This window comes from Artibeus jamaicensis, unplaced genomic scaffold (genome assembly GCF_021234435.1).
Source record: "Artibeus jamaicensis isolate MK-2021 breed Jamaican fruit bat unplaced genomic scaffold, CSHL_Jam_final contig_2259, whole genome shotgun sequence".
NCBI classification, from domain to species: Eukaryota; Metazoa; Chordata; class Mammalia; order Chiroptera; family Phyllostomidae; genus Artibeus; species Artibeus jamaicensis.
In genome coordinates this window covers 8,873,386-8,997,422 of record NW_026521468.1, presented here as the reverse complement: position 1 = coordinate 8,997,422, position 124,037 = coordinate 8,873,386, and the positions used below count along the sequence as shown (strand labels likewise).

The following is a 124,037-nucleotide window of genomic DNA, read 5'->3' as shown; positions in this document are numbered from 1 at the left end:
GAAGCTCATGTGGCCCCCGGTGAAAATGTGTGGGACACCCCTGTCCTGGGGGTTTTGAACCAGTAATGGGGCACCACCCAGACACAGACCAGAGGCCAGTCAACTAGGACTACGTGAGTACGGGTCGGAAGCTTCAATGCAAAACACTTGTTTTATTTAAATAAAAACATACAAAGAAACAGGAGCTAAATGGCCAAAACGTGTAAAATACCAAACATCTGAAACCCAGTGCAGACCAGAGCCCCCCTCTGCCTGGCAAGTGTGCTCCTGGGAGTGTGTGCGACCCCCACAGGACACCTCTCACCGGGGCGAGTGCACAGCTTTCTGCCTCGCTCCCCACCCCACAGGCTCCACAAAAACACCCACGCCGCAGTCACACTGCCAACTCTGTGCCGATCCACAGTATGAAACCCTGTCCCTAGCTAAGGACATTTGTGCTGCTTCCTGCTGAGGGCCTGTTTCAGGACTGAAGCCACCCCCCACCGCAGGCCAGAGTCCCCATCCTCTGACAACAGCTCCCCTTGGCTGCAGGGAAGGGGCGTCCTGGGGCACTTGGACCCCAGTCCCTCACTTCCGGGTCTTAGGTGGAGGAGCTGGGAATAGGGCAGCTGCTCCAGGGCCGGGGCTCTCCCCAGTCCCAGTGATGCTGAGACCCTGTCCTTGGGCGGAGAACTCGGGCCCAGAGGCTGAGTCGCTCTCCTCTGCCTCCTCCTTGTTCCAGGGAGAGTAAGAGAGGATGCTGAACCCCCTCCTAAGCAGAGCTGTATCTGCAGGGACCAGCTCAGCACCGCATCCTGTCTCAGAGGTTTCCAGAATGCTCAGCTTCCACTGGTTCAGGTCCCACCCCTGGGGTGCGTCTTGCAGCCGCACTGCACACATGTCATCAGGCTCCAGCAGCACGTTCCAGCCCTGGCCTGGGGTCCTCAGGGCCCAGAGTGCTGTCATGTTCCGGAGGTAGGTGGTGTCAGAGTCATCCACCACGGACATGACCTGCATGCCCAGTAACCAGGCCTCAGCCTCCGCAGGGTCCACTGGGTGGGTGGTGCCCAGCTCCAACAGCATGGGCTCCCCGGGGGGTAGGACCTCTTTGAGAAACACCTGCCACAACAGATAAGGGCTCGGCCAGTGGCAGCAGGCCAGAATGCCTCCGAATCGCCAGGGGAGGCTCTGGGTCCAGTCGGCATCCTCAGGACCCAGGCCCAGGGGTGCTGCGTCCTGAGGGGTCAGCTCCGTGGGCACAAAGTACTGGTCCAGGCCCCCCTCTGCAGACCCATCAGGGGATGACGTGGGGCTGTCCGAGCTCCAGTCCGCAGAAGCCTCCAGTGCAGGCTGATCTAGGGCCTGCCCCCAGCCAGGCCCCCCTACGGGGTTCTCCAGGAACTCAGGGTCCCAGTCCTCATCGTCCCAGTCCTCCGACTCCAGCGACTCTTTAAAGCTCAGGAAGACGAACTTGAAGCACGTGAAGCAAATCCGTAGCTGGTCCCCGTGCTGGAGCTGATAGCGCCAGGACGCATACAGGTGGGACACGCCCTCCCTGCCGGGCCGCGCACTGACCGGCGGGCACATGGCCACGCCTTCGTCTCCCGTCCAGTGCACAGATGGATGGCGGGGGCGGGACTTGCCAAGGGCTTCCCGGGGATCTGACCTGCCTGTGCCCAAGCGCCAGGGCGACGCTCTAGGGCAAGAAGAAGGGCATGGGTCTCTTGTGGGGGCCTTGGCTGGGGACAAACAGGGTCCCAATCCAACAGGGAGGTGGAGAAGAGTGCACTTCTGGAAATTTCCTCAGCTATGCAATCGCTCTCTTCTCCGGGTAGCTGCAAAGAAAAAGCGTGTGAGGCCAGACAGGCCAGGCCTGGCAGGCAGGTGGGGAGAGGTCGGATGGCGAACGGGGGTGCAGAGGCGCGGGCTCCAGACCCCGGCCCTCTGAGGGCACCTCTGCTCCGGACAGCTGTGCCGCGCCTGGGAGCTACACGGCCCCTCCCCCACCCGCCGCCCCTTGTGCCCAGCCGGCCTCCCCTGGGGGACCCTGACGAAACCGGGTAAAACCTGCTGGACGGAACCCAGCAGAACCTTGACAGCACCTCGCAGACCCGGCCAACCCCCACCTGAACAGACCCCCAGGCCACATTGGACAGTTCAGCGGTTTAAACCTCACCTCCCGCGAGGCCAGGGACCCCCGGGCTCTCGCCGCAGCCAGCAGGGTTCTCACCGAGTCACCACCTCCCTCCAGCCAGCGTCCCAGGAAAGGAAGAGGAAGACCACCGGCCCGCGAATATAAAGGGCCATTTCCCAGGGTGCTTTGGGCTCATTTGCATATCTCCCATGAGCCTCTGCCCGCCAGGAAGTGAAACTGCTGTGTCATCCTCTTCCCGCCCAGAAGAGCCACGTGCCCACGGTGCCAGCCGTTGAGAATTACCTGTGCCCCTCACGCAACCCAGCTCGGATCCCGCTTCTTGTTAGTCCCTCCGAGGGCCGAGGAAACTGCTCGCAGCGTCCTTTCCACCAGCAGGTGCCGATGTCTGCCCGTGAGCAGCCGCCCCCTGGCCATTGCGGTTTGTGGGTCGCCTGGGCGACATGACCAGTCTCGGTCTTGTCTTTCTATGACGTAGATTCCTTTTTGTCTCAAGAAAAGGTTTTATGCATTTTGGAAACAGACCCATAGCCAATTATTTACACAGTATGCACGTTTTCCCTTTTTGTGGTTCACCTTTTCGCTTTAAAATACTCTCTAAAACAACACTCTTGAAAATAGACTTTACTTTTATTTTTCCTCTAGTTATTGATTTTTAAGGAGGGAGAGAGAGACGTTGATTTTTTTCTCATTGTTGCTTTCATTCGTTGCTTCCAGACCATCCTCCAACTGAGCCCCACCCCCCATGGCAAAACAAAAAAGGCTTAACTTTCAAAGCAGTTTTGGGTCCACAGCCAAATTGAGCAGACGGTACCAGAGGGTTCCCACAGACCCCTTGCTGCACAGACGCCCAGCTGCCCTCGCCATCTGCAGCAGAATGGCACGTTTGTAACAATCAGTGAGCACACACGGACACACTGTCCACTCTGATGTTTGTGGAGGGTGCTCTGCCAGCTTTTAGGTTTTTCTTCCGGTTGCTGCCTGTGCAGCTGTAGACTGGGGGTTTTCCTGGGGAGGTGAGTTCAGGCCCCCCCAGGAAGCTACCTTGAACGGAACTGCTTCCCCTCCCCTTCATGTAGACCCCTCCCCGAACTCATTTACTCTTAATCACCTTCTAAAATCCTATCCCTGATAAATCACATTGGGGATGGCGGCTTCAATATAGAAATTTTGGAGGTATGCAATTTGGTCCTTTGCATTTTTATGTGAAATGCAGTTTAAATGGATATTGTATGTATTAATGATCTATGAATGTGGAGAGATGGCTTTTGCAGCAATCTGCCAGATTAACCAGGTAATTCAATCTTTCTTTCCAACTTTAGACAGGTGAGCCTAACTGCCCAGCGACCTCCCCCCAGGTGTCTGACCAGCATCACAGGACAAACGGGTCTGCCTCTGGGCTCCTGGGCAGCCAGGCCCGCAGGAAGCAGATGCCAACCCACAGAGACAAATACCTGACAATGAAGGTCCTCAGGTGAGTGGTTCCCAAATTTTGCTGCACGTTACAGTTCCCGGGGGGCTTTGAAGACTCCCAATGCCCATGTTCTAGTACGTGGCAGGCGCACCTAAGGCAGCCTCCCCCAACCCCCCCCCGTCAGCCCACTTTTCTCATGACTGGAAGTGGAGCCTATGATTTGCTTCCAGCCAACGAAAGTGGTGAAGGTGATGGATGTCACAGTTTTGATGAGGTCACATCATATGCCAAAGGGCTGTCCCTTCAGCAATGACATCAACATACATTTCCCTAAGACACCTAGCTGGCTCTTGCTCTTTCCTGCTGGCCTTGAGGAGGGAAACGGCCACGCGGGGAATGGTGGCAGGGACTGTGGGTGACCTACAGGACCTGAACACGCATGCAGCTAACTGCCAGTCAAGCTGAGGCCAGCAGCCCCACGGCCACTAGAAAGCGAATTCTGCCAGCAGGAGCACAGCTGGCTGATACCTGGGTTGCAGCTGAGACCCTGTGTGGAGGGCCCAGCCACGGCGTGACCTAGCTCCTAACTGAAGGGAACTGAGACAATAAATTGTGTGTTGCTTTGAGCCACTGAGTTTGGTATTTTGTCACAGGCAGCAGAGGCCTGACGCCCACCCTGTGCCAGTGATGTTGGAATTCTCACAGGGGACCCAAGCATCCGTGTCTGTTTCTATCTCCCCTCTTCCAGGACCCCTGGCAGTTCGAGGACCGGTGTGCAGACCAGTGGTGAGGTTAGAAGTTTCCCTTCATCCCTCCTCCCTCCCCCGGTGACCCTGGTCTCAGGCTGATCGCCGCCTAAGCCAGTCTCCACAGGGACCCCTCGATAGCCATAATCCACCCAGCCAGCCACACAGCCCCGTGACTCAGCCATCCCACCGTGACGTGCCACAGACTGATCCTGCCTCATGCTCCTAACCCATTTGGCCCTCACCGAGCCAAAGTCATGCCCCGGAGGTCAGCAGGACCCAGAACCTGGCATCCAGACCTCCCTGGTCCCAAAGCTCCCACTGGCACAAGACACAAGAGCTGTCACAGTGGAGAATGGTTAGGCAGGAGCTGCAAAGGGTGCGCGGACAAGCAGGGGCAAGTCCGAGAGGTCGGAGAAGACCAGGACGACTGCCCTAGTCAGGTTTGCGGACCCTCGCGGGCCCAAAGCAGAGCATGAGCACCACCTACGATGACCGGAGAGAGGAAAGAGTCACAAGCGCTGTGCTGCGGCCTGGAGCTGGAAGCCATGGCTGTGCTGGTCCGACCCACGAGGCCTCGCATGCTCCCTCGGCTCAGAGCACATTCCAGACACGTCTGTGGGTCGGACACATTCCTGCCTCTCTGCCGGCTTGGTGACCTCGTCCTCGGGACCACGGCCAAGCATGGCTGACCCTCCGTGTTCCCGGGCACAGCCTCTGCACCCCCGGGATGGCGAGCCAGCTTGGTTCGTGTTTCCCGCAGGCGCGGCCGGAATGCGAGCGCGGTGAGGCCAGTCGTGCCCAGAGAAACCGCCCGACCCTGACGCCTTCAACCCACGTAGGTGGGCAGGTGACCCAGTTGGAACTTAGCCCTGAAAGAAAGAAATCTGTTTAGATAATCAAGTGACTCCTCAATAGAACCTTCTGGAAAACTGCTATGGCAGGACTAGGAAAGGAGCCCGGGGGGTTCTAACAAGGCCTGGCTGAGGGTGTTTTAACGGCCCATTGGCGCGGTGGGGCTTCACCGGAGTGCATTTCCTCCTGACAAGTCCCACTGGGGGATGGACGTGCCTGCTCGCACACAGGGTGGCACAGTGGAGCCACAGACCAGACGGTGGGGCCCGTCCCTTCACAGTCCAAGGTGCCGGGGCTGCAGAGCCAGCCCCGCCCCGCGGCCCCCCGTGTCTCCTGAGCCCCCCCCCCCCGGCATTTCCGAGCCAAGGCACTGTTTCCGTCCCACCCCGCAGGCCCCGTGGAAACAGCTTAGGCCTGTTTCTGGTCCCTGGTCCCTGGTGGTTGGAACCACGTCTCTCTCTGTAGCTGCCAGCTCAGCTCTGCTGGGGGCTGCCCTGCCCATCACCGGACCCTTTGTCCCTGAGGAGCCCAAGGCTGGAGCGTGTGCCTCCAGATGTCCCCAACAGGGTCTCCCCAGCCCCTCAGCTTTGTTTTGAGGCCCAAACACTGCTAGACCAGTAGCTCAGGACCCCCAGGGCAGGCCCAGGCCCGGGCTACTGCCTTCCACCCTTCTGGAGCTCAGCGCACTCCCAGGGGGTGACCTGTCGCTCTGAGGGTCACTGGGGTGGGAGGTCACTGAGAGGGGCTGCTCGGACAGCCACAGGCTGGGTGACCCACTACCGGCCCCGGCACCACACACTCACCCCACTTCAAGTGGCCTGCGCCCCTGCCACCTTCGCAGGAAGCGCCTGGTCATCCTCGAGGTCAGTCAGGTGAGGACTATTGTGGCAACACCTCGGCTGCGCTGTGAGTTGGACACAAGGTCACGGGGCAGTGATGGAGGCTATGGGACCAGCCCAGGGTGGTTGCAGTTTAGGGGCAGAGAGGTGCGACCAAGATGTCTCTATCTGGATTCTGGCATCCTCCAGGACCTCCCAGAGAGGCAGGACCACGGGAAGAGCTGGAAGAATGACCAAGAGGTGTCTGAGACCGAGGGCAGGCCTGTCCAGGCCTTCAGGAAGGTGCAGGGCAGCCGGGGCTTCGAGGGCCGGGGAGAGGGGCCCTCGGCCCAGCCTGCGCCTGCCAGGGCACACTGATCCCGCAGTGGCACGGACTCCTGCCCCGTCGGAGGACACACGGCGTGGGGTGTCCAGGGGCCACCTTTCCAGAGGTCGCAGCCCCATGGGAGGACCCCTGGTGGCAGAAGGGTGTCTGTGACTCTCTAGTGTAGCTGTCTTGTGGTCATTCTGCAGCGGACCAGGAAAACAGACAGATTTGGCTCCCGGTCAGAGCGTGTGCCTGGGTTGCCGACCAGGCCCCCAGTACAGGGTGCGTGGGAGGCAGCCACACACTGATGTTTCTGTCTCTCCCTTCCCCTCTCTCTAGAAATAAATAAATATTTAAAAAATAAAATAAAAGGGACACAAGCAAAAAGCACTTTAGAAACACACCCCTGAGCCCTCCAAGAACGGCAGACAGGACGACTCGGCACGTTCCAGAGACAATCGCGGGAGACAGAGCTGCTCTGTGTTTTGGGGGTGCACAGAGGCAGGAAAAGCCAAGGGGGTGCTGGGGAGGCAGCAGCCAGGCTGGAGGAGCTCCTGGTGGGCGCAGGTTCTCGAGTGCTGTTGGATTAGGCCGGAGGTACCTGTGTGCCGTGCTCACCTCTGACTGATGAAACCCCCCGGCACGTGGCTGTGGGCACAGGAATATGGGGCCTGGGCACTTCCTGCAGAGCCTGGTCACCACAGGCCCCAGCCAGGCTGGCGCGTACCATGTGGGGACCAGCACAGCAGAGGCCCAGGGCACCGTGCAGACCGTGTGAGAAGAGCTGTCCCCGTGTCTGTCTGCTCCCCCCGGTCTGTCCCTGGGGAGGGCGTCCTGGCTCCGGCCAGCCCTGGGCCATGGACACACACTGTACCAGGGTCCCCCCTCACCCTGCCTAGGAGCGTGACCCCCAACCCAGGGCCAAGCGTCCAAGTGGAGGACAGGACAGTGTGGGGTTTGCATTTTACGTTCTTGAAACTGTCCCAAAGTAGGAGTTTGTTTCAGAAGCCAGATACAGCCATTTTCTTTCCATGGTAAGGTTGTGTAGGGCAAGGTGGGCCTTCCTGTCCTATGGCCCTGAAGCCTGGCCTGTGGACCCTGCCAGGGCCGAACTGTGAGGGAAGGGTCCCCAGCACGGTGGCCTTCAATGAGGCCAAGGTCGGGGGTCTGTCGAGCCCCGGGTGGTGGGGTCAGGAAGGGAGGGTGGGGCAGTGGGCTGAGCAGGGCCACCCGCCCGGTCAGAACCCTGGGGGTTTGGAGCAGCAGCGCTTGTGTGTCCGGGGCGCCCACTGAGTCACCCCTGCTGGGGTCACTCACTGGCTCAGCCCAGAGCCCCCTGGGACCCAAACTGGTCACCCCGTTCAGAGTTGGCTTGGCCCCAGCCCTTCTGCCGAGTCAGCCCTGGCCGGGTGAGGGCAGCGTCCCGCTGTACCGAGGTTGCCTGCAGCCCCGGGCGGGGCATGTGTGCGGATGGACGGGTGAAAGCATGGACTCGTGGCACAGCCAGTCGACACTTCTCTTTCTCTCTCAAATCAGTAAATAAAAAGCATTGTTCTAAAGAGTCAGAAACACTCAATGAAAACCGAAGCGTCCTAACAATACAGCCTTCTGGGAAACGCAAAACTCCCGACTACGAGACCGGCGGTGGTTGCCAGGGTCTGGGGAAGGATGAGCCGACCAAACACAGAGGCCGTCCAGGCAGGAAAACGAATCCATGTGGTGGGCAGACGTCCTGTGCTTGCCCAGACCCACCGAGCGCACAAGCCAGGAGTGACCGGCAGTGCCCACGGCGGACGTGAGTCGATGGTGAGGGGCCGGTCTCGGCTCTGTGTGCGACGGGCAGCAAGCCCGAGAGCCCGAGGCGTTTGCGCAGGGACTCGTGGGGCGGGGCCCTCGTGAGTTTCCTGACAAGACAGAAAGTCTGTTTTTGAGTAGAAGGGTCGACACATTGGTGTGGCAAGCAGTTTTCTAGTATTTTTCCTTTCATTAATTAATTTTTATTGTATTTTTTATCACTATTACCCCCATAGTAGGTCTCTTCCACCACCTTAAGTAGTTTTAAAGTGCTCACGATGAGTTTGCCTTTAGCGGCCATGACGCCGTTTCTCAGGAACTGGAAGCCGAGGCCGCAGGTCACTCTCCTGAGCTCCTCAGGCAGCCGCTGGCTGCTGATACGGTCGGACCTGGCCAGTGGGCCAGACCCACTGCACCTGTCTGGTGCAGGTGCTGGAGCAGCGGCCACTTCGGTGCGCACTGGGGAAAGGTGCGGAGGGAGGAGGGTCCCTGGGGCATGGAGCAGCCATGTGGGAAGCAGGGGCACTGGCTTCCCTCCCCCGGGGGTCCCAGAGCCAGCGAGAAGGGCCACCTGACCTGGGCCCCTGCCCCTGTCCCATGGTGCTCAGGGCCCTCCGGCCATGGCCACCTCCCCGAGTGTGAGACAGGTGAGTCAGGGTGTGGCTCTCCTGGTGGAGGAGGGGGAGGGCAGGCTCAGGGTCCAGTGATTCCAGGGAGGCCTGTTGGTGGCCGTCCTGAGGCCCAGTCATGACCCAAGGTGTGAATGTCCCCTCCGTACGGACCGGACCTGCATGAGGGTGTCTGTGACCCGGGCTGAGCGGGACGTGAGGAGTGGCGACACCTCCAGCCCCTTCTGCAGTGTCAACGTCTCCCTGACGGGGCGGGCTGCGGGCCCCTCTCCACGGACGCAGACCTGGGACACTCTCCCCAGGGTGGGTGACAGTTCTGGGGTCAAGGACCCATGGCACAGCTGGTGACAGGAAGCCCGGGACTCCCAGGCTGGGCAGGGGAAGTGGACAATGTCGGGACTGGAAAACCATAGTGGAAGCACAGCCCTGAACCACTCAGGTGAGGGGCCAGGGCACCCTGACTCCCCCGGAAATGCCCGAGCCGGGGGTGGGGCCCCACCACAAGTCACAGCCCCTTCCGCCCTGACTGGTGTGGTGCAGTGGGTTCAACTCCCAGTCAGGGCACGAGCCTGGGTTGCAGGCCAGGTCCCCAGCAGGGGGCGCCCGAGAGGCAGCCACACATTGGCATTTCTCTCCCTCTCTCCCTCCCTTCCCTTTTCTCTGAAAATAAATGAATAAAATCTTCTTTAAAAAGCAAGCCATCAAATAAGCAGGGAAACACACATCTCGTAAATGGAACAATACACAAGAACCAAAAGAAGCTACTTCATGTCCGAAAGTGCTGAGCAGACCTATGGTGTTGGAGAGACGTGGGCCCCCAGACACCCCCTCGCCTCCGAGGGCTGCGGGCCCAGGCCCGTTCCAGGCGCCTTCAGAACTGCTGGGTGTTCAACTGCCCAGCGTTAGAATAGGCTGCCCAGCAGGGCCTGGTTCAAGTCTCCGCAGGACTGGTGTGTGTGTGTGTGTGGGGGTGCTGGTCTGCCACACACAGAGCAGGGCACCCTGGCCTCCCTGCTCTGGGGGCCCCGGAAAAACCTCTCTGCTTGCCTGAAACAGCTGAGAGTGCTGCTGCATTTCAGGTTAAGTCGAAGGTCATTTTAATACTGAGGTTACAGTGGGGGCGGGGCCCACTGAGTCCTCTGCCCCTGCGCACCCCAGGCAGAACCCTGGGAAGGGAGCCTGGGTCTGGGCCCATGCCTGACAGCCTCTCTCCTGTTGCCCACCCGTGTTTCCCAGGGCTTCTCTAGGGAGGGCAGCCCCGCGCTCTTCCACTGCAGGGCCCGCCCCACTCACCCCACCAGCCCCCCCCCGCCCCCCGCTGCCGCTGCCGGGCTAACCGACAGGGTAGCCCAGACCTCCAGGCATAAACCGTGTCCCAGTAGAAAGTGACCCATTTAACCAGGGCAGCAAGAGCCTGACCCCACCCCGCTCAGGGGACCCGTCTTCTGGCCCTGGTCCCCCACCTTCTCGTCTCCATCCCGCTGTTGTGCGCTGTGGAAACGCTGCAGGGGTAAGGGCTGACCCTGTGGCACTCAGCAGGACAGTGCAGGAGTGGGAGGGCCCCCTCCAGCTGGCACTGCGATACCTCTGCCCCACCATGGTGCCGCCTCCAGGAAGCCCTCCAGGAGGGCTCCCCCTCCTCCACTCCTCCTGCCCACCTGCCTCCTGCTCCCACCTGCCTCGACCACCTGGAAGTGACCTTCCACTGGGGCTTCAGGAGCAGCACCTCCGATGCTGCTGTAGACCGGGAGAGGCTCCGCTGGCCTGAGAGGGGCCCTGGCTCCCCCACCCCCGGGCTGTCTGTGGGCAGGATGGCAGTGAGCACGGCCCCTGAGCTGCCTCTGCTCTCCATGCCGCTGGCGCTCACCGAAGGCTGTGTCCCCCTGCGACCCCAGGCTCCGGAGGTTAGCCCTTCCCACCACCTCTGCCCACAGCCCCAGTGGGCTCAGCACCCCACCAGCAGCCTGGAGGGGGCTGGGGTGGAGCCTGACCCTCCTATGGCATCTGTTCATCCGTCTGTCCGTCCGTCAAGGAACAGCCCCAGCCGGACATCGCCAATGTCTGGGCGCTGAGTCACCACGGCCCTCCTCTCCCTTCTCCTGACTTCGGAGTCCAGGGATTCGCCACAGTTAGCAAGCTGGCCTTTGTCAGAGGCACTCGGTCATTAAGTTTGCTTTTTCAAACAAGAATGTGGCCCTGACCGGTATGGCTGAATGGGCTGGGCATTGTCCGGCAGAGCAGAAGGTTTCCGGTTCGACCCCCGGTCCAGGCAGTTTGGGCGGCAGCTTCCGTCCCCCAGATGGGATGCGTACGAGGGACAACCAATAGAAGTTTCTCTCTCACATCAGTGTTTCTCCCTCTCTTTCTCCCTTCCTTCCCCTCTCACTAAAAGCACATAAATAAATAAAATCTTTAAGAATAAAACAATATGAAACAGATACACGGGAAGTTCTGCAGCAGGATGGGGGGAGAAGCCCGGGGGGCCGGGCAGACATAGCCCTTGTGCCACAAAGAGAGGCTGTCGGACTCCCCTGGCTGAGGTTTGGGTGGTGTGCGTGCTCAGCGGGGAGGCCGGGCAGACGAGGGGCTGAAGCCGCCAGCTCTGGGAAGGGAGAGGAGGCAGGGCGGTGTCTCAGGCCAACTTGGGGACTGTCATTTAGGAGAGGGAGAGGGTGCAGGGCCAGGCAGAGGGCTGGCTACCCTAAAAGGAAGAGCAGCCCCAGATTCGATTTCCACGACCCTTGGGGGAGGCCGCAGACAGCCCTCCCCTCGGGGAACTCCAGGGCAGAGCTCCAGGGCAGCCCCGGGGTGCTGGCGCCAGGACAGACCTCACCTGTGGGGACATGTCCATGGGGGGGACCCCTCCTTCCTGCCACCCTCCCTAGTGGGAACCGCCGTGGGTCCTCGCTGCAGAGGTGCTGCACATTCACCTCACGGTGGGGCTCCACCCACATCTCCTGCTCCGTCGGTGGCCGGCTCCTGCCTGAGGTGGAGCCGTGGCAACGGCACTGGCTGGAGACCGCCCACGTGCCGCACTATGAACTCCGCAAGGACCCTCTGTGCACCCGCAGTTCAAGGGCCACATCCAGGTCTCTCCAACAGGGTCCCAGCACCTGGCCTCATGCAGTTCGGTGGCTGAGTGCCTGAGCTGGGTCCTGAACCGGGTCACTCAACCCCTTGTGGGCGCCCTGGGGCTCTTACCCATCCAGGTCTGCACGGCAGCTGCCTGGCCACGAGCCTTCCTTCCAGGTGGTGCTGCCCTCGGGCTCTCAGGAGGGCACTGCCCCCTGGTGGCAGCGCCAGGCAAGGGGAGCCCAGCCAGCGTTTCCTGTCTCCACACACCAGGCCTAGGAGTGCCAAGTCCATGAGGTCCAGCCCCTTGTTGACCGATGGGGAAACTGAGGCCCAGAGCAGGCAGGGGCTTTGACAAGAAATGGAGCCCCTTCCCAGCCTCAAGGTGACTTCCCTGTGGGCTAGACAAGGGTCATGGACCAATGACCGGAGAAATAAGCGTCCCCGCAATGTTCCAGGATGGTTCGAGGGGTCCAGGGGCTGGGATCAGCAGGGCACACACCGCTGAAGTAGGTGATGTGGGCTGCGGGAGGGGACAGAGGGCAAGGAACCAATTTTTTTAAAACAGAGAGAGAGATGCTGGAATCAATGAGAATGAGAGGCCTGAGCAGGCAGCTCTCAAACAGGGAAGAAACACAGGTACAGGCCCTGGAGGCGGTTCTCCATCTGCCCACTGTTCTCATCCAGGGGTGGACACTGCCCTGGACGAGGCCTTGGACAGTTGGGGGTCACACGGCAGAGTCGTCCGAAGGAGCCACCTTGTCTGGGCCCTGAAGGGACGGACTCCTGGGGACGCTGCTCTGGCTGGCACTCCTGTCCAGCCCCAGGGGTGGCCCTGCGTGGGGAGGCCTGGGGCCCAGTAGGGTGGCACCGTTCTCTAGGAGGGTGGCCAGCTGGCCTTTGCTGCACCTCTGGGTTATGGTAAAGAGTCCAGGTTTAGAGTCTAACATTATCTCTTCCATCGCTCAGCTCACCTTGCCTGAGCCGCGTCGCCACTCCCAGCCCACGACTTCCTGGTAGCTGCTGACCCAGGCTTACTAATGCAGGTGTCAGGGTGTTTAATGGGAACCTGCTTGTCAAATACCGGTGATGACTCAGCCCACAGTGGAAATACAGGAAAAGAAGCCCTCCTGGGGCAGGAGACCCACATTCCAGCACCGGAGGAGGTTCCTGGGAGGCCTCAGACCCAGCCAAGCCTGCCCCCTACCAGCACAGAAACACACACTGTGTGCTTCTCCCCCACATAAAGCTGGGCCGGGTACCTGCTCCCCTTCCCAGCCCTGCGGGATTTACCCCGCAACCTCACCCCTCCCAGCTGGCTCAGGCCCACTTTCACACTCTCCTATGCCCTTAACAGAGAAGGGACCTGGAGGGTCAGGCCTCCAGCACCCAGTACTGCACTGGGAAACTGAGGGCAGTCCTCACCCCTACATACCAGCAAACAAAATAGTCCCTTTTATTTTTTAGATTTTAATTCAGATTACCAATAAGTAAATATAAAAGGAAAATAAATCCATTAAAATTTTGATATGAAAACATACAAAGCCTCTTTGTATTTGTCTCCGATGCGTTTGAAGCACAGACATCCGAAGAAGTCAGAGAGCCGTCCTGGGTCTTCTCGGTCACAGACGGTCCCCAGGTTAGTCGCAAAGTGTGCGAGCAGATCAGTCGCGCTGAGGGACTAGCGGGTAGGGAATGTGCGGTTCGCTTCATAACGCTGGAGTCTGGGACCTGTGCCTGAGACCTGGCCGTGGGAGACAGCGTCCTCCCCGTCACAGCCCGGGCTGCGCTGTCCCTTCCTCGGATTTTCGGTCCTCTGTGGGTTTTCTCTGCGGGTCCCGAGGGCCGTGGCACTTCGGGCCCTTCCCTCCTTGCCCCACTACCCACCCCCACCCCCACCCCCACCCCGGGAACCGCAGCGCCAGCAACATCAGCGCTGCGTCACCTCTAGGGGGCGCCGTCGTCCTTCTGTTTCCCTATTGTTTGCGTCATTGTGGGCAAACTTGGGGATCTTCGATGAGTAATGGGGAGGTGATCCCTGGGATGATGAAGTAGAAAACATCTCGGGACAGAGGGAAATAGGACGCGCCGGTGGGACTCTGTGACCCCGAGCCGGGCCGCGTTTAGGCTGCTTTAAAAAGACAAGTAACTGCTCTCTGGCTTCGGATGACCCGAAGGACAGAAGGCATGAAATGCGATCCTTAAAGTTAGAACCGCCCACCGGGTGAACGCTAAGAAAGGCGTCCGAAACCCACCCGGCGCGGCATCCCGTAGCCGCTAAGGGGTCCCGACGACCCCCGAGAGTTGTCCGGTTGGGGCGGGACAGGGCAGTCAAGCACGGAGCCCGACTGCCACACGCCCACCTGTGTCACATGACCAGCCCTGAGCAATCACAGTACAGCAAGCCGCGGCCTCAAAGTCAAAGATGAGCATGTGATTCGAACTGGCCAATCAGAACGCAGAAATGTCTACTTAAGGCAGAACCGGACACAGGTTTCAGGAAATAAGGGTGAATAGGTGGTGAGCGGTTTGGTATTTTTTGGTCGGGCCCCTAGTTGGGACGTAGGGACACCGCACAGCGGAGACTTACAATCTCAGCACTCCCGGCATTCCGGGAGAGTTTGAGTGGTTTCCCGAACAGGCTCACGGTGGTCGGAGATTTTCCTGCTTCTCCGAGGATGCGTGGGAACTCGAACCCGAGGCCTGAGCCGGGTCCCTGCGCCCGGGGCAGCAGGGGCACGTATGAGTCTGGGCCTTCCTTTTCCCACAGGACCGCCGCACAGTCGCACAGTCGCTGGTCCGAGGCCCTTACGACGTGACAACAACGGCCTTTGGGAGGAGCGTGAGGATTGTGAGTTTGAACACAGGTGTTTGTTGAGGTGCAGTGCACTCAGCCCAAAATTCGTTTTCAGAAGGTGCGCGGAGCAATGGCTTCGTGTATTCAGAGTCGTGCAACTATGCCCACACTAAATTTACAACAGTTTTTTCCATCACCCGGGAAAGAAATCCTGTACTCATCAGCCATTCCTCCCCATCCCCTTCTGCCCAGCCCCGGCCAACCGGTAATCCACTTCTGGTCACTGTAGATTTGCCTGTGTATGCACATACCACAAGTCATTCCTCGTTCATTTGAAGTTCAAGTTTAATTGGGTGTTCTGTAGTTTTCTTTGGTAAGTTTGCCCCCACCCCCACCCCCAAGGCTGGATATCCAAGCACCCTCACCTGGGGAGGGAGACCCTGGCATTGACCAGAGCCCAGGATCCCCTGCATGTAGAACACACTCACCTGCCAACAGATTTCCAAGAAAATGGGACTTCAAAAACACCAGGAAGCCGGGGGAGCTGTCCCTCGGCACAGCCCTCTTGGGAAGGTGCAAGGGCTCGGAGTACAATGCCAGGACAAGGTCAGGAAATGAGGGGATTTTAGGCCTCTCAGTTCCCCAAAGACCTCATAGGAAATGTTTTTTCCACATTGTCCCTTTTTCCATGCTTTGTAGATCTCTATATTTAAAAACAGTTCTACAGGGTCTGGCAGATGTAACGCCTGCTAGAATGTGGTTGGTAGGATGATAATATGGATGTAATAATTCATAGTTTTAATTTGAACATTTCACCTGAATGTCATATGGTGAGCTTGAGTTTGATATTGTTATATTGCAGAGTTACATGCTTATGATTTTGTAAGAAGAGATTTTGTAATAAAAAAGGGGGCACTCTGGCAGGGGTGGATGGAGCTCTGGCCTGCAAACTGAAAGGTCACCAGTTTAATTCCCGGGGAGGCACATCCCTGGGTTGCAGGCCAGGTCCCCGGTTGGGGGGTGTGAGAGGCAGCTGCTTGGTGTATCTCTCACACATTGCTGTTTCTCTCCTCTTTCTTCCTCCCTTCCCCTCTCTCTAAAAGTGAATAAATAAAGTCTAAAAAGCTTTTTTTTTTAAAAAAAAAAACGGGGGTGTTATTTGTCCTGGAGCTTGTATTTGTGTTTCTTAAATCACTGCGTTTCCCAGCCGCCTCGCTCCCGTCTGGCCCAGGCAGTGCTCTGATGGGCACAGGGGCGCTGACAAGCAGCGGTGCCCCAAGTCTGTGCTTCTTGGCCGAGTCCAGGGAGGACTGGTGGTTGGCATCTCACAGCCAGTCTCTGAAGGGATGAGATAGTGGGAGGCTGCCATCTGGTTCTGATTTGACTTTCACCCTGAGACCTCTGCTTGGGGGGAAAAAATCACAGTGTTTCAGTTCGATGCTGGTGTTTCTGGGCAGTTCTGCTCCCCCTGTACCCATAGCTCTGGCCTTGCTTTGCCCTGGATGGAGGCCCTGCGGGGGTGTGGGGTGTGGGGAGGGGCTGTGGCTGGTGCCTCCCTTCCCTGCCCCCTTTAACAGAGGAGTAGACTGAGGCTCAGAGGCCTTGCCAGCTCACCAAAACCAGGGGAAGCTTGCGGACTAGCCTGCCCACTTTACAGTCGGCTTCCTTCTTTCTCTGAGAGTCAGGTCATGCCTCGGTCACGGACCCTGAGCATGATTCACAGGTGCCAGGCCCTCTCTGGTTTCATCTATTTATATAATATTTTGCTCATTCATTCCCTGCTCCTGTTCCTCTGACCCCACAGGCAACCCTTCAGATGGGTTTTGTGTGCTTGAATTCTTTCCATCTCAAGGGATGGCAGATTTAAATACTTAAGATTACTAACAAACAAGGAATGATGGGGAAGATCTTTAACTTGTGACCACAGTCAGGATCCTACAGCAAAATAAATAAGGAAATAAATGTTTAAAAAATTATTTTTCAAGTAAACCTATTTTAGAACAGTTTTACATGTTGGTAAAGTGTGAAGATAGTACACAGTCCCTACCAGTCCCCACCCCCGGCATCCAGGGTCTCCCGGACATCTCACACAGGGTGGGGCCCTTGTTACAATGCATGAGCCAGTCCTGATACATTTTTTTTAACCGATGTCCACACTTTACTTCTTCAGTTTTACAACCTATTGCTGCTCTTCTGGGCAGAACCTCCCCTGATGAGTGGGTGGCGGGACTCCGCGGGCTGCTGGGGGCGACGGCTGCCGCTCAGGCGGTGCTGAGCGCTGGGCGGGGCTTGTGCAGACTTCCCTGCGCTGAGACCTGAGTGCCGGTTGTCTCAGCATCGGTGTGGCCTCGTGGGCTGGGGCAGGGAGACCACGGAGGCAAGGCGCCCTTGTCAGTGGTCAGGTCAAGGTCCTGCTCTCAACACGAGTCACGGCGATGTGACCTTAGTCACCTGGCTGAGGCGGTTTCCAGGTGTTCCCGCTTGTCATTCCCTCCCTTATGTTTTCTCAGGGAGAAGGTTACTAAGCACGTTCACACCTTACAGAGCAGGGAGCGATGCCTTTGTGAAGAGCGGAGCAGGGCAGAGGAGGGCAGAGCAGCTCCGTAAATTACTTGACATTCTTCTGCATGGGACATTTGTCTCGTCTCCCCTTTCTCTACTTTTTCGATCATTTATAGGTTAGTATGAATGAATAGATACCCACCCTTATACTCTGGGTTTCAGCCCGACACTGTTATTTATGTATTTCGTTTAGACTATTCCAGCTTCAGCTCCAGGGAGCCCCTTCCCTGTGTGTGTCCCTTTAACGCAGCCGTCTTGTTGTGGGCCATTGTTGCTGTTTGATTTTGTTTTCAAGCACTTCTTTACCTTCTGGCTGTACTTGTGAGCTCAGGACCCCATAACAGGACCACAGGGCTCGGTCCAGGACAGGGGTGTCTCTGCCCGAGCCGCACTGACATTTGGGGCCCACTGTAGCAGCACCCCGACCTCCGCCCACAATGGCCAGCAACTCCCCTCCCTGTTGTGACCGGGTGGGGCGGGGGACACTGCCAAATGCCTCCCGCAGCTCCACCCCAGCTGAGACCCCTGGTTGCTACCGGCCTGAGCAAGCTTTCTGGGACAATGGAAACGCTCTGCTTGCCGTCTAACCCAGGCGGCCCGAACCCTCGGGACACGGCTAGTGATGCAAAGGAGCTGGGTTTTCACTCTCACTTGTTCAATTAAGCTAAACAGCCACGAGTGGCTAGCAGCCGCCTCTGGAGCAGGCGCCTGTCAGGGCTGGAGCCCAGCCTGAGCCTGGCCTGCCCCTGTCTGGCTGCTGGTGGGCTGTTGCTGACAGGCATGAACTCACATTTCCGTCTCCATCCTGGTGTGGGTGAGGGACGCCTGCCTCTGCCCCATTAGTCATGGGGTTGGCACAGGGCACCCAGAACCTGAAAGGCTGCTCTTCCCGACTCCCACCGATCCCTTCCTCCAGCCAGAGCGTAAGCCTGGGTGACTGGCATTTCCCGGATTTTCCTGGGCCAATAGTTGGGCGCTAGCTGTGGGAGACACACACACAGGCAAGCACCTATGCACACTGCCTTTCACCCTTGGGAGACCCTCCGGGTCCCACCAGGGGCCCTACATGCTAGCCCCCTCCTACAGGCCAAGGTCATTCCTCCTTCAGATCTCAAAGAAAGGTCACCTTCCTGTGGAAGCTGACAGAAGCCACGGACCACAGTCCAGTGCCCACATGGTCTGGAGTCTGACCACAGTCCTTGCCCATGGTTGGCCTGTCCGTCCTAAACCCCTGGACAGAGACTTGGCTGGTGAATTTTGTTAATTAAATGGGAATAATCATTACTGCTGGCCCCACCCCTCAGCACACAGACTCAGGTCCTAGGGCCAGGGGTGGCCTCAGGTCCCGACCCCAGCAGATCTGAGCAAGAGAGGACTGTCCAGCCTGGGCACCATCCGCTGCTCTGCTGGCAAACATTGCTGCTGCCAGCTGTGTGAGGACTGGGTGCTGAGCAAGCACACAGCAGCGATATGGTCGGTTAGCGTCTACATAGCACTAACTTGTTTCCAGGACGCTCTGTGGTGTGTGAGTGTGTGTGTGGTGACTTCCTAGCCTTCTGCGCAGCCCTCGGGGTCTCGTGCTCATCCCTGTTTCACAGATGAGAAAACAGAGGCACAGGGTGACCGAGTTACCTGCCCCAGGTGGCACAGCAGGCAGCAGAGCAAGGATGGAAACTTGGGGACCTGACCCCTGAGCCCCGCCCCCCAGCCACTGCCTTTAAAGGTGCCCCCCTCCACTCCTGTTCAGATGTGTCTGTTATTCCTGTGCATCATGGGCATCAGTTCAGTGTCCTTCACTGAGGATGGGGGGGGGCAGAGGGAGCTTAGCTGAGCAAAGGCGGGGCACACACCTTGCACGAGGACAGGGCAACATGCGCAGAGGCCCTGGGCAGAAAATGAATGCACTCGGGGAACTGCAGGCATTCCTGGCGTGGTGGGGACCCACTGAACCCCAGCATGGAATCTGGGTTCAGTCCCCGAGGTTGATCTGTGTTTTTTTTAACATACAGTTCAGTTGTTTTGTTTTTTTTTAAGATTGTATTTGTTTATGTTTAGAGAGAGGGAAAAAAAGGGAGAAAGAGAGGGAGAGAAACATGGATCTGTTGCCTCCCACACATCCCTACTGGAGACCTGGCCCTCAACCCAGGCATGTGCCCTGACTGGGAATCAAACCAGCAACCTTGGTGCCTCAGCATGATGCCCTAACCCAGTGAGTTACCAGGCCAGGGCCTGAGGTTTTCAAAAATGAATTAAAATTCCCATAACATAAAATTCACCATCTTAACCATTAAAAATTGTTTTGAATTCTCATCCAAGGACTTTTTTTTTTTTTCTTTTAGAGAGAGAGGAAGGGAGAAAGAAACACCCATGCCAGGGAGAAGCGTCGCTTGGTTGCCCAGACCAGGATCACACGCACTTGGGCCAGAACTGGGCATCAACCCACAACTGGGTATGTGCCCGAGCAGGGATGGGACCAACTGACCCACACCGGCCAGGACTGTTTTAAAGTGTGCAATTCGGTGGCTCTTGTGCATCCCTGAGGCTCTACAATCATCACCTCTGCCACGTTCTGGAAAGTGTTGGTCATCCCAGAAGAAGGGCCCAGGGCCCATCAGCTCCAGCCTCCTCCCCAGCTCCCAATCCGATTTCTGTTTCACACAGATTCTGTGCCTGTAAAGCGTGGACCTTTGTGTCTGGCTTCTGTAATGTTTTCGAGAGTCATTCACCTTGTAACTTTGGTGCTTCATTCCTTTCATGGCTGGGGAATAATGATCCCACTGTATGGACTGGCGGTACTTTGATTATCTATTCGCCCATTTGGGAGATTTGGGTTGTTTGTACTTTTGGCTGTCGTAATAGGATTACATATAGTAAATTATAAAACGCTGCTCTGAACACGTGGGTTCAGTCTCCAGACAGATGGGAGGCTGGCTGTCCTGGCCTCGTTCCTTGAAACCCCGGTGGCTTCCCCTTCACCCTTCAGGTCTGACACCAGACCGGAGGGAGTGTCCTTCCTTCGCCCCAGGTTCGAGTGTGCAGGACGTCGGGGTTCTTCAGCACCAGGCCAGGGTGCACACCTGTGTCCCAGCCTGTGTCACTCTCTCCAGGCGCTAGCCAGGTCGGAAAACCCGCTTCCTGCCGCGTACGAGGGCTGGGGTCCAGGGAGCCTGGAGGGGCAGGCTCGGCCCCCTTTTACCCTCTAGCAAAGCACGATGCCCGCAGGCCTGTCTCGGATCTTTTGTCAGGATCCGCTGGTTTCCCACAGGCCTGCGTGGGCAAACGTAGAGTCCGCACACGGAAAGGAGCCCGGCGGAGGCAAGAAGGAGAAGGGACGGGCCCGGGGGTCCGGGGGTCGCGCGAGGACACTTCTACGCGCTCGCCCCGCCCCGCGCCGCCCCTCCCCGCCCCGCCTTGCGGGCAGCGCGACCCCGCCCCTCAAGCAGCGTGGCCCCGCCCTTCTGGGTTGCTAGGGGAAGTGACGTCACAGCGCGATGGCGGCGGCTCCTTCAGGCAGCTGAAGGGGGATTTAGGCCCGGAAGATCCGAGTCCATCCGCGGCGGGGAGAGGGCGAGCGCGGCCTTCGGGGGCCGGAGCAGGGGCGGCGGCGCTCGGACTGTCCCATCCTCCCCGTATTGTGGCGCTGGGCGCGGCGGGGCGGCCGGAAAGCGATGGTGAAAGCAGGGCCGTGAGGGGGGCGGAGCCGGCAGCCGGACCCGCAGTAGCGGCAGGAGCGGCGCCGCCTCCCCGAGTTCAGACTCAGGAAGCGGCAGGGAGGGCAGGAGCGAGCCGGGCCCGCCGCCGCCATGGAGCTCAGAGTCGGGAACAGGTACCGGCTGGGCCGGAAGATCGGCAGCGGCTCTTTCGGAGACATCTATCTCGGTGAGGCGTCCGTCCCCCAGGCTTGGAGCCGTCCCCGACGGGCGATCGCTCGGCTCCGACGCGGGGAACCGGGCAGGCCCCCCCCCCGGGACACTCCGGTCCCCGCGGCCCCCGCTCCGGCCTCAGGGCCCCGCGGTTGCCAGACAGGAACTTGCGGTCCTTCTGGGTCGGCCCGCGCCGCCGCCCCGGGGACACCTGCCCAACGTGTGCCCCGGGCCGCCGGGGTCGTCCCGGGACCCCGCTACCCGCGCCGGCGCCCCGCAGACGGACAAAGGCGGCGGGCGGCGCGCGGCCCCGCGTCCTGCGCACGTGTGGTGGGCCGGGAACGCCCGAGCCGGACGGAGGCAACCGTGGCCCCCGCTGCCCTTGGCGACGCGGCCCGGGGCCGGTCCAGCGGGGGCCGAGGACGTGTTGCGCATCCAGGTTCCGCTCCGGGTTCCTGGACTCGGAGCGCCGTTGGCGCCCGCAGTCTGGCCCGGATCTCGGCCGCAGTGGACAGAGACGCTGGGCCGCGCTGCCCTCGCGAGCTTGTCCCTGTGGCTGCAGTGAGGCTGTCGGGCTGCCCTGTTTGCGGCGGGAATGTTCTGGGCTGTTTCCGATTCACGGGGGGCAGGCGCAGGTGTGACGCGAGGCCGGCTGGCACCTCCAGGCCGGGCGTTCAGGAAGGCTGCCTTTCTCGGGAATTGTGTGCGAGTTGCCCCGCCCCCCGCCCCCCCTCCAGGGTCCGTCCAGCTGGCCCGCAGGGCGGCTGCGGAGGGACTGCTGTTGCGCAAGTTAGGGGGTGAACTTATCCTGAGGTTGCGTTTCGTTGGCCGGTATACCTACCAGGAGGGGCAGGACCGGCCGGGTGCAGTCCGCCTGCCGCTGGGTGTGCCGTGCAGTCGGTGGGGCGTGTTCTCCGGCCCCCCTCCTGTCACCCGTGGAGCGCCGGCCTCGCCCGGGTGGGAGTTCACTGCTTTTGGTTCCTCCTTCCTGACCCTGCAGGGCAGCCCCATCCCAGGCGACAGTGTTGCCTTTGAACTGCTGGACTTCCGCCTGCCATCCTGCTCAGTAAAATACACTTTGGAATTGTTCGGATTTTACTGTTTAAATATTTATGTTCAACAGTCAGTGGCCGCATCCTTCAGCACCGTTTTGGGAGGCAGAGTGCTGCGTAAATGCGAGCTGTTTGCCTTACTTACAGAACAGTGGGTTTTTGGCAAAACTTTTAACGTGGGATCTGGGAGCTGGACTGAAAAGCTGTGAGCCACCCTTACGCAGACATCAAAAGTGGACAGTTGGAAGTGTATTGTGCTCTGGTCCGAGACTCTGCTGGGCAGCTCTTGGCTCCAGAAGCTGGGTGCAGATCGTTGAGCCACGAGCTCTTTGTCAGGAGTGGGACCCTGTTTGCTTGTCCTCCAGCCTGCCTTTGGGCCTGCACTCTTGCCCTGCACACAGCGCCACTTGGTAGAGACCAGGCAGCCAGGTGTTCGAGTGCCTAAGGCAGGTGGGTGGACCGTGGCTCTCCCACTGCCGTGGTAGCTCCTGCACGGGCCAACCGTTGGGACTGGGTAAGCAGGCTGGCCCTCTTGTACCACGCTGACTCAGCTCTGTGCTGGCTGGAGTGAGTTCTGGCTGCGAAGATGGGTCTGTGAGTGCTCCCTGCACACTGTAGTTCAGGGTCAAAGGTGAGGTCCAAAGGGCATGGGGCGGGCCGAGTCACATGTGCCATAGTTGTGGGGTTTTTTGCTGGTTTAGGCCACTGGTTGGGCTACTTAAGGGGTTGAGTCTTCACCTTGAAAATGGGCATGTCCTGTCATTCTCTGCCATCACTTTGCAGTTGGTCAGGGTGCTCTTGACTCTTCCAGGTAGGGCTACCATGTACCCCGGAGTGTGTGGTCTCAATCCTCAGTTTGCCTCTCCTAAGCGTCACAGGTCCCAAAGGCTCCTGGGAGGGCCCAGCCCTCAAGCCCTCGCACAGTGCTCACACAGCAGGAGGCCGCCGTCCCTGTCACCCCAGGCCCCCCTCAGCCCCGGCCCCCACATGCTTCAGTCCCTGGTGTGCCAGGGGCCACAGGACAGCCTCTCACTTTGCTGGCAGGGCACCTCCCACGTTGGCTAGTGTGGAGGAACAAGGGCAGGGCCAGTGTTCCCAGTGTGACCAGAGGACGGGGGTGTGGGGGGTGGGATGCTCGGGGTGGCGTTCGGACACCCAGGCTGTGTGACAGTGCCCTGGTCGGCACAGGTGCTGCTGGGAGTTCAGCCGTGTGGGGCACCCAGCCCCTCGGGGGCAGCATGATCCCCCTCCTCACGGAGCTCTGTCCTCCCTGCTGTCTGTGTGCTGGAACCGCACCCTGCGGCTCCGTCGGGTGAGCAGAGGACCTGGCAGCGTGCACAAAGACCTGGTTTGGGTGCCGCGTTTAGGGACCTCTTCAAACCTGATTCTCCTGCCCTGCCTCGCAGGTTTTGATGCTCCTGCGGAGCTCGTGGGAGGGGCTCCACGGCACTGGCCGCCCAGGCGGAGGGGAGGGCAGCCCCTTGCCCTCTGCAGCTCCGGTCATCTCCCGTGTTCTTGAGGGTGGGGCATGAGTGCTCCAGCAAGAAGTCAGGGCGCTGACTCCGCTGCCCTGCCAGCACTTCGCTGTGGGTGGCCTTTGCCCTGCTGTCCTGAGGCATCTCCCTGTTTCTTCACAGTGTCACTACTCAGTGACAAGTTACCTCCCTGTCCCGGACTGGGGTTGGTTAGGTTCACTGAATTTACTGTCCGCCTCGCCTACCCAACTCGAGGGGCCCAGTCCCGTCTCCCTAGAACCAGCACTGGCCCGTGTCTGAATGCAGGTGCCTGTCGTGTCCTGAGGGCAGGTTTGCTGCCCAGGAGCGGGGGTGCTCTGGGAGCCACAGCACCAGTGTGAACAGACCCGGTGAGGAGCCACTGATGGGCTGCTGGGCTTTGACTTGTTCTGAGTCTGGAGCCAGAGCTCAGTGCTACCTTCAGTTCATTTAGGGGCACTTCTGGGTGTGTGTGTGTGTGTGTGTGTGTGTAGCGTGAACTTTTATAAAAAAGCTATTCATTTTTAGATAGAGGGAAAAGGAAGGAAAGAGGGAGAGAAACATCAGTGTGTGGTTGCCTCTACTGGGTACCCGGCCTGCAACCCAGGCATGTGCCCTGACTGGGAATCAAACCCGGGACCCTTCGGTATCCAGGCCGACGGTCAGCCCACCTGCCACACCAGTCAGGGCCAGAAGTACTTCTAAAAGTTACCTGCCATGAAGCCCCAGGTTTTGTAATTCCCAGTGTGTCGCAGGCTGGCACTTCGAGTGAGATGAAGATGTTGGCGGCAGTGCCACGTGGTGGGAGCCCTGCTGTGCGGCCTCCTGCACTGGCAGCCGTTTGAGGACAAGCCTTGGAGCAGCAGCGCCCCTGAGCACGGCGTTGCCGGGGGTGTGGGAGGTGGGGCAGGGCTGCAGACGGGTGGCCCCGTTTCCGTGGCACGTGCACACCTGCGGTTCTACTGCTTGGTTCTTCTGCCCAGTGGACACATTTCTCTGTGTGTGTGGCAGAGAGCCCATGTGCAGCCCTTCTCCTCGAGTCGTTACATGGGGGCGACTGTCATGCCTGCCTTCGCAGGTGTGCCCGGGGGGGGGGACTGGCACCGCGCCTGGAGGAGGGAATTGTCGTGTGCTCTGAGCTGCCTGTGGCCTGTGTCCCGCACACTGTCACTGTGCAGGTTCACTGTTCTGTGCTGGCTTTGTCAGCCCCAGTGAGTGAAGCTAGCAGTGCTTTTGCCTTCTGGAAGGCGTGAGCCCAGAAGATAGCCAGCCTGTACAGGACCGTGCCTTCTGTTCGAGGAGGGCCTAGTCCCAGCCTGGGTGACACGGATGAGCACGTGGAGTGCTGACGTCACTGGTGAGATGAGTCATCCACTCTTGCAGGGCGGCGAGTTCAGGTCAGAGTTACAGGCCCTCACAGGGACTCTGAGTTCATTTTTCATTTGCGCAGTAAATTTTGTGGTGAAGTCACCTCTCGAAATTGGATAGCGCGTGCCAACTGCAGGCAGGCGTGTCTGTCTCTCAGAGCCCAAGAGTCTCGGCACGATGGGCAGCGGAGCCCTTGGGCCCCGAGGGCCTCTGGCGGTGGTCGGACACTGGGTGTCCCCACTGCACCCGGCACTGGGGACCAGTTTTGGAGTCAGGCCTGCTGCGAGTGACCGCATCCCATGTATTCATCCGAGCTGAGGAGAGGAGACTGTTCTCTCTGGGGTTCTGGGGCGTTCCCTGATGTCAGTGTCAGTGCTTGCTGCCTCGTGTGCCTTTCATCTGAGAGTTCCAGTGTGCTTTGTGACCACTACCCTGTGGGTCTCCACATTCCCTCCTGAAACTCACTGCCATCCTGCTGTCTAAACAGAGATGGCGAGGAACCGAATCGCCAAGGACCGGGGGACGGAAGTGTCCCGGTTCTGTCTGGGCTGCTGGAGCCAGTGGTCGCTGCTTCACAGCAGCCACACTGCTGGGGCAGTCACAGTGCTCGCACCTGGAGGGCTCCTGTGGGGAAGGCCAGCAGGGCCGGGGTCTGCGCCGTCATCACCTGCAGGCAGGTCCTGCCACTGCTGTGGGCCAGATGGGGACTCCTGAGTGCTTGTGTGGGGGGGTGGAGGGTGGTGGGGGTGTCAGGTTTGCAGGTCATTAAGGGGAGAAAACAGATAAAATACTTGTAGCCAAAAGCTTCTGATTTTACCTTTAAGCTCACAGGGTGATGATTGAGAGGTAGGTATTAGCAGACATATTATCAGTTTTAGTACAAAACTAACAAAATGTGTGACAGGTAGGGCTTTGAAAATGAGTTTACCCTCCTGGTTTAGTGTCACTAATAAATGCAAAGTGATGTCCTATTGCTGAGATCCTCCCCCTGCTCCGAAGCTGTGTCCCTTGGTCTGGCCTGCCCTGGGTTAGTGAGGAGTGTCGTGCCCTGGAGCTGAGCCTGCTTTGTTCAGGGTGGGCTGTGGCTGGGTCCCTAGATTGGGGAGTCTGAGGCTGTGTGGTGTTCGGTGAAGACCCAGTCTTTCCTGTAGAGAAAGGCGCATGCACACACAGTTCTGTCCTGGCAGTGTCAGGGAACACAGGTGATGTCGCAGGGACACACGGAGTCACCCTGGGGCTGACCGATGGGGTGCTAGGAAGGTTAGGAGTGGGAAATGTGGGAGGTTGCAAAGAGAACCCCTTGGCCTTCTCTGGGTCCCCTAGTGATGTGCACCCATTGGACACATGCAGAGGTGGGTGATGGACAGCAAATTAGACTTCCCCACATGTGTACATGTATGGAACTCCTCGCTGGGAAAGGGGGCAGAAGGAGGGTGACTTTCCATGGGGTCTGTGGACCACTGACACCATCTCATGGCAGGCGGAGCGTGACCATCCCCTGGTGCTGCTTGGAAGGTTGGGACCCAGCTTCTGTTCCTGGCATGTCGCGACTTTGGGTTAGGTGGGCACCAGGCAGTAATGCTGTGCTTTTCTTTCTTTGCAAGGTACGGACATTGTTGCAGGAGAAGAAGTTGCCATCAAGCTTGAATGTGTCAAAACCAAACACCCTCAGCTCCACATTGAGAGCAAAATCTACAAAATGATGCAGGGAGGAGGTATGTTCAAAAAAACAGCTGGGGTGGTTTGATGGGGGCATGCTTCCTGAACCAGAGTCTCAGGTTTGTTTTGGGGAAGGGAGGGAACGGCCTGCACCCTGGACCCACACGCCGGTGGTCCTGCAGAGGGACTTGCGCAGCAGAAAGATGCTGCCTTCTTCCCCTGCCTCACATGGCAGTGCCTGCCTTCAGGACCGGCGGGAGCTCTGGTGCCCCAGCATGCCCGGTCATGGGTGCCAGCTCAGAGCCCTGCTTTGCTTGCAGCTCGGGGGGCGGCAGTGCCTTCAGACTTGTCTTGAGTGCAACAACTGTGACCCCTTATGACTCAGCCACTGTCCCAGGTCTGTCCCTAAGTCTGCCTGATGTCCGAGGGCACCCATCCTGATCTCAGAGTCTAACTTGTAGAATTCGTTGGACTTTGAAATCATCTCACTAACAGAGCAGGGGGGCATGTTTTGGTGGGGGTCTCAGTTTTGGAGATGTTGCAGCGTGTAGAGGGCATGGCCAGAGCTCCAGGAGGGACCTGGACCCCGCCCCATGGGAAAGAGAGCTTCCTCCTGGAAGCCTGGGGGCGGGGCCCAGAGCTTCGGCTCCAGGCCCCTTCTCTCTGGGTTTGGTCTGCTGCTGGGAACCGGCGTCAGGAGACCACTGAGAGCAGCACAGCTGGTCCTGGGACCCTGCACAGGGATGTCTGTGCATCCTATCCTGTGTCTCATGGGACCATAAAAGCTCTTGTCCAGCTCTTGTCATCCAAGGGAAGGTTGGCAGAGGACCCAGCCAGGGTGCTTGCCTGCCAGTGGCCTCAGCAGAAGGCAGCTTCTCAGATGCACTTTGAAGGTGGTGACCAGTAGAACAAGGTGACTCAGGATGTGGTCTTCACGGTGGGCAGGAGCCTTAGACTGAGGGTGGAATCAAACCTCCCACTGAGAAGCCTTGTCTACTTTCAAGAAACAGCATCTCTCTGAGAACTCCCAGGCCAGGGCACCCCTGTCACTGGCTGTCGCTGGCTGTGGCGCCTTGTGGCAGCACCCTCCCCCGGGGTGGGAGGGTCAGGAGTGTCTACAGGTATGGCTGATGGTACTTCTCCTCTGAACCCTGCTGGGGGAGGTGCAGTGCCCCTCCTCCCGGGCCACCCCTCTGGGACCCTGCCGTCCCCACATGGATTGGGATGCACACTGGAGGGTGCTGTCCAGGTGTGAGGTATGCTCTAGAGAATGACTGTGCCCGGAAAAGCAGAGCACACCATTCTGGGAGCTTCTGTGAACTTGTCAACCGAGAGCAGGCTGGGCCTGGCAAAGCTGAAGGCGGAGTCCTCTTGGCAAGGAGAGAGGGTTCTGCAGTGGACCAGCCTTGTGCGAGGCGTTGCCTGTGGGGGCTGCAGGCTGCTTGTGTCACTGCTGGGGACAGCGAGTGCCCCACTGCTTCTCTGTCTCTGCGAGGTTGTGGTCCCCCTTGCAGCTTGTGAGTGCCGACAGCTACTGCTCAGGTGATGGTGGCATGGTACCTGGGTGGCCGGGGGACAGTCCCTATGATGTCCGTGGAGAGGGGTTGGGTGCACACATATCAGTGTCAGGGATTGCTAGAAGTGTGGGTTTTTTAAAGTTATTCATTGATTTTAGAGTGAGAAACATCGATTTGTTGTTCTGCGTACTGATGCATTGATTGGTTGATTCACGTGTGTGCCTTGAACCCACAACCTTGGTGTATCGGGATGACACTCCAGTCAACTGAGCCTCCTGTCCAGGGTGGTACGAGTCAGTTTTTAGGACAGATCTGGTCCAAAATAAAAAATTGGGAACAAGGACAAAAACAAGAAAAGGTGGCTTGGGACCCACATTGCAAGCCTGTGTTTTAAGTCCTTTGGCCACCTAGTGGTTGGTCACCAAAGCAGTGATGGGAAGGTCTAGGGCCCCTACAGGGAAGGGGGCACCAGTGGGGGTGCCAAGAACACACGTTGGGTCAGACACACGTTGCCCATTCCAGCATGCGAGTCCCAGTGTACAAACTCGAACCCTTCTCTCCGTAGCTCCCGCGATGCCCACAGCCATGTGGGTGCCACAGGGAGACCTCGCTTGTGCTCTCCTGGCACCAAAGTGGAGCAGCCCAGCCTTGTGAAAGGTTAAGGGTTTGGGTCCTTGTTTCGCACAGCCGCCCTGGCAGCTTGGGAAGGGTGCAGAGGTGTCCTTAAAGCGTGTTCTGGCCAACTCACGTTTCTACAGATGCTCACTTGAGCCCTGTTGTGCTGGGAGCTCCAGCCCTGCCCAGGCCGGTTGGGGAGCAGCGGGTCTATGCCTTGCTCCTCACCCCCACACCCTCACCTGCCCTCGTGTCCACGCGCATCCCACCTTCCTGGAGGAGGTCCAGTCCTGGTGCCCTGAAGGGGCGAGGCCAAGAAGCCAGCTCTGTTCTGCGGCAAACTGAGGTGGTTGGTGGGCTGTGCTGTCTGATAGGTAGTCTCCATGGTGACAAGATGACGTATCCCTGCTCTGCAGGCCCTAACAGCTGCCGACTCGGCCCTGACATTGCTCGTGGGCCTGAGAACAAGCAGCACAGCGACATTACACCCGAATATTTGTAGCAGGAAAACTGTTAAAATGCATGAGGTGCATCGTTCAAACACAGCCTGTGCCGTTGGCCTGGGAGCGTGGGACCAGGTAGCAGCTACCCTGGCGAGCAGCACTTGGGTGCCTTTTCCTAACTACACCCCAAAAGTAGGTTTGGAGGAGGCCAGGGTGGGAAACCCTGCCTCACCCAAGACCTTCGGCCCCCGAGTGCAGGGGCTGTGCTCAGGCAGTGAGCTGCTCCTGCTTCACCTTTTCCCTGGGCCGCTGGGAAGGTCCTTGTCATCCAGTCACGTTCTTTTTGTTGTAGTTCGATCACAGTTGTCTCCACCCTGCACACCCCCTGTTCCCACAGTCAGTCCCCAACCCATTGTCCATGCCCATGGGTCCTTTATACATGTCCCTTCACTGGACCCTTCCCCTTTCCTCTGTTGTCCCCCTCCCCCCTCCTGTTGGTGACTGTCAGTCTGCTCCTTGTTTCCATGCCTCTGGTTCTGTTTAGCTCGTTCATTTTGTTGATAAGGTTCCACTTGCAGGTGCAATCACATGGTACTCACCTTTCACCACCTGGCTCGTTTCTCAGTTCCCTCCACGCGGTTTCGAGGGGCAGGAGCGCTCTCTGCTGCGGTGTCCTGTCTCGTGGGTGCGGCGCGGTTTCTGACCTGCCTGTTGACCGAGGGGCACCGCAGCTGTTTCAAGCACTTGGCTGTTGGGAACTGTGCTGCTCTGAACGTGGGGTGCATAGGCTCTTTGGGGTTGGTGTTTCAGGGTCCTGGGGGTGTAATCCCTGCAGTGGGATCGCTGGGTCAGTGGCAGTCCCATTTCCAGCTTTTGAGGCAAGTCCACACTTTTTCCACAGTGGCTGCACCAGTCTGCATCCCCACCAGGGGTGCACTGGGGTCCCCTCTTCTCCACGTGCTCACCACCACTTCTGTTTGTGCTGTCGAACATTCTCACCGGTGTGAGGTGGCATCTAGTTGTGGTTTTAATTTGCATCTCTGTTGGCTAGTGATGCTGAGTGTGCTGTCATGTGTTTCTGGGACCTCTGTATGTCCTCCCTGGAGAAGTGTCTGTTCGGGTCCTTTGCACCTTTTTTTCATTGGATTGTTTTCCCGGTGTTGAGTCGTGTGAGGTCTTCATATGTTGTGGAGTTCAGACCCTGTCTGAGGTGTCATTGGCGGATGTCTTCCTCCACAGTAGGTTCCCTTTGTATTCCGCTGTCTTCTTTAACCATGTAGAGGCTTTTTTAATAAAAAGATTTCATTTATCTATTTTTAGAGAGAAGGGAAGGGAGAAGGAAAGGGAGAGAAACATCGATGTGTGGTTGCCTTTTGCATGTCCCCCACTGGCGACCTGGACTGCCACCCAGGCATGTGCCCTGGTTGGGTATCAAACCAGCAACCCTTTGGTTTGCAGGCTGGCGCTCAATCCACTGAGCCACAGCAGCCAGGGCAGCCGTGTAGAAGCTTTTTAATTCGGTGTATTCCAATTTGTCTGTTCTTCCCTTTATGTCCCGCGTCCTAGGAAATATCGATATCAGCAAAAATGTTGCTGTGTGGGATGTCTGAAATTTTACTGCTTGTGTTTTCCTCTAGGACTTCTGTAGTGTCATAGGTAACATATTTAAGTCTTTCATCTGTCTCGAGTTTGTTCTGATGTGTGGTGTAAGTTGGTAGTCGGGTTTCATTTTTTTGCATGTACCAGGACAGTTCTCCCAACGCCATTTATTAAAGTGGTTACTTTTACTCCATTTTATGCGCCTTCCCTTTTGTCAAATATTAATTGACCGTAGAGACTTGGGTTTACTTTTGGGCTCTCTATTCTGTTTCATTGATCTATGTGTCTGTGCTTATGCCAGTACCAGACTGTTTTGATTACAGTGGCCTTGTAGTATAGTTTTTATATCAGGTATTGTGATCTTTCCTACTCATATTCTTTAACAGGAAAACAATTTCTCTATCCAGGCCACTTTCAAAAACTGGAGCTTCTGGGAGGGGAGAGTCTGATACAGGTTTTGGGGGGGTTCCCCAAAGCCCTCAGGTTGCTTGCACAGAGTGTGGTTTGAGTGCCTCTGCCTCCCTTCCAGGAGGGAAGAGGGGGTGATGCTGTGGCTCCTGGCCCGACGGCAGTGTCCACCCTTCCTTGCTCCGTCCACACCCCTTGGAACCCCACTGTTGGGCAGCTTCATGGGACACGGCTGTGGCTCTCTCCCTCCCCAGAAGCGGGCTGGCATGGCTTTCCCTGTGAGCTGGACCACCTTGTGGCTGGTGCTCTGGAAGAAGGGGCCTGGCTCCCCCCATCTTCCTCCCCTTCAGTGCCTCATTGCCAGGACAGAGCAGCTACAGGGGCCAGTGGCTCAAGAAATCCTGGGCCCTTGGTAGACATACAGACTCTCAGCTCCAGTGCCTCAGCCTCTGTGTACACCCTCCTCCGGCTCAAAGAGTGCACTGGGGGTCGGGCATGGCTGTGACGCAGCAGGTGCAGCTAGGAAGCCAAACTCTGTGGGCCTGAGGACCCACTTACATGTGCCAGCCCCACGAGGCAGCAGTGGTTCCTAGTGCCTTGGCACAGCCACGTGCAAACTGCTAGGCAGATGCGGGCCCCACATTCCCCACGGAGCCCCAGGGCCCTGGTCGGGCAGCTGCTGTCCCCCAAGAACTCCAGAAACTGAAGTGTAATTCTTAAAAGTTTACAGTGGTCAGATACAAACCATAGGTGACTAGCAATAAATCAGGCCAGATAAGACCTGCACGCAGAAGGTTTGGGCTGGATTGGAGGGTGCTGAGACTCAGCGGTGGGGACGCTCTGTTCCTCGGTGGGAGATTTGGTGAGTCGTCCGTCCTTCGAAGCTCTTCAGTTCAGCAGGATCCTGGTCCAACCCGGCACCGCTTTTCTTCCAAATGACAAGCTGACTTGAGAACTCTGAGTAGCCCAGGGCCAAGGCTGACTAAAATACTCCTAAAGAAGTGGGGCATTTGCCCTGCAAATAACAAAACTGACCGCAGCTGTACGAGTGGCAGCCTGCCTCCAACCAAGTGGACGGTGGAGGTCAGTCCCCACAAGGGGCCCAGGCCAGGGCAGGGCAGGAGAGGCTGGAACGTGCGGTGGCGGGTGACGACGCGCTCAGAGGCCAGCAGGCAGTACAGGGGACACGGGGCAAGCTTGGGGGGCATCTGCTGGCCAGAGTTGGGGTGGGGAGCGTTTGTGAGTCCACCGTGCTGTGCATACTCACTGAGCTCCACGGGGGAAACGCAGAAGGAACCGTCACGTGGGAACGACCGCTCTAGTGATGGGTTCAGGTGGGAGTCATCGGTGCCTGCGAGCAACTTCCGTGGAACCAGGGTCTGGCGCCACCGGTGACTTAATACCAGGGAAGCACCTTTCAGTGAAGAACTCTAACAGGTAGCACCTGGCAGTGGGTCACAACTGGCAGATCCAAATGGAAGGCCGTTCGGCAGAGTTGCCTGAACTCACCAAACACGTGTGCGGTGAAAGAGGAGACGCTGTCCAGACTGAAGCGTGAGGACCACACACAGTGTGTGGCCCTAGCAGGGGCCCTGGGTGGTGTACTTGTGAGGGTGTCCTGGGACCAGCAGCTGAGCAGAAGTGCACGGGCCTGCACACACGTTGACCACGGCAGTGTCGGGCCTGGGACTGACCAGACAGCGTGGAGGTGGGCCCTGGTGGCTTCGGAGGCGAGGGCCTCGTGTGCACATGGTGCAGGTGGTGTTGGGTGTCCTGCCTCACCTTCCCCAGAAGTCCACTTCAGGGGTGTGACTGCCGCGTGGGGCGTGGAACTGTCACGTTTGTTTGTTTTGTCAAAGCAGCATTACTGAGGCGTAATAAACTGCATTTTTAAAAAGTGCAGTAAGTTTTGCCATATTAATACTCACTGGAAACTATTACCGTAATCAGCACAGTCATTGTACCCATCTCCCCCAGAGGGTTCTGCGTCCCCCTTGTGGTCCCTTCACTGCGGTGGCCTGCCGCTCCTTCCAGATGCTGCTCCTGTCACTGGGTCAGCTTGCACTGTCCTGCTGTGTGTCAGTGGTCAGTGCTTCGTGGCACAGGGGCACCCTGGGCGGGCGCGCTGGGTTCTCACTCCCTTTGCCTGTTCACAGAGGTGGGTGTTCGGGGGTCCAGCTTTCCAAACAGCTGCTGCGAACTTATGCAGGGACCCTGTGTGGACATTTACTTCCCTTTTCTTTGATCAGCCCCTGGGGGCAGGGCAGCCGGGAAATGCGGTGGGCGGGGCTCATCTCTGAGGAGCTGCCTGTCAGTGGGACTCAGGGCTCCAGTGGTCGTACCCTTCAGATCGGCCACGTCACCGGAAGTTACTGGCCTGACGTGGTTCATGATATTTCTTCTCAGTCTTTGTGTATTTGTAAGATCCTGTTATGTTACTTCATTCATGGTTTTGGTAGCTTGTGCCTTCTTTCTTTTTCCTGGGAAGTCTGGTCAGAGGTTTATCAAAAAACTGAAGAGAACCAGCTTTTGGTTTCAGTAGTTTCCTGTTACTTGTTCTCTATTTTAATGATTTCTGTGGTCTTTCATTTCTTCTGACTTTGGTTTTTAATTCCTTACTTTTTTAGATGGAAACAGATCATCGATCTCTTCCTAACACAGGTGTCTGGTTGCTGTAACCTCCCCCAAGTGCGCCTGGGGCAGCATCTCGGAAATGCTGGTGCGCTGGGGTTCATGCTCGCGCAGTGCTGGGTGCTTCCTGATCCCCCTTTTGATTTCCGCCATGATCCCATGGCTTATTTGTGTGTAAAATAGCCATTTATCGTGCTCACCAGACCCGTGGCACTTGGAAAGGACAGAGCTGGGCAGTCTTGTCTCTGCTCTGCGATGCGGTGGCCTTATCTGAAAGGCTCAAAGGTGGGGGCTGGACCCAGCCAAAGGCCGCCATCAGCTGTCACCACTGCCGCCCTGGCCGCCGGCGTGTCTAAAGGTTGGTGCCGGCCGTGAGCAAGGCCTGTGCAGCAGCTGAGGTGCTGCTCTACCTACCAGCACAGCAGGGAGCGAGGTGTGGAGTCACGGGTGTCCGTGGAAGACAAGCCTCCCTGAGCTGCGGCAAAGGGAGGGCAGCTCAGGAGACGTGGGGAGAGACCAAATGGTGTGGCTTCAGATGAGGGTCGCAGGGGAAGGTAGGCACCCAGGCTACTTTGAAGTGTGTTGTGTGGCTTCCAGATATTTCAGAAGCTTTCAGAGTCCTCCATTGTCTGTTTTCAGTCCAGTGACACAGGTGTCTGAGAACGGGCTTTGCGAGGCCTGTTCGCATCTCTCAATACACGCCCCGGGCGGAGGGCAGGAGCACGCTCTGCTGTGCAGAGCCGGGGGGCTGCAGCCAGACTGCAGCTGTGTCTCCGCCGTCTGGCTTCCTGCTGCGCTGCGGCCTGCCATTAGCCGCACAGACGCACCGGCTGTGTTCCCCGGGGTGAGGCGGCACCTTTACCGCGGTGAGGTGACTGGCAGTCTGTCCCGCTGTTGTCCTCCTCTGGCGCCGATTGAGTCCTCCTGTGCGTGAAGGTGCTCAGTGTGCACAGGGTGCATGGAAGGGGTGTGCTTTTTCCTCGACTCTGGCTGCTTGTGCCTCGCTTACTAGGGTGTCTGGGCTGCAGCAGGCTCCAGGACGCCTGCTTGGTTTTTGTTTTCTTTTGGGTTAATCACGTATTTTTATTTCAATGATTGTCCTGTGGTTGGCTCCTCAGGTGGCTTATTGACTGACTGTTCCTCTTGTGCTTGTGGCCGAGGTCGGTTTTCCACGGCCATCCATCTGTACCTGCTGTGGTCTCCTCAGCGGCGCTTTCTCCCAGCTCACCTGTGCTTTGTGCCGCTGTGTCCTTGTCACCTCTGAGCCGTCCGGTCTGGAAGGGACAGACGAGCAGAACTGATCTGGTGATGGATTCTGCAGCTCTGCACGTCGCAGACATCTCCGTTTTGTCTTTGCCGAGGGTGTTGTACAGCCTCTTCTCTTGGAGAGCGCCAGACTTTTCTGAGCTTGGAGCATGTTGCTCTGTGTGTTCTGACAGGAAGTCTTGTCACCCTGGTCCTCATTCCTCAGTACCTGCTGCGTCTTTTTCCTCTGTTGCTTTTGAGGTATTCTCTGTCACTGGTAACCGGTGACTTGGTCTTCGAGCACCAGTGAAATGTTCTTTGTGGTTCTTGTTCTTGGGGCTCATTGAGCTTTTGGGTTTCTGGGTTAAATGTTTTCATCCAGCTATTTCTTCTGGCGTGACGTCTGTCCTTCCTTCTCTCTCTTCTTCCGGGGGCTCCGGCTGCAGAAAGGCCTGAAGTTGTCCCACAGGGACCGCGCGGTGCCGTGGGCTATGCATTGGTTTCTGTGCGATACACGATGCCTTGGAGCTCCCAGTGTCAGGTCTGCTGTGAATCCCACCCCGTGTGAATCCCACCCCGTTCTTGTCTCGCACTCTGTGGTGCTCGTCACCGAAAGCCAGCTTTGAGTCTGGTGCGCATCCCACGCTGTTGGTCCGCGAACTGTACAGAGGGTGTCCGTCACAGGGGCCTCCCTTCCCTGCCCATCCGACCCTGGTCAGAGTCCCTGTGCAAGCCCAGGCTTGTCAGGGTCTTCTGACCCCATCCCTCTGAAACGCCACGTGTCTTGCAGTGGGCATCCCCACCATTCGGTGGTGCGGGGCGGAGGGGGACTACAACGTCATGGTGATGGAGCTGCTGGGGCCGAGCCTGGAGGACCTCTTCAACTTTTGCTCGAGGAAGTTCAGTCTCAAGACTGTCCTTCTGCTGGCCGACCAGATGGTAAGAGATTATCGTTCTGAGGGATCTGTCTGTCTTGTGGGTTTTTCTCCATCCACCGGTCACACACTGGGAGGGAGTGACATGGAGGGTTGGGTTTGGAGAGCCATGGGCTCGCAGGACAGCACATTCACATGTGCGACCAGTCTCCCGGGACAGTACTGCAGCGGGGCCTGCCACGGGCTGCTGCCCTTCCCCCTGGAGCGCCCGTGAGAGGGGAGAGCCCAGGATGGGGGTGCAGTGTCCCATCCAGTCAGTGAGCGGCTGCCCTGGCTGCTGGTGCGGGGCGCCGGCAGAAGCCTCCTCCAGGCTGGAGTCGGGCTGACCCCACTGTGCCACCCTGCTTGCAGATCAGTCGGATCGAATACATTCACTCAAAGAACTTCATCCACCGTGATGTGAAGCCAGATAACTTCCTCATGGGGCTGGGGAAGAAGGGCAACCTGGTCTACATCATAGATTTTGGCCTGGCCAAGAAGTACCGGGACGCCCGGACCCACCAGCACATACCCTACCGTGAGAACAAAAACCTCACCGGGACGGCGCGGTACGCCTCCATCAACACGCACCTCGGCATCGGTGAGCCCTGCCGCTGGCCTAGGCTGCCGGCATATCCGGCTCAGTGCAGGGGAGGGCTGGCCACTGGGGGCAGGGAGTGGTCGGCACTGGGAGTGCAAAGCGGAGGCTCTGGGTATGCTGGGCAGGTGAGCGGCGGCTTTCTGGCAGCTGTTCCACGGCTGCCTCAGGTCCCGGACAGCAGGCCTGGGCCGCTGCAGGTGGCATGAAAGAATCCAGGTGTTTCTCTGTGCTTCTTAGAGTTCATTTCCACAGTCAGCATGTGTTTGTTGCTGCTGGTGTGAGCTAACCTTGGTTCATTTCCCCTCTTTTTGCCAGAGCAATCTCGAAGGGACGACCTGGAGTCACTGGGCTACGTGCTCATGTACTTCAACCTGGGCTCCCTGCCCTGGCAGGGGCTGAAGGCTGCCACCAAGAGGCAGAAGTACGAGCGCATCAGCGAGAAAAAGATGTCCACACCCATCGAAGTGCTGTGCAAGGGCTACCCGTGTGAGTGCCTGGGGCCGGTGGGGGCGGGGGGCACGCGCCCAGGAGGGAAGCCAGGCTGCTCGGTGATGCGGCCTTTTCTGGGACTTCTCCCAAAGCTGTGGTGCCTTTCCATGTGGCCCCCAGGTGGTCGGGGGGGATGAGGTTGGGAAACCGTGATGTCACTTGCTGCCGTGTGCCTTCCAGTCAGGGCTGCTGCTGGTGAGTCCTGAGTGTCTCCTCGTTTTACAGCTGAGTTTGCCACGTACCTGAACTTCTGCCGATCCTTGCGTTTTGACGACAAGCCTGACTACTCGTATCTGAGGCAGCTCTTCAGGAACCTGTTCCATCGCCAGGGCTTTTCCTATGACTACGTGTTTGATTGGAACATGCTCAAGTTCGTAAGTGCCATCGCCAGCCCGCCGACCTCTCAGCACGGATGGGAAAGGGCCCATCAGCGTCAGGCCTCCGGTGGCCCATGGGCTCTAGTCCCGTGTGGGAGGCAAGTTGTCCAAGGTGCAGGGCCGGGAGCCCCGTCCACTGCACTGGGAGCCGGGCGTTCCTGCAGGGCTGGGCCTGTGGGCTTGGCCAAGGGCGAGCGGCTTCAAGAACGAGGGGCCTCGTGGAGGGGCAGCAGGGGTGGGCCAGACGTGGGGGTGCGCACAGGTGCACCACGGCCCCGAGCCAGCGCTCTCACCGGAGTGCTGAGTCTCCTTCCATTGGAAGGCCATGTCACTGTTGCCGCCGTCAGCTCTGAGGGCGGGGTGGTGCTGGTCCCCTGTGACGTCGGGTGTGGTGCCTGCTTGCTCCCGCTGCGGGGCATGGCTGAGACAGAGGCTCTGGCCACAGGAGTTGAGGGCCTGCTGGGCAAATTGTCCTCCATGTGGGCGGGCAGCCTGGGGAGGCCCTGTGTGCTGAGTCTGACCTTGGCCCCGTTACTCAGTTTGTTTATTAATTGCCCGTGAAAGTGCTGCCACGCCGCTAGTATTCTCTCGGGCTGCAGGGGACACCCAGGGCCTTGGGCCGTTCACCAAACCCCATTCGTTCTCCCCTACTTGCCTTCCCAGGGTGCCAGCCGGGCAGCGGACGACGCCGAGCGGGAGCGCCGGGACCGTGAGGACCGGCTGAGACACCCCCGAAACCCGGCCACCCGCGGGCTCCCTTCCACAGCCTCGGGCCGGCCGAGGGGGGCGCAAGAAGCGGCCGCTCCCACCCCACTCACCCCTACCTCACACACTGGTAAGCGGTCCTGGGGCCGCATCTCACGCCACGTGTCCCTTCCACCGCCCCAGTAGGCAGCGGGTTCTGTTTGCATGTGACCTCAGGGGCAGCCAGCTCTGAGCAGGGTCTGGGAGGCCTCTCTGTCGCCTTCTGGTCGTGCTCACTTCTGAGGGGTACAGACCAGGAAGCACATGGGGTGGTGCCTTAGGGAAGCCCATCTCACAGCCCCTCTTCTGACTCGAGTGCCCCTTCCAGCCCCTCAAAGCCCACCCCTTCCCCCACAGCATTGCAAGCAGAGCCCTGGGGAGCCCTCCCACGGGAACCCCCGGTGCACGCCTCCCCCTTGGTGGGCTCTGCCCGTGGGCGTGCACGAGCAGGGCAGTGTCCGCTGGGCGCAGGCTGCCCTGGGACACAGCGTGGGAGGCCTCACCCCCGTCCCTGTCTCCATCAGCTAACACCTCCCCGCGGCCCGTGTCCGGCGTGGAAAGAGAGCGGAAAGTGAGCATGCGGCTGCACCGTGGCGCCCCCGTCAACATCTCCTCGTCAGACCTCACGGGCCGGCAGGACACCTCCCGCATGTCCACCTCACAGGTGCGCGGGCCCAGCTCTCCTAGGGCGGGACACAGGCTGCAGGCTCTGTGTGTGGACGGGTCCTGTGGGCTCCAGGTGGAGTGGGGTGAGGGTTTCGAAGGGTTTGAACTGGTGAGGGACGCTGTCCGCTGGCCTTTGCCTGCCTGCTTCGTTGAGAGCCTTGGAGAGCAGCTGTGTGGGCACCAGCCTCATCCCCTGCCAGGCTGGGACAGGCTTCGAGGTCTTTTCTCTCCTGCTGCCCAGGCCCAAGTGGGCCTCCGAGGCTTAGTGTCTTCCCTACACACAACTCGCCACGCGGTGCCTGGTGGCTCCAGGTATCTGTTGTGGGCACCCCCAGCCGTAGACTCTTTTTCTCATCCTCTCTGCTGGGCAGAGCCTGGCCAGGGTAGGAGGGGGGTGCTGCTGGTGGTCAGTCATGTGGGGTGGGATGGACAGAGGCCTGTTGGGGCCCAGTGCCTGGTGGCATGCTGTGGGCGAGGGTTTCCATCTCGATGTCCCCGTGTATCCGTCCATCCGCCTGCAGAGGCCTGGCCCCCTGTCCACCCGCACGCCCTCCCCACCACCCACACGCCCTCCCCACCACCCGCACGCTCTCACCACCACCCACACGCTCTCCCCACCAGCTTCTGTTCTGTCCTGCCCTGCAGGCTCCTCTCCACGTGCAGCAGCTCTTTCTCAGGGGCTTCCAGGGCCCTTCCTGTGGCTGGCTGGTTATAGGTCAGGAACCTGCCCCCACGACTGTTCGGGGGGTTCCTAGGGAAATCCAGCCCTGGTTGGGGGTGCAGACCACCCCTCTATTTCCCCAGGATGCCGCCCTACAGCGGGCCTGTGGGTGTGACTTGCTGGCAAGGATGGTGGTAGGAGCACAGGGTCCCAGAGCTGCTGGGGACTGCCGGTCTGGCAGGGGCAGGCTGCGGATCCCCCCTCCCGATCACTCCAGTGACCAGTGACTCCACTGGACCCTCTCGGGTCCCGTGACATCCTTCTCCCTGAAGGTGCAGGAAGTTCGAATTGTGGGTCTCAAGGAGTCTGGCCAGGATAGTGAGGTTGGACCTCTCTAGAGCCCCCACTCCTCCCCAGCCCCACCACAGGACACAGCCGTGGGCTTCGGGGCCTCCTCCCACGGGTCCCAGAACCTGTGAGTCAGCAGCTGCCCACCCCCACCTGGGCGTGTGGTGCCTTTCTGGCCCCAGGACACTTTTGGGGGGACACTGGGGGCTTGTACTGGACTTGACATTTGGGTGTTGGGGGCCCAGCCAACAAAGATGAAGTAAGGGACAGCGTTAACTTTTTCTGAGGAAATAAAGCGTTGTGTGGGTTTGGGACCCTGCGGAAACAGAAAAGTGGGAGGCCTCCAGGCACCAGGCTCCGAGAGCTGTGGGTCCAGCCCTGCACCGAGGCCGGCTGCACCGGGGAAGTCTCGGTGAGCCGAGACGAGCTGGTAGCTCAGGGTCCTTAACATTCCTGTTCTCCCACTGCTCTCCTTCTGAAGAGAGAGAATGTGGGGGGAGAGGGAGCCAAGAGATTGGGTTTGAGGGTGTTTTCCCTCCAAAAGCAACCTCTCAGCTTTTTTCACTGGTCACCTTGAGGATTATCTCAGGGTCTTCCTTTTGTAGAGGACCTGGCTTCTGGGGGGGTGTCCCATTGCACCGTTACAGGCCTGGCAGGGACAACTGTGTCTCGGTTTTCCTGGCCTCCATGGGCGTGCTCCCTGGGGTGGCTCCAGAAGGCCTTGCCGTCCGAGGGCGTGATCGGTGCCCCGGGGTTTGGAAGTTAGGCTGTACGTGGAATCCTCCTGCTCTTGCAGTTCTGTAGCCTTTGTTCACACTCGCTCCCCAAAGGAAGCGGGTGAAGGCGCTGCAGCCTCGCGTGGGTCCCGCCTGCTCACCTGTGGCAGCATCTCCTGTGTGCCCTCAGGAGGGGTCAAGTCGGGTTCCGACGCTGCCGGCCAGGGAGGTGGTTCGGCCTTGGCAGAAAGCAGCTCAGACCCCGCCCGTCAGAGGACCTGCTGCCTGTGTCCTGCTAGGGGGTGTCCCTCTCGGGACCCCATGGCCATCGTGCGCTCGGCCACTGCAGGAGGGCGGCCACTCCTCCTCACTCCCACTCCCTTCACACGGGCAGCTGGTGTGGAACCAGTTCTGGGGGCCTCAGTCCCCACACGCCCAACCCTGGGATGCAGGTCTGGCCTGTGGTGGATGAGCTTGTGTTTGGTGGAGTCTCGGTGCGGTGGTGCTGGTCGAGTGATGAGACTGGTCCTCAGCTTACTTGCTCCTGTGTCAGTTTTAATCCGCCTTGTGTCGCCCAAATCAGGTCCCATCCTCTTCCTCGTGCCATGAGGAAACGTGGCCACCTGTGTGTCACAGAGAGGTGCCGTCCTTTCCAGTTGCCCAAGCACAGGCTGCTCTGAGCAGGGAGCAAGGCCTGAGGCAGCTGCTGGGCATCAGGCTCGCTTGCTGCGGGAGGGTCAGGGGTCTACCCTGGCCCCTTGTCAGCCTTGGAGGCAGGTCGTCCTAGAGGAGCAGCCACAGCTGCTCTTGCTTTGGGGCAACTCACAAAAGGTGAGGTTGAACTCCCGGGTGGTTCCCGGGGTCCCTTCTGTGGCACCCCGGCCAGTGAGGGTGGACCTGATGGAGGACGCACCTCTGGGAACAGGAGGCCTCGTGCCGGGCCCGCCGGCGGCCCCTGTACCGACAGCTGTCTTTCCCCACCTCAGAATAGCATCCCTTTCGAACACCACGGCAAGTAGCTGCGCGTCCCCGTCGGAAGGCGGCACTGGGTGAGTGTGCTCACAGCAGTCTCCAGACGGCAGGCACTGGGCGGGCGGGAGCTGACCCTTCGCCCCCGTGGGAGCTCACAGGTGGGCTTGGTCTTGCATGCCAGGTGCCGCAGGTAGAGCGAGGGCCCTCCGCCCAGTTCCTTCCCTCCTGCACTGTCCAGAGCACCTGCAGTCAGGTGCCCAGTCTGGGGGGCAGGCAGGCCGCAGGGAGTCCCCTGGTGGGGTGACTCCAGGACTGGCTGCTGTGCTGTGTCTGAGCCCTGCTGGGTAGCGGGGCCCCAGGGCTCCCCACTTGCTCCGGCTCCAGCAGCCCTGGGACACTCCAGCCGCTGGGTCTCGGCATTGGCTGTTGGGGTCGTGTGTCTGTCGCGCTCAGCTGAGTGGCCGCGATTGGTGGGGCCTCCTGCGTGCTCGCTGCGTGAGACCCCCTTGGTCTCTGTGGCCCTGGCTTTGCCGTCTCTCTTCCCTCCGCGTTTATCTGTCTTCCTCGCTTTGTTTTTCTTTCCAAACTTGGTCTCTGCCCAACACCTTGTCCCTGCTGTCATGTGTACCAACCTGTCGGCCCAGCCGCCTGCTCCCTGCCGATGACGTGCATGGCTGGGCACCCAGGGCACTTCTCTGGGCCAGGCTGGGCGGCTCCTTCCCTCCGCTGAGGGCTGCAGCTGGGGCTCGGGGCCACGTGGAGCCCGCTATGGCTCAGACACGGCGGTGCTCTGGGGACTGTTCAGGGGAACTGCTTGTCACCTCTCCCTCAAAGGGTGGGGATCCCAGTGTCTCGGGGGGCCTGGCCCCCAATTTCAGAATACGAGATTATTTGGGGGGGTGGGGAATGGCTGGGATCAAGTATCTCTTGCCGCTTGGACTCTGGTCCTGTCCTTCATGAGCCTCTCGGCTCCGCCTGCATGCATCTCCTCCTTCCCCGTCTGTCACTGTTCTGCTGAGCACCTGTCCTGGCCACAGAGGGCGCTCCTGGAGCAGCTGGGGACGCGGGCATCCAGAGTGGGGCTGGGTGACACCTGTCCCCTTCCTTCAGGGCACTCGTTGACCGACCTGGCCCCTGGCCGCACGCTGATCTTGTCCTGTGCTTTGGCTCCGACAGATTCCTGGTCGGGTGGCTTCCAGTGGTCTTCAGTCTGTCGTGCACCGATGAGAGCGCCCCTTGTGCTGTGAAGGGCAGACACTGAATGCATGGCTGATCCACTCTGTTACATGGCTTTACTAGTGACGCTCCCTGGGCTAGGACTCCGGGCCACCCACTCAGCAACGCCCGCGGGGACAAACTAAACTAACCGGACAGACTCCCAGCGCTGCCGCCGCCGCCGGGGCTTCACTGAGGCCCACGCGGACTCATGGTCCCGGGCCCGGGAAGAGACGTCGAGGGCGAGATGCTGGCAGGACCCAGACTCCCGTCCGAGCCGCCGGCCCTCCCTGCCGCGGCGGCACTCCACGCTCCCCGACGAGTCTGCTGTGACCACCACCTTCTACTTGGTTCTGACAGTTTTGTATCATTTTGCTAAAAATTATTGGCTTAAATCTGTGTAAAGAAATCTTTTTATTGTTTCTTCTTGTCTGTTTCTCCGGTCTTAAAAAAGGTGTTGACTTCAGAGAGTCCCGACTCAGACACCAGCGTGGAGTTTCTGTGTAGCCCGAGGTGGGCGCTGGGCACCTGTGCCACCAGCGATGTGCCTGCGTCTGTGTGGCGTGACCCACTGTGGAGAGGGGCATTCTCCAGAAATCATCACGTGTACACGTGTGTGCAGTGTGTGTCTGTGTGTGTTGTGTGCTGTGTCCTGTGACCTCACCTGGCTTTGGCCACCGCCCCTTACCCCCCCCCCGTAAACTGAGCCTCCAGGACTCCGACCGGTGGAGCCTTTAGAGAGTGTGGCCTCGGGCCAGGGCCTCGCGGTGCTCCCGGCGGGGAGGGGCCTGAGTGGCGGCAGAGGTGGGGGCGGCACTAGCACTTTGCTGATGGGGTTGCCGCAATGCCTTTGGACTGGGGGGCGTCTTCTGAACAGACTAACAGCGACGCAGAACGGCCCCTCGTGTGTGCTGACACCTGTGCGCTCAGGGCCGAGCCTGCGGCCGGCAGCCCTGGGTGTGGGTTGGCCCAGCAGGGGCCTGCGAAGGGAATCCCCCCCCGGAAGTGCCAGGAGGAGGGGACCCCACGACCTGTGGGTCCAGGAGGGTGTGTTGTGCTCTCACGAGCCTGGGAGCTGCCAGGTCCCATGTTCTCACCAGAAGGACCTGCAGAGCAGGGCCCCCGTGCTGTTCCCTGTCACGTTACTGTGTCAGACGCCCCAGGTGGTGGCAGCCGGGAGACAGGAGCCCTTCTCAGGAAAGGGGCGCACGTGTACACTCTTGGGTGCTCCCACCCTGCTGCAGTGTTTGGAGACCAGGGAGCTGGCTGGCAGTCCTGGGCCCGGAAAGCGTTGAGGGGGTGTCCCTCCTGCCCCGGAGCCCCACAGCACTGGAGAGCGGGTCCCAGGCACCAGGTGGCATTGTGGCAGCGCACAGGGTTTGATGGGGGCTGGAGGGTCAGGGCAGGTTGGGGCGCCCCCCGGAGGGGTGGCCACTGCGTGCAGCACCCTGCCCAAGTCCTCAGCATGTGGCTGTGGACAGTGTTGCGTCCCGTGACAGCCCCCAGGAGCTGTGGTGGCGTGTCTGTGCAGCTGTGTCGGTGACGTGTCTGACCTGTGCATTTGTGTGACCACTGTATTTGTGTACTTACTACACCGTGTAAATAATAAATATATGACGTCTACCTTTCCTCCCCGCTCCCAGCATGTGGTCGTTATTTCATCAGCTTGAGTCTTCAGTGGGTGGGGGACCCCATGAGAACCCTCTGGGCCTGGGAGGGTGGGGTGGGGCCTCTGGCCTGTGCCCTCCACCCTGGAACACACGGCCCCCGGCCCCCGGCCAAGCCTCCAAGGTGCGCTGACCATCTCAAGGTCTCCTAAGTGTTCCCGGAGTGTGACTTGGGGATTCACCAGTCCTCTCCCGGGGCCAGCAGGGGTGAGGCAGCTCAAGATGAGAGGGAGGGGAGATGTCTGGGGGGCTCCTGTCAGGAGCCAGAAAGGAGCGTGCAGAGCCCAGAGGGTGCCCTGTCCACCCTGCTTCTCCCCTTCCCCCCTCCAGTGCAGGCCGGTGGCTGCTAAGACCAGCATCCTCTGGGCTACCATTGAGGCTGACCCTTTGTGGCCTGGCAGAGGGGGGGTGGTGGCGAGGCTGATGTCTCAGCTTTGCCAGGAGCCCTACTGGCAGGCCTTATATAGGGTGAGGCATGAGGTGCAGGGCTGCACCTTTGCCTGTTACTGCCCACAGAGGGGCCAGAGACCAGGAAGGGTACCAGGCAGGGGCTAAGGGACTGGGCAGGTGTCTGGCTTCCCACACAGAGCCCTGGGGTGCTGTCTCCTGACCGAGCCCTGGACGTGAGCCCTCGCTTGCTTTTCGTTGCAGAGGAGCAGGGACGTGGCATCTCTCCGGCTGCACACAGCCCGCCAGGGCACCCAGTGCCGTCCCCAGCGCCCTCGACGCACCACCTACTGAGGCGGCCCCAGTGGTCTCTGATCGCTCCCCAGCCATGCAGGCGCCGCCGGCCACAAGGGCAGGTGGGTGTGAGGGGCCTGGGCGAGGCCAGCAGGGCTGGACGGGAAGTGCAGGGAGCTGATGTCCGCCCCGGGCGGTATCAGCGGCATAGGGTCCTGGCAGTGTCCACGGAGTGAATAAACAAGGCAGGAAACTTTGAACACACACCTTCTCGGGGATCCCGGCTGCCTGCTGGAAGGGCCTTCGCCCCCAGCACTCAGCCAGCATGCCGACAGGCCAGACGCACTTTGGTGTTTGCCCAGAAAGATTTGGGGTGAAGGGTAGACCACATCCCTCCCTTCCGCCAGACTCAGCTGCCCTGACACACAAGTTTATTCCAGACCCTCCAGAGGCAGAGGCGGGGAGCTATGCCCCCAGACACGGGACAGGCGGGCGGGGGGCCCCCCCGGGGGTGGTGAGTATGGGAGGCAGGCCCAGGGGGCAAGCCCGATGCAGGGCTGTGCTCGGCCCCACCCCCTGAAGAATGTCTCTGAAGCCGGGTTTCTAAGTCCTTGAGCCCAGCTGTGGGCACCTGGCAGCTCAGCAGGCTGGGTGTCTGGTGCAGACGGCCTGTAACCTCGAGCTTGACTTCACCACAGATCTGCTTTGGAATGACGCGGTTCCCATCCACCACCTCCCCCGAAAAACAGTGATGGGCGATGATCCACCGTGGGGAGCCGGGGGCCCGCCTGAGCCAGTCCTGTCTGTGAAATAAATACAAGCCCCGAGGCCTCGGCTCAGTGTCCCAGCATCCCGGCCGCACCAGTCAGACGCTCGTCTCCGGGGTGTGAGCCACCTCTCCCGCTTTCTCGGGCTCCGCCTTCAGGAACTGCTCCACCTCCCTCGAGTCCACACCGTCCCTGTCATCCACAGGGGGCTCGTGGCCCTTCTCCTCCTTGGCGGCCGCCCCTGGCCGCTTCCTAATGCAGATGTTGCCCAGTAGCAGCAGCAGGGAGGCGGCCAGCACCTCCGCCCCGGCCAGAAGGAACACGAACTGGTACACGTGCGTGGCGTCCAGGAGTCTGCCTGCAGGGGGCGGTGCGTCAGCTCAGCCCAGCTCCCGTGAGCTCCCCGCCTGTCCCACAGTGGACCGGGCAGGTCCTCCCTGGCACCTGCTAGCTGTGGGCCGGAGGACGTGGTGGCCCGGCTATGCCGGGCCGGGGTAAGGGTCCCTCCCACTAACAGCCACCCCACAGCGAATCCCCCTCCCTGGGATGGGCAGGTGCTGGGACTGGGCCCCTGCCTGCTGCAGCCTCACCTCCAGACGGGGGCCCGATGAGCACGGCGATGGCCTCCAGCAGCAGCACGAGGCCGATGGCACTGGAGAACTTGTGGGTGCCCACGATGGCCATGAGCACCTCGAACTGCAGGGCCCCCACCATGCCGTAGGAGATGCCGAAGAAGATGCAGAAGACCACCAGGCCGCTGTAGTTGCCGGCCGTGGAGCCCGTGAGGTCGGTGACGCCGTTGAAGAACATAGAGAAGCTGAAGAGGTAGACAGAGTAGGGCCGCACCCTGGGGAGCCCTGTGATGAATCCGGCAGCGGGCCGGGCGAAGATGTCGACAAAGCCCAGGACCGTCAGCAAGAAGGCGGCCCGAGCGTCTGGCACGCCCAGGTCCTTGGCGTAGCTCACTACGAACACGGGCGGCACAAAGAGCCCCAGCACCATGACGGAGGCAGCCACCGCGTAGACCACGAAGCCACGGTCCCTGAAGACGCTCAGGTCCAGCAGCCGCCGGGAGGGCCTCTGGGGCCCGGGCCCCACGCCAGCTGCCTCCAGGGGCCGCATGAGCGCGGCGCACACGCAGCAGTTGAGCAGCAGGCCACCCAGGATGAGGAAGCCGCCCCGCCAGCCATAGTGGTCCTGCAGCAGCTGGCCCAGTGGGGACAGCGCACACAGGAACACGGGGCTGCCCGCCGCCGCCAGCCCATTGGCCATGGGGCGCCGCTTGTTAAAGTACCGGTTGAGCATGATGAGCGATGGCTGGAAGTTGAGCGCCAAGCCCAAGCCTGGATGGGGGGACGGCAGGTGAGGTGCTGGCTCCACCCCCTTTGTCCCCAGCACATGCTCGGCAGAGGAGACCCAGTGTGCCCAGAGCCCTGTCCCCGATGGATGTGCCCGGAGGGGCGGCAGAAGAGGGAACACGGGCGCCCTGGGGTGTAGGTGACCAGGCTTCTCCATGGGCCTGAGCCATGGTCATCAGGCCACCAGGCACAGAGGGACCCCCAGCACCCCACCCTGCCCCGTGGCCAGCCCCACTCACCTGTAAGGACGCCAGTGGTGAAGTACAGCTGGATGACACTCTTGCAGAAGGATGCGGCCACCATGCCCAGGGACGCCAACAGACCACCCACCAGCATGACTGGCCGGCAGCCAAAGCGATTCACACACACGCTGCAGAGTGGGCCTGCGGGGGACAGCCACTGAGCGGCGGGTCCAGCCCTCCCCAGCGTCCCAGCTCGGCAGGCCCTCCGGGAGCTCCAGCCGCCCAGAGCCCAGTCGCAGCCGGACACTGTGCTGGTGTCTGCAGGCATGAGAACCAGCCTCCTGCCTGGTTCTCTGGGCCTCGCATCCGGGCAGGCACAGCTGCCAGGATGGGTCCCCGGCGGGGCTGGCCCTCACCTGTGCCGTATAGCATGGCGAGCAGGATGGACGAGATCCAGGCCGTGTCGCTGTAGCCAATGCCAAACTCACGCATGAGCTCTTTGAAGAAGACGCTGACCGCCTTGGGGAAGGCGTAGGAGAAGCCCGTGATGACGAAGCAGCCCGTGAGCACGGCCCAGCCCCAGCCCCCATCAGGGGCCGTGACACCGGTGGGGCCTTCGTCCACCACAGCCCCTCCCATGGCAGGAGGGCTGGTTCCTGGCTCCGGGTCCCTGAGAAAGGAAGCCAGGCTCACTGGGCTGTCAGGTGGTCATCCACCAGTGGCGTGGGGACAGACTCCTGCGAGGGCTGGCAGCCTGCCTCCTCACCTGCGATTGGCCCACCGCCCCCACCAGGCGGCTTCCGCACAGCCACTCCCAAGGGCAGCGGTTCTCCCGTGCTCAGCGGAGTCTCAGGCTTTACTTCTTGGAGGCAGACCTCAGGCCTCCTGCTCTGGGGTGATGCAGCAGGGCCCACAGGGTGGGCTGGCATCCCAGAGGGGAGGGACCTGGGGCCCCAACTGGGAAATCCTGCCACCTGGGGGTTGGGGCCAGACAGTAGTGCCATCGAGCAGGCAGGTGGGGACTGAGGGCAGGGGGACCCCACCCATGGCAACGCACAGGCCCCAGCTCCTCTGGGGAGAAGGGAGAGGCCAAGGGCTGGGCGGGTAGCAGGGGCCAAACCCAGATGCCTGTCTGCTGCTGGACTCGATGCTGTGGCAAGCTCAGGGCGCGCAGGGAGGGGCTCCCCACTGGCCTACAGGGGAGACCGGTCCAGCCACCAGGTGGCCTGTCTCGTGCCCCAAACCTTGCAGCAGTCCAGAGCCAGCGGCCCTCTTACTGCGCAGAGACTTGGCTCCTTTGGGACTTGGTAACTTGGAACCTGGGGCCAGACTTCCAGCTTGAGGCCCACCTCCCCCTTCGTCCCCTGTCCACCCCTCCAGCTGATCCTCGCACCAAAGATGTAGCCCCAGATCAGCCTGGTGGCTTGCCTCCTACCTTGCTGGACAGGAGCTGCTCCAAGGCGAGTCCGCTGCTGGCTGCAGGCGTGGGGAAGGAGGGCAGTCCCTGCAGCCGAGTCCTCCCCGCTGGCCAAACTCGGTGAACCAGCCCTCTGTGGGAACACCCGCTCCTGTGGCATAAATACTCCCACCTGCTCCGAGGCCCAAGCACCTCCTGACATTCCTTCCCATCAGCCCACTTCTGTCCTGGCTGCACTTCGGCACCTTTCCTCAGACCCCTCCTAGGCCTGCCACAGTCCCCTCCCCAGCGTCCTGGCCACACCACAGGTGCTGTGCCTTCCAGGGGGCTCTGACTTGGTGGGTGAGTGGGGAGACGCTTTTCAAGGGCCTCCCCATGTGATTCCAAGCAGTAGCGGCTATGTACGAGCACCAGCATTGGCGGTCTGGGCCAGTGCCAAGGGTGCCAGTTCTGGGAAACCTGAGAGAGGCTTGCTCCTCTCCGGCTGCCAGACCTCAGTGCCCTGGGCCTTGAGAGGCTCCCAGATGACAGGGAGCGAGATGGGGGCTGTTCCCGAGGCAGGGGCTGTGGCGGTGTCCGGGAACAGCACAGGGCCCTGCAAACTCGTCCACAGGTCTGTGGCCTGGCAGAGGTCCTGGGTGGCCCACGCACCTGCAGCACACGGGGAGCCTCAGTGCTTGGGCCCTACGAGCTCAGGGTCCGCGTGCGGGCCAGACACGCTGGTGGGCACCAAGTGGTGTGAGTCAGGAGGTCGCTGAGGGTCATTTTGAAGGAAACGTACTAGAAAATAGGTGTGTCTTAGGAACACGTTGTGATGGGGGGACGTTTAAGGCGGAAAGCAGGGGCACCCCAGACCCAGGGCTCGAGGTCAAGCGGTGCCAAGGAGGGGCATGTGTCCAAAACAGCCATCAGGAATGACAGCCCACCTCTGGGTGCCCAACATCACAAAGCAAGCCACGGCCTCCCTCCAAGCTCTGCCCGCCGCACCGGCCACCCTGCCGCTCTCTGGCCAGCCGTCAAGGGCGTGGGACTCCCTGGAGGCTCCCGGGGTCTGCAGGAAACAGGCTGGCTGCCTGTGGGATGCGGGGCATCCCCTGAACTAGCTGCTGGAAGTTGGAGGAGGCCCAGACACCAGGAGGGGACAGCATGTCCCAGGACCTGTGTGAGCCAAGTGGCTGCCATGCATGGCTCCTGCCACCAGGCTCTTCAGACTGCTTTACCCAGCTAACCGTCCCCCCAGCCTGCCCCGCCCGCGGTCAGCAATGGAATGGCCCTGCCCCATCCCCCACACCAGCTGCTCCTCAGTGAGGTTTCCCTGGGAGGTTGTGATTTGCAAGTGGGGGGGGTGGTGGGCAGAGGGAAAGGGGTGGGAGAGCAGGATGGGGGTGGTTCTGGTTTGGGGGCAAAGGGATTCTGTCCAGCAGGGCAGTGCCTATATGGGGTGGGGGTGGGGGGTGGAGGCAGGAGACGGCAGGAGTGAACCTGCTGGGTGAGGGACAGAGGGGCCTGCTGAGGCCCAGTCTAGACCAGGGATGGGAGGAGCGACCCCCTTCAGGGGCATTGGGGACCCTCACGTGGTGCTCAGAAAGGCAGTGGCAGTGCAGGATTGGGTGCATGGTGCTTGGCTGGCCTTTTGTGACATTTACCCTCCCAGGGAAGCACGCAAACCATGTCCCCAGCCCAGAAATAACCCTCCCTCTGAGCCTTAGAAAACCGATCCCCCAGGTCGGGGACAGGTGCCCTTCCTTGCCAGGTCCCACGATGGCACCACACCCTAGGCCGCTGGAAGCCCAGTGGGAAAGGCCAAGGGGCAGAGTCCCCGGGGTCCCTTGGAGGGACCTGAGCAGCAGTCACACATCTGAGGGTCCACTGTTCCTCCCAGGCCAGGCTTCTGCAAGCTGCTCCCTCGGGGTCCCAGCCCCTGAGCCAACCCCCAACTTGCCTGGCCTCCTCTGGCATCGCCCCTCCTCCCCACCCCCAGGCATCGCTCCCCTGCCTACATGCACCCAGGCTTTGAACTGCGCCTTGGTGTTGACAGTGCCCAGCCACACCCCTGCAGTCCTCACTGGCCCTGGCATCTGTACCGCAGTCCCCTCACCCTCTGTCTCGGGTCCTGTGTCTGGCCCATCAGCCCCCTGGAAAGGCCACGTCCCCTGGGTTTGGTGCGGCAGCTCCAGCCCTGGAGCCTGCAGCCTGTCCCAGTGCTCGCTAGGTGGCCTTCTGGGGCTGGCGGGCCATCCTCCTGCACTCCCAGCCCTGGGCGGGAAAGGGGCAAAGGCCTTCCTTCTGGACTCCTCCCTCAGCAGGAGGCCAGCAGCAGCTGAGCCCCGGGAAGCAGCCCCAAGTACCCCAGAGCCGGCAGGGGCGGCGGCAGACAAGAGGCCTCGCTGCTGCCCAGAGGAGGGAGAGCTTCCTTCCTTTCGAGCACATCTGGACCCTCGCCTGCCCGGGACTCGAAGACCCTGCCCTTCCTGGCTTGGGGCAGGATCCCTTGGGGCGGGAGGTGGGGGGTGTGCCTGCCGCTTCCCCTGGGGAGGGGGACACCGGGAACGCTCTGCGCTCCCAGCGTGCCTGGTGCCCCTGCAAGCTCTAGAGTGACTCCCATCTTCTGGCAAGGCCGGCGGGGGCGGGTGGAGGGAGGGAGGTGGCTGGGGAGCGGGAGCGGAGGGACCTCACACGCCCTCCACCCCCACCCCACCCCCCGCACCAGCGCTGGCGCAGACAGGCTGGACGCGCCTCGGGCTGCAGCTCAGGACTGGGCTTGGGGGTTCAGGCAGGGAGGATGCTCCGCCGGACCGCTGGCCGGCCGCGGGACGTGGGGGACGTGACCACGCGCCGAGGGAGGAGCCGCCGCCGTATTGCCTGGAGTAGGCGCCCCTTTGCCCGATGCCGTATTAGCCGGCGCGCACGAGGTGCGGGCTGTCGGGTCAGCGATCCCCGCAGCAGCATGGAATCCCGCGACTCCCTCAGGGCGGGCCGGCTTCCTCTTCCTCCGCTGGGGCGGCCCACACGCATATCTCCGGGACAGCGTCCCCTGACGGCCCATTTCACAGATGGGGACCGAGGCAACGCTTGAGGAGACCTAGACCCTGTCCATGCCGCTCCTCACCCCTAACCCCATACGGGTGTGCCCAGGCCTGACCTCGAGGCGCCTCGCGTGGGTCGACTGCTCTGTGTGGTGGCTTCTGCACTCACCACCTCCCAGAAGGGCAGCCCCAGCCCCCCCCCCTCACACTGCCTCAAAGCTGTCCTGGGGAATCCGAAGCCCCCAGCCTCACTGCCCCTCCAGCTAAGGTGTCCGGCTAGAGTCAGTGGAAGCCAGGTCGTGTCCTGGTGTCAGGCCCGAGGTCACGTGGGGTCGTTACAGAGCCTGCCTTGTGACCAGGCCCCCCAGGGCCCACCCCAGGCTCTGTCCACACCACAGACTGCCGGGCAGGAAGGCCCCACACCCACCTGGCCACGGCTGCGGGTGTCCTCATCGCCCCTGTGGGGCAGACCTCCCACTGAGGAGCAAGGCCTCGACCCCCTGCCTGAGCCCCAGGGCCCAGTCCGACCTGTCAGCACCCACAGCCCTCGGGCCTTGGCAGTGAGGCAGGGACACCCTGGAACCCAACTGCACAGCATCCACCCCTGCTCTGGGCTTTGGTTGAGCCCCACGCGCTTGGGTTGCATGGGGGAGCGCACAGCCACCATCCACTGACCCTCACTCAGACTGCCTGGCCACAGCCGTTCTTTCGGCCCAGGCGCCCCTGGGACAAAGGGCACTCTGGCCCTCCCTCCTGCCCTTTTGTCCCTCCCCTAGCCACCAGGCACCCCCAGTGGCCCAACTACTTCCTGTCCACTCACAAGCTTGCTGGTCACCGGCCTGGTCCACTGTCCAGGAAGATGCATTACCAACCCATTGTGCAGATAACCACACTGAGGGCCCCCCGCCCCAGCCCCTGGTCTGGGCCTGGGAGGGGGTGAGGGGAACCCAGGGGGCCCAGGCCAGTTCCTGGTGGGCGTGTAAGTTTAGGGTGAGGCCAGGAGAGAAAGGAGGTGAGGACGAGGGCTGCCCCCATGTTCCCCACTTTCTGGGGGGGGGGCACCAAATATAGCTGGAGGGCCTGGGCTGCTGCAGGCTGAGCTATTTATACCCAGGACCTGGCCACCGGGCGCAGCCACCTCCTGGCTGGAGCCCAGCCCCCGAGGGCTGCCCGACGGAGGGGTGGCTGCACCGGGCAAAGGCAGTTGACCAGGGGTGGCCTGGGTCCGAGGGCGCGGAGGGGACGCGGCCTGCTCTGGGGTGCTACCTTGAGCGGTGGGAGGCTTGTCCGAGCCTCCGCGCCTTGGACCGGCAGGGGCAGGGACAAGGGGGGCAAAAGCGCGGGCTCAGTGCCCGGGCAGATCGGAAGGTCCCGGAGCCTGACCCCCGGCCCGTGCGGAGCATCCAAGCCGAGCCTACCTGCAGCCACTCGCCAGTCCGCTTCTGCCCTCCTTCTTGGCTGCTGGGCTCGCAACAGGGGCGACTAGGTGCCCTGGTCGCTCGCGCTGCACGTCCCCCGTGCACGTCACGGCCGCTGGCACCGCCCCTGCCGCCCCGCCCGGACCCCGCGCGGCCGAGGGAGGGGCGCCCCCTGCTCCCAGACCAAGCGTCGCAGTGCTCCCACCGGGCCGGCGACCCAGGAGCGGGCCCAGCCGGTAGACGTGGCTCCTCGCCCGACCGGACTGGTCCCGCGCACTCCGAGCCCTCGGTCAGGCTGCCCGGCGCTCGGCCGCCTCCCGCCCCTCCGTCTACCGGCTTCGGTGCGCGCTGGCTTCCAACACTGGCCGTCCCGGGACCTCCCTCCCGGGCAGGGATCTCTCTCCCCCCAATCCCGGGGCCGCGGGCATCCACCAGCAGCTCTCGTCGAGGGTGTTTGCGGACCCCGTGGATTTCCCGTCTCCGGCCTCCCTCCCCAGCCCCGCCTGGGGTCTGCACCCCCATCCAAACCTGCGCTTCCTCCGGGGCCGGGATTGGGGCACGAAGGGCGGTCCCTGCGCTGCCTAAGTGATCTTGGGCGAGGCGGCACCCCCTCTGAGCTTCCGTTTCCCCGTGTGGCTCAGAGTTCTGCGAAGCGGATAAAGCCGCTTGCCTTCCCCTCACATACCCAGAACGTAGACGTGCGGCGAGTGGGAAACATCCGTCCTTCCGCAGACCGTCGCCCTTGGGGGAGGGGTGGTTCTGCCGGTAGGGGGCAAGGTACTCAAACCCCACTGGTCTCCTCTGCCACTGGAAAGAACTAAGGTTTGAGGAGGCGCCAGGCAGTGGGACTTTCGGACTTTCTGCCGGCGGGGGGGGGGGGGGGGGCACTGGAGCTGAGGCCACGGGAACACTTTCCACCTCACCAACCTGGACTGGCACAGAGGGTCCCGGGCTGCAGCAGGCAGGGCCGCTGCCCACTCTGGCCACTATCACAAAGACCCCAGCAGGTCCAGAGTGGGATGGGGGCTTCAGTGGAGGGTAACCTCTCCAGGGGCCTGGGGGGCCCAGACCCCACACGCAAAGAGGGGCAGAATTGGCCTCCTGCCCCCTGGTCCACCATGTGACCACCTCTTCTGAGGTGCCAAGTCCACTGAGGCCCCTGCTTTTTATTTTGGACTCTGAGACCCCCTCCCCCAAGCTCCTTTCCATGCCGTTGGTTCCAGGCGTGGGAAGTCACTGCTGCAGGCCCATGTGCTCCAGGGGCCCCCAGGGCTGTCCCCGACCTCCCTCCCAGGTCGGCTGAGGCTTGGGGTGTTCTCCACCTTCATCTGGAGTGTTCTACTTGTGCACGGGGACGGAGGAGTTCCGAAAATGACACTGGAAACCTGGAGAAGCTTCTGAGGGTCTTGGTGGCAGAACCCAGGGAGGTGAGGGGACAGGCCTCCTGTTCCTACCGGGCCAGGTCCCAGGCTCCAGGGGACCTCCCGGGGCTTGATGGAGCCACACAGAACCCAGTCTTCAAGCCCCCACTGGACGCCAGGCCTGTGGTTTGCCCAGCAGGCTGCCGCCACCCCATGGACAGGGTCGGGGCAGGCCCGGCAGAGTCAGGGAAGACAGCTGAGTCATGGGCCAGACACTCCTGCCCAGCCCCCACCCCTGCCCTGGGGCTCACAGGGGGTCCAGGCTCAGGAGAGTCCCTGCTGTGCTTAGGGACCTGGTGCACAGTTGTCAGAGCGGGTCTTTATGGTCCCCCCACCCCTGCGGCCACACTTGCCCTGACTCCGGGTTGGAGATGAGAGTCTGCCCAGCCTGTGAGCACAAACCTGACTCACCCGGGCTCTCGACCCAGGTGGCTGTTAGCCACGGCTGATAAGTGGGGCTGGGGGTCAGGGTGTCCTGCTCACTAATGAGTTACTCCCCCTGACCCCATCCTCTGCCTGTCCTCAGCGTGTCCCTGTGGCAGGAGCCACACGGCACATGGCCTTTTGTAACAGGCTGCTTTCACTCGGCAAGCGTTCCCACGGTTCATCCGTGTTGCAGCTTTTATCAGGTCCCTCCTGTTATGGCCAAATGATAGACAGTTGGCTGTGTAGATGCGCCCCACTCATCTGTCGGTGGGCACCGAGGTCCTTTCCACTGCTCAGCTGTCATGGGCAACGTGCTGCACACAAACGTCCCTGTGGAGCTTCCGTGGGGACCTGTCTTCGTCTGTCTTGGGGAATGAGCCAGGAGCGGCTGCAGCACGGGAACGGCCCGGCAGCGGCGGGGGGGACCCAGTCCCTCCACATCTGGACCATGCGGCTGCTCTCCCCTCTTCTTTTTTTTTTTTTTAAATATTTTATTTATTTATCTTATAGGGGAAGAGAAGGAGTGAGGAAGAGAAACATTAATGTATGGTTGCCTCTCATGCGTCCCTCGCTGGGAACTGGCCTGTAACCCAGGCATGTGCCCTGACTGGGAATCCAACCGTGATACTATGGTTCACAGGCCCGCGCTCAATCCACTGAGCTATGCCAGCCAGGGCCTCTCCCCTCTTCTTTTTTTTTTTTTTTTTTTTTTTGATTTCAGTTCAATGCATTAATATTTATTTGCAACCTGTCTTTTTTTTTTTTTTTTTTTTGTTTTTTGTTTTTTGTTTTTTTTTTTTTATTCATTTTTTTTCCCTCTTCCCCCCCCCCCCCCCCCGCCCGGTCTCCCCCCTCCCTCCCATTCCCCCCCCCCCAAGTCCTCATCTCTGTGTCATTCATACTTGTTCCTCAAAATCCCTCCCCCTTTTTCCCCTTAAGTTCCCTTCCCTCTCCCCTCTGGTCGCTGCCCACTTGTTCTCTATTTCCTCTCCCCTCTTCTTAAAGCCAGACTCGTGGCTTTGACTCCAGTTTCTTGAGGACTGATGACCTGGAGTGCCTTTTCGCGGGCTGCGGGCACTTGGCCTTTCCCCACTGGAGAAACGTCAGTTTGCGCCTTTTCGTTGAGTGTGATGAGGACGTGTTCTGGACCCTTCTCAGACGCGTGGTTTGCAGGTGTCTGCTCCCATCTCTCCCGTGAGCTTTGAGACGCAAAAGCTTTATCTTTGTTTCTTGGGTAGCTGTGTTTCTGCTCCCAGGTCTAGTGACCCAGTGTTGCGAAGACTTGCTGGTGTCTTCTCCTGAGAGTTTTGTAGTCTTAGCTCTTGTGTCCAGGTCGGCCCACTTGGAGGGGTTTCCGTACGTGGTGTGGGGGACGAGGGACTTCCTTCCGAATGTAGACATCCAGTCGTCCTAGCCCTGACAAGGGCACGTCCGTGTGGTCAGCCTGCTGCCATGTTGAAGCCACAGTGGGTGGCGCCAGGCAGGGGCCTCCTTGTGGGGCCGGAGGCTGCCCTGGGTCTCCCCACTCCCGGGGCAGCAAAGCCTCTGTGCCTTGCCACCCACGGCACTCGAGCCTCAAGCAGGAGGCCCTAGCGGTGGGCATGGAGCAGCTCTCCCCGGCACCGAGGGCAGGAGGTGCCTGGAGTCTCGGCTGCTCTGTGGGGCCGTTAGAGTCCCACCTCTGCCTGGGGCTGGGGGGCTGGACAGGAAATGGCCCTGCGCATTGGGGCTGCCCCCGTCCCCAGGCCCTTTGGGTCCAGCGCCCAGGGCACTTTTCCTCCTCGTTCCACTGCCCCATCCCATCCTGAGCTATGGGCGGGGTTGGGGGTCCTCAGGTCTCCCCCTGCCCAGCTAGGCCCTGGGAGCGGGGCTAGGACGCAGGGAAACATGAATCGGTGGAACCTGCACTCAGCGCTTCCCTCAGGCTGGATCCCCTCACCTCCCTGTTTGCTGCCTGGGCCCGAGCTGCCCTTCCAGCCTCTGTGCGAGGGTCCCACTGCCTGCTACTCCCTCCCCTCCTCCTGGAGGCCCCCAGCCCCGCTCTGCTGCTGCCCACAGGCCTGTCCCCGCCCTGTGTCCCACAGGCACAGGGAAGTGACACTCCATAGCTCGGGAGCAGCTGTCTACCTCATCTGTGGATGTCTGCCCCCGGGTCTGGGCTGAGTGAGGTGTCACTAAGAAGCTGTGAGGGGCCAGGCAAAGATGTAGGATGCTGTCTGTGAAAGGCTGGTGCCAGAAGCCCCACTGTGGTGTGGGGTGTGGCCCTCCCATGGCTGGGCCTGGTCCCCAGCACCCACAGTCTCTGGCGGTGGAGCCCGGGACAGAGCTGGTGGCTGCATCATCTCTGCTGGCAGTGGCCCACTCCTGTGGCCTGTCCAGGGTCTGAGGGCAGCCAAGTGGTACCTGCCGACCAGGTGAGGTTTGGCACCTGTCATAGGTTGGGGACAGCTGTGGAGGCTGGCTGAGCTCGACACCTCACACACAGACCCTCCTCAGTTAGGGGCCTAGCCCAGGGGCCGCCCAGTGAAAACACACTGCCCCACACTCCTGTCCAGGCCTCCAGCCCCAGCCCTCAAACGTAGTGGCCACTTCTTGGGCCTTGGACCTGCAGCCAGATGGTGCTCAACTTCTCCCTGTGGCCGTCTCTGGCCTCCAGGGTTCCCCTGCAGGTCCCAACGCTCCCCCCACCTCCCCTCACCCGCGCCCACCCACCTGGAGAGTGGGATCTGGAGCTGTAGCTCCCCACATGCCCCCCAATCTCAGTTCGAAGCATCCCAACCCCTGCCCCAAGCCAAGGCGGAGGATGGGCATCTCTTCCCCGGGCCAGGTGGAGGGTGGCAGCCAGGCTTTGTGGGGCAGTGGGAGTGGGCGTGGCTGTGGGCCAGGCTCTGCACATCTCCTCTAGCCCGTGCGGAGCCGGAGGCCTTGCACGGCCTTCCTGTGCCAACCGCAGCCCTTCCTCCCCATGACTCGGCACCCACTGCTCCCCGAGGGACCGCCCAGGGGCTCGGGGGGGAGGGCAGGACACCTCCTAGGGGCAGCTGACGGCTCTTGTCCATCCCTTGTCCTCACAGTGACTCCAGCTCAAGGGTAGGCTTTCGTGTGGGGCGTGTGAAACCAGGAGGTGTGCTGGGTTGCCCAGGGCCTCACAGGCTCTTGGCTTCCCTCTTGGTTTCCTCCTCATGCAGAGGTGGACATTGTGGTCCCTGGGGCCTGAGAGGTATGCTTCAAGCCCCACCAGGGCACCCCCAGGCCCAGAGTCACCTTCCACTCACTGGCTGTCTTCTACGCAGTGGGCAGGATGGCAAAGATGGACGCCAGCCCCCTTTAAAGACACCTGGGGGGGCGTCCACGTGGCCAGATGCTCGCCCGCTTGGTGCCCACTGTACAGACATCCCTCACTGGGCCCTGGGAAGACCCTCACACCTTCCACTTCCCACGCAGCCTGGCTTATTGATCTGCCTGATAGTTAATGCCTCCTGGCAGCTCCTGCTGCAGCTCCTGCTGCAGAAGCTGCCTCCGCTGCAGAGCCTGGAGAGAACAGCAGAGCCTTTCTTAGGGTTAACCGTATTGGGACGTTTGTCCAGCACTGGCACAACCAACTTAGGGACCAGCCCTGGGCAGCACCCATGCCCTGAGGGTAGAGAAAACGTTCGGACCGGAGGGGCTTCTGTGCCCATCTCTGCTTAGAGATCCACCTCCTGGGCGGGCCACCTCCACCAGTGCCACCTCCAGGCGGGTTGAGCACACATTTTGTCTTCACTTGGGGCAATTGTGTCCCCCTCAGCTCCAGAGGACGCTCACACTCCAGTGACCAGTGTCCCTACCCAGAAACTGCCTGCAAAGGTGCTTTTGTTTCTCTTTGTAACGTGTGGTCCAACACATGCACAAAAGCGCACCGGCTGTAAGCGCTCACGGGGGACGAAGTCTCACAAACCAAACCTTCCAACAGGGCCCAGACCCGGAGACCTGCGCGCCCGCGCCCTGTCACTACCGGAGGGACGCGCACCACCCCCTGCAGCCCCACCCGCCCAGATGCAGCCTCGCATCCTGCGCAGTGCCCCCGGGCCCCCTGCGGCCCCGGCCGCGGCTCAGGTTCACTCTCTGGGTTCAAGACGGGAGCGCTCCGGGAGCTCCGGTCCTGGAGACGCCTCAGGTCCTCCAGCCCACCCCCGACGGTCCGAGGCCCTCCTCACTCTGCTGGCCCGGCTCAGAGTCGGGTCGGCCGGGTGCCCCATATTCCCCCCGGCGCCCGCGCACCGGCCAGGGAGGGGCCGGGAGGGGCCGGGAGGGGCGGTAGGAACCTGGAGGCCGGCTCACGTTTCCCATCGGCGGAACCTGAGCGCTGCACCGCGCTCGCCCGGACGGTGGCGGACGGACTTGTGTCGCTATGGCAATGCGACAGGAGCTGGGGTTGCTCAGGGTCCCGAGCCCTGCGTGAGGCGAAGGCGCGGCGCAAGGCCTGGGGCGCGGCGCGGACGCGGGAGGGTCCTTCGCTCGCGGCCTCTCGTCGCTTTCCGGAAAAAGCTCTGAGAAACTCAAGACTTTGCAGGCCGCGGTGTGTGGACGCCCGGAGCCAGGCGGGCCGCCAGGATCCCCGCGCGGAGTCCCGCAGCCCCAGCAGACGCTCGCCGGCTCCAGATTTGTGCGGCTCAACACTCTGCTCCCTGCGGCGCCCATAGGTGAGGCTGCCAGAGAGGACAGGTTCTAACCCAGGCAGTCTGCTTCGGGACGGTGGTTGAGAAATTATTTGGGACTTATTTAAAAGTGTCAGAGGCAGTACAGGGATTTGCCCCGTTCCTTTTGCCGAGATCCCCCGACCACCTTCAGGAGCACAGTTGGTTTGGCAGGCTAACCAATTTTGCTACAGGGAACTCGGGAGCCCAAGGCTGTAGCCTGAGTCACGCATGAGGCCACCTAAGTCATAGCCTTGGGTGACAAATTGCATGTGAAAGGCTGTTGTTATGGGCCCTGGAGGCACCACCAAGAGATTCCAGGAGGTGACAAGCTAACCTTGTTTCCGCAGTGTAGGCAAGCCCTGGAGAGGCACCCAACCCCGTGTGTCCCAGGGAGGGACCGCCTCTGATGCAGATAAAGAACTAAGATCAGATACAGAAATACTAGGAAATTTGGCTCTGCTCAATCTTTCCCCCAAACCTCTTACCTACCCTTTTCTTCTCAAAAAAAGATTGACTTGAGATGGGAAGTTAAGAAAGGCTTTAGGCTCCGTATCCCACTGTCTTCTCAGATCGGCACCTGAATAAAGCAGCAGTAAAGGTTCGATCCTGGTCTCTACTGAGTGGCTCTGGTAGCGACGGCAGCACAGCCGCCTGTCCCGATTTCAAAACCAGGATCCCGAGGACAGGATTTGTTCACGTACTGCACGGGCGACTTTACCGCCCAGGGTGCAGCCCACGACCATCCTGCTTTCCTCTTCTTCTGTCCGGAACAATTCGCAGTCTGGCTTTGACTTTAGAGTCCGTTACTTTGTAGACTCCTCCTCAGTTTGGATTTATCTGACGGCTCCTCATGGTTAACAATGTCAAGTTACGCACTTTTGGTAAGAAAACCTGAACAGTGAAATTGTGTTCTTCTCCATGCATCTCAGCAGCAGGCAGATGATGTCACTTTGTCCCATTACTGACTGGTCACATGGCCTGCGTGGTGTCTCCCAGGGTCTCTGTCAGAGTTCGTCATATTTCCCTTTGTGAGTAGTAAGCACCTCGTGGGGAGAGGCCTGGAGACTGAGTCTCCTGTTTGTGGCCGTGCTGCTCGTCGCTGACCCCAGTGTCCAGTCCACGAACTAGTGTTTTCGGACGCAGACGTGTCATTCTTTCCAAATGGTGACGTTTCCCCGTTACTGTTATTCCTTCCACGTTCATTAGTAGGGTTGTAGAAAAGAGTCTTTCCATTTTCCTGTTTATTCTGTTAGTTGTGTTGTTATTGACAGTTTTTCCTTCATTCCATGGGTTATAATCCGTTACCACCATTTATGCTGTTGCTCTGCTGGTCCAGATTCAGGCGTTGGGCACCCCTTCGAGCTGGGTCCTGCGCCCTGTCCGCACATCCCGCTGTTCTGACCACTCCAGGCGCATCTTGTGCTTCTTGTGACCGAGCCTGGACTCAGTTGCTTCTCTCAGGAAAGAAGCTGCTGCTTCTGCTGTAGAAAGTGGTGCTTAGAAATCAAGGTCTGGCCCTGGCTGGTGTGGCTCAGTGGACTGAGCACCGGCCTGTGAACCAAAGGGTCGCCGGTTTGATTCCCAGTCAGGGCACCCGTTTGAGTCCCAGTCAGGGCACATACCTGGGTTGCTGGCCAGGTCCCCAGTAGGGGGTGCACAAGAGGCAACCACACACTGATGTTTCAACCCCTCTCTTTCTCCCTTCCTCTCTCTGTAAGTAAATAAGAACAATCTTTAAAACAGTAAAAGAAATCAAGCTCTGGCCACAGATGTGTCCTTGCGGCCAGAACATCACTGCTCATGGCTTTCCCCACAGGCAGAGCCAGGAAACATCTGCACACACGCGCACGCCCGTGTTGGCCTCCGCTCCTCTGTGCCTGGGCGTGCACTCAGGAGGGGGTCAGGCTGGTGCCTGCGGTTCCCGTCCCTCACCCTGGCCTCGCTCTGCACCCCTTCTCACTGGACCTGGCCCACTGCCCTCAGGTGATGGATGCATCTGCTCAGTCCTGGGCCATGGTGTAAAGTCTCTTCGCAATCACCACCCTGTATTTCTGTGAAAAGCAGACCTAGCTGGAGTCTGATGTTTGCACACAGTTGTTTTTGCTTTATCCTCAGAACGCACAGTCAGAACTCCACTGTCCGGCGGAGTTGGCTTCAGTGTGGTTATGTTGCGTGGACCAGGCCAGGGCGTTTGGTGCTCTTAGAGTCACTGGGGTGAGGTGTTGGTGTGGGGAACAGCCACATGCTTCTGACAGTCGGTGGGTCTGAGCGCGTAGCCGCCGGAACGTTCTCCTCTTGCATCTTATTTCTCGTCTGCTCATTCGTGTGGGGAGGGAGCTCGGCAGGTGTCAGTGGAAACAGAAAAGCCCTGCCTGCCCTCGCTGCGTGGCGCCCGTGACCCAGCCGGTGCCAGGGAAGGGACTGGCGTCCGTCTACTCTCCGCTCCTCCTTCTGGTTTGACAGGTGGCGGTGTGTGGGGTCTGGCCACCTGTGAAGGGCGGGGAGGAAGGCTTGGGGTCACAGGGCCTCCCTCAGTGGTGTGCTCCGAGTGCAGCTCAGGCTGCCTCTGCCGTGCAGCCGGGGGTGCTGGTGTGGCTTCCACCGCCAGCGAAGCCCCTGAGCTTCCCTCAGCCTCGAGGGAGTGTTTTGTGAATCAAGCTCAGAGCACGCATTCACACAGCAGCAGTGAGGCCACACTCCCTGCCACAGCAGGCATGGGGTCTGCTGCACCGGGTACGTGGGGGCGGATCCCAGTGGCCGAGGGGACGGCCAGGTGCATCCGGAGCCGGTGCTTCCGGGCAGCAGGTGCACAGGTGCCTGCTTCGGGGTCTGCCCAGCTGAGGTGTCTGGACCACTTGCTCAGAGGCGCCTCGTGTCTGACTTTAGGCCTTTGCTGGTGGTCCCTCTGTGTGCCTGGTGGGGTCTGTGCCTGCAGGCGCTGGGTCGAGGTGACGCGGGGCTCCCCAGATGTCCATGTGGACACAAGCGGCTCCAGGTTTTGGTCGGCCACACAGGGGTGTGACTGATGGCACTGTCATGTGTCTGGGTTGGGTGGCCTGCGGCGCCTCTCTGACTTTGATGTTCCCACCCACTCACTGTGTGACAACCACCCGTGGAGGCCAGAGCGCCACTTCCTTGTCCTACGCCTGGGCTGTCCCTGACCCTCGTGGCTGGCCTGGCCTGGCCCTGGTTTCCCAGAGAGCCTGTCATCAGCACAGGGCCCTGGCCTGACATGCGCTGCATGCATGTTACCTATAACCGGTGTCACGTGTGTACATTACTTCCTGTGTGTGTGGCGTCCCACCTTTGACAGACATGTCCCTTGTGCTGTGTGTCCCATGTATGTCACTCATGGTGTGTATGCCCCTCAGGACCCTCGAGGCCTGGGCCCTTGGGGAGCCCCTGGCACTGCAGCACTGGTGTGACCAGGCAGTGGGGAGCTGGCCCGGAGCCCCTGCTGCCTCCGGTGGTGACAGCAGCCAGTGTCAGCCAGGCTTCCCAGGGACCGTGTGTGTGGACAGTGAGAGTCCCTGACAGAGCCTTCCCCTCTCGCTGCAGCTGCTGCGATGCCGCCCCCTCCCTCGGAGCAGGCCCTGAGCAAGCTGCTGGCTCGCAAGGAGGAGGAGTGGAGGGCGCTGCAGGCCCAGCGCTCCCAGCTGCAGGAGGCGGCGCTGCAGGAGGTGCACGGCCGGCTGGAGGAGGCCCAGCGCAGGCTGCAGTGCCTGCAGGAGGACTTCCTCTACAACCTGCAGGTGCTAGAGGAGCGGGACCGCGAGCTGGAGCGCTATGATGCCGCCTTCGCCCAGGCCCGACGGCTGGAGGAGGCCCGGCAGGCCGAGGTGAGCGAGCTCAAGGTCGAGGCGGCCAGGCTGCGGCAGAGGCTGGCCAGGGAGGCCCAGCGGCTGGAGGACCTGCAGCAGCAGCAGCAGCGGAGGGAGCACGAGCACCGCCTGGAGCTACAGCGGGTCCACAGGTGGGAACACACCGCCCCTTCCCCATGCGCCCACCTACATCCCTGTCAGCGGGCACCTGGCTGTCCACTCGGACAGGCCCAGAGCCAGGCAGCAGGCCCGTGGACCAGGCAGCATGTCCACGCCCCACACGGCCTCCCTGGGATCCCGGGAAAGAGCTGTGGCCTCTGCCAAGGCCAGCTCACCCGGAGCCCGCTGGGTCTCGACCACCAACCCGCCATTGGCAGGGCCGCTGCAGAGGGCGCTGGTGCAGGCGCAGGGCCCGAGGCTGGTGTGGCCGCCCCGCCCCCCGCGGGCTGTGTGTCTCACTCCTCACACCTGCTGAGTGTCCAGAGTGTCCTCGAGGTGCGTTTCGTTACTCTGTCAAGTGTCTCCTCAGGTCCTTTGCCCACTTACTGTTGCCACATTTGGGGCATTTTTAGCCATTAGTTTCTTGGAATGCATTTCCGTCCCACCCTCTGTGCCCTTGGACCCGGGGACATGGACGCTGGCGCTTTTGTTTCCGTCCCGCGGGTCCCCTTGGTTCCGTTAGCCTGTGTTTTTCATCTGCCTGCCTCCGTTCTTTGGTCAGGTGGTGTCCGTTGTTCTGTCCGCAAGTCCTGGGTCTTTCGCCTGTCATCCCCGTTCTGCAGTCGAGACTGGGGTTCTTGCTCTTGTCAGCTCCCAGACGTCCGCCGGACCCTCTGCCGTGTCTCCTCTCCCTCTGCCGAGGGTCCCCTTTGTTCTGAACGGGTCCGGCGTTGCCGGCTGGGCTTGTCGACGGGGGGGCTTTTAGACTTGGTGGGGCAGTGCTGGCCTCTGTCCCCTCGGCGTCGGCATCTGCTGACCTCCCGTTTTATCTGAGAAGAGGTCTTCCCGGCCTCGCTGGGGGCTCTGTGACGAGGCTGTGCATGGCGACTCCGGGCAGCAGAGGCCACCTGTTGCGACTGACACCGAGTATAATGCACAGGCTGCAGCAACCCTGTGGAGAAGAAGGGGACTGACCACACGGCCACTCTCAGGGGGAGACCGCCGGGACCCTCGCCTGGACAGGCTTCTATTGTTTTTCTCGGGTCCTACATCAGAGGAAGCTTTATTATCTCACATAGAATATTATTGTCTACGTTTTAGGTACAATCGAGAAAATGAAAATAACATGCAGAGGTGAAAGGCGATGAGCTGATTAGCTCTGTCCTTGGGGAAAGTTCACACAGGCTTTGGAAATTACCCTGAAGATAGATGATACGTATTTGTTGTTTAAGACCAGGGTGAGGGAGTTTTAGCAAGAGGGAGCCATGACGGTCTGTGTGCATTTTCTAGGCCTGATTCCCCTGGGAAAAGTCGGTTTGAAGGTCTGGCTCCCGCCCACCACTTTGCTTCTGTAGGTTTTCGGTTCAGAGCTGAGTCCCATTTGCCAGACCAAAACAAACCGCTCCCCTACAGCTCTGCCCCCTTCCACGTGCTCTGTTGCAGGCAGTCACCTGTCTGGGTGTAGTGAGCAGGTGGGGGTGGGTGTGAGCGCAGCCCCCTGCTCCCACTGCAGCCACCTCTGCAGAGCAAAGCCCCGGCTCATGCCTCTAAAGCTCGCCCGGCAGCGGTGTCCTCCTGTGGACCGCTGCCCAGGTCTCGCCTCAGCGCAGTTGTCTCCACACAGTGACAAGAACGGAGAGGTCGACCAGCAGCGGGAACAGTACGAGAAGCTGAAGTGGGCGCTGGAGAGGAAGCTCGAGGAGCTCGACGGCCAGCTTGCCCTGCAGAGGCAGGTGGGACGTGTGGCGACGGGTCCCTGTGCAGGCCGCCCTGTCCTGAGTGCCCGAGGGGCACGGAGATGACCGTCACGGGCTGCCCAGGGTCCCCGGGGCCCAGGCTGGATGGAGGGCGGGCCCTCTGCGGGGAGCCTGCGGGGTCTCTCTCCGCAGTGGCTGCCCGGCGTGAGCTGGAAGGGGGCGCTGTCAGTGGCCGTGGAAGAGCGGGGTTCACTTTGGGAGCCTGTGTTCCCGTCAGAAGCAGAGGAAGTAACTGTAAGCCTAACTGTAGATTTGCCAGCAGACAGGCGACACCTCGCCCTGTCACCGAAACCTCTCCTCAGTTTCGGTGACTGTGCCTGACGTCCAGATGCCCCGGCCGTGCCTCGGCCCGTGTGCCGTGAGGCCTCCTTCCGGGCTGTGCCGGGCTGGGCCTGTGGCTGTGGCTGGTGTTTAAGGAGCCTCCTCCCCGAAGCCCCTCGTGACGCGGGAGCTTCCCTGCTCCCCACAAGGCAGGCGCAGGTGGGGCAGGGGCATGAGGTGGCCCGCCCGGTCCCCTCAGCAAGTGTCAGAGCTGCCACCTGAGTCCCAGACGTCCCCAGCACAGGAACTCTCACGCTGTCCCTCTGGGAGCCATGCTGAGCGAGCGCCCACGTGTTGGGCAGAGCCCTGTGGTCCTGCACGGGGTCAGCGCTCTCCGGAACGACAGGCCTGCCCTGCCAGCCCACTGGCCCTGGCACAGCGTCAGCCCGAGGCAGGGTGGCGTCGCAGAGGCATTTGTAGACTCGGCTGCCCCTTCACACGGCCACGCCCACCCACCAGGGCACGGGGGGCGCAGCAGCCCGCCCTTCCCTGCCGGTGCTCACAGCCCCTGCGGAGCCCTTCTTCGTCTGCCGTGGGCAGGTTTGACACCCGGGCCCAGCCTGCGTTCTTGGGCACAAAGTGGGGCTGGGCTGGGCGACAAGAAAAGACCGTCCTGACTTTTCTGACAGCGAGGAGGTTTCCTCACATGCGCCAGGTCACTTCCGAAGAGGGCGCTTCCGGGGCTCCAGGCAGGGGAGCGTTTGTCCGGGGGCTCAGTCCGAGGCACGCCTGTGCCGGGGTGGGGCCCATCTGGGGCCCCGCCCTGCTGGCCCCTGCGCTCCAGCTGTGGACTGGTCCCCGTCTCATGCCCATTATCGACTCGGAAGTGGAGTCAACTCCTTGCTGATGAACAGCACCTCTCTCTTTAGAAGGCTGTGTGAGGCGAGGGGTCCGCACGGCCCACCCACTGCAGGTCGTGCCGCTGGGGTGGCTTGGGGTCAGGGCCCCTGGGGCGATGGATGGAGGGGCATCACCTGCGGGACACGGTGGGCGGGGCTGACCTCTTACCTTGGACAGGGCGGTCAGAATGGTGTCCTGAAAATGGGACACACGAGCCTGTGTCTGCAGGTGAGGAGGGTCAGGGAGCTGCGGGCACCCGTTTGCCCAGGGAGTTTGGCGCCAGTGTTGGGGTGCGGGGCGCTCTGGGGGCGGGGCTCACGGGCTCTCGCCAGGAGGGGCTTTGCTCCAGGTGCAAGGGCACCAGCTCTGGCCTTGGCGCAGATGCCCGGTGAGCTCAGTCATGACTCTCCTGGGCTGGCCGAGACCGTCATTTGGTTGTCCTGTGCGATGGCTGTAGTGGTGCCTAGTTGTCTTTAGCTTCATTCGGAACAGTTTTGTTAGACTGTATTGTGACAGCTGTCACATCAGCGTGCGTTTAAAAAAGCATACCAAAATTGGTGAATTTTTGTGGCCATTTTAATATTGAAGATGGAAGAAAATGCACACGTTTTTGGCGTGTTTGCTTTATGATTTCAAGAAAGGTGAAAGTGGGAGTGAAACACGAAAGGAAGCTTTGTTCCGTGTGTGGAGAAGGTGCCGCCACTGACCGGCCCTGTCGGACGTGGTTTGTGGGGTTTCGCGCTGGACGATGCTGCACGGTGGGGGGGCCGGCTGAGACTGACAGTCGGAGATTTCCCTTGATCTAAGTGAGACGTTGATTTTGAACAGTCAATGTTCTACTACGTGAGAGATCTCCAACGTACTCAAAATATCCAAGTCAATCAAGTTATTGGAGAAAATGAAAAGTGTGCCTTTTAAGTTTACGAGAAAAAGCCAAATGGCCTTTGTGGCCCGACAAGAGCCTGTCTGCTGCTGGGCTGAGGACGGGCTGTGGGGCCGGAGAAGTGGGCGGGTTCTGGGGACACCTGGAATGAGGAGGTGGGAGAGACAGGTGCTGAGGACACGCTGACGTGCCATGCACTGAGCTGGGGTCGTGCGGGGAGGGTGTTTGCCTGGGCCACGTAGCAGGGGGCCTCTGAGATGGGGGTGGGGCCCCCCAGGGGTGAACAGAGACCACAAGCTGTCTGGTGGGGACCATCCTGCTTGAGCCATGACTGGGGAGACTGGGCAGCTGAGGGACTTCAGCTGCAGGGCGCCAGAGAGGGAGGACAGGGAGAGGACTCGCGGGGCAAGAGAAGAGGGTGACCAGGAGGCAGGCGTGTCTGCGGGTGGCCCAGCCCCTGGGCTAACAGGCCACTTATGGAAGGGGGACTCTGGACTGCCCTCCCAGTGGGCCCTCTGCGGGGCAGGAGGCTCTTCCCAGCAGGAGGGACGCCAGGTGGGGCCCCAGCACGGAGCAGAAAGTGTCGGCACTGGTTTGTGAGTGCTGGTCTCCGTGGGGTCCGGCCCCGTTCACCACAAGCCCTCCCTGCCCCAGGAGCTGCTGCTGGAGTTTGAATCTGAGACGAAGAGGCGGGAGCAGGCGTTCCGGCTGCATGTGGACAGCGTGAGCGGTGTGGTCTTGGCACATGAGCTCAAGGTAGTGGGCACGTCTGCAGGGCTGGGGCCTGAGCTGGGGGTTGGGTCCCCACAAGGCCCCTCCTTTGCAGGAGGGTGGCGCTGCCAGGGCCTGGGGGAGGGCACGCGTGCCCTGCCTTTGGCACCAAGATGGGGTCTGGTCTGCAGGGGTCGGGTCAGCAGGGTTGGTGGATGTTGGGGCAGCACCCACCCTGCCCAGCAGCCCTGCAGGGGCCCAGCCCCTCTCAGTCCCCTGGGCCTGCCCTTCTGAGCAAGTCCCTGGACCACTCCCCCCAGAGGAGTGCTGCCCAGACCTCGAGGCTGGGGCTCAAGACCCTCACCAGGGCGCCAGGGGAGAAGGATGCGTGGGGGCCACCCTGTGCCCCACGGTGTCGGGCGCTCGCTGAGGGGAGGGGCTGCAGGGTGGGAGGGCTGTGCAACCCCACTCCCCGGGGCAGCAACCATTACGTCCCCTGACCCTGCATGGAGGAAAGTGATGCCAGAGAGGTTGTTTAAAACTGGAGTGCGTGACCAGGGTTTGGGCCCCATTGTCTCAGCCCCCGCCTGCATGTGTGAGTCCAGATTTAAATACTACTCACAGCACGTGCCAGGCGATGAGGCAGGTCACGGGGCTGCTGGGGCCACGGGCTGGGTCTCGCAGGCCCCACTGGGGGTGCCCTGCTGCCAGCGGGGGGCGTGTGAGAACACTCTCTCCCATCCTGATACGGGGCTCCCGCAGCTCCAGTGCGGCTGCTGCAGCCTTGCTCTGAAGGCCCTTCCTGTCTTCCAGGTGAAGCTTCTGAATGAGGAGCTAGGGGCCCTGAGGAAGGCTGGTGCCCAGGCAGCCGAGTCTCTGCAGAGCGCCCAGGCTGCCAACTCGGAGCTGGAGGACAAGCTACAGCGGGCCGCCTGGGAGCTCAGGGACCTCGCCACCGTGAAGGACGCCCGGTGCGGGTCCCTCCTGCATCCTCTCTGGGGGAGGGGCTGCCCCGCTGCCCCCTGGGGACCCTGTCTGGACGGGGTGCCTGCCTGGGTCGCAGGCTGGCTTTCCTCCAGTACTTGCTTCTTTTCAGGATAAAGGAGTTGGAGGACAGACTTCAGTCTGCGCAGCTGACCTGGAAGAAAGAGGAGGAGACATTCAGGAGGAAGTGAGTATCTCTGGTGCCGATGGCACGAACAGGTCACACGGACACTTGGTCTCGATGGCCCGACTCCGCTGGCAGTGCCGGCGTGCAGTCCTGGCTTGTGGCCTTGGCCAGAGAGGCTGGAGAAGCACTGTCCCTCCCGGTCTGTTTTCAAGGCTACATCGAGAACCTTTTAAACTGGAAATTGAAATCGTTGACAATGAATATGATTTCCAGCGTACCACAAACACTAGCATCAAGAGCTACAACGGCTCAGTGACTCTGGTGTGTGCCGAAACGCCGTGGCAGCGCCACCCCCACTGCCTCCCCAAGGTCAGAGCGTGCAGGCCGCAGAGGGCTGCCCCCTCTCCCTGCGGGGCTCCTGTCACAGCTCCACCTGCCCTCAGCAGTGTCACCTGAGCAGAGGGCTGCTCCCCTGCAGACAGCAGTGCGAGCCCATACAGGAGGACGTGGGACTCGCTGGGGTCACGTTCCTACGCCGAGACGTTGCGACGATCATGAGCTCGGACTCGACCGAACAGCAGCAGAGCTGCAGAGCCAGTGCCGTTGTCGGAACTGTCATGGGTGCCCGGGAGTGAGCCGCTCTGCTGCCAGATGAGGGCGCCCTGTGGCCCCCACGCCCGGCCGGGACCTGCTGGGCTCCAGCAGCTCCACCCGAGCCGAGCGCCTCCCAGGTCACACGCCGAGAGCCGCCCCCCAGGAATGGCACTGGGCCGTCCGCCGGCCGTGCCTGCGGCCCTGGAGGCCAGAGGCCAGGCAGCACCCGCCGGCACGGGGTCTGCACCCCACGGGCAGTGTCGTCCACCCTGGCAGCTTCCCCCGTTCAGGGAAAAGGCCTTGCAAAGACGTGTTCCGTGACCGTTGCGTGTGTCTGCCTACTTATGAGGACCCGGGACCCCCGGTGTGTGGACACAGGGAGGTCCCTGGCCGCTGGGGCGTGTGCCCATGGGCTGGCACGGCGGCTGTGAAACTCCTCTCAGCTCCCAGTCCTCGGAACCTCCGACACGCACCTGGGCTTCAGCCAGGGCAGGGCTCACGCCCCCGGGCCACCTTCCTGCGCAGCCCAGATGCGCCTCCGCACATGGTGGGCGTGTGGTCGCCGGGCGCGCCTCGACTGCGGAGGAGGACTTCAGTGCGAAGGTGCCGACCACTGACTCCATGTACTGGAGCGTGGTCACCAGGCGCCTTGTCGGCTGAGCTGCCACTCAGGCGACACGCGTGTGCGTGTCATTGGCCTGAGACCTGGTGTTTTGCCTTTGAAGACAGAAAACCTCCACCGTTCCTCCCGCCCAGTGGGCGGGCCTTTCCCCCCACTTGGTGAGGGAGGAGGCAGACGCGGGCGAGCAAGGGGGCGGGTGCCTGGGCTCGAGGCGCGGCCTGGATGCTGGTCCTGGCACAACGCCAACGGGGCTGAGAGGAGTCACGGGAAGCGCAGTTTTCAGGGCTTTTTACTTCCGTGGGACAAAATAAAACAGGTCATGAACATCACCTGCCAGGCGTCAGCAGCACACACAGCAGCCTGGTATGTGCTCAGGATGGATGTCTCTCTTGGTGACCGTGTCCCTCAGTGCGTCCCTCCCTTGGCAGTGCAGGGTGGGCCTGCCCCCTGGAGCCCAAGCAGGGAAGGGGGCTCACAGTGAACCCACAGCACTTTGCTTTCAGGTGTCACAGGGATGCTGCTGGTGGCATCACAGGTGCCCTTGACTGAAGCACCTGCTTCTGGCTCTTTCTGCTGAGAGGCTGCCAGCTTTGGGGGGGCTGCGTCTGGTGCCCCCAGCCGCTCAGCCCCAGCTCCATGGGCGGTGACGGGCAAAGGAGTGGTCTTCCACCCCATGACGACGCCCGCAGAGCCCCCACCCCTCAGGGCTGGGGGGTGCCACGCCCAGGGCGCACAGCAGGCCCTACGTGAGCCCTGTGGGCCTCGTTGTCTTTCAGGCACGAGGAGCTGGACCGCACGGCCCGGGAAAGGGACACGGTGCTGGTGTCGGTGAAGGATGCCCACGCGGAGCAGCTGCGGGCGCTGGAGGCCCGGGTCCTGGAGCTGCAGGCCCAGTGCGAGGCCCTGGAGCTGCAGGCCCGCCGGGCCGAGTGGAGGCAGGCGGACGCGCTGAAGGAGAAGGACAGCGCCATCGCCCAGTGAGCAGGCCCAGGGAGTGTGCTGGCGAGCGCTTACAGGCCGTTAGACCCGCCGGGAGAGTCGCTGCTCATCTGCTCTGCCTTTCCCTCCGTGTGGCCGGGCCAGTGCTCAGGAGCCCGAAGCAGGCGCTTCGCCGGGTCCCTGTGGTCCCAGCATGAATGTTGCTGAAACTTCTGGGGGAAGAGTCTGTTTTCTGGTGATTTTACCAGGGAAGCGAAGGGCACTTCAGACCCTCATTTACTATTCAGTTTGAAAACACGCGAAAAATGTTTCCATGTCAAGGGACAGGGCCAGCCAAGGTGGCAGGCCCTGGAGAACCCGTGCACCTGGCAGGGCTGGGCTATTCCTGTGGCAGTGGCTTGGCCGGCCCCGGGCTGGTGGGAGGGACCGTCTGCTGCTCTAGGTGGGGAGGCCTCCCCCATGTGGACACAGGAAGGCGGAAGCGACACTGGCCTGCTGTGTCCGCCCCGGGGACACGCCGTGGGTGTGCGTCAGTCTGGGCATGTGTGCGAGGCCTTGCACAGGAGAAACAGCACACACTCACCGCTGCCTTCCCACCTAGACTCCGGGAAGAGGCGTCCACTCTGAGGTCCGGCTGGGATGACCAAGTCGCCCAGCTGTCCAAGGAGATGACCTCCAGAGACCTGCGGATCCAGTCACTACAGCAGGAGGAGGCAGAGCTCCAGGCGCAGCTGGCCCGGTGCCAGCAGGACGTCAGCAGGTGGCTGTCCCCCGGGCACTGGGCGCCATCCTGGGCCCCGAGCCCCTGGTCCGCATCCTACCTGGGGAGAGAGACAAGAGCAGACACAGGAACAGGGTTTTCCTCAGTTGACTTGCCGTGGTCAGTTCCACTGGTGTCTGTGCTTTTGGGTACTTTCTTTCTTCTGAGTTTAGCTTTAATTCCATGTTGTTTTCAGGATTTCTGAGGCAGGATCTTAGATGATTAACTTTGGACCATTCCCCTTTTCAAAGAAATACAAGTGTATATTTCCTAATTTCCTTGTGATCTTTTCTTTGGTCCATGGGTTACTGTGGACCAAAGAAATGTGTGGCTTACTTCCCCGTTGTTTTGACATTTCGGGTACCATTTTGTCACCGATCTCTTGCTCAGCGCTGGTATGTGCACGTTCGGCAGGGCGCACTGGCTTCAGGGCTTCAGGGCTTGTCCTCTCCCGGTGACTCATGGGGGCTGAAGGGCCGGGCCCTCTCTGGGGTCCAGGCAGCCCTCGAGGTTCTGCTGGTTGCCAGCACAGGGCTCGGAGTCTGCACCCTGCCCCGGGGTGGGCCGCCCTCCGCTCTGAGGGTGTGAGGGCAGGAGCCGGCCCGCAGGGCACTGGCTCCCGTGTTCTAACGGCCCCTCACCGCCCTCAGGAACTGCCCTCCTTCTGGGGAGGGCCTGCCCCTGCTCCGGGCCGATCGGTCCCTGGGTGGCCCCTCTGCCCCCGTTGCCTGTGCCGTTTTGTATTTAAGTGTGTTTCCTGCCTGTGTCCTTGGCTTAGTCCTGCCTTTTCTTCTACCTTGTGTGACAATCTTTGCTGCTCATTTGAGTGCTTAAATAATTTATTGCCATTATTGATATGTTTGGGTTTAAGTCTCCAGTTTGGTGCTTGTTTTCTATACCTTATGAGGTTTTTTTCCTGTCTTTAAAAAAATTGAGTATTTTTTAGGGTTTCATTTTCTTCCCACTGTTGTCTCAGTAAAACCTCTTTGTTCTGCCCTGGCCAGGTGGTCCACTGGGTTGGAGCATTGTCCCTACACCAGAAGGTTGCAGGTTTGACCCCTGGTTGGGGCAGGTATCAAGCCGATGGCTGTGCCTCTCCCCCACCCTCGTGCCTCTCTCTTCGACCAGCGAGTGTGTCCGAGGTGCAGACTGAGACGGCCCTTTGTTCTGCTGCTTCGGTGACTGTCCGAGAGCACAGTGCGCACAACGGGACCTCCTCACGACCTGCTGTTTCCTTCCCCCTTCTCACGCTGTCTCGTACACGTGGCTTTTTCACACTCAGTCACACACAGCGGTTTTTCGTTTGGTCGGAGAAGCGTCCTTCAGTTGAAAACTTAGAACTGACAGCAGAAGCTCTCTACTTTTTCCCACGTTTATTTCTGACGCTCTTGGTTTTCGCCAATCAGCGTCCACGTCTCCCTGCGTGTGGTTTTCTTCGCCCCCCCACCCCCGGCAGGCGCCGCACTGCGCCGTCTGGCGTGTCCGGGCTCCGTCTGTCTGAAGCCTTGTTCCCGCGGATGCAAGGTTCCAGGCGCGTCCTCCTGACCGACGGCTGGTCCACAGCGACTCGGTCGTCACGTGTGTGGGGGGCGGTGAGCGGGCGTGTGTCCTGGGCCCTCTGTGCGTGTGTCTGCGCGGGAAGTCCTGCTGCGTCTGACCTGCCGCTCCGGCCGCGAGTTCCCGCTTCACACCTTTCGCCATAGGTTCCTCCCCTCGCTGCGTGCACGGCCGCCTTCGGTCCCGAAGCGTGTTTTCGGCCGATTCCGTCATCACTGTCTCTGGTCGGTTCTGGGGGCTGAGAAGCCGGTTCCCGTGCGCCCTGCCTCTGCCCGTGCCGAGCTGCAAGCCTCCGCGGCTGTAGCTTTGCCTTCTCGAGGGGCCGCCGAGGCAGCTGGGTCAAGACCCCGCTTCCTCAGTGCCTCCCTCAGGGTTCTCACACCTGTCTGTGTGACCTCACTGCTGCTCTGTGACCAAGGCTGTGCACTGGGTGTCGTTCATTGGCACCCACTGGTTTCCTGGGCTCCAAGCTCCAGGCTCCAGGCTCCCGCCACGGCTTGGTGGGGTCCCTCCTCAGGGACCCAGGAGGCTGGCCCTGTGGTGTTGCTGGCCGCCCTCCACTCTGTGGCTCGGGCTCCCCTCCCGGCTCATTTAGGTGTCGTCGGCAGGGGCTGCTGTCAGTCCTTCCGGCCCTGTGGCCCTTACAGCCAGCGCCGACCTCTCGGCGGCCGATAGGCAGGCCGGAGGGCCACTCAGCACAGCGGACCCCTTGAGTGGCTCCTCCCTGTGCACAGCCCGGCCCTCACTGGGGAGGCTGCGCTGCCGCTCGAGGCCCAGCGTGTGGGGTGATCCCACCGGGTGCACGCTTTCTCCTCCGGCTCCTCGGTGGCTTCTTCCCTCCGCCCTGGTCTCTAGCCCTCCTGTTGGGTGGGTGTCTTCTGCACTCCAGAGGGCTCGCTCTTCCTGACCCTCCAGGTCACGGCTGTCCCCAGGCTGCATCCACAACGTTCCTCCCTCCGCATATTCCTCTCGGGTTTGCCTCCGAAGCTGAGGCCACCCCCCCACTGCCCCTGTCCCCTTCCTCCTGCACATTGACTTTTCTCTTGCTTGCGTTTGACCTTGACTGCGTCTTTCTCGGGCTGGTTCTCAGTGCTGGGGGCCCCTGGCTGTGTGGCCTGCTGCCTGAGGTGCGCGTCTCCTCCACATCCCAACACAAAGCCCTCGGCTGCCAGCCACGAGCAGGCTGGTGTGCGATGCGCAGGGACGGGCTGGCCCGGAACAGGCGGGAGGGTGTGGCCGCGGCCCGGGGCGCCCGTCTCCCCAGCTCTTCCCCCAGCAGGCCCCGAGGATGGGTGTCACCGGCGACTCTGGTGCCTGCAGGTACCAGCGGCAGCTGTCTCTGGCCACAGAGAGGGAGCAGAGCCTGGAGCGGGAGAAGGCCCAGCTGGGCCTGGACTGGCAGCGGCGCTGTGCCGGCCTGGAGAGGGACCACTACCGCCAGTCTGAGGAGCTGATCCAGGGGCTGAGCACGGCCAGAGAGCAGGTGCGTGCCCCAGGCCCTGCCCTGGGGCGCATGCTCCCTAGAGGCTGGATCTGGGCCAGTTACCCTTTGCTTTGGAAATGCCATTCTCAAGCACTTTGGCCTGTAACCACCCCAGCTGCCCTGACCCATGTGCCTTTGCCCTGCCACAGGCCTCTCATGGTGCTTCCCTAGCTGTGCGTCTGACTGGCCGGTCGGGACAGTGCCCAGGTCCCTTTGCAGCAGGTCCAGGCAGCCAGGGGTGGCAGGGACGAGATAGGGGGCCGAGCCGGGGGCCCCAGTATCTACCTGGAGTGGCGTGGGTATGGTCACTGTGCATCGCCAGACAGAGTCCCGCCCCCTGACCCTCCTGAGGTGAATGAGTCCCGCATTCCCCAGGTGGCTGCCAAGCTCCAGGAGGCAGAGCGGAAGCTGAGTGAGCAGGATGTGGTGCTGAAGGCTGTGACCCTCGAGAGAGACCAGGCTCTGCAGGCCCTGAGGACCCACGGGCTCCTCCCTGAGCAGGAGCTCCAGGTTAGCACCCCCAGCCTCCCCCACCCACATCTCTGCTGCCCCCCACCCCGCCCTGGGCTTGAGGGTGTGTGTTCGCTGCCTGTCTGTGTCCTCCGGCTTCTCCACAGCCAAGTGTGACCTGCTCCTCGACCCTGCCGTCTGGTCAGTTCCGTGTTTCAGATGATCTGGTTGTGTCTCCGCACAGGCCACACGGTCTCTTTTAAATGTCTCCCTTCTCTCCTCTCCCGCTCTCGTTCTTCCCTGAGCCCCTGAGCTTCTGTGCAGCGTGGACGCTGTGGCTTCCTGCCAGCCAGCCACTCCCACGGCAGCGCCCCTGCGCGCCCGCCCTCGAGTCCTTCCTCGGGCACTCCGTGCCTTGCGTTAGTTAGACTCCGCTTGTCCGAGTGTCCACGCCGGACGTCTGAGTGTTTCCACACGGTGGCCGTTACGGGTGCTGCCCGGCGGGCACGCGGGAGCCCGCCTCTGCACAGATTCCAGCGGCTCCCGTGGGTGCGGCCCTGGGAGCGGCGCCGCTCAGCCGCGGCGCGGTGGGCGTCGAGCGTCCGAGGGCCTGCCCGGCTTCTGCGGCGGCCGCCGGCGTCCGCTGTGCTGCTGCGTGCGGCTCCCTTTCTCCACAGAGGAGCCAGCACTCGCCCCGTCTGTGTCTTTATCACGGGCACCTGGCAGGTGACAAAGGGCTTTTCCGCTGGAAAGGAAGTGTCCCAAATTTCTCGATAAAAGTTACTTCTGAAAAACGGACTCACCTGGTGAAACCGAGAAGGAAGACGTGTTCCGTGCTTCTGTCCGTGCAAGCAGGGGCCGCTGCACGGTGTGGCTGCCAGACCAAGGGGGGCGCGGGGGGCAGGGCCGAGAGGGCCCCAGGCGCCTCCCCTCCTCTTCTCTTCTCTGGCAGGTGCTCCAGAGGCTCCAGGGAGAAGAAGCCAGTACAGGTTTCCTGTCCGGCGAGATCCGGCGGCTGCAGGAGCGGAACTCGAGCCTGCGAGACGCCGTGGCCCGCATGCGGACGGAGATGGAGGCTCTGAGCGAGCAGGTGCTGCCTCCCACCCCACGGGCCAGGGATGGAGACTCGGCCCAACCACCTCAGCCTGACGCACAGGCCACCACCCCTGGTGAGTGAGGGGCTAGAACGGTGCTCCACTGGGGCCTCCAGGTTTCTCAGGAGCTCAAGCTGAGCACCCTGGTCATCAACTGCATCCGAGTGGGACAGCACCTTCCCCCGGGGCTGGGGGCAGTTTCACACATGGGTAAAAAGTGGAAGGGAAGGTGAAGGGTGCCTGGTACACTTAAAAGCCAGAGTGAGACTCAGGCTGGGCTGGCCCACCGCTGGCAGACAGAGGCCTGTCCTGGGGAGGGTGCCTGCAGGGTGCAGCCGGTCCCCCAGCCACTGGGACAGAAGGGGTCCTGAGGCAGCTGTGGGTGGAGGGACCCCAGGCCGCTGAGGTGGCTGCTCTCAAGACTCCATGGCTGCATCTGTGACCAAAGCTGGCAGGGGTGCGGGAGGCGTGCATTCTTCTGAGGGGTGAGCCCCAGCTGAGCCCCTGCAAAGCCAGGCAAGCTGGCGCCCAGATGCTGCTCTGTGGTGGCCGGGGGCGGGGGGCATGGCCCATAGGCACCAGGACTCGGGGGGCAGAGGGGCAGTGAGGGGAGCAGGTCTGGCTGCTGGAGCCCTGCTGACGGCATGGGATGCGAACCTCCGTCCCTGCACGCACGTGCCCACCGGGCTGCGTGTTTTATTTGGCAGATTATGTTCTGGCCCTCGAAGCAGAAGTACAAAATCTCAAGGGCAAGTTTAAGATGCTGGAAGAACAGCTGGGAGATGTGCCAGAGCCCCCGAAGGCACCCTTGTCACAGAGCGAGGCCCCGCCCACTGTCCCTCCCGCAGCAGAAGGCACAGGTGAGCCTCCCGTCTGTGCTCCTCCGGCTCTGCCCCAGGAGCCTTTGTTCTAAACTGAAGTGTGAACACGGAGCTTGGGGCTCCCTTCCCAGCACCAGCGTCCCAATGCCCAGCCTGCTCACCTCCGTGCAGGGGGGCTCACGCAGCGCCTGCTTCGTCTGGCTCCTGGCCACCCTCACTGCGTGGTTGCGCTTCCTGTGCTCAGTGTCACTGCCAGGGGGCTGTGGGACGTGCTGCTTGTGGTTTGCTTTGGTTTCGCCCTGTTCCTCGAGAGGACCTCCCTGTGCTCGCTGGGGCCGGCAGGGTCTGCTCCGGCAGCTGGAACATAAGCAGCGGTCCTCCCTTCCCTGGGGCCTTTGTAAGTGGAAGGTCTCACTTTCGGGACAGACTTATTGATCGCCTATTGGCCGGTCCAGCCTCATGGGGCCGTCCTGGTTGTCTCCTTTTTCGTTGTTCTGACTCCGTTTCCAGCGAGAAGCCTGGCTCCCGGCGTCCACGGTCCACTCGCGTCTCCGTCACGCTGCCTGGACATGAGGCTCCTCCTTGGCTGTTTTGGGCTCTGACTGCCAGGCCCGGCTTCCTGCCGCACACACGGACACCCCTCACCCTGCTGGGTGTTGGCGCATGCAGACGGCTGCAGCCCCTCGTCTCAAACCACAGAAGTTCTTCCTTCCCCAGGGCTGCTGCCTTGTCTTTCTTCCCGGGTTTTGTTTTTTGGTCAGACTAAGGAAGTCTTTTTTTTATCATAGTTTTGCCCGTTTCTGCCCAGTGTGTTCTGGTGCTTGGTTGGTAGCTACACGGGTCTGGAGCTGCTCTGGTGCCTCACCCCCCCCCCCCCCGTGCGCCTCCCGTCCTTGGTGCTGAGGGCCATGGCAGTGGCCTCGCCCCTGAGTGCTCGCCTGGCAGCGGCCAGGCCGCCTGCTGCTGGTCCGTGTCTGCCTGTCGACCTTTGCGATCGACCCCGCTGTCAGCTCCGAGGGGCTTCCTGCAGGCAGCACATAGCTTTTACGTGGATTCCGCTCTCGTTTCAGTGGGCGCATCTGTGTTGCCTGAGGCCATCCCCAGCTGTGGGGTGGGGTGGGGGGCGTGCTGAGCAGAGCCGGCCCCCAAGCCCCTGCCGTGCAGACGCGGCCGGTTCCCACGTGGGCTCCTCTAGGCTCCACCCCGACACTGGGCCACAGGCCTTTCGGGGGAGCCCCTGGGGGTGTCGGCCTCGGAGTCACACGTTTGTCCTGTGTCCTCACCTCGCACGTTAGCTTTGCTCCCGCGTCCCGTCTGCTCTGCCAGGGGTGCTCTCTTTCGTTTCCTAAACGCGTGTCTGCACCCGGAGTGTCCAGCTTCTCTTGTGAAACAAGCTTCTGGGTGTGGACCTGCTTCTGGAGTTCTGTCCCCAGTGTCTTCACGACAGTCAGCCGAGGACGATTCCCAACGTCCCCTGTGCTTCCTCAGGCCCCGTGGCTGTTTGATGTCTTTCTGAACACCACTCAGATGAGGAGGGGGGCGGGGGGTCTTCCTGCAGGGAGCCCTGCTTCCTCGGCCTGAGGGCGAGACTGCACTGAACATGCTCAGTCCTCCTGGGGCCCTCCCTGCCTGCGCTCACATCAAGGGGCCGTGGGTGACAGGGGCGTCCTTGGTGGAGGCGGAGGCAGAGAAGCACATGCCTGCTCTGGACGACACAGGGCCCCACAGTGTGGGGATCGGGCCTGATGGGCCTCTCTTCCCACAGAGGACACTGCACCCCGTGACAGCGTTTCTGTGGGGCTGGCACTCAGGGGGCTGGGAGACAGAACGCGTCTGCTGAACCTCCTGGTGGCCCGGCTCCGGCAGAAGGTACGGTCACTCAGCAGGCTAGAGGGTCTCTAACTACGGAGCGGTCTGGGAAGGGCCGCTGCTGGGACCTCCTTCATGCTGCGTGGCATCTCTGCGCCCGCTTCCCGGCAGGGAGATGGTAACTGTGGCCCCATGGACAGACGGAAGGGCCCTCTAGCCCGTGCCAGTCACAGCAGGGAGGTGCACCCCGTGGGGCCTCACGGCTGCTGTGCTTTCCAGGCACCGTTCCACGGTGACCGACACACGACCATGACCGCCCGGGGACGGACGGAAATCACAGGTGGTTCGATCTTCAAGGAAAGTGACCGCCTCCACCTCAAAGTGCTTTTTGTTTATTTTTTATCTATTTGTTTTTTGAAGATTTTATTTATTTTTAGAGAGGGGGGAAGGGAGGGAGAAAGTGGGGGAGAGAAACATCAATGTGCAGTTGCCTCTTACTTGCCTCCTACTAGGGACCTGGCCCACCGCCCAGGCCTGTGCCCTGACTGGGAATCGAACCTCCGACCCTTTGGTTTGCAGGCCTGTGCTCAGTCCACCGAGCTACATCAGCCAGGGCACGTGTTTATTTTTTAATTAACAGTGTCTACCAAACAATCACCTTTAGTGTGTGTGTAACACAACTATGAGGACTCAGTGTCCATCAGGACTTTACTTCAGGGTCCCTATACTTGGTCCTGCTGAGCATGTGGCAGGGAGGGAGTCGAGGGTCTTTCTAGGTGCCCACCCTTGTCCCTCCAAACATCAGGAGGACAGCAGACATCGGGCAAAGGCAGGGAGGCTGCCCGGGCTCCACACAGCCGTCTGCTGTCCCCAGCCTTCCGCCCACCTCTGTCCACGCCTGCTCCCAGCCCCCGGCCCCCTTTTCAGAGCCGAGCCTTCCCGCCCGATGCCCTCCCTGGGGCCTGTGTTCCCGAGACTGTTTCCCTCGGGCCAGGCTCAGGTGCTGGGCTTCAGGCCCCACTCCGCCCAGATACCTCCCAGCAGGCATAGCCTCTCCCCCAGGCGCTCCCTGGCCCCGTGCGGACAGGTGGGACAGGTCCCCGAGACCAGGCCAGGTGGGCTGGAGGGCAGCCGCCCAGGTCTCAGGGAGGAGCACCTTAAACAGATGAGAGGAGATCCTGAGGGCCGTGTGTCCCATCGGATTTTCCTGAACCTTCCGCCACCCACCTCTGCTGCTGTTCCCCAGCCCCATCCATGGTGGTGGCCTTCTCCTTCCTCACGGTGCCTCTGACGGGCCCCCAGGTACCGCAGGAGCCTCTGGCGGTGGACGCCGTCGTCCAGTGCGCGCTGCCCCACGAGGTGGACCAGGTGCACCTGGAGGTGCTGGAGCTGCAGAGGCAGGTGGCTGAGCTGGAGAAGCACCTGGGGACAGCGAGACAGGGAGGCGGGGAGCCTCCGAGCAGGCGGCAGCTGCGCGGGCCCCATCGCACGGCCCCAGGGAGACAGGTGGGTGCCCTGTGCTGGCCTTGGATCCTCCCGGCTGCTGGCTGTCCTGGGTCTTGCTACAGAGGGCGCCCTGGAGGCTGCCCACCTCCCTCCCTGCCACCTGTCTAGCTTGCTCTCCCTCTCTGTGCACATGCTGCTGGGGGGCCAGGGCCAGCCTCACTCCTCTGGGTCTTCACGACCTACCCTCGGGTCAGAAGCCAGGCACAGGGAACCTGTGCCTGTGCCCAGGGCTGGCCTCTGTCCTCCGAGCAGGAGTTCCGAGGCCCTGCAAAGCCTTGAGGCCATGTGCTGACTTGGGGTTCCCTTCAAGAGGATCCTGTAGTTCCCATAAGCTTCTCAGCGTCTGAGACAGGGCCACTTGTGCAGGGGGCGGGGCTCCCACCCTGGGCCTGGCCGGGCCCCGCCCTGCTGCCCGTCCACTCCAGCCCATGGGTTCCAGCTGCAGAGCCTGCTGCCCCCCAGTGGTCCAGCCAGGCCAGGCCACCTTTCCTCTTACTGAAAGCACCTTTTGATGTGCCTCCTGAGACCTCTGTCAGTTCCCATGGTGGCCTCTGGTGACCTGCTCATTAGGGAAGTGCATTAGGGACTGTGAAATGATATCTGGCAGGTGCTGGAAGTTCTCCAGTAGGCATAGGAGCCGAGGACAACACAGCCACCTACCTTCACGCAGCCCCAGTGGCTCTCATCCCAGGGCCAGGTTTTGAGAGTGGGACTGAGGGACAGGTGCCAAGACTGCCAGTGCCAAGAGGGTTGGGCGGGGGGAAGATCTCTTGTCTGGTGCGTTGCCTGCTCAGGGGACCCCAGGACTGGAGTGGGGGGGGCAGTGGGGGGGGTGCGATGCTGGCCTCTGTGCAGTCAGGACAAGTGTGTCCCGGCCCCCCAGGGCGAGCCCTGGCCCAGCAGGTGCTCTGTCCACAGCTGCCCATGTCCACTGCGTGTCCCTGGCACTACTAGGCGCTCAGTGCCAGGGGGAGCCCTTGAGCCCCCGGTCGCATGCCCACCTCACTTGTCTGGAGTGAAGGGAAAGGAGTCATGCTGGAGAGCAGGGCTAGACTCGAGCGGGTGCCCCACAGCCGGTGGGGACAAGCCCCAGGCCCTAGTTCTGCACGCGGTGGTCGGAGTCTCGTGCTGCCCTAAGTCTGAGCCCCCTGTGACCTTGGGGAAGGCTGTTCTGGGTGAGAAGGCCCAAGCGCAGGAGACCCGGGGGCCAGTCCCCTCCCCCACTCCCCTGAGCAGGCCGTCCAGGCTGCCGTGTGTCTGTGGCTGGGGCACCGGGAGGGAGGACAGGGCTCCAGGAGCTGTGCCACGCGTGTCCAGACGGGGCTCTCAGTCTCCCGCTCTCTCGGGAGGAGCCAGGGAGAGTGTCGGGTTCCAGCATGGGGACGTGCAGGGGACGGGAGTGGGGGAATGATGGCCCGACTCACCTGCTGACCAACAGAGCGTCCTGCCCTCACCCTCTGCCCACCTGCTGGTCGCTCAAGTCTTCCTTCCTGCAAGCAACAGCACTGGCAGTGTCCACTGGGGGGCAGTGTCTGCTGTCCATCCCCTGCTGGCTCTTTGGGAAGCTGGGGACCTGCTCAGGGGTTTGACACACAGCGTGACCGGCCGAGAGCTGCCAGCCCAGCGCTGTGCCCTCTGCACCCCCTCGTCTGAGCTGGTGTCCTCGCTGGCCCAGGCCCCGATCTCCCTGGGGCTGCCACGTGCTGCCCCACAGCGTGAAAACCATCGAGATGCCTCAGCAGGCCACGCTCTCCTTGCTTCCCCGGCATTTTCCTTCCTTCCCACAAGGCAGGTCTGGCCCTGAGCCAGCGAGTGAGTGGGGCAGCAGTGTGGGCCCGAGCGCTTGTGAGTGGCTCCTGAATGTGTCTGCTCATTGTTAGCATTGCACCGTCACTAGGGAGACACGTCAGAGCCACCAGGCACAGTAATCTCCCCAGGAGCCCAGCTCCCCTCACTGTGTGGCCACAGAGACCAGACCCTGGTGTTCAGACCGGAGGCCTGGCAGCGTTGCTGCCTTTCTCGTACCCGGGGGACATCGGGGGTGTCTCCTCTTAAACCCCTAAGGACCCTGAGATTGCGAAGCCTGTTTTCTTTCCTCACTTGAAGAAACACAGAGTCGGACAGTGTGTTCCTGGGCAGGACTGGGCCTTGGGCATGGACTCTGGCCAAGTTCTCACCTCTGGACTGGCCGCCCTGGCCGAAGTGCTTGGAAGGCCATGACCAATGCACATGCACAGGCGGTTCGGTCAGCGTCGGGGGCACGTGGGGCCCCTCGCACCAGCCTGCTCTGGGCTCTGGCCTTCAGGCCTGCCCTGACCTCTCTGTCAGCCCGGGGCCCGGGGACGCAGGCGACCCAGCCCTGGCCACCTCTGGGCCACTCAGGCCTGTGGCACCTGCCAGCACCAGGGCATTGGCTGTGGCACCGGGGCCACCTGAAGAGGGGCGCTGTGAGGGCGGATGTCTGCCAGGCCCTCAGAGGGGAGAGGGGTCAGGACAGGGCGTGCTGGCCTGCTCCAGGGACACAGAGCAGGTTCCTTGTGCCTGCGCCAGGCCATGTGGCCCAGACGGGCACACTGGAGCTTTTCTCAGGTGCCGGCAGCTAAGTAGGCCACCTGTTTCCCTCAGGGCCTGGGGCCGCTCTGACCCCTCCTGGGCCTCTGCCCAACACAGAGGCAGGTCCCTCTTCCTTTCCCTTGTTCTCCAGGGCCTCCCACGGGATCACGTGTCCCTGGAGGAGCCATGGGGTGTCCAGGTCAGGATGACAGATGTTAGTGGGGTCGGGACTGGAGGGGCTCAGACCCCAAGTGTTGTCCCCAATGCTCCCACCATGCCCTCTGCTTTCCCTGCCCCTTTGTCAGGGTGGTGGAGAACCTGGGCTCGCCCACCATGCCAGAGGGGAGTCAGAGGCCAGGTGGACAAAGTGCCCGAGCCGTGGGGCGAGGAGCCTGGGAGGGGCCCAGGAGCACGGCTGAAGGCAGAGTGCAGGTTGTGAGGGAGACTGGGGAGAGGGGGTGGGGCCCGCAGCCCCCCGGGTCTCTCCCAGCTTCTGCCAGGCTACGGCCACCCAGAGGGTCCTGTCCCAGGCCCAGCCCTCATGGGTCCGGGGGTTGCTGGGGGAGGCCAGGTGTGGGTGTTGGCTGACTCCTCACTGTCCTCACTGAGAAGGCACTCGGTGGGGGAGGACAGGGACCCAGGGTCAGGGCTGGGGGGATTGGGTGCAGAGGGACCCGGCGCCCCACCTGGGACAGGCGCACCTGCAGGTGCTATCGCCGGGGGCTAGTCTGGGACACCAGCACCCCCTCCCCTCCTCCGCCCCTGGGGGCCTGTCTTACACCCCTGTGGGTTTCCTTCACAGGTCCCGGCAGCTGGGGGACCCTTGGGGACCGGGGACACTGGAGCACCGCCCCCACAGGCCCCCTCGGTGCAGCAGCTCCAGCGGAAACTGAAGGAGGCGGCCCGGACGGCCCTCCGCCTGCAGCTGGAGAAGGAGCAGCTGCTGGAGCTGGGCAACCGGCTCCGCGCCCAGCTGGGCCGGCCCGCAGGTGAGCCCGAGGTCCTGGGGGCGCCGGGTCAGGTAGGAGAACATGAATGGCCCCCACGTGGGCGGACATGGGTCCAGAGACGAGGGACTTTGTGAGTCCACTCACTGGCCACCATCGTGAGAAACGCTGCTGGTCTGTGATGCTGGCCACAGGGTCCAGGCTGGCACGGCCTCCGTACCAGAGGTGCCAGGGCAGGCAGGGCCTGTGCTGTGGTCTCGCAGGCCTGTCTCCATGGGTGCTGCTTCCAAAGAAAGGCTGCAGCAGTCTCTCATCACTCTGCTGTCGAGACTTTATGTTTGTTTGTTTGTAGAGAGAAGGGAAGGGAGGGAGAAAGAGGGAGAGAAACATCAGTGTGTGGCGGCCATCTCGTGTGTCCCCCGACCAGGGACCCGGCCTGCAACCCAGTCATGTGCCTCGACTGCGAATTGAACCTGTGACCTTTCACTTCTCCAGACACGGTTCAACACTGGCCCCCACTGGCCAGGGCGCTCTCTTAAAAAAGACCGCGTGGCCCTGGCTGGGTGGTTCGTTTGGTTGGAGCGCCCTCTCCCAGACAGGAAGGTCATGGGGCTGCAGGAAGGCAGCCCATCGATGTGATGGAAAAATGTCCTGGTGCAGATGAGCACAAGTAGAGGATGCGCGCAGGACCGGCCCCGCTGCCGTGCGGGCACTAGTGGCGCCGCCCCAGCCTCACGCCCACTCCTGCGCAGGCGCAGTCTGGTCCAGGACTCCGCCCCCCGGCCCTGCTTCTCCTGGGCACCGACCCAGGTCCCCGCATCTCGGGTGGCTTCTTCCTATCCATCGTTTTCGAGTTCCTGAGGACCCCAGTGTGCAGGGCCTTGTCGATAAGACTCTGAAGCCGTCCCCTCGCTCCTGCCCATGGCCCGAACGCCAGCCACTCAGGGTCCTTCTCAAGGCAGAGCACCCGGCAACCGCGGTGCGGGTCGGGGAAGCGGCTCCCCTGGCAGCCCCCGTGACCGCAGGCTCGGAAAACCGTCCCAGCAAAACAGGACCCAGTTCCAGACCCGGTGACAGTTTCCACAGTGCAGTTGACAGGCAGTTTGTGTATTTCTGTGATGCAGCCCATCAAGGTGACAGCCGGACTCGTGACGGGGAACCCGTGCCAGGACACGGCGGGTTTCTCGGAACTCCACGCACTCTCTGGGCACTGGGCGTGCACACTCAGGAGGAAGCCTGGCGCTGCTTCCCGTCTGTGGACGCCCCCCCTGCCCTTCAACACTCGGCGAGCCCAACGGCACCCCTTCCTTCCGTGAAGAGAGGAGACGGTTCCAAAATGTTCTAGAGTTTTCTGGGAACCGTCAGGGCTCCTTCAAGTTAAAAAACTACAGTGTTTGATATTTGGGAAGCTCGTAGAAACGCTTGGTCAGACAGGCCGAGGTGTCGCTGTGAGTCAGGACGTCCCAGCCGCCGGCTAAGGCAGGGGGCAGAGCCCCCCGAGACTCAGGAGGCGGGGGAGCAGTCAGGTCTACGCCCCGTCCTGCACAGAGCAGCGTTTTGGTAGGACACACGATCTCGCTTTCCGAGTAGATCACTTAAAAAGTAGAGTGATGTTCACTATCTATCATCCAAAGCAAACCAGAAGTTCAAGGAAACTGTCTTTTTAACAGAAAGAGAAAGCCAGTGTTAATTTTAAACCAGTGAACTTTTGGTATTCAAATTCTATTTAAAATAACTGTATTTTAATCTTAGCTTGACCATGCATAAAATCTCTTTCCAAAGATTTCTTTTTCACAGACTTCCTGTGCATTTCTTTTTCACATTCACATTCTGTTCTCTCCTCCTCACATGGGGCTTCAGGGCAAATTTCTTTCCCCTCACAAAGGCGTTTTCATACCTCAGACCTTGCTCACTGAAACACACTCTGCCTTCCTAGCAGGAAGGAAGATGTTTCCCTTATTACTTCTGTAGCTTCGATCACACATGTTACTTAGAACATTTAACCCTTAAAGATCTTAATGCCCAGTGCGCACTCGGAAGCAGGTGGCTTCGACCTGTCCCCACGGTCCTGCTGCACGAACCAGCAGGCGCACAGGTGCCTTCTGACCTCCAGAAATGTGCTTCTTCGTGAAAACCAAAACCTAACAGAGCTCCACCCACCGGCCGGAACGCCTCCCGTCCGTCCGTCCAGTGCTGAGTGTGCTGCTCGCTCCCCTGGTCGGGAAGCGACAGAGACTGGCAGTGAGTGCCCGCCGTGCGCTTTCGCCCGAAGCGAGGCCCTCGGGGTGCGTGTTACCCAAGAGACTCTGGGCACCGCTTCAGCAAACACAGGCCGTTGCGAAAGGGCCCTCCACTCATCTCTAGTCCATCGCTTCAGTTTGTTTGCTTTTCATAATCGCCCTGGGGTGACTCATGGGGACTTTACCTCAGTGGTCCTCAACCTATTTGGCCCCGAGAGTCGGTTTCACAGAAGAGGGTTTTTCCACGGGCCAGGCGGGGGTGGGGACAGGAGGGAAGCTCAGGCAGTAGAGCCAGCTTGTCTGCCGCTCACCTGCTTCCCCGAGGCCCCGTTCCTGGAACAGGCCACTGACCGGTCGTGTGTGGCCTGGGGGATGGGACCCTGCCTGATGAGATATTAGACAAAGTCAGCTATTACCCCAGGTTGTATTTCTCCTTTTTCAGGAAACACTTTATTTATTTATTTATTTATTTATTTATTTATTTATTTATTTATTTATTTTAGAGAGAGGGGAAGGGAGGGAGAAAGACAGGGAGAGAAATGAAACATCAGTGTGTGGTTGCCTCTCATGGGCCCCCTACTGGGGACCTGGCTGCAACCCAGGCATGTGCCCTGACCGGGAATCAAACTCACAACCCTTTGGTTTGCAGGCCGGTGCTCAATCCACTGAACCACACCAGCCAGGGCTATATTTCTTAAAATTAAAAAAAAAAAAAAGATTTTATTTATTTAATTTTAGGGAGAAGGGACAGGAGGGAGAAAGGGAGAGAAACATTAATCAGCTGCCTCTTGCGTGCGCTCTGACTGGGAATCAAACTGGTGACCTTTCGGTCTGTGGGGCGACACCCAACCCTTTGAGCCACCCAGGCCAGGGCCGGGTCGTCTCTCTTGAGGACACATTTCGTAACAGTGATAACATGAAGTTGCTTGGTTAACGACTGAGGCAGTGCCCCCGCTCGCCCTCCCCAGCTCTTGGACTGTGGCCGGAGGAGGAGCCACAGGGTCATCTGGAAGGGCAGTCCCCTCCATCAGCCTGCAAATGAGGAGCAAGGCCCCCAGTTTTGTCTGACTGGAGTGTTAGGCCCCCAAAGGACGGTTCCCAAGCCAGGCTCACAAAACGAACTCATGATTTCTAGGTTGGGACTTCTCTAAAAAAAAAAACAAAAAACCACTTTTTCAGTTTAGGTGGTTTTCCCACTTGAAGGATTTATGTCAATAGTGACTCAAACCAAGAAGCCTTTTGTGGCTTCACCGTGGACACGAACATCCCAAAGAAAGTGGTGCCCGCAGTGTCCACAGCCTCCGAGAGTGGGAGGTGCCTGCAGCCACGAGTCCAGCGACCCACAGCCCCGCAGGCTCCCCTGGACTGGGGTCGGGGGGTCCCTTGTGCCGCTCCCCTGAGAGCAGAGGCGCTCCCAGCCCAGGTCTGCTCAGCTGGCCACCAGGTGCCCCCGGGGAGCTCACCCTCCAGATGGTGGGGACCAGAAGAGCTGTTCCCCCGGTCACAAAGGCCTGCTCTCAGGACCGCGTGACCACAGAGACAGAGCAGCGGCGTCCCCATCTCCAGGAACGGAGGCGATCGGTGGGGATGGGGACGGGGACAGGAGTGCCGTCACTGACCTAGACACAGAGGGAGAAGACGACTTTGGCACTTTTTCTCCCCCTGGGTCCCGGAGCCCCAGGTCCGCGAGGCCAGGGGGCAGAGGCTGCCGGTCCCAGAGGCCACGCCCTCCTGGGAAGCGCCCACCATTTGAGGTTATTCCGGCTGGAGCAGTAATTAAATTGACTCAAGACAGATCAAAGGGAGAAAAAGATAATTTAATTTGTACATGAGGAGGCCTCGCAGAAATGAGACCTAAAGACATGACCGAAGCAGATGGCTTTTCCACTTTTTGAGAGCCCCTGAACTCATGGGGCTCTGACGAGACAAACCCGGCCTACCTCTGTGATAAGGAGGCAGTTCCTGCCTCCGGGGACACGGGGGGGGGGGGTCTCAAGTGTGCGAAGGGGCCCTGTGGGAAGCAGCCTCGTAAACCCCTGGCCGGACAGGTCCAGGGGAGTCAGCCCAGGCTTGCGTCTTCTTCCTGGAGAGGCCGGCCTTCGGCCTCTGCCCGCCCTGCCCACCGTCCCTGTGCGTCCAGGGAGCTGCTCAGGGGCGAGCACATTCCTGTGGCCTTCCTCACATGCCCCCTTGACCGCGGTGCGGACAGGCCTTCTCGCCAGCTGTGGGAGCCCGCTGCTGTCAGCGCGGCTCAGATAAGTGCAGACACGCTCCCCCACGGGTGTGGGCACTTCTCACGGCAGGAGCACGTGTCCGGCTGGTGCGCCCCTGGCCAGGGCCGCCCTCCCGCCGCTGAGGCACTGCAGGCATTAGATGCCCACCTCCTGAGGCTCCTGCCCCCAGGCCCCAGGTCCCCTGCCTGTCTGTGGGCCCCGGGCCCCAGCGACCAGCCCGACCAGCCCGCAGCCCGCTCTGGAGGTGGGGAGACTGCAGCTGGTGCTCTCTGGTCCTGGCGCCTGTGTTAGTGGTGGGTTTTCTTTGCATTTCTTCTATGACAAGTTGTCTGTGCCGGCCCCCCCCCCTCCGGCCGTCGTGACCGCCTGCACTCTGGTGAGAAAGCCCGTTCTCTCCGTCCAGCCTGCGGAGCGCTCCCCTAGGCGACACGGAGCGGCCCAGGCTGCTGTCCCCCGGGCGCCGCCCCTCCTTCCTCTGGGCCCTTCCACAGGCCATCAGGTGGGATCGGCGGGACTGCCTCCCACAGCACAGCTTGTCTTTGCAGCGGGAAACACCCCCGAAGTGTGACGAAAAGAGAAACAGCGATCAGCCGCCTTCCGTACACACCCCGACCTGGGGCTGAATCGCAGCCCAGACTGGGAATCAGCCACTGACCTTTCTGTCCCTAGCACAGTGCCCAGCCCACGGAGCCACACCAGGTGGGACCAGAGATGACAGATTGTAGGGCTGCCGGCCAGGGCGGAGGCGTAGGTAGATACATTGTGCCTCTTCGCACACCTGAGAGAAGGACAACAACAGATTTAAAAACAGGAAAACTGCCCTGGCTGGTGTGGCTCAGTGGACTGAGCACCGGCCTGTGAACCAAAGGGTCACTAGTTCAATTCCCAGTCAGGGCACGTGCTTGGGTTGCAGGCCAGGTCCCCAGTAGGGGGCGCATGAGAGGCACCCACAGGCTGTTTCTCTCCCTCTCTTTTTCCCTCTTTTCCCCCGCTCTCTCTGAAATAAGTAAAATCTTTTAAAAAGTAAAAAGCAGGCAGGAAGAGACGTTGTTCTAGGAACAAGGGTGGGTGGGCTGTGTCCTTCCCGGGCCGTGGGGTCCTGGGCAGTGGGGGCCGTCTGCGTGCACTTCCCGAACGCGTGATGGCGGGCCCTGGGGGCCCTGCGAGTCCCGTGTCCCGCGGGGGGTGCTCCTGTCCAACAGCAAAGTGGGGCAGCTCCTCGTGCTGGCCCACGTCCCCTGTGTCTGCCCGCCCCCGGCCGGGACGGGCTGAGGGCCAGCCTGGCCTGCGGACTGCTCCTCGGCCTCCGGCCTGGACGTGCCACCGGAGCAACGCTCGGCCGGCACACGAGTGTGTTTGAACCAGCAAGGGACACACCGAAGAGGGAGTGTGTGGCCCCTCGTGTTCCCGGCAGAGACAGCACGGTCGGGCGGGCCGCGGGGCAGGAGGGAGCGCCCCACGGTGGTCAGCAGAGCCGGGTGCTGCCCCGGAGCCGCCGGCCCTCCACCCTGCGCCCTCCGTTCTGCAGGGAGGCGGCCAGTTGAGGTCCACAGACGGGTGCGAGGGCTTTGGGCGAGACCCTTCTGTCGTGAGTTCTGTGTCTGCAGTCTCAGGGACAACCCACTGGGACCGAGCATCTTGTCACTGTTTAACAGCGTTAAAAACAGAAAATGTGCAGCCAAAGGCAGGTCCCACGCACCCTGCGCTGTTTCCAGGCGGGCTTCTCTGCTCCCCAAACCCCGGGCCGCCCCCAACGCTACCACAGTTCCAAGCACCAGGCAAGGCCAGGCAAAGCAGACCCCGGGTTGGCCTGTCCTCGCCTGTCTGCCTCTGGGTGGGGCCTCTCGGGACAGCTGGAGGGCTCCTGTGCCCGCCGCACCCTCCAGCTCAGGTCCCGGTCTTCGGGTCCGCATCCCAGATGGGCAGAGGGCACCTGTGGGCCACAGACCGGGGTCCCTCGGAGGAGGAGAGCTGCCTGCGAGCGTGACCCTTGCTTCTCGCTTCCCTCTGCTGCTTTAGGGAGGGTGCGCTTTCAGGCTGGTTTGTGAACGTGCTCCTCCGCCACGGCAGTGAGCCTGGCAAGGGCCTGTGTGTCCGTGGGCACTGCCGGGCTGTGCCCACGCGCCCCGTCCTCTTCCAACCCTGCTGTCTGACAAGGTCCGGGCACGGAGGATTCGAGTTCAAGGAATTCGTCTCCCCGGAGGAGAATGTGGCATCCCAAATGGGTTAACAATTATCACTTTTATTTTAATTATTTTACTCTTGCTACTGAATATAGACGTTGAGCTGTACTTACTCATTCCTGTGAAAATCACCAAAGAGGAGGGAACAGTTTAGGGGAAAACATAGTATCCCCCACGGAACTGCCTGAAAGGAAGAAAAATCTCCACAGACTCCCCTCTCCCTTGTACAGGGGAGTACGACAGCCAGGGTGATATAGTTGTTAACCATAAGGGAAAACATGTCAAGTTGTATAAATTACCCTGGTCTGAGCAACTTAAGGCGATCAGGACCGCCATAGTGTACCAGAAATAAGAAAAACAAGTTACATGTTTGTTTGGGTGATCAAAAGGTGGTGGAATTGTTAGACATTTATATTTCAGGTTGATTGATTCGCACAATTCCAATGAAGTTGTACAAAATAATTTCTTGACCAGAGAACAAAGTTCCCTCTAATGAAATAGTCCCTAAATGTTTAGAAGTTGTTGAAGTAACAGCCCCTCCTTTACCTTGAATAAGAATATGTGTCAATTGGACAGGCAAAGAAACTTAAAAAGGGCTGGTTAACTATTACAAACTAAACACATAGAAACAGTTACTAGAGAGTCAGTTTATAGCACACAGAGAAACATTTTAGACAGAAAAGGCTAGATAGCTAAGACATCACAAAGGCCTTATAATAAATCTCCTATTACCTCTACTCAATCTAGCGTAATCTCTTGCCCCGTGACAAATTCTGAGAAACTTTAATAAACATTAAGACATTTAAATTCTGTACATAAAGCTACTTCTAATTGTCTGATTTATGGCTCTTCTGGTCAAAACAATCTTTGTTTATTATAACTGAATCTATGGGAACTTTCGTATTTTTCCTGGTTACCTTTGTATTGATTTTTTCTACTTAACTGATCATGCTATACACCTGCAAATGTCAATCACTACCTAAAATGAACATATAAAAACCTGCTTGTACTTGCAATAAACGGAACAGAGCTTCACTGTCCGTCGAGGCGTAATGTCGTCTGTTACGCAGAGCTGCCGCCTCACCCACCTTCGGGACCCCTGGACCCTGCCGAGGCTGGACCCTGGCAGGCGCGTGCCCTCGCCTGCACCTTGGGAGCACAGGGACTTGAAGAGGGACACCTGTGACACCTGTCTGTCTTCAGGAGGGAAGAAGTGCAGAAGTGCTGTGCGCACAGAGCCAACCCTTTCCCTCACCTTGTCTCCAGGGAAACCGCGCCACCCCCGCCCGAGTCCGGACGCCCAGAACCCTGGGGGGAGGCCCGCCCAGGCGCCCTCGGAGCGGGGCCCACCCCTGAGCCAGCTGCAGCCCCTCGTCACAAGTCAGGTAACCGTCACCTCAGAAATGCATTTTCAGTACCCGTGACTAATTTGTTTTCTTTATTTAAAAGATTTTATTTATTTATTTTTAGAGAGAGGGGAAGGGAGGGAAGGAGAGGGAGAGAAACATCAATGTGTGGTTGCCTGTTGCGCTCCCCCTACTGGGGACCTGGCTCAAAACCCAGGCATGTGCCCTGCCTGGGAATCGAACCAGCGACATTTCAGTTAGCAGGCCGGTGCTCAGTCCACTGAGCCACACCAGCCAAGGCCTAATTTCTTAAGTGTTAAGTTTCCGCTACAGAAACGGCAATTTATAACACACACGATCTTAAAAGCCTCCTATTTTCAGTGCGGAAATGTATTTACTGGTCACATTGCCTTCCGCTTCCTGCTGTTTTTAAAATCCCAGATCATGTCGCACGTGTGTTCTAGAGCTGCACCCATCTGGGTGTGATTGTCTTATCTCTACCAATATGAACGGGTGTAAAAGGGCATCTTTTAAAAATTTCTTTGTCTTTAGTGGTATTAAACTTTTTTTTTTAAATAATTTTATTTATTTACCTTTAGAGGGGAGGGGAAGGAGAGAGGGAGAGAAATATCAATGTATGGTTGCTTCTGGTGCACCCCTTGCTGGGAACTGGCCCCTGCTGGGAACTGGCCTGCAACCCACGAATGTGCCCTGACTGGGAATCGAACCGCGATCATCTGGTTCGCAGGCCTGCACTCAATCCACTGAGCTACACCAGCCAGGGCTAAACTTTTTAAAAAATATATTTTATTGATTATGCCATTACAGTTGTTCTATTTCCCCCCTTCATTCCCCTCCACTCTCTCCCACCATTCCCCCCTTTAGTTTATGACCATGTGTCTCGAGTTCTTTAGATTCTACATTTCCCTTACTCTTCTTGCCCTCCCCCTATCTATTTTCTACCTACCGCCTACGCTACTTATTCTCTGTACCTTCTCCCCCTTCTCCTCCTCCCACTCCCCTGTTGCTAACCCTCCACATGATCTCCATTTCTATGGTCCCGCTCCTGATTTAGCTGTCCTCTTAGTTTGCTTTTGTTTTAGGTGTGGTTGTTAGTAACTGTGAGTTTGCTGTCCTTTCACTGTTCATCTTTTTTATTTTCTTTTTCTTGTATAAGACCCTTTAACATTTCATATAATAAGGGCTTGGTGATGATGAACTCCTTGAATTTGATCTTATCTGAGAAGCACTTTATCTGCCCTTCCATTCTAAATGAAAACTTTGCTGGATAGAGCAATCTTGGATGTAGGTCTTTGGATTTCATGACTTTTGGAATACTTCTTTCCAGCCCCTTATTGCCTGTAAGGTCTCTTTTGAGAAATCCGCTGACAGTCTGATGGGAACTCCTTTGTAGGTGACTGTCCCCTTAGCTCTTGCTGCTTCTAGAATTCTCTCCTTCATTGTAATCTTGGCTAATATAATTATGATGTGCCTTGGTGTGTTCCTTCTTGGGTCCAACTTCTTTGGGACTCTCTGAGCTTCCTGGATTTCCTGGAAGTCTATTTCCTTTGCCAGATTGGGGAAATTCTCCTTTACTATTTGTTCAAATAAGTTTTCCACTTGTGGTTGTTCCTCTTCCCCTTCTGGTACGCCTATAATTCGGATGTTGGGACGTTTAAAGATGTCCTGGAGGTTCCTAAGCCTCTCCTCATTTTTTTGAATTCTTGTTTCTTCATCCTTTTCTGTTTGGTCATTTTTTTCCTCTTTCTGGTCCACTCCTTTGATTCGAGTCCCAGTTTCCTTTCCATTACTATTGGTTTCCTGTGTATTTCCATTCATTTCAATTAGTTTAGTCTTCATATGTTCCTGTAATTTGTGACTAAAATCAACCAGTTCTGGGAGCATCCTGATCACCAGGGTTTTGAACTGTGCATCTGAAAGTTTGGCTATTTCTTCATCACTTAGATTTATCGGCTCTGGTGCTCTGAGTTGTTCTTGAGCCATGTTTTGATCTGTTCGTGCCTGTTAAGTATGAGGGGAGGAGCCTTAGTTGTCCACCAGGGTGGGCCACCCAGGTTGATGGTTTGTGACGCTGTAGGTGGGGGCGGGGTCAGAGAGGGACAATGGTGGTCCCCTCTGCCGCTTCCCACCACTGGGGCTTGCATGGTCTGTCTCACCGCTCGCTCCTTCACCGGTTTATCTGCGCGTGAATGTGTGACCGTGGTCAGCCCTCAGTGGGTCCACCCGCTTCTCCGCACCTGGGATCTGCCCACGGCTGCCTGCGTGCCTGGGTCGTGCACCCAGGTTGGTCCAGTGGATCTTTCCTGCCCGACCCCGCTCTGCTGCTGGCTCTGCCCCTCTTACCGGTTTTGCTGAAGGGTTCATTGTTGTCAGACTTCCATACAGTTCAGTTTTCTGTGGTTTGGCTGCATTTTTGTTGCTAAAACTTTGTTGCTTTTAAACTTGGTTGCATGAGAAGGCACAGTACTTCCACCTATGCCTCCATCTTGGCGGAAGTCCTAGTGATACTAAACTTTTTAATCTGTTCTTTGGTATTTGTTTTTCCTTTTGTGGCTTATTTATATACGTGCTTTGGAAATTTTACTACAAGTGTGTTTCTACTTGTTAGTTTGTAAGAGCTCTTAATATATTAAGGACATTGCCACTTTTCTGTTACACATCTTTCTCAAACTTGTCATTTGCTTTTTAAATTTTCAAGTTCTCAGTCCACAGATAACTTTTTAAAAGCCCTAACGAGCTCTGTCAGGCACTCTGACGGTTGGTGATCTGCTCTGAGTCTGGGTGGACGGTTGTCCACACCCCCAGCTGCGTGTCTCCCTCACTGTCACTGATTCTGGGTCTGCGTGTGTGTCTTGTGCTGAAGATCCGCCCTCTTGCTTGCGTTTGTTTTTTCACTGTTTAAATTTTTCAGTAGTCCTAACCTGGCATGAAGTTAGGAGACTAGCACAGCCCCCTGGGTGTGGCCCAGTGGGGTGGGGTCATCCTGCAGAGCGAAAGGTCTCCCCTTCGACCCCCAGCCAGGCACACACTTGGTCCCGGTCGGGTACGTGCGAGGCGACCAGCCGGTGCTTCTCTCACATCAACGTTTCTCCCTCCCTCCTCTCTTTCCGAAAACAAATAAAATGTTTAAGACGGTGGTAGCACACACACCTGTTACCTAGACTCCCCGGTGCTAACTTCCTACTACACTTCCTCTGTTGCCTTCTCTCCCCTGGGGCTTCCTCCTGTGTCAGAGGTGGCAGACAGACAGACAGACAGAAGCTTACCCCCAGGCCGGTGAGCGCCAGCCCTGGGCATGGAGCTGCTGCGTGTCTGAGGGCGGGGGCACGGCACCCACACCGTCCCCGGGAGTTGCCGCCGTCGGGACACATGCACCCCGTTGACGTGGCCCCGGACTGGGTGCTCCGTGCTCGATTCTGCCGTCACCTCTTTTAACCCATCCTCAGCCTCACAGCTGGTCCAGGGTGCGCGCGTGCGTGCCTGCGTGCAAGTGCACACGTGTGAACATGTGTGTCAGTGTGAGTGCATGTGTGCACACGTGTGAGTGCACATGCATGTGTCTCCCTCGACCCAGAGCAGGCCCTGCCCCGCCGCCTGCCCGTGCACGGGAGGCTGGGAGAGCTCAGCTGCTGCGCCGCCTGCCAGGCGGTGCTGCTGCGCGGCCGGGTCCTGCGGGCGGCTGCCCTCCGTGTGGCGGGAGGCCTCTGCCCTGCTCCGGCACGGAGCCGGGCTCGGCGCCAGCCTTTCTCTCTCGGACGTCCTGCAGGCGTCGGTACGTGGTCATCTCTCCAGCTTGCTCAGTGTGAATCAAAACCAGAGAGAGCCAGGCGGCTGGCAGTTGGCTCTGCCACGAGTTCCACGTCCGCGCTCAGGGAGCGCAGGCCGGCAGGGCTGGGCAGCCACATGCTTGGTGGGGGGCGGGGGGCGGGGTGCAGGTGTGGGCGCCCCGGGAGCAGCCGGAGTGGGGCTCCCTTTGTCCTGGCTGGTGGGCACCAGCCTGCCCCTCCCTTTGGGCTTGTGTCCCAGCAGAGTAGGTCCCTGGTACCAGCGACCTTGGAGTGCCCCTCCCAGCCTGGAAGGGAGGCTCAGTAACAGGAGCCGTCGATGACCCACAAACGCTGACCTCCCTTTGCGGGTGTTCCTGTGGCAGGACTCGAAGAGCACCAACGAGGGGCGTCCAGGAGAGACCCCGCCCCACGCAGCACCCGCGCTCGGCAGAAGTGATGCTCCCGGTGGCACTGCGGCAGGCACAGTGGGGCCGGCGCAGGTACGCAGGCCCCAGAGCACTGGGTGTGTGTGTGGTGTCGCGGACACAGCACTGGGTGTCGCAGGAGAGGGCTGTGGCCTCGAGTGGCGGTCGTCTTGGTGGCTGGATGCTGCGTGAGGGTGGTGGCAGGTTGCAGAGAGCCAGGGCAGGGTCCGGTCTGAGCGCTGGGGCAGGGCCGAACACCGGGGCCCTGCCTGGCTTGTTCTGGCAGCCGCAGACCAGGGCCTCGGACACAGTTTGTCACTACAGACCACAGCCCCGTCCTGACGCTTTTGCTCGGCCGCCCCCCATGCTCAGAGGGACCTGGCGGCCAGAGCGTGGGCTGCCTCCCCAGGTCTCTGTCCTGGTCCCTGAGGTCCCACTGTCTTGTTACCTTCCCAAAGGGGGACAGGAGCCCTGTTGTCCCCTCTGGGTTGAAGAGAGGGTGGCTTTTAAGGATAATTCTGTCTTTCCTAACTTTTACAGAAGCAACACAGAATCTTCACAGCGACTGGCAAGTCAGCTCGTCAGAAGGAGAACCGGTCCCCAGAGCTGTGGCAGGCACACGGGCTCCCCCAGGGTGGCAGCCACCACCCCCAGAGGTCCTCGTCCCTTGCCAGCAGCTCCCTGCAGGACACCTGGAAGTTACTGGACCTGGGATCCAGCCCTTCCGGCCTCGCCTCCCAGGACGACTCCACTCCAGCAGGTGAGATCGTGCGTTCTGGGCGCTGCCGTGGGGCTGTGGACCGTGGGCGGCGGTGAGCATGGTGGTGGTCCCACCCAGGCTAACGGGGGACCAGGGCTCCCCCCGTGCGTCTCGAGTATTTGAGCTGCGTGGGTTGGGAAGAGCTCTGGGTAAGACGCAGGCTGGTCCGCACCGACGGCACCACGTGGCATGGGGGTGCCTCCGGGAGCAGAGGCGAAAATGGTCACGGGGCAGTTCAGCAGCTTCCGGCCTCAGTGTGTGACCACACGGCGGCTTTCTCAGCTCGGCCTTTCGCAGACTCTTTGGTTTTGAGGTGGGGCCCGAGCGGCCCCTCTCCCATGTGCACCTTCGCCACCTGACCGGGCTGCTGTCCTCACTCAGGACAAGGCCCCACGTACTCCCTGGGGCCCACGGTCCCATTGGCCCTGCCGCGCGCCCTGGGCCTGGGCCTCAGGTTGGCACAGCCCCCTCTTCGATCCCCCGCTGTCCGAGGGTGTGAAGCCCACGCCCTGCCTGTTTTTGCAGCCACTGAGGCTGCTGTTTCCGGCTGCAGTGGTCCCACCTCCCTTCCCGCGCCTGCAGCCCCTCCTGCTGCCCCTGCTGCGCAGCGGACCCCTGTGCCATGGGGTCTCCCACCCGCTGGCTCCTGCCACCCCAGCCCCAGCCCCCATAGGTCTCCGTGTCTCATCTGTCTTCACTCGATTGTCTGCTGGGACAGTGTGGGCGGGGCCAGCACCATCCCTGACCCTCGACCCCTTGCCTGCAGGGCAGGCTCCCAGTGCTTGGGGCGGGGCAGGTGTGCAGGGAGGGGGCTGGAAGGGGCAGTAGGGCCCGGATTCTCAGACGAAGTGGGAGGTTAGGGAAGGCGCCAGGCACTTCAGAAAGGGCGGGGTCTGGGAAGGCAGACTGGCCCCGGGAATCAGTGTTGAGTCTGTAGTCACCTGGGCCCCCCAGACTGTGGTGCCCAGTCGGTGGGATTTGTCTCGACATGTGGACAGAGCTTCTCTTGAAGCTAAAAAAGTGGGCTTTTAAGTTGACGAGCAATAAAATGCAGGCAGGAGGTGAGAGCAAAACCCAGCCCTGGAAGAGGGCATCGTGCAGACAGGGACACAGGCCTGGGTGGGCCGGTTCGGTCCCAGCCGGGGCGCAAACGAGAGGCAGCCGGTCAGTGTTTCCCTCCCTTTCTCCCTCCTTTGCCCTCTCTCTAAAAATAAATAAATAAAATCTCTTTTAAAAAATCCTTGGGTAAGGATTTTTAAAAAATCACAGATATCTAAGGTAATTCTTTTTTTGACCTCCAGAGTAATGGAACTGGAAAGACTTTCTTTCTCTTTTACCCTAAGTACAGAAGAACACTCTTAAGCAACAAACGAGGGCAGCGCCACACGAGGCCCTCTGCGCCCTGGGAAGCGGCCAGCTGCGGGGAGCCTCGCCAGGGGCCGGGAGGGCAGGCGCTCGGCCTTCTGGGAGTGCAGTGAGTCGGTGTCAGCCCTCGGGTCACGGGCTGCTGGCGGCCACTGGGGCAAAGGGAGCCCAGCCTCCTCCTCTCCGGCTGGGGGAGGCTTTGAGGTGAAGAGTGAGCCGGCCTGCCGCGTCCCTCCCTTCCCAGCGGCTCCATCCCTGCCCCGGCCCCGGCCACGCCTGCCCCGCCCCTGTTGGAGGGCGTCCGCCGTCGCTCCCCCTCCCGCTCTGTGCTCCCTGAGCCCTCTCCTGGCCCCCCAGCCTTCTCTTTCCTCACCAGTCTGATAAGTGAAAGGCGGGATCCCCTTACTGGTTTGATTTTCCATTTTACTTATTTTATTTTTTGTCGACACTTTTTAATTCCTTTTTCATTGGTTCTGTTGGGGAGACGCTGGTGGACAGGTCACGCAGCTTCCGGGGGCACAGTCCTCTGACGGGCCACCCGGGTGCTGTGCTGGGGGCCCGCCGCCCCGCGCTTCAGCGGTTCATCCAGGAGGGCACCGAGTGCCCTTCAGGTTCTGGGCCCTTTTCAGAGGCGACCAGGAAGGCCAGGGACACAGGCAGTGTGTGTTCCCTGTGAGTTAGGACGCAGCAAGGTAGACGAGTCTCGAGGGGGACAGCCACCCAGGCCCTGGGGACGGGCCGGTGGGGCAGGGCACTGGCCACCCACTCTTACAAAGAAGGAGCTTTTGAAGGGGGCGGCGTGGGGGAGAGGCAGTGCCGGCTGGGCCGGGCGTCTCTAGCGCCAGGCGTTGCTCCTTGTGCCACATGTGTGCAGGGGACCGGCTCCCTGTGGTGACAAGTGCCCCCCAATGCCACCAGCTGAGTGAGGAGGCCGGACGCACAGAGCCAGGCATCCGCAGTCACAGGCAGACGCAGCGGGAAGCTCGGAGGAGTGTCACCACCAGGCCGCTGCTCGGCAGAGGGACCGCTGCCCTGACTGCGGTCTCACCCCTGAGCCACCGCCCCCACGACCACGAGGAACAGAAGGGGCCACCAGCACTGCGAAGGCACAGTTAGCGTGTTGGGTTTTCTCTTCAAGTTTTTGTCTTTCGGCAGATTACAGTAGTTTCTCCTGACGCTGGGATGGCTGGTCCTTTAGAAAGGGCGTACAGCTGGTGCTTGCGGGAACCGAAAGAGGGGCTCCCTGCCGACCAGGACACGGCCCGGCCCTGGGACGTGGCCAGGGGAGTTCGGCCATGTTCACAAGGCTGACGCCCACTTCAGCCTCACGGCCTGCAGAGGGGCAAGAAGGTGGGACCTGGGTCCTGGAGGGGAGCCAGGCAGCGGACGGCAGCATTCAGAGAGTTCCTACGGCCAGATTCAAGTATTTTTTTAAAAATGTGTACATAATGAGAACTTCAAATACAAGAAACAAACAAACAAAACCTCCTGCAGTGAGAAGCCCGGATGAAGAAGGCCCTGCCCGTGGGGTGAGGCGACCACGCAGCCCTGGTGTGGGAGGCAGAGCGGGGAAGCTGGAGACAGAACGACACCCCTAGGGGACCAGGTCGCATCTGTCCGTTCAGCAGGACAGGAGAAGAGCCCTGCCTGGTGGGGTTCGGTGGACTGAGCGCGGGCCTGCGAACGGAAGGGTCCCCGGTTCGATTCTCAGTCAGGGCACGTGCCTGGGTTGTGGTCCCGGTCCCTGGCGGGGGTGTGTGGGAGAGGTGGCCGCACATTAGTGTTTCCCTCCCTCCATCCCTCCCTTTCTAAAAATACTTCAAACCTTTAGGATAGAAAGGAGGAGAAGGAGGGGATAGAAAAGTATCTGAAGAAATCATGGCCCATTTTTTTCTAAATTTGATGAAAACTCAATTCAGAGTTTCAGGAAGTTTACCCCACTGGCAGGATAAACACATGCGTGCCTCCCAGGGGACCTCGTGGTCAAATTTCTGAACATCAGTGAAAAAGGTAAAACCTTCAAAGCAGCCGAAGAAAAGAGACACATCAGGCAGTGGGCCAGGTGGGTGAGAACCAAGGCCGGCCTGGCGACGGGGCGGGTCCCCGGCGACGAGCTGAGAGCTGTCAAGCACGACCCAACACGCAGCATAGACACTCTTCAAAGATGAAGGCAAAATAAAACTCTCGTCGACGGAGCTGCTAGACCTCGTCGCCGGCAGACATGGGAAAGGGTGTTCTTTGGCTGATGGAAAACGACTCGGGGAGGGGGTGCCGTGCCGGCAGACGGGTAGGACACACGCACATTTCTCTCTGAAAGATAACGGACCGTTCAGTTGTTCTGGTTCGGTCCTCACCCGAGGCCGTTTTTCTCATCGCTGTTTTAGAGAGAGAGGAAGGGAAAGAAACAGCAACAAGAGAGAGGAGTATCCGCTGGCCGCCTCCTGTCCACGCCCCCCTGACCAGGGATGACACGTGTCCGGACTGGGGATCAGCCCCGCGACCTTTTGGTTACGGGACCACACTCCAGCCCACCGTGCCCCCGGCCGGCCAGGCCGCGGGCCGTCCACAGCACGGGCATGGGCAGCCCGAAGAAGCGGTGTTTTGAAGTAGGAGGCGAGGACAAGGGCATGAGGAGAGTCGTCAGAGCCCGGCCTCGTGGGTCACGTCACACGCAGCCGTCTGAGGGTCTCATTCAAAAGCTGGTTTGGAGCCAGCTGGGGGTCCCTCGCCCGCAGGGCCCCCCAGGGGTGTGACCGTGCAGCAGCTTGTCTCTGCCTTCAGACCTCGGGGAGTCCGGGACGAGGATATCACTCGGCACTTGGGTGCTGGGTGGGTCTGGAGAGACGGGTGCCACCGGGTGGGGCCGCTGGGGCCCTGGCCACACTTCTGTGCAAAAGGAGAGCCTTGCCTCACCAGCAGCTGTCCTCTGGCCAAGGGGGGCAGAGAGCAGCCTGTGGCCGTGTGGTCTGCTGGGGCCCCAGGCCGAGCTGTGAGGACCCCGAGGGGCTGGGGGTACCTGGGGCCGGAACTGGCCAGGCTGACCCTGTGGTGCAGCCCCCACAGGCACCTTTTGAAAATGTACCTTTTGTGAATTTTATCTCCTTTATCCAGGTTTGAGACTTGGATCTCTGAACCCATAATCATAAAGGGGCTCGAGGTGGGAGGACCTGGGGTGTTGAGGGGCACGGGGGGCTCCTTTGGGAGCAGGAAGTCTCCGTAGCAGCGAGGGCCATCAGCACAGGCTGTGGCTCCGAAGAAGGGAGGACAGGCAGGCTGAGGACTCCTCCTCCTGAGTCCCACCCCAGCCCCAGGCGCAGCTCTGGGAAGCCAGGACGGGCACAGGCTCGGTGTCCACAGCCTCCCAACAGCCCTCCAGAGCTCACCCAGGCTGGACAAGGATGGGGCTGGAGGAGGGCTCCAGGCCAGCACGGAGCTGGGACCAGTGCTGTCCCTTAGAGGACACTGGCCACCTCCACTCCACGTGTGTCCACAGGGTTCGTCCAAGTTCCAGGTGTAAGCCCATGTGCTAGGCGCTGTCAGCCCAGGGAGCTGCCCCTGGGAGGAGCCAGCAGCCTCAGTCCCACTCGGGGCTCAGGGATGGGGCCTCAGTGTCTTGGGATCAGTAGCAAACCTGTGAGGAAGCAGGAGCACGACCTGTGCCCACAGTCTCCCAGGGCCAGCCCAGAGCCAGGCCCGGAGGAGAAGCCTGGGCCGGGCTCACGGAACAGGTCGGGTGAGAAAGAGAAGGCAGAGCCAGCCACTGGACGGAGCGGGGGCACAGGTCTGGCTACTCGGGTCAGACAGCGGTCCCGGGGGTGCCGGGGCCAGCACCCTGTCCTTGGGCTCAGAGTGTCCCCTGCCCCCAGCCAGCCAGTGTCTCAGGGAGCTCAACTGGGCGCAGGTCAGTGCCCAGTGGCAGCTGTGCAGAGTGAGCATCACCCAGGCATCTCTGCCCCCCCCCGCTGGCCCCCACGAGGGAGAGTGAACCCTGGGCTCACATCTCACAGTTGCTTCTTAGTAACAACATCCTTACTGTACAAAAACACATTCCTAGTTCTAAAAGCATGAAAAAACAGGGACCTCAAAGGATAAAGTTCGGGGCTGCTGGGCAGTTGGAAGTGCCCAGGGAACATGACTGGCAGGCCAGGGGTGGGTGGCAGTCGGGGCAGCACCACAGTCCAGTGTGAACCTCAGTGCCCCCGGGGACCCATCATGAAAGGGTCGTGTCTGGGGATGGGCTGCTCAGGGCGCAGTGCAAGGCAGGCCCAGGCCCACAAAACCAGGCCCAAAAGGTGGGTCCTCGGTGCCTGCCCTGAGCAGTCACTGCAGGAGGGCCCCTGGCCTGCATGGGCTCCTGTGGAGAGGACCGGGGTGCGGTGTGGCAGGTCCCTGCTCCCGCTGCCCACGGCCTCCAGCCCTGTCAGGTGACACGCCCTCCTCTGGTTTCTCTTCACCTGGCAGAGTTCATAGCACCTGCAGCAGCCAACAGCCCAGCACACGCCAACGGGAGCCCCGTGGAGACACGGGCAGCCTTCGCCATCAAGGGGGTGAAGATGGAAGCCCAAGCCAAGGCCAAGCCCGCCAGGCCCCCCAGGGCTCATTCTGCCAACCCTAAACGCTGCCAGCAGGCCCCCAAGATCCGGAACTACAATTTCAAGGACTGACTTCAACCCTTCCCTCCTGTCTTTCCACAGCAGGGGTGTGTGCGTGTGTGCACAGGCAGGGGGTGCTGTGAGCCGCAGCACAGGGTCCCCAGCACTGGTGATGCACCTCGCAGACCGAGTGCAGATCCCATTAAAGCTGTGCCTCCCCGTCCCGCTCACGAGGGAGTTGTTTACCTGGCCTACTTGGGAAGCGGCATCAGGGCCTCCCCAGCGGCTGCGTCACCACCCACAGCTGCCTGGCAGAAAGCAGAGTCAGATGCCCACCCGCAGCAAAAGTGCCCCCCAGAGAGCCCTGTGCAGGCGGCGGGGGGGGGGGGGGGTCCACAGTGAAAGCGGTGGAGCTGGGTGACCCCATGTGTCCAGACGGGGCCCTTGCTGTGTCCTGCATGTTTGGGGTGGATGTGGCCCCAGACCCAGCACCTGCAAGAGAGAGAAACACAGAAATTAATGCCTCCCCTTCTGAGCATTACAAGGCCACATCCAACTCCCCTACCAGGAAACCATGTCCCGAGAATCATGACCACCAGTCCTGACACTTGGGACTCTGTGCTGAGTCAGCAGCCAGCCACAGGTGCCTGTCCTGGGGGCAGCAGGTGGGAAGGCAGCCCTGGGCTGCTCGGCCCTCTTCTCCATCGCTTGCACCTTGTTGGCGCGGCCAGAGGCCTTCTACCTCCTGCCTGCAGCACTGCCGAGGCACAGGAGCACCACATCCCCACCCCAGGTTGGGGGTGGCTGTGCCTTAAGGCAGTCTGAGGCTTCCCAGTGGGTGTGGCCAGCTCCCACAGAGGGCTGCGGGGGGCGGGGGGGGATTGTGCCTCCAGCAGGGTGGCACCCCACCTCCCTGCTGTATGGCCAGAGCACATCAGGTGGTCCTTGTGGCTGCAGTGTCCTGACCCTGCCTAGCTCACAGGTGCGGGGACACACGGCAGCACCGAAGCAGGGCCCAGGATCACAGAACCCAGGACTCAGTGGCTCCTACCTCACCCTGTGCATCAAATTGCTTTACTCAGCTCCCTGTGAACACAAGTGGGCATGGGCACCCTCCCCCAAAAGCTAGCAGTTCTGCCCGGGGGCGGGGGGGGGGCGTCTCAGCAGGGCTCAGTGCTCTGCTGTTTCCACTTTTGCCTTTTCTAGTGAGGTGTCGCCATGTGACTTCCTTTAGCTGAGAAAGTGAATAGAGAGATGCCAGGTCACTTTCTCTAGAAGCACCCTCAGAGCCCCCGAGCAAGCCACTGCTGGCTCTGGGTGCCAGGTATCATGAGAAAGAAAACCCCACGGAGAGGCTGTTCAGAACAGCAATTCGGCTGTCGGACCTCGGAGCCCTCTGACCCTTTTTCTTTTTCTGCCCTTCTCTCCATTGCGCGGGAGTCGAAGTCCCCCAGAGAGCAGCGGGGCCGGAGCTGAATGCAGGTCGGTAACTGAGCAGGATTACAAGGGAAAGCGCGCCAGAAAGCCGAGGCACAGGGCCGAGCCTCCGCCGGTGCGCCTGCGCGCGCGTGGGTGTGCGTGGCCATGTGCGCGCGCGAGGGCCTCTGCCCAGGAAGGCTCCTTTGTTCGAACCACACCAAGTGGTGCTGGTGAAGAGCCCGGTCGCCAGATGGCCGCGCCCCCTCCCCAAGGCCTGCTCCAGGGAGCCGGCAGTGCGCCCGCTCGGCTACTGCCGGGCCTCCGAGGGGTCCCCGGTTTCTCGCGCCGGCACCGCCACGTGGGACAGCAGGGCAAGAAGGACCAGGTCCGTGCTGCGCTGACCGGCAGTAACCCCTCCGGGGGCTCTGGCCGGGTCAACGACCGCGCTAGTCCGCGGCGTCCCGCGCAGTAGGAGACCCGCCCATCACCCTATCGCCTAGCAACGCCCACTCGCGCACCGCCCTTTAAGCCCGCGAGCACGCCCCCGGCCACCGATTGGGCGCGGCTGCCGAGCGAGCCACGCCCCACTCCGCTCTGCGCGGCTGGGACGCGAGCTCGTGCGTTCGTTTTCAGAGTCTGCCTGGCTCCCAGTGTGGCCCCAGGGTGACCCCCCTAGTGGCCCAAACACATCCCATTCGGTTTCACCCCTGTGCCACGCACACGTGGTACCCTTGGCCCTGGGGGTGGGGGCGGCCCGGGAAGGCATTGGACGGGGGCACGCCACGTGCCCTCCAAACGGGGAACGGAAGTACGGGCCCACCATCTCAGCGCCCCCCCCCGAGCGCGCCCCCGCGAAGGGTCCTGGCGCGCGCCGGCGGCGCGCCGCATCACCCCACTGGCGGCGGCGCGCCGGGTCCCGGGGCGCAGCCCCGACGCTCATTGGCCTGGGAGGCGCAGCCAAGCTGTCAGCCCATGTGGCGTGTCCGCTCGGGGACGGCCGCAGTTAAATAGAGTCGGCGCCGGCCTAGAGGGAGCCAGAGAGACGGCAGCGGTCCGGCTTCCCCTCCTCCGCGGTGCTCCATCCTCGCTCTCCGCCGCCCGTCCGCACTGCCGCCCGCGCCCAGATCAGGTACCAGCGGAGGGCCGGGTTGCGGCCCTGGCCGGACCGGGCCGGGTTCGGGGCCGGGACGGCGCGGCCGGGCTCCGGGGTGGACCCCAGCCCGCATTCTCCCGCCTCAGAAAGCGCACCTTCCGCCCGTGGTGAGGGGTCGCTCCAAGAGGCCCCCGGGTCTCGCGGTCCGAGCCCCGGTCTGTTGGGCGAGCCACCGCGGACCTTCCGGGGCCGGCGGTGAAGGGCCTGCGCGCCGCGCCCCAGGCCCGGTGGGACAGGTGGGCGATGGCGAGGGGCGGACGCCGGGGAGGGCCGCGAACAGCCATTTTGGTCTCGAGGTGGGCCGAGGACCGGTAGAATCCCCCGCCGTCCAGTGCGCGCCCGGCCTCAGCGCCCACAAAAGTCTCCATGCGGGCTGGGCCGCTGGGTCCCTCCATCCGTAGCACCTTCCGCGCCCCGACAGCTGGGAAGCCGAGGCTCAGTCCAACCCAGGGGCGTCTTTTCAGCCAACTGGAGGGCCGGGAAGAAGGGAGGGAGATGGCCGGGAGGCCCCAGAGCCGGGTACGGACAGGTTTTCCCACCACGTGTGCGCAGCCCCGAGCCCCCAAAGTTCTGGGGGATGAGCAGCTTCTGCTGGGTGCGGTGGCGGCGGGGCGGGGCGCGCTGCGGGGGTCTCCACCCCCACCTCCTCCGCCGCTGGACTCCTGGTGAATAGTAAGTAGGGGAGAACAGAGCCGGCGCTTTCTGGAGGAAGCAGCCGCCTGGGAGCTGGTGCCCTGGGCGGGTAAAGGACTCTTTCTTTATTCAGCGCTGGGGGAGGAGGCTCCCTCCCTACCGGGACAGCGGGGTGCTGGGCCACCCAAGGAAGTCACTGCTGTCCTCCACCCACCCACCCTTGCTCAGAGAGACCTGGGAGTGTCGGTGGTTGGCCGGGCCACGGGTCGTTAGCATCGAGAGGCCCTGGGGCCTTGGTGGAAGTTGCTAGACCAACCGTAGCTCTGCCCCCGACCGACCCTCAGGGGCTACGCGGACACTACAAGCTCAGGGTGGCCGGGTGCTTCTTCTAGATGTGCCTTGGGAACCTGGGTCTAGGTGGTCAGGTCGGCTACGAGGAGCTAAGCTAGGGGCATCCTGCAGCTTTACCTGCACAGGTACACAGCCTGGGCAACACTGCTAGCACCTGAGCAGGAGAGGCTCTCCAGGTTGGCCCATCGTGGCACCTAGGCCACCTTTCCCCCAGAGCCCTGCCAGGCCTCCAAACCTGTTCTGCCCTGGCTGCCCCTGGTCCTCGGTTCCCCCCGAGTCCTGGAAGCTCCAAGCTGTTCTTGTGGGCCAAATGCATGGAGGGAGGGCTGAGTGCAGGACTGCTCCGTGCGGGCTGGTGTCCTCCCTGCCCTACATTTTCCTCCATTGGACTTTGGCGCCTCTTCTCCTTCCCCCACTTGAGCCCTGGGCCTGTGCTGAGCTGGCTGGGTGGCCTCCTGTGGGAGGTCGCTGGGGCCCTGGCTGCCACGGGTGGGTGCAGGCAGTAGCCTGTGGTGGGGTCACCCCAGGCCAGGGCCTCAGCTGTGATAGGCCAGTGCCGAGCCACCGCGGGAGGTAAGGGCCTGATGGATCAGATTTTGCCATCCCCCAACCCCCTGCACACGTAACCGGGGTGTCCGTGTGGGCGTCCGCCCCTTGGTCTGGGACTTTCTGAGCTGCCACTCTCAGACCTGTGGGTGGGCCACGTGGAGGGGTGGGTGGTGCAGGCCGAGCTGAGCCATGTCTGGGCCCTGCAGGGAGCAGCATGGAGGAGGTGGTGATCGCCGGCATGTCCGGGAAGCTTCCCGAGTCGGACAACTTGGAGGAGTTCTGGGCGAACCTCATTGGCGGTGTGGACATGGTGACAGAGGACGACCGGCGATGGAAGGCCGGTGAGTGGGTGGCCGGCGCTGCTCTCCTTGCCGTCTGCGGCTGCCTGGCTCCTCTTGGGGCTGGGGCAGCAGTGGGGTCCGGGCTCCAGCCACTGGAGGCTGCGGGTCAGCCTGGTGTGCGGCCTTGCCTGTTTCTGCCCTGGGTTAGGTGACCTGCTGGGGTCTGGAGCTGGGGCAGGGCAGGGCAAGGCCAAGTGGGTCAGCGCCCCTGCCCGCCCACCACCCTGTCCCTGCAGAGCCTTGGGCCACCGCCGGCCCACGTGTCCGAGGTTAGATAACACGCTCGGCTCTGGGGAAGCTGGTTTGACTCCCTTGTGCCTGCAGGCCCTTCCGCAGAGCCGTCCTACCTGATCTGCGGGGTGTGAGTCAGTGCCTCGGAGCCCGGCCCCGAGGAGGAGGCCAGGCGGGGGGTCTGCGGCCTGGGCAGTGGGGCTCCTGCCCGCCTGTCTGGGGCGCATACCCACAACTCCCTGCCTGTCCCCTGGGCCTGTGACAGCCTCCCCCTGCCTGTATCCACAGGACTGTATGGCCTGCCCCGGCGGGCTGGCAAGCTGAAGGACCTGTCCAAGTTTGACGCCACCTTCTTCGGGGTCCACGCCAAGCAGGCACACACCATGGACCCCCAACTGCGCCTGTTGCTGGAGGCGGCCTACGAGGCCATTGTGGACGGAGGTGGGTCACTGGGGGGCCTGTGGCCAGTCCGGGGTCACTGCAGGACAACAGTGCTCTTGGTTTATTTTTCTGCTTCTAAAACCAACACGTGTTCAGAGCTGACCGAGCACATCTGGCCAGAGCCTGCAGCTCCGCAGGCTCAGGCTCTCCGCAGGTCGGGTTTCACAACTGCCCCTCGGGGTTCCGGGTGTGGCCTTGCGTCCCAGTTTCTTCATCCCTGTCCAAAGGCTGATCTTAGGCCGAGCAGGAGACAGGGTTCTGTCCCCAGGACTTCTGCCCTCCCCTGGGTTGTGTCTGACCCAGAGGCTGCCGTCTCTCGCCCTGGGGTGCAGACCTATTGCTGCTGTGCCCCCACGCACCTATGAGAAGGGGTGGGAGGCCGGCCCCTCCCGATTTTGGTCAGCAGATGCCAGCCACCCCTGGGGTCGTCACTGAGCAGGACAGATGGGAGACACACACCGCTCTGCGTGGTGGGAGGGCAGACAGACCCCCCACTGGCCTCCCTGGGGGGGGGGGGGAGGCCTGCCCACTGCCGGCCCCACCCAGAGGCCTTGAGAGCCTCTCCCCTGGGGCTGTCCCTCCCTCCTGCAGGATTCCGGACACTCGGCCTTTGTCTTCCTTTGTCCCCTTATCTTGCCTGTCTCAGGGCAGGCCACGCTCGGGCCTGGGTGCTCATTGGCCCTGGGGCTCACCAGACCCTGCCTGAGACCTCGGGGCCAGGGGAGTAGCCTGGGGACAATGACGCCCTCTGTCTCCACCTCTGGCGTTCCCGACTGCCACCTGACCCGGAGCCCTGAGCTTCACCTGGCGCCACCCCACCCGGGCCCCAGGGTTTTTCTGTTTCCTGTGACCTGGTCCCCGGGCCTGGGCACCTCTGGTCAGGCCGAGCCGGAGGACCTTCCCTCTCAAGCCAGGGAGCCGGGGGGAGGCTCACTCCGCAGGGCTGGGTGGGCGGGGAGCAAGGTCCAGTCCCTCAGCCTGACCGCCGCCCCCTGCAGGCATCAACCCAGCCTCACTGCGAGGGACGCACACGGGTGTCTGGGTGGGCGTGAGCGGCTCCGAGGCCGCTGAGGCTCTGAGCCGCGACCCCGAGACGCTCCTGGGCTACAGCATGGTGGGCTGCCAGCGGGCCATGATGGCCAACCGCCTCTCCTTCTTCTTTGACTTAAAAGGTGAGTGCCCTCGGCGGGGCGCAGACCCGAGGGCAGCGAGCCCCTTCCAGCCTCGGCCGCCCCTCACCCAGGCGGGCTGGTGGGGCCTCGAGGGGCTGACGTCCGCACCGTGCCCTTGGCTGCAGGTCCCAGCATGACCCTGGACACGGCCTGCTCCTCCAGCCTGCAGGCCTTGCACAGTGCCTGGCAGGCCATCCGTAGCGGGGAGTGCCCCATGGCCTTGGTGGGCGGCATCAACCTCCTGCTCAAGCCCAACACCTCCGTGCAGTTCATGAAGCTGGGCATGCTGAGCCCCGAGGGCTCCTGCAAGTCCTTCGACGAGACCGGTGAGGCCCAGGGCAGCGCCTGCCCCCCACCCCGCCCCGACCCCCCAGGCAGACGCCTTGCCCTGAGCCAGCCTCGCCTCCAGGGAACGGGTACTGTCGATCGGAGGCCGTGGTGGCCGTGCTGCTGACCAAGAAGTCCCTGGCCCGGAGGGTGTACGCCACCATCCTGTCCTCCGGCACCAACACAGACGGTGCCAAGGAACAAGGTGGGAGCTGCTGCGGCGGCGGCGGGGGCGGGGGCTGTGGGCAGCTTGGTGCTGAGGCCTGGCCCTTCCTGCAGGCGTGACCTTCCCCTCCGGAGAGGCCCAGGAGCAGCTGATTCGCTCTGTGTTCCTGCAGGCCGGCTTGGCCCCCGAGTCTCTCGAGTACATTGAAGCCCACGGGACGGGCACCAAGGTGAGGCTTTGTTCGCACCCCGCCACTGGGCCACCCGGCTGCCCCGCCAACCTTTCCCGCGTCCTCCACAGGTGGGTGACCCCCAGGAGCTGAACAGCATCGTCCGAGCCCTGTGCGCCAGCCGCCAGGACCCTCTGCTGATCGGGTCTACCAAGTCAAACATGGGGCACCCGGAGCCTGCCTCGGGGCTGGCAGGACTGATCAAGGTGGGTGGGGAGCCCGCCCCTGAGGCCCCAGTGGCTGTGAGCGTGAGGCCAGTTCCTGCCCTGGTTCACCGTGGGGCCGGCATTCTGCATGGCACCTCCCAACAGGGCTGCAGGCAGGGGAGACGGCTAGAGTGGCTGCGGGGGAGGCCGGGCAGCGGTCACCCCCAGGACCCTGCCACTGTTGCACAGGTTTCTAGGCGTGGAGGCTGCAGGTAGCTTCCTGTGTGCAGCTCTCGCAACGGGGCCCGGTGGGTCTGGTCTAGGGAGGCGACGGGCCGAAGGGGAGGGGCGGGGGCTCCCAGGTGGCCTGGGGCTGTGGTGGGGGAGCTGCAGGGGCGCCGTGCAGGGCGGCGGCAGGGCCCCAGGCGTGGCCTCAGGTCTTCACCCTCACACCCTGCCCTCAGGTGCTGCTGTCCGTGGAGCGAGGGCTCTGGGCCCCCAACCTGCACTTCCACACCCCGAACCCCGAGATCCCCGGGCTGCGGGATGGGCGGCTACAGGTGGTAGAACGGCCGCTGCCTGTGCGAGGGGGCGACGTGGCCATCAACTCCTTTGGCTTCGGCGGCTCCAATGTGCACATGGTCCTCCGGCCCAACCTGCGCCCAGCCCCGTCGCCGGCCCCGCACGCCACCCTGCCCCGCCTGCTGCTGGCCAGCGGGCGTACCCCTGAGGCCGTGCAGGCCCTGCTGGAGCAGGGCCTGCAGCACAGCCAGAACCTGGCCTTCGTGAGCATGCTCAATGAGATCGCGGCCGCCCCCGTCACCGCCATGCCCTTCCGGGGCTTCGCCGTGCTGGGCAGCCAGGAAGGCAGCCAGGACGTGCAGCAGGCGGCCCCGGGCCAGCGCCCACTCTGGTTCATCTGCTCTGGTGAGTTGTCCCAGGCCCTTCCTGGGATGGGGGGGCCGCCAGGCAGGGTGGCCCTGCGCCTGACTCCTCTCGCCTCCCAGGGATGGGCACGCAGTGGCGAGGGATGGGGCTCAGCCTCATGCGCCTGCCCGCCTTCCGAGACTCCATCCTGCGCTCCGACAAGGCCGTGAAGCCCCTGGGCTTGCAGGTGTCAGACCTGCTGATGAGCCCAGACGAGGCCACCTTTGACGACACTCTCCACGCCTTCGTGAGCCTGACCGCTATCCAGGTGCGCCCTCAGGGGCTGGGGTCAGAGGGCCCGGGGGTGTCTGGGGAAAGATGGGTGTGGGCCTGGCGGGGCAGCGCCCTGGTGCGGTGGCACCCCCAGGACTGACCAGCTGTGCCGCGGCCCCCCCGTAGATCGCCCTCATAGACCTGCTGACCTCTATGGGCCTGAGGCCGGACGGCATCATCGGGCACTCGCTGGGCGAGGTGGCCTGTGGCTACGCCGACGGCTGCCTCTCCCAGGACGAGGCCGTGCTCGCCGCGTACTGGAGGGGCCAGTGCATCAAGGAGGCCAACATCCCACCGGGGGCCATGGCGGCTGTGGGTAGGTGTCGCCTGTGCTCCGTGGGCCCGAGGGGCCGGCAGTGTGGCCCATGGCCGACAGCCACGGCCAGTGCGGTTTTCCCGTGAGCCTGAGCTGAGCCCACGTGGGGACATGAACCCGCAGCAGTTTTGATGGGTGTCAGGGCCGCTCGCCCTGGCTCCACCCGTGGGAAGGAAGGAGCCTCAAGTGTCAGGACTGGCGGGGGGGCCGTGGAAAGGTGGTACACACTCACCCGAGAGGAGCACCGGGCGGTGGGAAGAGGGCCTGGTGAAGGCCGCTGCCTCTGGGGCCGCCTTCCCAGAGCCGGTCACGGGGCCACTCTCCACTCGTCTCCACCCTCAGGCCTGTCCTGGGAGGAGTGCAAGCAGCGCTGCCCCCCCGGTGTCATCCCCGCCTGCCACAACTCCGAGGACACAGTGACCATCTCAGGACCGCAGGTTGGCAGTGGCAGGCCAGGCCTGGCGCCTGGGCGGGTGGGCTCGGCCTGAGGGCCCAGAACTGTCATCTCGCCCCTCCCCCACAGGCCGCCGTGTCCAAGTTCGTGGAGCAGCTGAAGCAGGAGGGCGTGTTTGCCAAGGAGGTGCGGACCGGCGGCTACGCTTTCCACTCCCACTTCATGGAGGCCATCGCCCCCTCGCTGCTGCGGGCACTCAAGAAGGTGGGCTGGCCACCCTCGGGGGCTGCCTGGAGCGGGGCCTGCGGAGGTCAGGCAGTGAGCCCGAGCCCCCCCGAAGGCTGACCTGCACGGTGTACACAGGTGATCCGGGAGCCGCGGCCCCGTTCCGCACGCTGGCTCAGCACCTCCATCCCCGAGGCCGAGTGGCAGGGCAGCCTGGCCCGTACGATCTCCGCCGAGTACAACGTCAACAACCTGGTCAGCCCCGTGCTATTCCAGGAGGCGCTGCGGCACGTGCCGGAGAACGCGGTGGTGCTGGAGATCGCCCCCCACGGCCTGCTGCAGGTGTGCCCGGGTGCCGGGCGGGGGCCCTGCCGGCTACTGGGGGGAGTGGGCTCCCAGAGTCCAAAAGCTGAGGGTCTGCCTGGACCTTGTGGGCACGGGCAGGGGGGCTGGCAGGAACCCACAGACTCTGTGCCCCCGCCCCAGGCCATCCTGAAGAGAGGCCTCAAGTCCAGCTGCACCATCATCCCCCTGATGAAGAAGGACCACCAGGACAACCTGCACTTCTTCCTCAGCAACGTGGGCCGGCTGCACCTGGCAGGGTGGGTCTGCGCTCCTGCGCCTCCGGCCGGGGCCCCTCTCCAGAGCTAGGGGGTGGGGCTGCAGAGGGGCCCCCAGGGCCAGGCGTGCCTCTAACCTGGCCCCCCCACCCCAGCATCGATGTCAACCCCAACGGCCTATTCCCACCTGTGGAGTTCCCAGCTCCCCGAGGGACCCCCCTCATCTCCCCGCACATCAAGTGGGACCACAGCCAGACCTGGGACGTGCCTTCCGTCGAGGACTTCCCCAACGGGTCCCTCAGCTCCTCTGCCACCGTCTACAACATTGGTGAGATGGCGTGTGGCCGGGCGGGGGTGGGGGGGAGGCTCAGCCCCTCCCTCCTGGGCCTGCGCACTGAGGCCCACACCCCTGCAGATGCCAGCCCGGAGTCCCCCGACCACTACCTGGTGGACCACTGCATCGACGGCCGCGTCATCTTCCCGGCCACCGGCTACCTGTGCCTGGTCTGGAGAACGCTGGCACGTGCCCTGGACAAAAACGTGGACCAGGTGCCAGTGGTTTTTGAGGACGTGACGCTGCACCGGGCCACCATCCTGCCCAAGACCGGTGAGGTGGGACGGCCGGGAGGGGCCGTGGGGGGGTGCCGATTGCCGACCTCTGCCAACCTCTGACCCTGCTGCCCACAGGGACCATCCCCCTGGAGGTGCGGCTGATGGAGGCCTCCCACACCTTTGAGGTGTCTCAGGGCAGCAACCTGGTTGTGACCGGTGAGTGGGGTGCCGGCCACGGGGTCCCTGGCGGGCCCCTCTGGGTGGGCCCCTGGCTGCCAGCATGGCCCCCTCCCGCCCTCAGACCCCTGCCGCCCACAGGGAAGGTGCACCAGTGGGAGGACCCCGACCCCACACTCTTCGAGGGCCTTGCCGGCACGGACCGCGAGGACCCGGCGGACCCCGCGGCGGCGCTGCGCCTGGCGAAGGGGGACGTGTACAAGATGCTGCGGTTGTGCGGCTATGACTACGGCCCCCACTTCCAGGGCATCCTGCAAGCCAGCCTGGAAGGTAGGGCACGAGGGGTCCCGCCGGGCAGGCAGAGGGTGAGCCCTGGGTTCTGCCTCCCTCGAGGTGAGATGGGGCCCAACCCATGGCTGACGGCCGCTCTGCCACAGGCAACACAGGTCAGCTGCTGTGGAGGGACAACTGGGTGACCTTCCTGGACACGATGCTACAGATTTCCATCCTGGGCTCCAACCGGCGTGCCCTGTACCTGCCCACCCGCATCGCCGCCGTGCACATTGACCCTGTCGCCCACCAGCGGCTGGTGTGCACACTGCAGGGCGAGGACAAAGGTAACCCAGCCCCATGCCTGGGGGCACCCACCTGCGTCCCCGAGCCCAGCGCCACTCACACCTGCCTGTCCCCACAGCAGTCGACGTGGTGGTGAGCCGCTGTCTGAACAGCACGGCAGCGGGGGGCGTCCTCATCTCGAGGGTCCACACCACGGCGGCCCCGCGCAAGCAGGAGCAGCTGGTGCCCACCCTGGAGAAGTTCTGCTTCACGCCGCACGTGGAGGAGGGGTGTCTGGCAGGGAGCGCAGCCCTGCAGAAGCAGCTGCTGCTGTGCAAAGGTGGGCCCTCCCAGCCGGGCCGCAGGCCTCTGGCGCGCCTCCCGTGTCAGGGGCTCGTCCCCACACACAGTCGGTCCCCCTCTCCTTCAGGCGGAGGCCAGCCCTGCCCTTCTCGGGGCCCCTTGTGAGCCCCCAAGGCCCACTCCTCAAACCAAAGCAGATGTTAGTTGCCCGTACCCCCATCCCCCAGTCCTCAGAGGGGCCTGGGCCTTAAAGGGGCCTGTGTCCTGCTCCCAGCCACTCAGGCACACGGCTCATAAGGCTGGACCCCATAAGCGCCTGCTGCAGAGGGGGGTGGGGGCCTCGGGCAGCGAGCTCAGCGCCTGGCAGGTCCCCCGACGGCACACGGGCCCTTGGTGGTCAGCGTCAGTCAGCCCCCCAGGTGGCTGGGCTGCACATTTTCTGTCTCTGCTCGTCCAGTGGGCAGGGCCGCGAGGGTCCGGTCAGCTCGAGCCCCTGCTGCAACCAGACCCCTTCCGCCTGGGGGCCTAGAGCCCACCCGGCAGGCCTCGCCCAGCGCCTGTCTCCCCCAACCCCAGGGCTGGCCCAGGCGCTGCAGACCAAGGCGGCCCAGCAGGGGCTGAAGATGGTGGTGCCGGGGCTGGACGGGGCCCAGCCCCCGCTGGAGCCTCCACAGCAGGGCCTGCCTCGGCTGCTGGCGTCGGCATGCCAGCTGCAGCTCAACGGGAACCCGCAGCTGGGCTGGCTGCTGGCCCAGGAGAGGGCCCAGCTGTGTGACGACCCGCTGCTCAGCGGCCTGCTGGACGCCCCAGCGCTCAAGGCCTGCGTGGACACCGCTCTAGAGAACCTGGCCGGCATCCGGATGAAGGTGGTGGAGGTGGGTGCCGAGCAGGGCAGCACAGAGTGGGCTGGAGCTGGGCAGACCCAGACCTGAGGTGCACCTGGGCCCCAGCCCCGGGAGGCCGTCTGCTCCAAACTGTGGGGCCCCAGCACCGGAGGAGAAGGGACATGAGGATGCCGCAGATGGGCCTTGGTGGCAAACGTTTACCCAGCCTGGGTTCGTATGGCTGGCGAGGGCACAGCCAGTCTAGGAACCTGTCTCCCCACCCCCAGGTGCTGGCTGGCGAAGGCCACCTGTATTCCCGCATCCCTGCGCAGCTCAACACCCAGCCCATGCTGCGGCTGGAGTACACCGCCACTGACCGCCACCCCCAGGCCCTGGAGTCTGCCCAGGCTGAGCTACAACAGCAAAATGTGGCCCAGGGCCAGTGGGACCCTGCGGAGCCCGCCCCCAGCAGCTTGGGGGATGCTGACCTCCTGGTGTGCAACTGTGCAGTGGCCACCCTCGGGGATCCAGCCACAAGCCTCAAGAACATGGCGGCTGCCATCAAGGAGGGGGGCTTTCTGCTGCTGCACACCCTGCTCCGCGGACACTTTCTCCCAGAGACGGTCGCCTTCCTGACCTGCCCTGAGCCGCAGCCTGGCAAGAAGGGCCTCCTGAGCCAGGAGCAGTGGGAGAGTCTGCTGGCTGGGGCGTCCCTGCACCTGGTGGCTCTGAAGAGGTCCTTCTACGGCTCCGCGCTCTTCCTGTGTCGCCGGCTGGCCCCGCAGGACAGCCCCATCTTCCTGCCCGTGGAGTCCACCAGCTTCCAGTGGGTGGACTCGCTCAAGGTCAGTCCCTGCCAGCCCCCAGGCCCAGGTCTGGCCAACTCAGCGGCACAGGTGGGGGCCTGAGGCCCTCCAGAGCCTGACCGCGCCTCCCCTCGCCCTGCAGAACATTCTGGCTGACTCTTCCCCCCGGCCGCTGTGGCTGACAGCGGTTGGCTGCGCCACCTCGGGCGTGGTGGGCATGGTCAACTGCCTCCGCAAGGAGCCTGGCGGGCACCGGGTCCGGTGAGAGATGCCGTCGGGCTGTGTGCCCCCCCCCAACTGCCTCCCCTACCCTGCCCCACACACAGCCGCCCACCTCCCCGCCCCCTCCGCCCCTGCCTTTCCTCACCTGCCCGGCTGCCCACAGGTGTGTCCTGGTGTCCAACCTCAGCAGCAAGTCCCCTGTCCCTAAGTTGGACCCAGGCTCCGCGGAGCTGCGGAAGGTGCTGCAGGCAGACCTCGTGATGAACGTCTACCGGGACGGGGCCTGGGGGGCCTTCCGCCACCTGCCACTGGAGAGCAGTAAGCCCTGGGCAAGGCCTCCACCAGGCAGCTGGGGGGTGAGGACAGGTGGGGACCCAGCCCAGCCCTGGGCCACCTGCAGCCGCCTCACAGCGCCTCCCTGACCCCCTAGATCAGCTGCAGGAGCAGACAAACCATGCCTACGTGAGCGTCCTCACCCGGGGGGACCTCTCCTCCATCCGCTGGGTCTGCTCCCCGCTGCGCCACGCCCTGGCCCCCAGCCCCGGCACCCAGCTCTGCACTGTCTACTACGCCTCCCTCAACTTCCGGGACATCATGCTGGCCACGGGCAAGCTGTCCCCGGACGCCATCCCAGGTGCAGGCCTCGCGTGGCTGGGGGGGTGGTGCTGAGCAGGGGCCCTGGCCGGGGGCGGGGAGGGTGTCCACCCGCAGGCTCACTTGTGCGTGTCCCCAGGGTACCGGGCCGGCCAGGACTGCATGCTGGGCATGGAGTTCTCAGGCAGAGACGCCCGCGGCAAGCGTGTGATGGGGCTGGTGGCCGCCCAAGGCCTGGCCACCTCCGTCCTACTGTCTCAGGACTTCATGTGGGACGTGCCCTCCAGCTGGTGAGTGGGTTGGCCTGGGAGCCTGGGACCCGCGTGGACCTGGTTGGGCTCGGGCCAGAGTGACCCGTGGGCTGTGACCACAGGACCCTGGAGGAGGCGGCATCTGTCCCCGTGGTCTATGCCACCGCCTACTACTCGCTGGTGGTGCGGGGGCGCATACAGCGTGGGGAGACCGTGCTCATCCACTCGGGCTCCGGCGGCGTGGGCCAGGCCGCCATCGCCATCGCCCTCAGCCTGGGTTGCCGCGTCTTCACCACCGTGGGTAAGCCGGCCAGCCCTTCCCCACCCTTCCCGAGCCCAGGGCTGCCCCGCGGCCTCCAGCCGGGCTCAGCAGCACCTGTCGCCCCCACAGGGTCGGCCGAGAAGCGGGCGTACCTCCAGGCCAGGTTCCCCCAGCTCGACGACTCCAGCTTTGCAAACTCCAGGGACACCTCCTTTGAGCGGCACGTGCTCCTGCACACGGACGGGAAGGGTGCGTGGACTGCGGCCCCCCCACCCCGCCCCCTTGTGCCTGGACTCCAGACTCCGGCCCTCCCCCTGGACCCCCCTCCCCCCTGGACGCCCCTCCCGCTGGCCCAGGCATGGGCAGGGTCTGGCTCTGTGGTTTGGGACTGTGAGGACCCCTCTCCTCCCTGCCAGGTGTGGACCTGGTGCTGAACTCCCTGGCGGAGGAGAAGCTGCAGGCCAGTGTGCGGTGCCTTGCCCAGCACGGCCGATTCCTGGAGATCGGCAAATTCGACCTTTCCAACAACCACCCACTGGGTGAGGCTGGGCAGTAGGCATGGGGTGGGCCGAGGGACTGGGGGGCAAGCTGGAACGCACAGGGCGGGCTGTGGGCCCGGAGTGGTGAGCACCCCCCCACCACCCCTGGCGCAGGTATGGCCGTCTTCCTGAAGAACGTGACCTTCCACGGCATCCTGCTGGACGCGCTCTTCAGCGAGGCCGCCTCCAGCTGGCGCGAAGTGGCAGCGCTGCTGCGGGCGGGCATCCAGGATGGCGTGGTGCGGCCCCTCAAGTGCACCGTGTTCCCCAAGTCCCAGGTGGAGGACGCCTTCCGCTACATGGCGCAGGGGAAGCACATCGGCAAAGTGGTTGTGCAGGTACGGTGTGGGGGCGGCCCGGGCACCCTGGGCACCCTGGGCCCAAGGGCAGAGTGTGATTGGTGCCGCTTGGCTGCAGGTGCGTGAGGAGGAGCGGGACGCTGTGCAGCAGGGGCCCCAGCCCACGGTGATGACAGCCGTGTCCAAAATCTTCTTCCCGGCCAACAAGAGCTATGTTGTCACTGGGGGCCTGGGTGGCTTTGGCCTCGAGCTGGCTCACTGGCTGGTGCTGCGAGGGGCCCAGAAGCTCGTGCTGACCTCCCGCTCAGGCATCCGCACAGGTGAGCAGGCCCCGGGGGTGGAGGGGGGGGCAGGGCAGTGCCCTTTAGAGAGAGACAGGGACAGAGAGGGATACCCTTCCTGGCCAGCCACCACCTGCTGTGCTCCAAAGACGCTGGCGCTCAGTGGCCAGGACCCTGAGCCCCGGCTCCGCCCCGCCCTGCAGGCTACCAGGCGAAGCAGGTCCGTGAGTGGCGGCGCCACGGTGTGCAGGTGCTGGTGTCCACCAGCGACGCCAGCACCCTGGACGGTGCCCGGGGCCTCATCGCCGAGGCCACACGACTCGGGCCCGTCGGAGGTGTCTTCAATCTGGCCATGGTGAGACCCTGGTGGAGGGGAGTCGGCCGGTCGGCCAGGCAAGGTCCCGCTCTGAGGCCCTGGGTTCAGGGCAGGCCCTGAGGGTGCCTCTCCCCAGGTCCTGAGAGACGCCATGCTGGAGAATCAGACGCCTGAATTCTTCCGGGACGTCAGCAGGCCCAAGTACAGCGGCACCCTGAACTTGGACAGGTGGGGTCTTCATGGGGGGTCCGGGGAGGTAGGGTACGGGGGTGGGGGTCGACAGGTGGGCGGCAGGGGCAGCCAGCCCCAGGGAGTGACCAGAGAACCCACAGGGTGACCCGAGACGCGTGTCCCAAGCTGGACCACTTTGTGGCCTTCTCCTCCGTGAGCTGTGGGCGTGGCAACGCCGGCCAGAGCAACTACGGCTTCGCCAACTCCACCATGGAGCGCATCTGCGAGCAGCGCCGGCACGACGGCCTCCCAGGTGGGCTCCACCCCGTACCCGCCGGTGCCCACGGCTGCTGCCCTGCCTGCGCCCCACTCACCTCCCCCCCTCGCCCGCAGGCCTCGCCGTGCAGTGGGGCTCCATCGGTGACGTGGGCGTGGTCATGGAGGCGATGATGGGCTCCAACGACACCGTGGTGGGCGGGACGCGGCCCCAGCGCATCGCCTCCTGCCTGGAGGTGCTGGAGCTCTTCCTGACCCAGCCCCACCCCGTCCTGAGCAGCTTCGTGCTGGCCGAGAAGGCCGAGGCCCACAGTGACAGCAAGGGCCAGCAGGACCTGGTGAAGGCCGTGGCCCACATCCTGGGTGAGGTGGCATGCCCCCCCCCCCCCCCCCCCCCCGGGCAGACTCTCGGCTCCCAGGCCCTGGGGCCACCAGTGCTCCGTGTGCCCTCGGGTGAGGGCTGGCACCGTAACTGTGGTGACGGTGGCTGGGGAGAACAAGGGGCCTCATCCAAGGTTCAGCTGCCAAGGTGCCTGTACCCACACAGCACCCCCAACGTGCCCTCCCAAACTGCCAACCAAATGTCTCTTCCCAGGCATCCGAGACCTGGCCGCCGTCAGTCTGGACAGCTCGCTGGGAGACCTGGGCCTGGATTCACTTATGGGCGTGGAGGTGCGCCAGACGCTGGAGCGTGAGCACGACCTGGTGCTGTCCATGCGGGAGATCCAGCAGCTCACCCTCCGGGACCTGCAGGAGCTCTCCTCCCGGGCTGACGCCACTGGGGGTGCGTGCGGGTCGTGGGGGGCTGGGGAGGAGGGGTTCTCCGGGCTGTGGGGCCAGTGTCCTGGGAGCAGCGTGGTCCTGCCCTTCTGGCACTGGTCTGCGGGCAGCTGGGCCCCCCGGTCAGGGCTGGTGCCTTCAGCCCTTGAGGGCTTGTTGGGGGCTCAGGGCCCCACCCAACCACTGACCAGCAGCTGCTGGAATCAGGTGGGCGTGTGCATGTCTGTGTGTCCGTGGACCTGGCCCTCCCTGGCACCTGCCCATCCCCACAGAGCTGGCAGCCTCCACACCCAAGGGGGACAGCCCCGCCCGGCAGCAGGCCCAGCTGAACCTGAAGAACATGCTGGTGAACCCCGAGGGCCCGACCTTGACCCGGCTCAACTCCGTGCAGAGCTCGGAGCGGCCCCTGTTCCTGGTGCACCCCATCGAGGGCTCCACCACCGTCTTCCACAACCTGGCCGCCAAGCTCAGCATCCCCACCTACGGCCTGCAGTGCACCCGAGGTGCGCCAGGGCTCCACGGGGCCGCCCCCACCCAGCAAGGCAGGGTGGTGCGCTCGTGGGTCTCTGGGGCACCTGCCCGCACTGAGCCTCTTCCACCCGCAGCTGCACCCCTGGACAGCATCCAGAGCCTGGCTGCCTACTACATCGACTGCATCAGGCAGGTGCAGCCCGAGGGTCCCTACCGCATCGCTGGCTACTCCTACGGGGCCTGCGTGGCCTTCGAGATGTGCTCACAGCTGCAGGCGCAGCAGAGCCCCACCCCCATGCATAACAGCCTCTTTCTGTTCGATGGCTCGCACTCCTACGTGCTAGCATACACACAGGTGAGAGTGGCTCCCTGGGGTCCCGTGACCCGGTCCCCTGTCCCCTCTCTACAGAGCCCCTCTTCCCTCTGCAGAGCTACCGCTCGAGGCTGAGGCCTGGCTGCGAGGCGGAGGCCGAGGCGGAGACCCTTTGCTTCTTCGTGCAGCAGTTCACAGATGCGGAGCACAGCAAGGTGGGTCCCAGGCCGAGCACGGGGTTGTCCAGGGCCACCCTGCGGCGCCCACTCAGAGGCCCTTCCCACAGGTGCTGGAGGTGCTGCTGCCCCTCTCGGGCCTAGAGGAGCGCGTGGCGGTGGCCGTGGACCTCATCTTGCAGAGCCACAGTGGCCTGGACCGCAAGGCACTTGCCTTCGCGGCACACTCCTTCTACCGCAAGCTGCGCGCAGCGGAGCAGTACACGCCCCTTTCCACGTACCACGGCAACGTGACGCTGCTGCGCGCCAAGATGGGCGGCGCCAATTGCGAGGACCTGGGCGCCGACTACAACTTGTCTGAGGTGTGCGACGGCAAGGTGTCGGTGCACGTCATCGAAGGGGACCACCGCACGCTGCTGGAGGGCAGCGGCCTGGAGACCATCCTCGGCATCATCCACAGCTCCCTGGCCGAGCCACGAGTCAGCGTGCGGGAGGGCTAGCTCGCCACCGCCGCTGCCACTGCCGCCAGGTCGGGAGGTCCTGCCGGTGGGACCCTGGCCTGCGCTCCACGCTGCTCCCCAGCGGCTGTTAGAAGTAGAACTGACGCCCAGCCCTCCCTGGGCGCCTCCTGCACGGCCCGGGGGGCGCCACCCCCCCACACGGGTGCAGGGCCCGCCTGCGCAGCTGACTCGGAGACGCCCTGGTCTGTGAAGAGTCAGTCAGCCTTGCCCCTGCGCTGCTGCAAGCCCTGGGCACCACATGGGGTCTGCGCGGGTCCCTTTGTCGTCGCCGTTTGGGTTCTATTTATTGCCCCGCTGGGGAGCCACCAGGGCTGTGATGCAGCGGGTCGCGGGCGCCCTCTGTCTGTTTGCTCTGTTCGTTTTTTCAAGAAATAAACTCTCATCGCTGCCCCAGTTTTGAAATCCACTCTGTCACTTCAAAGAGCCCTGTCCGTCCTGTTTCATTTTTGCATCAGCCCGGTAACGCACAGGCCACAGCCTCCATCCTCCTCGCCCTCCACCCCGAGCCGGGCCCTGTCCCCTAAGGCTTGGAGAGGTGCCCCTCTACTCCCCACAAAGCAGGCGAGACTCCCCCAGGACTGCCAGCCACAGCACAACGCCCAGGCACCTGGTGCGCACTCTTCAAGGCTGTTTAGAGGAATTGTAGGCAACCACTGTGGGGACCCAGCACCTCCTGCCACCTCCGGTCCCCTCCCCCTGCACCGGTGGCTGGAGGTGTCCCACCCTCCTGCTCCACAGTGGGCTTCACTCCAGGTCACCTGGCTGTGGGTGGGAGCCACATGGCACAGTCCCCGTGAGGCAACACCGGTCACATGGCTTGCCAGGGGGATTGTGATTCTGGCGGTCACGAGGTTCAGGCAAAGGAGCAGGGGCACGCCCCCCCCCGTGCACCCAGGACTGCAGCAGATGTGCTGCAGGAGGGCTTCTCAGCTGGCTGAGGGGCAGCCGCCCGGGGAGCTGGGCCCTGGGGCCCAGAGCAGGGGCCTGTTCCCGGCAGGAGGTGGTGTGTAGGGCCCAGAGACCGACCAGGGCTGGTGCGTGCCTCAGAGAGCTCAGCGGCTGGGCCTGTGCCCGCTCCTGGTGGGAGCCCAGGGGTGGTGGAAAGCAGGCTCCTGGCCGCTGGGGCCAGCACTCGGGCTACTCCTGCGGCAGCTGCAGGGGCCCAGCCCAGTCCACGGGAGCCCGGGGCAGTAAACAACAGCCAGTTACTCGGCTGGAAGAGATGGACTCGCCATGGCGGGGGCTGGGCTGTGGATGGGTCTCTGGACTTGCTGATTTAACGTCCAAGGATTCAGATCAGAAGAAATCACCTGGCACCTGGCTGGTGGCTCACTGGATTGAGTGCTGGCCTGTGAACCAAAGGGTCACTGGTTCAATTCCCAGTCAGGACACGTGCCTGGGTTGCAGGCCAGTTCCCAACAGGGGATGCATGAGAGGCAACCGCACATTGATATTTCTCTTCCTCTCTCCTTCCCTTCCCCTCTAAAGATAAATAAGTCTTTAAAAAAGAAAAAAGTTAAAAAAAATATTTCTTAGATATGACACCAAAAGCACAACAGATAAAAGTATAAATTCTAATGATAAGCTGAGTTTGATCTAATCATTTCTACTCTTTGGAAAACACTGTTAAAAGAATGAAAAAGTCACAGATTCCCAAAGTATTTGCAAATCACATATCTCACAAAGGGTCTGTACCCAGAATATTTAAAGAACTCAAAAGTCAACAAAAAGAAAATTTAATTTTTCTAATTGCAGAAGAATTGGAACAGACATTTCAACAAAATGAAGACACATGGCAAAGAGACGGGGACGGGGCGGTGGGCCGGGCTGGGACTGAAAGCAGAAAACTGGACTTGGACGACAATTACATTTAAAGAATGAAAACCAGGGAGAGGTTACATCACTGCAGCAGAGGCAGGGCGGGGGCAGGGCCCCCAGCGGTGGGTGCAGAGCCCCCTTTCCTGGCAGGAGAGCGAGCGGAGCGCCCACCCAGTGAACAGTCTGGCGGTTTCTTTTCTCAAGGTTTTATTTATTTTTCGA

At 61.7% G+C, this 124,037-nt stretch overlaps 5 protein-coding genes, 1 long non-coding RNA gene and 1 other non-coding gene across 20 annotated transcripts; 4 read left to right on the top strand and 3 right to left on the bottom strand.

The window, feature by feature from the left end:
- Window positions 1-367: 367 nt before the first annotated feature.
- On the bottom strand, window positions 368-2,262 carry TEX19 (testis expressed 19). Its single transcript, XM_037157896.2, has 2 exons — window positions 2,210-2,262; window positions 368-1,814 (listed from the first exon to the last, which is right to left on the bottom strand). Exon 2 carries the CDS (start codon window positions 1,564-1,566, stop codon window positions 568-570), a length of 999 nt encoding a protein of 332 aa, XP_037013791.2. The 5' UTR covers window positions 1,567-1,814; window positions 2,210-2,262; the 3' UTR covers window positions 368-567.
- Window positions 2,263-15,744: 13,482 nt separating this feature from the next.
- LOC119058686 (small Cajal body-specific RNA 6) lies at window positions 15,745-15,984 on the top strand. The gene has a single exon (XR_005084293.1). It is a non-coding gene; the product is annotated as a small Cajal body-specific RNA 6 (non-coding RNA).
- A 4,642-nt stretch (window positions 15,985-20,626) lies between these two features.
- On the top strand, window positions 20,627-45,178 carry CSNK1D (casein kinase 1 delta). Of its 4 annotated transcripts, XM_037157810.2 has the most exons (10): window positions 20,629-21,025; window positions 26,527-26,637; window positions 35,830-35,978; window positions 36,326-36,554; window positions 36,870-37,040; window positions 37,269-37,417; window positions 38,084-38,255; window positions 38,689-38,828; window positions 41,542-41,604; window positions 42,704-44,371. In XM_037157810.2, exons 1-9 carry the CDS (start codon window positions 20,950-20,952, stop codon window positions 41,572-41,574), a joined length of 1,230 nt encoding a protein of 409 aa, XP_037013705.1. In that variant the 5' UTR covers window positions 20,629-20,949; the 3' UTR covers window positions 41,575-41,604; window positions 42,704-44,371. The 4 variants fall into 4 exon arrangements, with proteins under 4 accessions (XP_037013703.2, XP_037013706.1, XP_037013704.1 ...); XM_037157808.2 differs by lacking the exons at window positions 41,542-41,604; window positions 42,704-44,371 and adding an exon at window positions 41,139-41,509 and having other exon boundaries at window positions 20,627-21,025; XM_037157811.2 differs by lacking the exons at window positions 41,542-41,604; window positions 42,704-44,371 and adding an exon at window positions 45,061-45,178 and having other exon boundaries at window positions 20,628-21,025.
- A 310-nt stretch (window positions 45,179-45,488) lies between these two features.
- On the bottom strand, window positions 45,489-54,081 carry SLC16A3 (solute carrier family 16 member 3). Of its 8 annotated transcripts, none has more exons than XM_053661323.1 (7): window positions 53,787-53,868; window positions 49,466-49,594; window positions 48,833-48,947; window positions 47,814-48,067; window positions 47,455-47,598; window positions 46,448-47,200; window positions 45,489-46,215 (listed from the first exon to the last, which is right to left on the bottom strand). In XM_053661323.1, the coding sequence occupies exons 4-7, from the start codon at window positions 48,034-48,036 to the stop codon at window positions 45,956-45,958; spliced, it is 1,380 nt and encodes a 459-aa protein (XP_053517298.1). In that variant the 5' UTR covers window positions 48,037-48,067; window positions 48,833-48,947; window positions 49,466-49,594; window positions 53,787-53,868; the 3' UTR covers window positions 45,489-45,955. The 8 variants fall into 8 exon arrangements, with proteins under 8 accessions (XP_053517298.1, XP_053517297.1, XP_037013869.2 ...); XM_053661322.1 differs by lacking the exons at window positions 49,466-49,594; window positions 53,787-53,868 and adding exons at window positions 48,164-48,287; window positions 53,259-53,349; XM_037157974.2 differs by lacking the exons at window positions 49,466-49,594; window positions 53,787-53,868 and adding an exon at window positions 53,944-54,081 and having other exon boundaries at window positions 48,833-48,965.
- Window positions 54,082-58,199: 4,118 nt separating this feature from the next.
- Window positions 58,200-103,688, top strand: CCDC57 (coiled-coil domain containing 57). Of its 4 annotated transcripts, XM_053661360.1 has the most exons (20): window positions 58,204-59,787; window positions 63,343-63,757; window positions 65,389-65,497; window positions 68,220-68,321; window positions 69,090-69,247; window positions 69,373-69,447; window positions 71,380-71,580; window positions 72,144-72,302; window positions 75,180-75,342; window positions 75,718-75,852; window positions 76,745-76,961; window positions 77,594-77,746; window positions 79,473-79,576; window positions 80,819-81,022; window positions 84,378-84,564; window positions 92,446-92,564; window positions 96,121-96,318; window positions 96,697-96,813; window positions 97,279-97,498; window positions 103,325-103,688. In XM_053661360.1, exons 2-20 carry the CDS (start codon window positions 63,351-63,353, stop codon window positions 103,525-103,527), a joined length of 3,231 nt encoding a protein of 1,076 aa, XP_053517335.1. In that variant the 5' UTR covers window positions 58,204-59,787; window positions 63,343-63,350; the 3' UTR covers window positions 103,528-103,688. The 4 variants fall into 4 exon arrangements, with proteins under 4 accessions (XP_037013860.2, XP_037013861.2, XP_053517335.1 ...); XM_037157964.2 differs by lacking the exon at window positions 96,121-96,318 and having other exon boundaries at window positions 58,206-59,787; XM_037157965.2 differs by lacking the exons at window positions 92,446-92,564; window positions 96,121-96,318; window positions 96,697-96,813; window positions 97,279-97,498; window positions 103,325-103,688 and adding an exon at window positions 85,647-87,012 and having other exon boundaries at window positions 58,200-59,787.
- LOC128626787 (uncharacterized) lies at window positions 99,296-104,233 on the bottom strand. The gene is made up of 3 exons (XR_008390846.1): window positions 104,170-104,233; window positions 103,702-103,947; window positions 99,296-101,749 (listed from the first exon to the last, which is right to left on the bottom strand). It is a non-coding gene; the product is annotated as an uncharacterized LOC128626787 (long non-coding RNA).
- A 1,660-nt stretch (window positions 104,234-105,893) lies between these two features.
- Window positions 105,894-122,390, top strand: FASN (fatty acid synthase). The gene is made up of 41 exons (XM_037157967.2): window positions 105,894-106,003; window positions 107,767-107,901; window positions 108,421-108,573; window positions 109,572-109,745; window positions 109,871-110,071; window positions 110,155-110,277; window positions 110,352-110,467; window positions 110,539-110,673; window positions 111,078-111,540; window positions 111,621-111,808; window positions 111,940-112,129; window positions 112,472-112,566; window positions 112,653-112,787; window positions 112,887-113,090; window positions 113,235-113,350; window positions 113,464-113,636; window positions 113,724-113,915; window positions 113,996-114,076; window positions 114,179-114,367; window positions 114,475-114,654; window positions 114,732-114,932; window positions 115,472-115,770; window positions 116,007-116,564; window positions 116,668-116,786; window positions 116,911-117,065; window positions 117,178-117,381; window positions 117,481-117,631; window positions 117,715-117,893; window positions 117,984-118,103; window positions 118,271-118,393; window positions 118,508-118,731; window positions 118,811-119,012; window positions 119,177-119,328; window positions 119,426-119,517; window positions 119,622-119,773; window positions 119,854-120,099; window positions 120,332-120,520; window positions 120,789-121,019; window positions 121,122-121,342; window positions 121,417-121,515; window positions 121,587-122,390. Exons 2-41 carry the CDS (start codon window positions 107,775-107,777, stop codon window positions 121,974-121,976), a joined length of 7,542 nt encoding a protein of 2,513 aa, XP_037013862.2. The 5' UTR covers window positions 105,894-106,003; window positions 107,767-107,774; the 3' UTR covers window positions 121,977-122,390.
- Window positions 122,391-124,037: the final 1,647 nt, after the last annotated feature.

What these genes read in the sequence shown, in the direction of transcription:
- TEX19 (XM_037157896.2), bottom strand. Translation starts at nt 1,566, where the DNA reads ATGTGCCCGCCGGTCAGTGCGCGGCCCGGCAGGGAGGGCGTGTCCCAC.
- CSNK1D (XM_037157808.2), top strand. Translation starts at nt 20,950, where the DNA reads ATGGAGCTCAGAGTCGGGAACAGGTACCGGCTGGGCCGGAAGATCGGC. An exon ending in ATTGGAACATGCTCAAGTTC is followed by an intron (nt 37,418 to 38,083) that starts GTAAGTGCCATC and finishes TTGCCTTCCCAG; the next exon opens with GGTGCCAGCCGGGCAGCGGA. An exon ending in CCCGCATGTCCACCTCACAG is followed by an intron (nt 38,829 to 41,138) that starts GTGCGCGGGCCC and finishes CGCCCAAATCAG; the next exon opens with GTCCCATCCTCTTCCTCGTG.
- SLC16A3 (XM_037157974.2), bottom strand. Translation starts at nt 48,036, where the DNA reads ATGGGAGGGGCTGTGGTGGACGAAGGCCCCACCGGTGTCACGGCCCCT. An exon ending in CACCACTGGCGTCCTTACAG is followed by an intron (nt 47,201 to 47,454) that starts GTGAGTGGGGCT and finishes CCCCCCATCCAG; the next exon opens with GCTTGGGCTTGGCGCTCAAC. An exon ending in CATCGGGCCCCCGTCTGGAG is followed by an intron (nt 46,216 to 46,447) that starts GTGAGGCTGCAG and finishes CGCCCCCTGCAG; the next exon opens with GCAGACTCCTGGACGCCACG.
- CCDC57 (XM_053661360.1), top strand. Translation starts at nt 63,351, where the DNA reads ATGCCGCCCCCTCCCTCGGAGCAGGCCCTGAGCAAGCTGCTGGCTCGC. An exon ending in TCTTGGCACATGAGCTCAAG is followed by an intron (nt 68,322 to 69,089) that starts GTAGTGGGCACG and finishes CCTGTCTTCCAG; the next exon opens with GTGAAGCTTCTGAATGAGGA. An exon ending in CGGACGTCCTGCAGGCGTCG is followed by an intron (nt 96,319 to 96,696) that starts GTACGTGGTCAT and finishes TTCCTGTGGCAG; the next exon opens with GACTCGAAGAGCACCAACGA.
- FASN (XM_037157967.2), top strand. Translation starts at nt 107,775, where the DNA reads ATGGAGGAGGTGGTGATCGCCGGCATGTCCGGGAAGCTTCCCGAGTCG. An exon ending in CGACCGGCGATGGAAGGCCG is followed by an intron (nt 107,902 to 108,420) that starts GTGAGTGGGTGG and finishes CTGTATCCACAG; the next exon opens with GACTGTATGGCCTGCCCCGG. An exon ending in CACCATCCTGCCCAAGACCG is followed by an intron (nt 113,916 to 113,995) that starts GTGAGGTGGGAC and finishes TGCTGCCCACAG; the next exon opens with GGACCATCCCCCTGGAGGTG.